Raw genomic sequence first — 144,179 nt, 5'->3', positions numbered from 1 at the left:
TAAGTTATCTTTTTCATACATTAAGATCAGTGGGCTATGGTCGGAGATTGTTTTGGGCATTTTACGAGTGCCTATCCTTCCTGCCTCCGTTTGGGATATGAAACAACAGTCAAGCTTAGTATATTTTTAAAAGGGGCATGAGAAGAAGGTAACACCTGGGTTCTGTGGTTCCTTATAACCCCAGACATCCAGCAAGTTTTGTGTGTTAATTAATGCTGACACAGTTCTAAACACATTAGGTTTGCGGCCGACACAACTAGTGTTGTTCATTCTTCCAGTAAAGTCCGCGGAGATATTGAAATCCCCACAGACTAACAGTGGGTGTGGCCAGTTAAGTAGTTCTAGCTCCAATCTTTCGAATATATCAGCATCATCTTGGTTTGAGCCATAGATTGTACAAAGGGTAATTCCTATATTTAATTCCGCTATGGCCCATCTACCCCAAACGTCCGAGATGGAGCGTTTTCACTCTCCTGCCAGTATAACTGATTTGTAAAGGCGAACTAGAATGTTTATTTTCATTCTGCCGTGCCCCGAGCCAGGAAGGTCTAAGCTTTTTAGACCTATTCCTCCATACAACCCCTGCGCCACCAGAGCGCAGCGGAGGTTTCTACACGGCCCCTAACCATAGTTTGCTCTGATTGGCTGGGCCAAGGCGAACCCCCAGGAAGTATTCAGCGGCTGCACCTCGCGGCCGATCACTCACGGCGCATCAAGCGAGGATGCAGCACCGCGTAGAAACCCGACTCTGACAAAGATAACGGTGAGCTATTTGACGATTCCCTTTGAATACCTAACCTTCGCCACCATAGCGGGAAACACTGAGATACCGCTCGGTTCTCATCTCCCATGGTGACACGAACGCGGTGATCGCAACAGTCTTCACCCTATGATTATTATGTGATCAGTGTCGTTTTCGGCACAAATATGCATTAACTCACGGGGCTTTCCCCTTCTTTGATCTAAATTCACCTTTCCCTTGCGTGACTAAGTAACGGATTGATCATCCGTCTAATTATCGCCATTTGTACAAAATAATATCTTTAGCTAACACCTTATTGAGTAATGTACTCGCCATTAATATCTGGCCTATTTTCTTTCATCTCTCCTCCAGAACCACGTGGGGTGCGGGATTCCCAACCGCACCAACGTTGGTCCGGGTGTGACCATTAAGAGACCAGAATTATTGGTATGGAAAGTTTCCAGTTCCAGTAAGTACCCCGTTAGGTTGTCTTGATAATTTGTGCGTATACACGCTATCTATAGCACCTGACAGTTATACATTCTCCCTTTTAGATGAATGCAGGATTACCACTTGAAAGAAAGGAACCCACGACGGTCCTACTACAATGGCCACCCAAGGGCCTCATATTAAGTAAGCATTTTAATCCAATAAGCTCCAATTGTGTGCAAAACTTGAGCTTATTCACAACATGATACACTCATTTTCAATTATTATCCATAGGCGCTCCTGTCTCTCCTTGTCCTGAAGAAGACCCCAGCATGAGGATATAATCTACCCTTTAACCAGGGGGTCAAAACGTAGACCAGACCATATCTATTCTCTAAACATAGGAATAACTAACGGAGCAAAACGGATCCTATGTTAAAGAGTATATTGGAACTACAGATCGAAACATAGACTGTAAAGGGTGTATTTTATAGCACTGTGATTGTTTTAAGGTCACAACTACCTTTACCCAGTCCTCACTTCCTTCCCATCACACCTATCCCACTTAACTTTTCCCTTTTTCCATCACTTTGAGCGCGTTTGAAATGCTAGTATTTGATATCATTTGTGTTGTTTTCTCCATATGAAGCTCTATGCTATTGCATTTATATGAGAGCTGTGCCCTCAGGCACCTGTGTGATTCAATGAAGTAATTGGATGACGTGTCTTCTATGTTTGAATACATTGATATTGCACAAACCTTGGTACTCATTGATTGAAATTGGGTACCTAATCAACAATGTGCTAAAATAATGAATAAAAATATAAGCACACCTTGGATGTAGCATTTTTTGCTCCACACCTGACTAAATGCTTGTACTACATTTACTGTTACAGTGAATCGATAGACTCTGACCATTGCTATTGTATCTACCTTTACTGACCCAGGTCAGAGAGTTCTTAGGGTATACCACATTGAAACTCAATTTTCTTAGACCAGGGCAGATGTGTTTCTTGAATACAAATAGCATCTAGATTATTCATAGCTACAAAATGCCCTAATTTCTGCCTTTTTAGCTCGTCATTCATCACCCCTATATTCATCGTGCAAATCCTGACCTTCCTCATGATACCTTTTTCCTAAAGGCTGACCCTTCAAACATTAGGATTCTAACATCAATGCACATGATTCCAATATTTTCTCTTTTTTAACCCCCATCCCTCCTCCCAACCCACCCCCAAAAGTGCCCAAAACCTCCACCCTATCACCCCCTGCCCTGTGACCCCCCTTCCCCAACCCCCCCCCTCTGAAAGCTACCTGAACCCTCCCTGGGAGCGCTCAGACCTAGGTCTGTTCATATGATGAGCGCGGTCCTAAAAGGTAACAGGTCCTATTGAAAGAAAAACCAACACAAATTCTGGCCTCAATGTCCGGTGTATAAATTCGCTAAAAAAAAGGAAAAAAAATGCCTCTGATCTCCACCCCCATCTTTCAAACTTCGACTCACATCCCCAAGCACTGAGATCAATGATTTACGGTACCCCCCAAGTCCTTAACCCAGGGAGTCCACATACTCCTTTGCCTTGATCTCCGAGGAAAAGTAACGGGTAACCCCCTGATTAATGATTTTCAGTTGTGCTGGGTTAACCAGGAATGCCTGGATCTTCTTATACTGAAACGGCTTCAGCATCTGTCTAAGTCTCCATCGTCTCTCTACTGTGATGTGGCAGAAGTCCGGCCGTACAAAGATAGAGACCTCCCCACTTGTTCTCCTGGCATCATGTCTTGCCTTATCCAAAATGGACTGCCTCAAAAGAAAATTTCCAAAAAAGATCAGGATAGTCAGTGGTTTGTTTCCTTCCTTCACCGGTATGCATTGTTTGAAAGGGATACAGTGTGCCCTTTGTATCTCGGATGCCCAGTTCCACTTCGATAATTCTGGGAAGGCAGAAGAAAACAGGCTGATTATATAGTTCCTGACGTCAGACCCCTCCACTCCTTCCTGCACCCCAAGAACTCTTAGGTTGTTCCTTCTTTGTCTGTGCTCTGATTCCTCCAACTTCCATTGAATGTCCTTTATCTGGGCATCATGGGCCTCCACTATCGTTACTGCTTTTACCGTTTCATTTTCAGCGCCCATTACTCTTTCCTCCAAATTTGCAACTCTTTCCCCTATATTAGAAAATGCCTTAGATAGTTTATGAACCACTCCCTGCATTTTCCACATCCCTGCCTGGGTTTTCCTGCTATCATGGCGTGCCTCCTCTTTGTGGGACAGTATAGCCTGATGAATGGTCTCCAGTGTGGAGGATCCTTCGGGTTTTGCAACAGTAGAGGGTTTATCGCCGGTTCCTGACAATAGGGTATTTGCTGAATAATCCCAGGAAAGATCTTTTCTCCTTTTCTCCTCTTTACCTAGACGCCCTGGACCTTTTTTTGTTGTTGAGGGTAAATCCTCATCATTCTCCTCCAAATCTGATTCTAAGCTGCTAGACCCCTGCGATGTGCTTAATGCATCCTCTGACAACTCTGCTTCTTCTGTCAGAGAGAAAAAGCAGTCGCTCTGATCTTTCTCCTCTTCCCCGCCGTCTTTCTCCACCATGGTGTCAACTTCTTTTACATGGCTGGTTGACTTGCAGCCTCTTTGAGTGTTGTAGGGGACCTAATACATTTCTGTGTTGCGTTACTGCTGGGTGGCTCTCCTTTTCCAATCAAACAATTACTGTGTAGATCAGAGGATAAAATACTCATGGGTGTCTGATTATTTTCATTAATTTGTTTGCACAATAATTCCTGTTGGTGGGTCCCCTTTTTCATACCATCCCGAGATATGCCTGTACATGCTACATTATCCTGGGTTGCAGTGACTGCGTTAGTCGCTATTTCGGGTCTTCTGTCAGCATCCACCCGATCACCCGCACCTGCTCCATCCGCTTCACCAGGATTCCCCTCAGACCGGTTCACGGGGACAGTACTCACTGTGGTCGGTGTTTCTTTATTCTGCTGAAACAGCTCCACCACTGAAGGTCCGCCCGACTTAATCCTGCTGGCACCTGCATTCGGTCTGCCCTTCCCTCTCCTTGATTCTGTCGGGTGTTGTTTTTGGAGTTGTCCCGGGGAGCTGTCAGCGGGTACCATGGCATTCTCATTTGAGGTCAGATTTACCTCACTCTGTGCTCTTCTTGCAGCCACCACTGCTGCTTTCGTGGGTACGCCAATCGCCGCAACCTTCGGAGCCATTGTAGCGGCGCTGGTGAGTCGGAGCAGCAAGCAATTCAGATACGCTGATGTGCAGCACCGAATGAGGAGAGTCGTTCCGGGGTGGTGCGAATGTAGGACCGGCCACGGAACAGCATCCAGAGCGGGACGGTAGCAGCACAAAAAGCAAGAATCAGAACAGGAAATCAGGATTCAGAGCGGGGAGAAAAGTGGCACTGCTATCACACCGGCCACATCGTTACACCCAGACCGCTACCTTCGAGCTCCGCTAGCGTCCACTAAGCGGGCACCATCTTGCTCCCGCGGTCTAACCCTTAGAGAGCAAAGTTGAAACCTAATGAGGACAGCTGGGCATAAAAGGCTGCTGAATAAATTTGCTTAGTATTAGTCAACATACTTTTCATTCCTGTCCTATTAATATTTTTAAAGTAAAACGTTTCCGGATTTGTGTTATTGAAACCTTGTAATTTTTCATAGAATGTTTTTGAGCTACCTTTTGGTGGCATTGAAGAATGTTCCCATTGATTAAAATTATAAATATTACTTGGGTTTGCAGATTTGTGCAAGTAATGATGACCATAGTGATTATAACAGTACATCTGTGCATAATCTGATGAACCTTCTAAATATTCATGTTTTGTAAATGTTGCAGACATCTCTAATTCTGACATCATATTATTAACAGTTTCAAAGTCCCAATCATCAGAAAATGTGCTGGGTGAAACAAAGTCACTCAAGGAAACCTTGAACTGATGTGGAACATTCAACAGCTCTGCAGGGCCAAAGATGTCATAATCAGTTCTGTCCCATGCTATACCACCAGTTATAGGAATGGCTGTGATGTTCACTGATGTCAAGTCTCTTTGTTCACGATGAGATGATTTGTGTTTCTTTAGGAGAAAGTTGATGTTCTTACTTGCTGTGTCCATTTTACTATATTTTCCATTTATCTGCATCCCCAAAGTTAATACCAGGATTAGCCAAAGTAGGAGAAAAAGTACGCCAAGCACAATCCAAAATTCAACCCATGGTGAAACCAGATGGGTTATGTCAAGTTGTTGAAAAAGTTCTGTTACTTGTTCTTTAAATGTTGTACTTGCTGGCGTCGTTTCAGGCTCACTGGGATCTTCAGAAAACGTATCAAAGTTGATGAAATAGCCAGAGGCAGTTCTGTCAATTGTTGGAATTGCATCAGGATTTTTTTAAATCACTGTGGCTACCAGATCCTTTGTCATATTAGTATAGTCAGATGCTACATCATTGTAGACAGGAGTATCTTGACAAACTGTTATTTGGGTCTCAAAGGTTCCGTAGCTGTATTGCTTAGTCCTTTGTTTTGTGCTGCAGAGTCTTCAAATGTTATCAGTCTCTCAGTCTGAAACTCTTGGATAGTAGCAAGATTTGGTCTTCTGCTAAATCTTTGTAGTCCATTGGGCCTACTGCTTATTATCGGCCACATGATGTGGTTTTACCATGTCGATGGATACAAACCTGTTCTCTTTTCTTCCAGCAAGGGGAGGCAGTAACACTGTTCTTGATCCAAGGATTGCTAGAACAGGTACTGGTTTAATGTGGGAAGGCCCAAATTCATTCTTATCCGCTATCTTTTCTCTGACTAGATCCCCAATCTTTGGAATCCAGACAGACCTTGCTGGGATGGGTGGTTCTCTTTCAGTGTTCGTTGGCTTCTGTATTATGTTGCTTTGACTTCTCCATTTCTCATGTAAGTCCTGCAAAACAGCCAAATGATCTTTGATATCAAATGGTTTTTGTTCCACCACTGAAGTGTGACGATCAAGATCCTGGACAAGCATTCTAGTACCAAAAAGGATTTCATATGGAGTGATTCAACTCAGAGAATTTCTTGGCACATTATTTAAACTACGTTGGACACTTATTAGATGTTTGACCCACCCGTCACCCGAGCCTAATACTCTAGGTGTTATAGATTGCTTTATGTCCTGGGTTTTTCTTTCCACTACAGAATTTCCCTCAGATGGAATGGACTCGAATACTGCAATGCAACGCCCAGATTGGACATGGCCTCCTTGCAAGCTTTGGAGCTAAACGCAGGTCCATGGTCAGAATGTAGCGTGCCGACGGCGTATGTACCAATAAAGACTCACAAATCTTTTACAACTGTTTGGGCTTCAGCCGAGTGCTGAGGCCACATCCAAATGAATCTTGAGCATGAAACCACTGCCACCATGATATATTTGTAGTTACCATCCCTCTGTAAGGGACCACAGTGGTTCAGGTAAACACATAATAATGGGGCATCTGTGCCGTGCGTTTCAATGTTAAAACCTTGATTTTCTGGCACATTTCACATTCCAAAACATAGTTTCTGGTCTGTTTCCACATGCGCGGCCACCAGTATCTTTGTTTTAATAATGACACTGTGGCGGAAACACCTGCATGTGTAGAGGCGAGCCCTTCATGTGCTGCTAAAAATTAGTCCTAATCTATGTTCCATGTTAGAATTACTCTATCCCCCACTCTAGGGATTTGAGCAAAAGGAACCATATTTATATCAGTTATATATGAGTACTTAAGAGGAAAGCCCTTTGCTAATGTTGTACTGCTGTCTTTATTGGAAGTGGCTATAGCCTGCATTATTTGGCTGTCTATTTTTGTTTTTGAAAGAGTGATTGCAGCTACGGAAGCCGTTTGCACAGCTGCCTTTGCGGCTTCATCAGCCAATGAATTCCCTTCAACGTGAATGCCTCCACGCTGATAACTCAGTGTATGGATCACGTGAGTCTTTTGTAGTTCTTTCTGTAATAGAACTACTTGTTCCCAAAGCAAAGTATGCCCTTGATTGTGCCACCTTTTGCATCTTTGAAACCGTTTTGAACCCAGTTCTTTAAGTATTCATTGTAAGATTGAACGCAGTAATACGAATCGCACACTATGAGTGTGGGGAACTCGCGATCTGTATTTTCAAGCGTCATCTTGAATGCCTGTAGTTCAGCTTGCTGAGCTGTACAGTCTCCGAGAGATTGAGTTTTTGGGACCATACGTCGGAATTTACCATCGCGCTAGTGACCTTTGACAATCGCGCATGCAACACTATAAGCTTATTCACCCCCAATTGCGGGCTGTGCTGACCCATCTGTATAAATTATACATTTGTACTGTTCTAGAGGCAGAATTTTTGTGGGCAGAGGACATTCTTGTTCGTATTGTAGAAATTTGTGTGTTTTCAAGTATGAGTCAAAAAAATATTCTATGTCTGTTGCAGCAAGAGAGTTAACCCATTGTCTCCACCTTGGATGTAAAGCCTTTGCATTCGGAATGCTTGCTTTCGTCACTGCTTCTACAGCAGATACAGGAGTAACAACCATTGTGTGTTTACCCTGTGCGAGAGCTCTCTCTTTTGCTACTGCAGTTTGAACCGCTGTCAGAATTTTTTTGTTTAAAGTGATTTTCATTTCAACTTGTGTGTATGAGTGTGATTTGTAAGCTATTGGTACTTTTTCACTTTCATTAAAGGTTAAGTACGGGAATCCGCATCTTCCTGGGATTATTCTGATTACAAGGTTGCGTACGTTTACGCGTGTCTGTAAATGTGTTGTTGCTAACTTGTCTGTTTGTACTGAACGCAAATTTTCTGTGTGTTTTTGAGTCCAATTAGTTGGGGTTTTTTTGTTTTTTTTTAACCAGGGACGTTGATTTAAAAAATGTACAGACACCTGGAGAAGAAGCAGTCCAATAATCCCAGAGTAAAACACAACACACTAGTTCTGTAAACGTTGCGTACTCAATGAAGTTTGTGGGTGATTTATTTGCCTAAGTGTGTCGGAAGTTCTGTGATGAACAGTATAAGTTACTGTTATAGTCTGTTCTTCTCTTTCTCTGCTGCTAAGCCTGTGTGTGTGATGTCATTAGAATGTTCGTGTATGCATGGTTTGAATGTGTGGGTCAGTTTGAGTGAGTGGGGCTGAGCAGCTGGATGCTGCTCCCGGTGGGCCTTCCTTACTACCAACTATGACTAATAAACCAACTTAAGAATACTTACTATTATTGGATTTACTTATTTTACAATGTACATTTAACATTGTAACAGTTACAACTCGCACAATCATTTGGCCAGCTCTAGGAGGAAGGGGTGGTGTCAGAGGATGAGCACTGGAGGTGGACACACCTTGGCTGCAGAGCACCTCTCTGATAGACATAGCCTCAGAGAGGCACAATACGAGTTCTGTAGTAAACCACTATAGCTGCTAGATCCAACCATTGGGTGTGTATGGGGGAGGGACTGTGGTGCATGGTCAATGCATAGGACACTCACTGCAGAGAAAGGTGAACTTGGGCAGAACAAGTCACCCACTGGCCCCTGCAGAAGAATTCAGAATTTCCTAAATGACTCGCCTTCTAGATGGCTGGATGGCAGTCTTTCATTTGGATACCATCTTTTAAAACAAACTATAATACATATGATTAATTAAATCCTTATGCAGACCAGTTTTAAACCCTGGAGCAAGAGAATAAATAGACAACAAAACAGTGATTACACTACTCTACACATACAAGGTCAGGGTTTCTGCCATCCACTAGAGTGGAGTAGAGAGTAGAGCTGGATTCTTAACAATAGATAACAAGGGAGAGCTACCTGGATGGTCTCAAGGGTAATCATTTCCAGACAGTGACTGCCATCCTCCCACTCCTTGCATGCAGGGTACATATGTGAGTTTCAAAGCAAAGGCTTCAATTGGAACTTAGTCCTGGACAAAGCCGAAAGGGCCATGTGCAGCGCCTGGTCATAGTAGGCTTGGGAAACCAACTAGGAAAGGGAACTTGTGAAGAACTGGAGTATCTAATTTGTCTGAGAGCGGTCTCAGTCTTTGTGATGGCAGACGCGCAAGATGGACTGATCAGAACAGTGAAACCCACATCAAGACATACAATTAGTTGTCAGGTTTGATTAATTTGTATAGAGGTTTACCCCTTTCTGTGTAATTTAAAATGTAAGTTCTTCCAAAATTCAGGAAACCTTGAATTGACTATATGTTTTTCAGCGTTTTTGGAGGTTGGAGCAGCGCATACTTTTCTAAAAAGTTTGCTGCCAGGCTTTTGCCTTCACTTGAAAGTTCGTATAATAAGAATAGGACGTTGAAATGGGCAATTCTCAATTTTTTTATTTTAATTTATACCCTTCAGAGGCGAAGCCAAGTGTAATGGTATTCACTCTGTTCAAGTGCTTGTCCAAGTCATCGTCTGTTAGATAGATGTCATCGACATAAGATAATGCCTCATCATCATGATATTAGCTAATATTATAGCTGAGACCTGTTTGAAATCTTTAAGTAAATTCATACCCGGATTTAAAGCAGGCTCTGCCCCGTATTCATTTTGAATCTGTTTCAGGACGTCTGGTATTACCGCCATAGGCGCAACACCATGTGTTTTGTGTAGATTGCAACAAAGACTGTACCCCAAGTGTCACAGTCCTCCAGGTGTGGTGCGATCCCCATTGGTAAGCAGATTGTTAGAATCCTATGTTTCTCAATAGGTGTACTATCTGGAAATACTGCCTCTATTTGAGTGATTTTCTGAGCTATCCAGAATGGAATTTTTCCCCTTTTTTCAGGCAATTTACCAATGACTGATTTTATAGTCTGTGGTGTAATTTTATTTGTGTTCCCCTGGTGAGGGGTGAAATGAAATGAAAAGAATCTTATAACGCGCGACTTAGCCCGAAGGCATCAAGGCGCCTAACAGAAAAGCCAGGAAAGCAATAAAAAGGGACTACAAGTACGCCCTTGCAAACAGCCATATTTTTAGTGCTTTACGGAAACGCAGAACAGAAGGCTAAGCTTTAATTTCACATGGAAGGGTATTCCATAGCTTAGGGGCGATTTAAGAAAAGGCCCTACCGCCCCATCTGCTCTTACGGAAACGAGGTACCACAAGCAGGTTCTTTGAGGAGGAGCGTAAGAGTCTGCCCGAGACATAGGGGGCCAGCAGTTTCTTGACACCTCTTGCACCATTGCCAGAAAGTGCACTATGAGTCAGGCAGAGCACTTTAAAGGTGATCCTCGCTTCAATAGGAAGCCAATGTAAGGCTTTCCTAGCTGCTGTCGATGACGCTAGTCTGGGGGCGTCCAGAACGAATTTGGCAGCCGCATTTTGGGCGGTCTGAAGATGCTGTGTTAGGCTCTTATTCATACCGATGTATAGGGCGTTACAATAATCGAGTCGCGAGGCGACAAGTGCTACCACCACTTGCTTCCGCGCCTGGGGGGAGAGATAATGTTTTATTTTCCTGAGTATTTTGATGATCCCCCAGCAGGTAGCAACAGTTCTATTTACCTGCAAAGTCATGGAAAGGGCAGGTTCAATCAATACTCCCAGATTCCGCGCTGACTCCGCGGGGGTGGGACAAGACCCAAGCGAGGACGGCCACCATTCAGGTGACCAGATGTTATTGTTAGGGCCGAACACCAGGATCTCCGTCTTCTCCCCGTTCAACGTTAATGAATTGTAAATCATCCATTGTGACACTGCTTCCATGCAGTTCCTAAAGTTGAGCGGGGACGAGCCATCAGGGTGAGAGAGGGACACCAAGATCTGTGTGTCATCTGCATAGGAGACTACCTCCATCCCAAAGATCTAACCAACCTGGCAAGTGGGGTCACGTAGATGTTAAACAGGGTCGGACCTAATGCCGACCCCTGTGGGACCCCACATTGCACAGGTAGGGATGGAGATATAAAATCTCCCAGCTTAACCCTCTGTACCCTCTGGTCGAGAAAGGAGGCCAGCAGACTCAAGGCCGCTCCTTCCACCCCTATCTCCCTCCGACGAGATGTTAACACTGAGGGGGGCAGGGTATCAAAGGCGGCCGTGAGGTCTAAAAGGACCAGGATGGTGGAATGTCCCTGGTCTACCTTCATGCGAATGTTATTCAATACGACCGTGAGGGCTGACTCGGTACTATGGTGTTTCCTGAAGCCGTGCTGGGATTGATCCATGTGAGAAGTTGGCCTGGTATATAATGCTCACTAGTTCTAGTGATCACTTTGTACCATGCCAAGCAACCCTTATGATGATGGTTGTAATTCAACCTTGTAGACCAGTTATCCTAGTGGTAACGTGGACAAAGCAGTCTTAGGCTAAACTCTGAAAGGCATGTGAAGCCAGCTGTTATACCATACACAACCCCCTTGAATATTAAATGAAAGGGACACCACACAGATATATATTGAAAATATATATTGATTTATTAACTATAAAATCCCCTGGACTCTTTATGAGCACAGAAGCACAAGCGTTAAATCACAAGACAGTTTAAAATACACAAAAGTTGCACAATATGGATGAGCCCTAGGGGCCACCTAAACCATATACTAAGAAAGTGGTATAAGAGATACCAATAGGAAAGTGGAGAGGCCTAGGGCCTTGGGAATCGCTGGAGCTATTCGAGACTGGAGTTAACTAAGTCGGGAAAGGCCCACGGGACTCGGGTGCAGTGTTCAAAGTGCACGCACTTCTCAATACAAAGTCTATGGTGCGTAAAAAGCACAAAGTTAGAAAGTTAGGAACCTTCCGAGTGACCTACGGAGCTGAAACTTAAAACACAGGCCCTTGGGATGTGTACCAGTGCAGGGGCACCGGCGGAGCTGAGTTACCTCACCCACAGGAAGCGGGTGCACAGGGTCGAAGTTGTGTCGGGTTTCGTCACGCTGGTCGATGGTGCTTGGAGCTGAAGATGCTGCAGGCGGCTCGATGAGAAGAGTTCCGGTGGATCCAAGGGTGGATCTGAAGATGTGAAGACCTGAAAGCAGAGGGGACAGTGTTCAAAGTCACTAGCCAGTGACTACCGTGGAACCAGATTGGAACCAGGCGATGTCGGGTGCAAACAGGCGTTGTCGGGTAGCTTCTTTCTGCAGCCACGTGGATACCCGGGGTCGAGGACGTCCAGGAGTCGGTCACGAGCTGTCCCACGTAGGCTTCTCGCTGTTGGCGGTGTCGGCGACCTGATCGGAGAAAAACAGGCCTTGGCAAATGCAAGCCACGCAGAAGTTGAAAGATGCTGTTCACTCGGACCAGCAAGGTCAGAGTGGGTGCTCCTTTTCACAGGAGCTTGGGTAGGTCTGGAGCAACCAGACCTGCTGTTTAAATCTTCGGGTTCGTCGCCAAGATGGCCGCTGACCACGTGGCTAGTGGCCGGGATGGCGCGTCGAGTGGCACAATGCAAAAGGGCCCCACGCAGATCGTGGAGATGCTGGAGGGCTGATCTTCGGTGCAAGGGCTGCTCGGTGGTGGGGGTTCTCAATCCCCAAAGCACAACTTTTCGAGTGTCTTTCAAGAGGTCCGGTCCCACGTCACTCGGTGCCTCCACGGGTCCCTTCTTCGCAGGGACTGTGGATCGGGCTCTGAGAGGTCTGGGAGTCTGGTTCTTGTCGGGCTCTGGGCTCGGTCTCCGGCGGGAGGCGGCGGCAAAGCAGACGTCGAGATGCTGGTTGGTACCTGTGTTCACAGGGTGGTCACTCCTTGGCCACAAGGGAGATTCTCTTCAGTCTTCTGTGCAGCAGAATGTCGAAGTCCAGTCTTCTTCTTGTTTAAAGTTGATTTCGGGATGATCTGCTGTGCAATGGCACTGCTCCCCCTCTTATTCCCAATCTAGGGGGGTGGATCACCTACTAGGTCCCTCCTCTGGGAGGAACCAGGAAGGGGGGCGGTTACACCCCCTTTCCTTTGTCCAGCTCCGCGCCAGGACTGGGGCTGGAAGGCCCCAGAACCGGTTTGGACTGGCCTATGCACGGGGACACCTTGTGTGCCCCGGGCATGTCTGATTCCATTCAGCCCTGTCCTACCCAATACACAAAATCCTGTCTGGGGTGGTGCTCGCACCTCCCAAGGCAGGAAACCCTTTGTCCAGGCCACCATCTGCCGAGTTTCGGTCAGCAGCAGGAGGCCAGACTTGTGTCTGTGGTGGCAGCGTCCATTTTGTGAAGCTGAGGCTCTGTTTAACTTTAACCGGGGTTAAGGCTACACACATGTCGTGTCCCTCTAGAAGGGTGGAATGCTATCCCCGTTGCCAGAATTGGCGAGGGGATAGTATTCCAATTCGTATGACACCTTACTCGACATGTTTTGATAAAGCCAAACCAAAGATAGCATTTAACCGCGAGGATTATAATGCACTTAAGAGTATATGGTATGGCAATATCCCGGAACAGCTTAGGGAGTTGTTCTCGACAGCTGCAGACAGGCTCAGCTCATGCCAGAGCACCATCTCACATATTTCCAAGCACTCTGCCTCCAGGATTGATGAGGCCTTCCATAGGAGTGGCTGATAGGAACATATGTGTCCAGTTTAGGGTTAGGCACAGACATACTGCGCCTAAGTAAGAGGTGGTTACACCGACTTACCCCAGCTGAGTGATCAGCCAGTTGTGTCAAATATGGAGGCCAGGCCAGGGGTGGCACAATACGTGCTGCAGCCCCTGGTAGGCCTTGGATACACCTATGCCCTGGGCACCTAGGGTGCACTATTACAGGGACTCATAAGGTGAACCAGTTCCAATTCGTAATGCACCTAGAGTGCATTGGCAGTAATTTAGAGAGAGAACAGCAGGCTGTGGGTCTGATTAGCAGGCCCACAGCCACATTAAGTCAGAAACCAGTGAAGCAAAAAGCAAAAATTTGGGGTGACCATAGGATAGCAGACCCTACTCTCCTACATAACCCCCCCCCCAAACGCAGGGACATTAGACTAACCTTGACCAGTTGTGTCTTCATGTTCTAAGTGGAAGTACCTGGAGAGACCATCTGCATTGCCATGGTCAGTCCCTGGGCGGTGCTCCACTGTAAAGTCCATCCCCTGTAGGGAAATGGACCACCTGAGTAGTTTGGGGTTTTCACCCTTCATCTGATTAAGCCATAGGAGGGGCTTATGGTCGGTCTGAATCTTGAAGTGAGTGCCAAATAAGTATGGTCTCAACTTCTTCAGGGCCCACACCACAGCAAAGGCCTCCCTCTCTATAGCTGACCAACGTTTCTCTCTGGGGGTCAGCCTTCTGCTAATGAAAGCAATGGGCTGGTCCTGGCCATCTACATTAAGCTGTGAAAGCACTGCTCCCACTCCCAACTCAGAAGCATCTGTTTGGACAATGAACTCTCTTGAGTAGTCAGGACTCTTCAGGATAGGTGCAGAGCACATGGCCTTCTTCAGGTCATCAAATGCCTTTTGACAGATTTCTGTCCACTGAACCTTTTTGGGCATCTTCTTGGATGTCAGATCATTAAGAGGAGTCACAATGGACCCATAGTTCTTAACAAACTTCCTGTAGTACCCAGTCAGGCCCCAGAAAGCTCTGACCTGAGTCTGGGTAGTTGGAGGGGACCAGTCCTTGATGGTCTGGATCTTACTCTCCAGTGGTTGAACTTGGCCTCCACCTACAAGGTGGCCCAGGTATACAACCTTGCTCTGCCCTATCTGGCACTTTGTTGCCTTGATAGTGAGGCCTGCCTTCTGCAGAGCCTCAAGCACTTCCTTCAGGTGGATCAGGTGATCCTCCCAGGTGGAGCTAAAGACAGCAATATCGTCCAGATAAGCTGCACAAAAGTCATCCAACCCAGTGAGGACTTGGTTCACCAACCTTTGGAAGGTGGCAGGTGCATTTTTCAAACCAAAGGGCATCACCACAAACTGATAATGCCCACTAGGGGTAGAAAATGCTGTTTTGGCTTTAGACTCCTCAGCTAACCTGATTTGCCAGTAGCCAGCTGTCAAGTCAAATGTGCTCAAATATTTGGCAGAAGCCAACTTGTCAATGAGCTCATCTGCCCTTGGAATAGGGTGTGCATCTGTCCTGGTGACAGCATTGAGTCCTCTGTAATCCACACAGAACCTCATCTCTCTCTTGCCATCTTTGGTGTGAGGTTTGGGGACCAGAACCACTGGGCTAGCCCAGGGGCTCTCTGAAGGCTCAATGACACCTAATTCCAGCATCTTTTGCACCTCAGTCTTTATACAGTCCCTGACGTGGTCAGGTTGCCTGTAAATTTTGCTTTTTACAGGAAGACTGTCACCAGTGTCCACCACATGTGTACACCAGTTAGTTTGACTGGGTGTCAATGAGAACATATGCATGTATGCCTGTAGAACTTGTCTGCAGTCATGTTGCTGATGTTCAGTGAGGCTGCCACCTAAGGCCACACCATCAACTGAGCCATCCTCAGGGTTCTGAGTGAGCAGGTCTGGGAGAGGGTCACTCTCTTCCTCCTGTCCCTCATCTGTAGCCATGAGCAAGCCCATGTCTGCCCTGCTGACATATGCCTTCAATCTGTTCACATGGAGCACCCTGTGGGGGCTCCTGGGAGTTCCTAGGTCCACCAAGTAGGTAACCTCTCCCTTCTTTTCCAGAATTGTATGGGGTCCAGACCACTTGTCTTGGAGTGCTGCTGGGGCCACTGACTCCAACACCATACCTTCTGTCCAGGCTGAAATTCAACAAGGACAGCCTTTTGGTCATGCCAAGCTTTTTGTAATTCTTGGCTAGCCTCAAGGTTTTTAGATGCCTTTTCCATGTACTCTGCCATCCTGGAGCGGAGACCAAGTACATAGTCCACTATGTCCTGTTTAGGCTTTTTGAGAGGTAACTCCCATCCTTCCTTCACTAGACACAGGGGTCCTCTTACAGGGTGCCCAAACAACAATTCAAAGGGGCTGAAGCCAACCCCCTTTTGAGGGACCTCTCTGTAAGCGAACAAAGGCAGGGCAGAAGGATGTCCCATCTTCGCCTGAGCTTTTCAGGTAATCCTTTAATCATGCCCTTTAGGGTCTTGTTAAATCTCTCAACAAGCCCATTGCATTGTGGGTGATAAGGAGTGGTGAACTTGTAGTTGACACCACATTCCTTCCACATAGCTGTCAAATATCCAGACATGAAGTTGGTACCTCTATCTGATATTACCTCCTTAGGAAACCCCACTCTGGAGAAAACTCCAAGTAAGGCCCTGGCCACAACAGGAGCTGTTGTGGTCCTAAGGGGAATTGCCTCTGGGTACCTGGTGGCATGATCCACTACCACCAGTATGAATCTGTGCCCAGATGCTGTAGGGGGATCCATTGGACCAACAATATCAATCCCCACTCTCTCAAAGGGAACCCCCACCACAGGTAGTGGTATCAGGGGGGCCTTTGTTGTTCCACCTGCTTTACCACTGGCTTGGCAGGTTTCACAGGAGCGACAAAACTCCTTGGTGTCTTCAGACATGTGAGGCCAGTGAAAGTGAGGGACAAGCCTGTCCCAAGTCTTGTTCTGGCCTAGGTGTCCTGCTAAAGGAATATCATGGGCCAAGGTGAGTAGGAAGCCCCTAAATTGCAGAGGTATAACCAACCTCCTGGTAGCACCAGGCTTGGGGTCTCTAGCCTCTGAATAAAGGAGTCCATCGTCCCAATATACTTTATGGGCACCTTGAGCATTCCCAGCAGCCTCAGCAGCAGCCTGCTGTCTGAGGGGTTCAAGAGAAGGACAGGTTAACTGAGCCTGCCCCAAGTCTGCCCTAGAAGGTCCCCCTGTCCCCAGAAACTCAACCTGATCAGGTTCAAGTTCTTCAGGGACAGTTCCTTCAGGGGTCTCAAGATCAGTTTCCTGTGAAGCCTGATCCTCACTTGTAGGCAGTTGGGAAGGCGCAGCCTTAACCCTCCTGTTCTTCTTCTTGGGAGGTACTTGGTCCATTGTTCCAGGATCCAAGACCTGAGGTTCAGAGAGGCACTTTTTGGCTTGTGACCTGGTCACAGCAAGGACATGTGATGATATCCCTAACATCTCTGCATGAGTCCTGTACTCAACTTCTGACCATAGAGAGTTCTCCAGGTCATTGCCCAACAAACATTCTACTGGGAGATCAGCACTAACCACAACTTTCTTTAGGCCAGTTACCCCTCCCCAGGAAAAGTTAACAAGTGCCACACTATGTGTAGTAGTGACATTGCTGGCATTGGTCACCAGGTAATCATCGCCTGGCATGTATTGTCCAGGGTCCACAAAGTTAGGTGTCACCATAGTGACACTGGCACATGTGTCCCTGTAAGCTTGAGCCACTTTGTTGTTAATCAAAGGTGTCTGTCTGTATTTGCCCAGGTTACTGGGACTTATGTCAGGGGTCAAATCTATGTCCCCTTCACAAACCAGAACAGCCTGTGTAAGAGTTCTGACTAGGTCAGAATCTCCTTCAGTTCCCAAAGTGATTCCCACTAAACCCTTGGCCTGAGGACCAGCACTGCTAACTGTACTAGTGGGTGCAGGTGCCTTAGGGGCTGCAGTGCTGGGGGCTCCACCCTTTTTACACTCACTTGTCCAGTGAGAGGTGTTCTTACAAGTTTTACACCAGGGTTTCTTCTGACCTTCTTTCTTCTTCTTCTTGGAAGTTTGGGACCCACCCTCTGTCTCAGTTTGGGGCCCTGTTGAAGACTTCTGGTCTTTAGCTTTCTGCTCCCCACCCTTCTGGTCTGTTTTCTTCTGGTCACCACCCTGGTTCTGGTTCTGGTTCTTTTGCTTAACTCTGGTTCTTACCCATTTATCTGCCCTCTTTCCCAATTCTTGGGGAGAGGTCAAATCTGAGTCAACCAAATGTTGATGCAACTGCTGGTTCTGACAATTATTTAAAATTTGTTCTCTCATCAGCAAATTATACAATCCTTCATAGTCTGTAACCTTGCTTCCCAGCAACCATCCCTCCAGAGCCTTAGTGGCACACCCAACAAATTCAGACCAGTCCTGAGTCTGTGTCTTCTGGGTATCTCTGAACATTAACCTGTACTGTTCAGTGGTTAAGCCTAACCCATCAATCAGAGCACTCTTCAGGACCAGGTAGTTTCTAGAATCCCCATCACTAACTGTGAGGAGTCTGTCTCGGCCTCTACCTTCAAAGGAGAGCCACAAGATTGCTGCCCACTGCTCCTGAGGGATCTGCTGTACTCTGCAGGCTCTCTCCATTGCAGTAATCCATTTATGGATATCATCCCCAGCTTTGTAGGGGGGCAAATTCTTACTCAGGCTTCTATTATCAAAAGACCTGTCTTTATCCTTGTGGATATTGCTGCCACCAGTGGGTTCTATTACCCCACTCTCTCTAGGCTGTCTTGCTCTAGCAAGTTTCTCCTTAGCCAGGGCAACCTCTAACTCTTGCCTCTGGATCCTAAGCTCAGCCTCTCTCATCTTGGCCTCATGTTCCCTTCTCTGAGGGCTAGTCATCTCCTTTCTGGAGTGACCATGAGAGCCTCTAGAGACATGGGAGGTATTGGATTCACCTGAGTGATGCCTCCTCCTCCTATGGCCCTGGTTAAGTCCACCTGGGGGTCTGAATGGGTTGTTACCTGATTCATTCCCAAGTTGACTTAAGTTAGCCTGGTTCAGTCTACTGACCAGCACCTGACTATCTCTGTCATCATCTGACTCACTGCTTTCCACCTCCTCCTCCTCTTCTTCTTCCTCTTCCTCTACATCTACTTGAGGAGCTCCAGTGGTGGAGGCTTCCTCATCTACTAGGATGATAGGGGCAGGGGTGTCTACAGTGTCATCCTCTGAAGGATGGCCTCCTTCAGCATTCCCTGTGGGGTTTGCTTTAGAGGTCTTTAGAGCCTCAGACTGATCCAAGAGCTCTCTTAGGTGGTCTGTAGTAGGGGAAGGCCCTGTCTTCAGACCCCTTAAGACACAAAGCTGTCTTAATTCCTTAAAAGGAAAAATAGCAAACTGGGATGGTGCCCTTGGAGGGTCACTCTCAACAGGAGTAAGTCCACTGGACCCCTCTGTTCCAGACATTGCTCTAGTGTGGGTGGATGTGTTGCAATCTACCTACACTGGTGTTTACCTACTAAACCTATCTAGTAGTTGTAGCTAGGGTGTGCTACTCCCTTTGCTCTACAACAACTAAGTTCAGTAGAACTTAAGTATACTAGTCTTGTTTTATATGTACCTAGCAGGTACCTGTGTGATCTTTCAGATGATAATCTCAAAGATTGTAATGGTAAAACAACAGCAAGCTCAGATCCCAATCCGCTGCTCACCAATGTGAGAAGTTGGCCTGGTATATAATGCTCACTAGTTCTAGTGATCACTTTGTACCATGCCAAGCAACCCTTATGATGATGGTTGTAATTCAACCTTGTAGACCAGTTATCCTAGTGGTAACGTGGACAAAGCAGTCTTAGGCTAAACTCTGAAAGGCATGTGAAGCCAGCTGTTATACCATACACAACCCCCTTGAATATTAAATGAAAGGGACACCACACAGATATATATTGAAAATATATATTGATTTATTAACTATAAAATCCCCTGGACTCTTTATGAGCACAGAAGCACAAGCGTTAAATCACAAGACAGTTTAAAATACACAAAAGTTGCACAATATGGATGAGCCCTAGGGGCCACCTAAACCATATACTAAGAAAGTGGTATAAGAGATACCAATAGGAAAGTGGAGAGGCCTAGGGCCTTGGGAATCGCTGGAGCTATTCGAGACTGGAGTTAACTAAGTCGGGAAAGGCCCACGGGACTCGGGTGCAGTGTTCAAAGTGCACGCACTTCTCAATACAAAGTCTATGGTGCGTAAAAAGCACAAAGTTAGAAAGTTAGGAACCTTCCGAGTGACCTACGGAGCTGAAACTTAAAACACAGGCCCTTGGGATGTGTACCAGTGCAGGGGCACCGGCGGAGCTGAGTTACCTCACCCACAGGAAGCGGGTGCACAGGGTCGAAGTTGTGTCGGGTTTCGTCACGCTGGTCGATGGTGCTTGGAGCTGAAGATGCTGCAGGCGGCTCGATGAGAAGAGTTCCGGTGGATCCAAGGGTGGATCTGAAGATGTGAAGACCTGAAAGCAGAGGGGACAGTGTTCAAAGTCACTAGCCAGTGACTACCGTGGAACCAGATTGGAACCAGGCGATGTCGGGTGCAAACAGGCGTTGTCGGGTAGCTTCTTTCTGCAGCCACGTAGATACCCGGGGTCGAGGACGTCCAGGAGTTAGTCACGAGCTGTCCCACGTAGGCTTCTCGCTGTTGGCGGTGTCGGCGACCTGATCGGAGAAAAACAGGCCTTGGCAAATGCAAGCCACGCAGAAGTTGAAAGATGCTGTTCACTCGGACCAGCAAGGTCAGAGCGGGTGCTCCTTTTCACAGGAGCTTGGGTAGGTCTGGAGCAACCAGACCTGCTGTTGAAATCTTCGGGTTCGTCGCCAAGATGGCCGCTGACCACGTGGCTAGTGGCCGGGATGGCGCGTCGAGTGGCACAATGCAAAAGGGCCCCACGCAGATCGTGGAGATGCTGGAGGGCTGATCTTCGGTGCAAGGGCTGCTCGGTGGTGGGGGTTCTCAATCCCCAAAGCACAACGTCGAGGATGCCTCAGTAGCTGCGCAGTCAGCTTTTCGAGTGTCTTTCAAGAGGTCCGGTCCCACGTCACTCGGTGCCTCCACGGGTCCCTTCTTCGCAGGGACTGTGGATCGGGCTCTGAGAGGTCTGGGAGTCTGGTTCTTGTCAGGCTCTGGGCTCGGTCTCCGGCGGGAGGCGGCGGCAAAGCAGACGTCGAGATGCTGGTTGGTACCTGTGTTCACAGGGTGGTCACTCCTTGGCCACAAGGGAGATTCTCTTCAGTCTTCTGTGCAGCAGAATGTCGAAGTCCAGTCTTCTTCTTGTTTAAAGTTGATTTCGGGATGATCTGCTGTGCAATGGCACTGCTCCCCCTCTTATTCCCAATCTGGGGGGGTGGATCACCTACTAGGTCCCTCCTCTGGGAGGAACCAGGAAGGGGGGCGGTTACACCCCCTTTCCTTTGTCCAGCTCCGCGCCAGGACTGGGGCTGGAAGGCCCCAGAACCGGTTTGGACTGGCCTATGCACGGGGACACCTTGTGTGCCCCGGGCATGTCTGATTCCATTCAGCCCTGTCCTACCCAATACACAAAATCCTGTCTGGGGTGGTGCTCGCACCTCCCAAGGCAGGAAACTCTTTGTCCAGGCCACCATCTGCCGAGTTTCGGTCAGCAGCAGGAGGCCAGACTTGTGTCTGTGGTGGCAGCGTCCATTTTGTGAAGCTGAGGCTCTGTTTAACTTTAACCGGGGTTAAGGCTACACACATGTCGTGTCCCTCTAGAAGGGTGGAATGCTATCCCCGTCGCCAGAATTGGCGAGGGGATAGTATTCCAATTCGTATGACACCTTACTCGACATGTTTTGATAAAGCCAAACCAAAGATAGCATTTAACCGCGAGGATTATAATGCACTTAAGAGTATATGGTATGGCAATATCCCGGAACAGCTTAGGGAGTTGTTCCCGACAGCTGCAGACAGGCTCAGCTCATGCCAGAGCACCATCTCACATATTTCCAAGCACTCTGCCTCCAGGATTGATGAGGCCTTCCATAGGAGTGGCTGATAGGAACATATGTGTCCAGTTTAGGGTTAGGCACAGACATACTGCGCCTAAGTAAGAGGTGGTTACACCGACTTACCCCAGCTGAGTGATCAGCCAGTTGTGTCAAATATGGAGGCCAGGCCAGGGGTGGCACAATACGTGCTGCAGCCCCTGGTAGGCCTTGGATACACCTATGCCCTGGGCACCTAGGGTGCACTATTACAGGGACTCATAAGGTGAACCAGTTCCAATTCGTAATGCACCTAGAGTGCATTGGCAGTAATTTAGAGAGAGAACAGCAGGCTGTGGGTCTGATTAGCAGGCCCACAGCCACATTAAGTCAGAAACCAGTGAAGCAAAAAGCAAAAATTTGGGGTGACCATAGGATAGCAGACCCTACTCTCCTACAATCCAGGAGATCTGAGGAGTCAAGAACAGCCGCCAGATGTCGTTAGAGATACGTCTCAAGCATCTTTTCAGGTCCTGGGAGAAAAGAAATGGGGCGATAATTCTTGAGCACCTCTGGATCAAGTGTGGGCTTCTTTAGGAGGGGCTTGACCACCGCATTCTTCCATTCTGATGGGAAAATGCCCTCTCTCATGGCCCTATTCATTATGTCAAGTAGAAAAGGGAGCAGGGAGTCTCTGCAGTCCTTCAGGACTTTAAGGGGACACGGGTGTGTTGTGGAATCCTGATAGGAGGTTGGACTGTTAGAGTCCGCATGACATATTGACAATTGTCTGTGCATTTTTATTAATTGTTTTAGTTGAACTAATAGTTCTGGACCTGACATTTCTTCAATGGCAGGATGTGGTGTATAGCTGGCTAGTACCTGCCATGTTGCTCCGGTTGTATGTCAGAACAACGCATGCTTTTACCCCGCATGCCATTAGAACGCGGGGATTACAACGCAAGTCGTTACAACGACTTGCGTTGGGGGGCGCTGGATAGTCGAATAGTTTAATTTTCTATTCCAACTCAAGTCCCCGTGGATAGTAGGGAAGGTGTTGGATAGAAAATGAAACTATTCCCTACCCAACAGCGCCCTCCAGCGAAAGTCGTTGTAACGACTTTCGTTGTAATCCCCGCGTTGTAATGGTAGTGCGGGGTAATAGTTGCGTCGTAAAGGATGTTCCCCGTTGCTCCTGGTCTACCTAGTGGACCGATCCTGGTAATGTGATTTTGATGTTGTAGGGCGTCTTTAAACCAGAGCGCATGCTCTTGGTATGTTAATGGAATTTCAATATCCTCAAAAGGAGTGTATTCCGCTGGAGGTTCCTCTACTTTGTACAAGTGGAACACATGTGTTAATTGATTTGATTCTGGGAGGTTAATCCATGAATAGAATACCTCTGTCTGCCGATATTCGTGTGCCTCTATGACAAAAATTACCCTACCTCTTCTCGATGATAGACCATTTGTTATAACCTTTATAGTGATGGTTTTTCTTAAATTTTCCAGGATGATTATAGCATCCGTGTCGTCTTCATTAAACCCTGTAACGTCAAAGCCTGGTCGGGCTGCAGCTGCTGCAGCTCCACCGGTTTTGTTGTTATTTCTTGTAGGTCTACCGTTCTCAGTGTCGCTATCCGACATTTTGTTGACTGAAAGTTTTGCAGATTAAGTTTCAAGGAAACAAAGTTAAGGTGAACAATATTTTGCAACACTGTATCCTTCAACGTTGAACAAAGCAAAACCTAATACATAGGATTTTCGTCCCACTCAGTTGTGGTGGATATTTTATCCTTTAACCCACTCCAGACGTCTATTGGAGTATTTTACGGGAAAAAGGGGTCTCTATGAAAAGCACGACTGAGTTACTCTAGTATAAAGCGTTAAATTAGTGCCTTACCAAACGTTGGGCGCCATGTAGTGTAGTTCCTATATTCCCAATAGGTTCTGTGGATTGGAATAATATATCCTATAGATGTGACGTAGGACTGAGGTCGACTAGGTCTCTATCGAATATATTATACTTAATTGTGAGTGCCAGCAAGCTTAGAGGTCACTAGAAACTTCCTCGAAAACACAAGAAGGGATTAGTTTCTGACAACCACATAAACATGACAACTTTGTTTCCCCAAGAATAAAACTGATCTTCATAGTCGTGGAAACAATAGATAGATATTTTACTCAGTCAATCGTGCATGCTTCGTTTCATCAGAGATGTCGAGAAATAGAGAGATGGGCGTTTTCAATAAAAGGGTTTTATTGAACAGTCTTCTTTTTCAAGCAAGTAAAGTGAACTGCTACAATTGTAATACTGTTTGCAAAGTATAATGCATACAGTAAAAAGAGTATTATAAAATAATACTGTAAAAGCATTGTATGATTTCTAGACCATAGATAAATACATACATAAATTACAAAGACTAAAACATACTCAACTGGTGCTTCTAAAATACGCCTACCCCAATGTACCTAACCTAAGTCTAGTACGAGGGAAGAAGTAAGTGAGGTGTAGCATAGGTTTAGTTTTTCTTTGCCAAGAATCTATCCAAGATTTCTCTTAGGGTCTAATCAGCTCCGTACCTTGGTTTTAGAATGAAGGAGGTCCGGTATCTCTGTCTCCGGACTCGATTTCCCAACACCCTGCAAGGGGAGCTTGGAAACACTGGAGCTGGATTCTCAGTGAGAGAAAGGCTGCCTCTCTGACAGTGCGTCAGCTGGAGGGTCGGCTTCCTTCGACGCTTGCTGTAGCGAGCTGCGTCTGGCATGTAGATAGTCGAACTGCTACAAACCACTGAATGTTTACTAGGGCAAGTGTAGGTATATTTATACCTTGAAGGTGCCTAGTTTGACATAACGTCGGACATAATAACGTCACCAAAGAACCCCATGGGAATGGTAGTTCTTTGAAAACGCCATGATTTCTAGGACAAATCAATATTCAAGAAAGGGGATGTCCCTGACTGGTGAAGCCGAGTTTTCCTCAAAATCGTTGTGGCTTTTTGGAACTAGTGGAAGTAACCATGCCTGTATTTGAACTGCATCGGCTATGTTTAAATATGGGTATGATTTATATGCCTATATAAGGGCAATGTGAATTGTACCTACATAAGTGCATAAATGGGGAAAATTTCACTTGGGACCTAAAACGTTATACAACAAATATTAACTGATGCTATCCTAACACACCCCATTGTATGTAGTAAAAAGAACTGAGTACAATGTAACCCTGAGCATCTTAAATTTTTTTTAACATATCCCAACAACCGTATACTTATACCCCTAAAAGTCCCCTCTGACCCTAATAGGATCCACCTCCCTAACACACCCCTGTCCCTCTCCACACCCCTTACTTGGGCAAAAAAGGTCCTCAGATCCTTGTGATGCCTCCTGCGTTGATGTGCGCCCCATGTCACTCCCCAACCTACTACACACAAAAAAAAACAATCAGTAATAAACGAGCAGCCCAACCCTGCCCAGATCCTCGAGATTCAAGACAGCCAAAAAAAATCCAACACTAATTACACATTTTCCTTTGAAAAGCAAAGCCTTAGTTACATCTAGCACCCTCCTTAAGAAAGAAAGAAGAAAAAGGAAAAGGGAAGCCCCCAAAGTCTCGAGCTCGCTCAGCCATCAATTAACTTCTTTAGGTATTTCTCAGCCTGGATCTCGGATGTAAATACCCTAACCCGCCTCTGATAGATCACTTTCAACCGGGCAGCGTTCATCAAATAGACTTCACATCCATGTTTTTGGAATGGACTGATCAACTGCCGCAGACGCCACCTTCTTTCCACAGTAGTGTGGCAGAAGTCAGGCCGGATGAAAAAAGTCTGCCCCTCTGCTGATTTTTTATAATAATAATAATAATAATAAAGAGCTTATAGAGCGCTCAGTAACGCCATCACGGCGTGTCCCCGCGCTGAAGCTATCATTGATACAGCATAGGAGCCCAGGTTCTATGCGGTGTATAGATGTGTTTTAAGCATGGCCCTAAACCGCAATTCACTGTTCTCCAGTCTCAGAGCAGGGGGAAGTTTGTTCCATTGTTGAGCTGCTTGGAGCGCAAAGGAGCGTCCACCCTTTCTAGCCTTCCTGATCCTGGGGACTGTCAGCAATCCGGTACCCTCCGAACGGAGGGTCCTAGTAGGTTCATATCGGCTGACTAGATCCTTTAGGTATGTCGGTGACCTGTCCCAGACAATTCGGTGACAGAAGAGGAGGCACTTAAACAGCACACGCTTCTTCACAGGCAGCCAATGGAGCGCGTCCAGCGCCATTTTCGAGTTGGCTCTCCTAGGTCTTCTTAACACCAGTCTGGCGGCGGAGTTCTGTATGACTTGTAGGCGGCCTATGCTGCCCTCGGTTGCCCCAAGGAACAGAATGTTTCCATAATCTAACCGCGAGGTCACCAGTGCCTGCGTTAGTGTCCTTCTGGCCGCTAAAGGAAGGAGGTCTAAAGTTTGATTTAGGGTCTTTAGTACTCCAAAACATTTGCCCACAAGACGCCTTATGTGGCCATCATATGAGAGAGAGGGGTTCATCCAGATTCCTAAATTCTTAGCCTCCTGACATGGTATAGGGGTAGGGCCCAGACATGAAGGCCACCACTCGGCCGACCAGTTTTCGCTTTTACCCCCTACCACCAGCACCTCTGTTTTAGAGCCATTGAGTTTTAAGCAATGGGCATCCATCCACTCTGCTAGTGCCTGCATACAGGATTTAAAGTTGTTAGGGGTGTTGGAGGTGTTCTGCGATAGGGAGATCAGCAGCTGGGTGTCGTCAGCGTACGACACCAATTCTACCCCAAATGAATGTACAACTTTCGCCAGGGAGGCCATGTATAGATTAAAAAGAGTAGGGCTCAAAGCTGAGCCCTGAGGCACTCCCTGGTCTAGTGACATCTCCACTGAGCGGCATGTCCCTTGCTGAACCTGGAAACATCTTTCCGTAAGAAACGATTGCAGCCAGCACAGCGCAGGACCAACGACCCCGGCTTCGCTCAGACACCGTAGCAGGATGGAATGCGCTACGGTGTCAAAAGCCGCGCTTAGGTCGAGCATGATCAAGGCCATTGTATGACCTGCATCTGCCCCTGCTCTTAAGGTCTCAGTGGCTCGTAGGAGGGCCGTCTCCGTGGAGTAGCCCGCCCTAAATCCTGATTGTGAGGGATGGAGTAAATTCCATTTCTCCAGGTGCTCCGTAAGCTGAGCGTTAACCACCTTCTCAGCCACCTTCGCCACGTACGGCAATAAGGAAATAGGTCTAAGGTTTTCTAGCACCTCCATGCTTACATTCGTTTTTTTCCTTATTGGCAGTACTATGGCCTTCTTCCACTCATTAGGGACTTGTTGAGTGGAAAAGGAGGTTTGTAGGACGTGTCTGATGTGAGGTTCCAGGGCTATCAGGCCCTTTGAGATGACCCAGGCCGGAGCCGGATCGTTGGGGGAGCCGGACTTCACACTTCGACAGATCTTTATTAGCTTGTCAGCTGCGGGGACCTCGAAAGTTAGTAGTGAGGAATCTGGGGCTGCCGGTGAGCTGTCTGCTATAAAATCTATACCCTTATCTGGTTGTTGAGAGAAGGAAGCATAAATCTTTTTAACTTTACTAGAGAAAAAGTCGGCGACTCTATTGCATCCCTCCTTGGAGGTCTTTATGGGGGTGTTAAAGCTAGAGACTAAAGATATTTCTTTATATATTTTGAACAATTCGCGCGAGGAGCTCTCGGCAGCCTCAATACGTGTCTGAAAGTATTTGGCTTTAGCTCTGCGCACCGCATACTGGTAGCTCCGGTGTGCTGAGCTATAACTGTTTTTTGCTTGTTCACTCGGGTTCCTTCTCCAGCTCCTTTCATGCTTTTTACAGTTAGATTTGATTTGCTGGAGTTCAGTAGTGAACCATGGGGCAGTACGTTGTCTGCCTTCTCTAGCTTTACCCTTGCACATGGGAGCTAGCTCATCCAAGGTGGCAGTTACAAGTAGGTTAAATTCCTTGTTCGCCTGATCACTGTCCGTGGAACGTAATGGTTGTGCTTTCTGGATGGCACCTATAAAGTTTTCTTTAGAGTATTGTCTCCATTTGCGTTTCATAATGTTTCCTTTTCCATTGTCAATAGTCCTAGCAGACTGATAAAAACACTGAAAAGGGACCAAGAAGTGGTCAGTCCAAGGGAGCTGACAAGGGGTAAGTACTTTTATCATATCCCAACTAGCGAAGATAGGGTCCAAACAGTGACCCCTCTGATGTGTAGCTGCGACACTTAGCAGGTTGAGCTGTTGGCATCTGGTATAGCCTTTTCAAATATCGCTTGCCGCAATAAAAAGTTCCCAAAGAATATTAAAATTGCTCTGGGTTTTGGGTTAGGGACAGAATTGCTTTTAACCATTAGGGGGAATCTGTGTACACGCTGGTTCTCTGCTTCCTAATTCCAATGAGATAATTCTGGAAAGGCAGATTTAAAGAGCTTAACACATAGCCACGCACGTCACTGCCCTCAGCTTTTTCTTCGATGCCCAGCAAGCGTAAGTTCCTTCGCTGCCTATTTTCGGACTCTTCCAATTTTCAGAGGATATCCATCATTCTTGCATTGTTAGCCGATGTTTTTTGTTGGGTGCTTTCCAAGCCAGCCGCTAAACCTACTACTTGCTCTTCTAGGGCAGTCGTACTTGCTACCACCTCTGAGTAGGCTTTAGTTGTCTTGCGGAAGGCCCCCTGGATTTTTCTAGTTGCCAATTGTGTCCTTTTATGCTCCTGTTGGGCCTCAATTTGCATTGCCTTAACAGTTGAATATATTAAACTGCTTGATGGAACAGGCTCCATTTTTTTACCCGAAGCACTGAGATTTTCCTCCTGAAATCCTGGCCCAGGCCCCCCCTCCGCCTCCAGATTGGTGGTAGAATAGTCCCATTGAAGATGTTCCTTGGTATCAGAGTGAGAGCTTCCATGCCTAGAGCCGGCATGGTTTTGCTTTCTAGGTCCATTAGCGGCCCACCTTAGTGTATCTGCAGTCGTGGGGGGGGCTATCGCTATCATCCCCTGAGGCGTCTATATCCGTATTATTGGGGTCACTGACATTATTTAAAGCTGACTCTTCTGCCAGCGAAAAAAATGTTTTACCCATCAGGAGTACCTGGCACCCTATCTTCCATCTCTTGAGCAGCGCCAACGCCGTCGCTTAGAATTGTCATTACACCTGCCCCCCTCTTGTTCTCTGCTGATAGATGCTGCATCTAAACCCGCTGTTTAGATATCTGAAACATCTGGGGAGTAATGCTCACTGTCAGTCTCACTAGTACCGAGGGGGTCCTGTGTCACCTACTCCTCTGGAGCAGCTACAATATTGCAGTTTTTATTAATAACAGTGGCAGAAACAAATACAGTCCCGGAGCCAGTGCCTGTGCTAGGGATACTCTCCAACAATGGATTAGGCTGTATACACTGTTTCCCACTTACCGGTTTGCCTGCAAATATCCCAGGAACAGTGGGGGTCTTTTTCCGTGTCCGAGTCCGTTTCATGCTCACGGCCTTCTCTGCGTTTTCCTGAAGTAAGGTGACAGCCCCCTCAGGCTCCTTTGCAGCAGGCAGTTTCTTGGGCACCACAGCCCCTTTCACGCCAGCTGCTCCCTCCTTTGGTGCAACTCTACGTGGGATCATCCTGCTCGGACTCGCTTTCTCCCCATGCAGCTTAACGGCAAGCCACGCCCGCCAAGCATCCAGGCACACTTGGCTGCATGTAACCCGGAAACTGAGTTCTGCCGCGCGTTGCAAAAAGCTTCTGAACCCTGAAAGGCTCGACATCCAAGATGGAGGAGGGTTTCACCCTACAACTCCCAGAGACTCAGTGGGCATTAGCTGCTTGTTACGCCGCTCGATATCCACAGTGATCCAGGCTCCGTGTTTTTGCTGCCACCACCGCCGCTGTCTGCAACTGCTCTCCTCTCCACTCTCTGCTGCCGCCTGCGCTGGTGCTGGTGCTCTGCTCTCGGCTGTGGCTAGGTTCACTTATGAAGCACCTGTGCACCCGGATCTCTTGCCCTGCCGATGAGCCGCACTGAGCCGCACTGAAGCCACCTGGGCCCGTCCCGTACCACCCCCCTGCAGCCACACTGAGATGCTGCTTGCGCTGCTGGCCTCCCGCCGTGCCTGCCTGCCTTTGCCGCCAGGGTAAAGTTGAGGGGGGCAGGGCAGGCGAAACAAGGTGAGGCAGGGGAGGTGGGCAAGGCAAGACACGGCAGGGAGAGGCCAAGGTGGGCCTCGTGAGCAAGGCTTGTGAGCAGCCTGAGGTGTGCTTGAGCCTGAGATGTGCTTGTGTGCTTGTGCTTGTGGACTATAGCACAGCCTAGGGCCTATAGCTAAATCCCCACCGCTACCACTGGAATTTCGCAGAAAGTCCTGGTCCGGTCCAGAGAGTGCACTGAACAGCAAACCTGTAGTGTGCTACCCGCTGCCACTGCCCACAACAACGTGACCCGCACCAGCTTTGTCCGAGGTGGAGTGGAGCTGGAGCTCTACCCCCGGTCTGGATTCAGCGGTGAGCAGCTGCCAGGAGTGGGAGCGGGAGCGGGAGCAGGGGCAGGCATGTTCACAGTTACTGCTTCCGTGGCACCATAATTGGAATAACAGCAGATACAAGGAGTCCCAGTGACTTGACGCCAGAGTCTAAAACACAAAAACACTGACTTTTTCAGCCAAAAATCGGCATCAAATTTTGTTTCTTAAAACATGCAGGCGATATCCGGCTTTCACGCCCCACCGTACCTGCGTGCCTTAAAACACCACTTCTCCCCTGCCAAGAGGACGAAGGGAAGACGCAAGGGAACGAAGGACCTACAGCTCAAGGAGGAGGGGGGATAGAACAATGACATCTTTATACGACTCAGCATCCTCCGCGTCCGCAGCAGGCCGTAACCTTAAAACCCCAGAGTTGGCCCGGTGATAAAGTTTCACGAACTGTACCCAGAGGCATTACAAAATTTGCCTCAAGTTGGGGGGGACAACGAACGAGCTTAACAAAGCAAGGAAAGAATAGACAGCAACACGACTGTCTAAGGCAATTGCAATTCTGCATATTCCCTTAACATCCCTGTGGGTACACTGTCCAGGCCCCTCGTCCAATATAAAAATAATGGAGGTAACTGTGTATCCCTAGAGCCATTGACAATCTATGAGATAGAAAATACGACAGCCACCCTCCGGCTGGGAACCAAGGCGGACCCTTTAGAGGACAACTTGGAAAGTACCCCAGAGGGAATAATGACAAAAGGGGGGTTAACACCTGAAAACCTTAAAGGCATGCCGTATACAGAAATTGAAGTACGCTCTGTCCCTTCACAAACCCAATGCAAGTCAGTGCTGCCTCAATCAAGCTTGCTGCTGGACTAATCAGAAGATCCAGATCAACACTCATACTTAGACAAGGAGGAGTGGGAAGCACTCCTGGCAGCCTACCGGGCCGACACGCCCAGGAACGAATCAGTAGAAAACATAAAAACTGATAGATGCAAGGAGAAAGTGGAGGGGTCGCTTGTGCTGCCCATTTGCACAATTAGTGAAATTAGAGTACACCATGGGAAAACACGAAAAACGGACAATGGTGACAAAACCAGCACCTAGGCTAGCATACTTAAAGGGGTAGGTCAAGAAACTGCATGGGCAAGTCTCTCAACCCACCGAAACGTGCGTAGACCTGGCGTGGAAAATACACAAACAACATCTGGGTTACCTCAACCTTAGGAATAGTTTTTGTATGGATTGGAATATATGTGATTATGTATGAGTGAGTAGTGTGTTTGTTGGTGTATGTGTGTGAGACAGGGCCTTACTGTTTTGTATTGTGAAAATAATTGGGCTTCTTTTAATGTATTGTAAAGATCATGGTATTTTTCACTGTATTTTAAAATGATTGAATCATAAACAAGGAACTTGATGTACACAGAAGAAATGTTCTAAAAAGAAAAATATTTTTGATATATCACAGAAAAAGAAAAAATAAATGAAATATATAAAATGAAAGTACTTGATTTGTTGTACCTGTGACGGTAGAACTACTGTCATGGCTGGAGGATAAGGCCGCACTTTCACAGAGAGCCCATGGATGGATGACTTTGAATACATACACAAAACCGGGTGCTCAAGCTTATTTTAATCTGGGTAACGACAAAAATATAAAAATTGCATTTATGAAATATAGATTCGGACTGCTCCCCTGCACCCAGCATCTTCCACCTTGGCTACTGAATAAAGCAGGCTCTGTGTGCCGATTATGGAACAGCTCAGGAAGATCTGCTGCATGTATTATGCTCCTGTAAAGAACTCCTCAAAGAACGAAAGAAACTGTTGAAACAACTGTTTAGTCAACGAAGGATTCGAACAAGGAGTTAAGCCCTGTTGGCATGTTTTGCACCTAGCGATCCAAAATTGAACTGCAGAGCAGTAGAGTTTATGAGACTGTGCGGAAGCAAAATGCCAGAATTGGAAATATCAAGAAGCCTGCCTGAAAAAGCACAAGACAATGCACAAGGCAGCTTTTGAAGACATTATTAACCTATAAACCAGGACGCAAAAAGTGCCATGGTATCAAGCTGCATTAGTTGCTCAAAACTAGCAAGTTTATTCCCATGGTTATAAAGACACAAGCATTATGAAAAAACAAGTTTTATGCATGCATATGACAGACCGTTTAATGAATATAAATATATATATATATGTACAAAACAACAAGATACAAACACGCACATATAGAAAACCAACCGCAGCTAATTCCCTTCTACATGCGCACAGTTTCCATCCCACACCACTAAAACAGTCAATTCCCTATGCCGAGTGCCTAAGAATGACACGGAATTGTAGCACCACTGAGGGACTTTCAAGTGCAAAACAAGAGCTTTTCTCACGACTCAGGAAAAGGGGATACACAGCTAGCACCTGCCAGAGGGCAGAAGAAAAGTGCAGAGACAAAAACAGAAAAGATTTGTTTTTCCCCAAAACTGTGGTGAAAGAATGCGACGCCAACAGTAAAAATCCCCCAAGACTGATAACCGGGTACAATAGATACCATAGTAATCTTAGAAAAATCCTGCGAAGACATTGGCCCCTAGTTCGTGGTGATGCAAACATAGGCGACACAGTAGGAAAAAGTCCTTTGATAACATTTCGGAAGGCTAAATCAATGAGGAATGAGATTGTCTGCAATGCGCCAGTACTGAAAAAAACAAAAAATTGGCTTGATTCCCAGAAAGGTTTTAGGAAATGCTCCAAGTGCAAGGCCTGCACCCACGGAGTGAACACTACTAAAGTGCACGTTCCGTTTAGGACCAAACCGTATTTTCTGAGGGACTCATTTACATGCAAGACAGACTTTGCAGTATATGTGCTTGTATGCACATGTGGCAAGAGATATGTAGGTTCCACAATTCATCCAGCACACGTACGGATCTTACAACACTTGCGAGCAATCGCTAATAATGACCCGACGTATCCTGTAGCCAGACACATACATGAGGCTCACCAAGCCAATGCCAATAACATACATTATTTTGTTATTGATAGCATTCCAAGAAACCCAAGGGGAGGCAATCGCCCATTGGCGTTACGCCGTTTAGAGTCAAGGTATATTATACTTCTAAACTCCAAGATCCCATTCGGTCTGAATGCGGACGAAGCCCTTAGTGTCCACCTCTAATAACAGCATTAAGTATTGTCCTCCTCTCTTCTAGTACCATTCGTATAACATCTGCAGTTCACGTACTACACAACTCACGGGGTTACACATGGGCACATTAGAGCACACTACGGTCAGAAATTATGCCAGTAGTACACATTATTCTATCACATTCAGTTCCTTCACATCCACCGTTTGTTTACACAAACCGACCTCCTTGCGTCCTTATGCCATGCAGCCTAACAGGAGTCAAACCTTATGAAAATTGTCCCTATACAGGTCCTCATGGCACACTTTGGCTTACACAGAGCAATATGGGTAGTACCGCATAATTTATTTGACGCGCTAAACTTAACTGCACTCGCCCACTAGGGCAGTATTCAACAAATGTGATGAAATGTACATAATATCTGTTATCACATGCAATAGCAGTCTGTCACTAACCCTTACTTTTGCTTCGCGTAATGCACGGACCAAGGAGCAAGCATAACATAGGCATATTATCGTTTCGCTCTGTCCGGCCCTCCATTGTGAGAAATGTTGTTTTAAAAATACACTCAGACCGCGTTTACCCAAGGCTAAATCAGTGTACACGAGGCATAGGCTAACCTCAAACCTTATGAAAATTGTCCCTATACAGGTCCTCTTGTCACACTTTGGCCTATACAGAGCAAAAATGGGTTTTACCGCGTAATTTAATTGACGCACTAAACTTAGCTGCGCTCGCCCACTTAGGCAGTATTTAATAAATGTGATGAGATGTACATATTATTTATTTATTATCACACGCAATAGCACTCTATCACTAGCCCTCACTTTTGCTTCGCGCAATGCACGGACTAAGGAGCAAGCATACATATGCACAATAGCGTTCCGCTCTGTCCGGCCCTCCATTGTGAGAATTGTTTGTTCAAATATACACTCGTACCGCGGTTTCCCTTAGGCTCTCTTTGTCTCCCACAAACGCACACAGCATCTACACGAGGCTTCTGGAATACAGGGACACACAGGCAAACCAGATGGGCTACCAATTTGGGACCTTTATTTGGGAACGTTCATGGCAGGAACACAAAAAGGGAAATAGTAGCAAGTTGCGTTAACTAGAAACACAATTTTATTCTTCTTTTCCTTTTTTTCACTAAAGATGTCACTGAGTTTTTAATAAATGACCTCATGTCGGCTGTGATTTTAAACATGCTATATGAAGGAAAGGTCAAAACTATGATGACACTTGGGTTTGGTGATAAACGTAACTATGTAAATATGTATAAAAAACTAATTCTGAAGTAATGCTCGTTCTGGGTGCATAAATGTATAATATTATAAAACACAGGTTCAGCCACACTGTAACCATGTAACCATGGCAAAATCTAGTTTCAACCTGTACCTTAATTGAACTTAATTGATTGTCACGCCCAGTATTTTGTGCATATATAAATGCTCTAGATTCTAATGCAGATGTAGTGAACAAGGCGGCAACGCCGAAAAGCGTCTAAGCAGACACTGATCTAAGAATAAAAGTTTGGATTCAGATTCACGGAGTCAGCGCCTTCTTCAATCGGATGAGCATGGTATGAAAGAATATATATATAGGATAAACAGTACCCTATGGCTAGACACTTTATGTCCCATCACAACAGCAACAACAGCCTCCTTTCCTATGTGGCACTAGACCAGGTTCCAATAAGAGAAAGAGGCAGTAATCGACTGCAGGAACTCAGACGTCTTGAGTCAAGATTTATAATCAAATACCAACTGCTGCAACCCCAGGGACACAACTGCGATGAGGGTTTAGGTGTGCATCTGGGCTAAGAAAGTATGTGCAAATTTCTGCTAAACTGTTATCAACTCTTTTGGGATTTTAATATGAAGGTATGAAAGATGTGACATGTTTAAATTTATTTTAATACTGTTTTGTTATTTTGCCACAGGTACCAAACAATGTGGGAGAGTTTGAAAAGGCACGAATTCAGATTATGTGTGACAGTATGGTTCATGATGCGAAGAAAGCTGGCAACTCACTGTGATTGATTACTCTCACGCAAGAGTCAAGATCCAAGTATGATTTAATGAACTTTAATAGAAGCACTTATGCCCACTGGGGCTGAATCCCAAATGCAAGTATGCTTATTGTGAAGTACAATCCGTTTTTAACTTAGCATGAGCTTAAACCCCTAAGGCCACTGTCAAGCACCTATATTGAGAAGGAGAAGTGACGCTGTGAATGAATTGAAGCGTTAGCTCAAACGATAGCGCGAGCGCAAAACAATAGACAGTGAAGGCTTGACCGTGGGTTCGCAGCTCCTATTTTGACTCGGACGAACGGAGAAATTATTTTTTGAAAAAACGGATGTTTGAATATAACAAATGTATGTGAACAGCGAACTAACGTTATGATTGTTTTGCATTTATGCTGTAACGTAACCGAGTGTCCTACGGCATGAGCGCATTATGGGGCAAACAGGCATCAGATAAAATGTTTTTAAGTGCTTCGTGAAAAACTTTCGTCCAGCTTATATCATGAATAACAATGATTGATAAAATGCATTTAAGAGATGTGTTATGATTTATGCATACTAGAGCACAGTATTCTGAAAATAAGGCGCAGTACATAGCTCCAGACATATGATGTGTGGGTAGTCTGTTGGCTATGTTTATCATGCAACTAAGTCATGTGATTTTCTTTAAATGAATGGATGTAACAGACCAATGTACTCGTGACAAAGGGAAGGCTATTCCCGAAACGCGTCGAGTTGGATGTGAAATAAATCCAGTTTGAACTACATTTGTGGCTTGGACGTCGTTCTTCAAAGCGTGGACGAAAGGTTGGAATATATATATATATATATATATTCATTCACTGAAAAAACCATAGGTTATAGACCATATATAGTTAGGGATTAGCATTTACAAAACCTTACTTTACTCGCACAAAACCATTGAAATTCGCATATATAGTTAGTTGCGCTAACTATATATCACGCACCCGCAATCCACTGCTGATCATGTCACATATTACATCATTCATGACATGGTCAGTGACATCACTGATGACATCACTGATGACATCTCAAATGACATCACTGATGGCATCACTGATGACATCTCAAATGACATCACTGATGATATCACTGATGACATCACTCATGTGATAATACAATGAACCTCTTCAGACTCTAATATAACCTTAGATACACTCAGTGTTAGCAGAAACTCACAGACTGTCACTCATCCATGGAGTTACTCACACACCTAGTCAGTCATGCAAAGAATCAATCACACCTCCATTTCCTCAACTATACAGTTATACACACCTTACTTATTCAAACATATACTAACACATATTTACTCTCTTATACAATCCCTGATACAAGCTCACAATTATCCATACAGCCACTCATACATTCACTGGCTCTTATCCACAGTTATTTATATATGTCAACTCTCACATGTACTGTGTTTTACATATATACTTACTTTGACATGTAGCACTGAGATATCCATTCACTCACCAATACACTCATGCACACAGTCAAGCGCCCATACAGCTGTTTCCACATGCACTTTTGAACCCATACATCTAGTGAATCAACTGCTCACACATCTATGCACAGAGTCATACGCCTCCCAGCCACCCACACACACACTCAGTCTCCCATACAAATACTTGGGCAACCAATCAATAGCCCATATAGTTACTCATATAGCTACTGATCAACACATGCAGCAGTTTACAGAACAACAGACATAATGATGAACAAATTAAGATCGTTTAGTCACTAACCCATGCACTCAGTGAGACACATTTAATCACTCACTCATACAGTCAGTCATGCACCTACTAAATCCTTCATCCATACACTTATACATCCACTCATTCTTCAATATGTAAGACATATTTTAACTTTACAGAAACATACAGTCACTGGATGTTGTCATCAGTGATGTCATCAGTGATGTCACTGACCATGTCATGAATGATGTAATATGTGACATGATCAGCAGTGGATTGCGGGTGCGCGATATATAGTTAGCGCAACTAACTATATATGCGAATTTCAATGGTTTTGTGCGAGTAAAATAAGGTTTTGTAAATGCTAATCCCTAACTATATATGGTCTATAACCTATGGTTTTTTCAGTGAATTTTCAAGGTTTTGTAAATGCTAATTCCTAACTATATATGGTCTATAACCTATGTTTTTTTTAGTGAATTTCAATGGTTTTTTAATAGCAAATATCAAAAGCTGTCAAATGTCAAATACGTGATAGGTAAAAACATTTTCGTGTTTATGCACGCTGATGTGCTTTGAACGCTGCCCCCCCCCCTCGCCCCCCCCCCTCTTTTCTCTTAGGAGTACTCTCTCTTTGCAGATAGTGAAGGGTAGTTAACGCAGGCCTTTGCCCCCGTTGTAATCCGTCGTGCCTGCTTCTCTCTCCATTTGATTGATTGTTATCCAAGCATTTACTGTTTTAGAATTGGTTCTCTTTGGTTCATTCTCTATTTACAAACAAGCACAGAGTCGCAATGCTCTGTTTATTCTTTGCAGATAGTGAAAAATCGTTTAAAAAAACAAAAGGAATCGAGCAAAATCAGTAGGCCACTAATGGGATCTCTTTTTGACCTCGCTAAAATAGAAACATTGAGAACAACCCCTCATGAGAAATACGAAACTAGTGAGATGAACTGAGCTCCACACCATGATGGCTGCAAGACAGCTCAGCTCCGCCACCCACCCCACCCAAAATAACGACAAACCCTATGCAAATATTATAAATATATACAACACACCAGCAAAGTAACAGGGTAAAACATTTTATTAAATAACTATTTACATAACTATTTTATACTTTTTGTTGCCCGATCCGGCTAGCTCAATCGATCGAGCATGAGACTCATGCACTCTGATCTCCTTGGCCTCAGTCAAGCATCAATAGTAAGATTTTCTACATGAGTGTACGTTCATGGTTTTGGTCCCTGAGTTGCTTCGATGTCACTGCCTTGCACAAATGGCATAAATCCTGGATATTGGGTGCCATAGTTCAGAGTTCTGAGCAGCGCTTGTAACACTGTCTGAAGCTTATTTGCACTTGCTGCAGCTTCACTATTCTCAAAGTAAGTGGGGGCCGTTTGTGGACCTGACTGCATTTGAAAACAATGTGATGCGGTGCCTCCCTAAACCGCTTGACGGAGGCCCCCGAGGGGCGGTGTGATGGCGAGGACTCGGAGGGGGCACTTGGCTCCGACCCCCTCCCCAAGTCTTGTTGCCCTGGTGTGGCCTGAGATCGCCCCCAACATAGGCGGCCGGCTCCCGGGGTCAAGCGGAACTTTTTGCCTTTTGGTGACTCTTCCATTCTGGAACTTGTCCCACAATCCGTTCGACCTGAAGACACGTCCTGCGGTGCCCTAGTCCGACCATCACATATTCCTGCGCCAGGAAACGGCGTAGGATGCACTAGAAGGGAGAGGCGGCGCAAACGAGCCTCCCCCACCTCCCCAGGTGGAGGTTTTTCAGGTACACCCCAGCGCTTCACTCGGCTAGCTGAGTTGCGCCCGCTCTTGCGGCTACAGCATCTCGCCCACCATCCACTTGAATTGCGCCCACTCTTGCAGTGCAGCGATAGGCAGCTGCCACAGGACTCTCAAAATGGCGGCCGGCTCTTCGGATTTAGGCCTGGCCCACTAAAATGGCCTTGGGACACCTTGGAACTCGGACGCTTGACTGCTAGGGCATGGACCCCATTCCCAAAAGCGTCCCCTCAGCCTTGAAGATTCTACAAAAGTCACCGGGGCCCCCGACTCCCGCAGACTTCCGGTGGTGAGCGACTACCATGATTGCTCGCAGAATGGCCACGACGTAGCCACGGGGTGCTCTCATGCCAGCTTCAATCTGAAACATCCAGAAACACTGTAGACTACCAATTCAATCAGTTCCGGTGGAGCCCCAATGTGACCCGGTAGAAAAGAACTTGCCCTCCCCTTTTTTGAGTGATGGTTCTTGTTGCCTGTCCCTTCTGTTGTCATTTTATAGAACTTTTTGGACTACTGAAAGGGGTTGTGTTCCGACCGCTGGTTGGTGGAGACATTTTGACTATATTCTGGACCTACGTTGTCGCGTAATGCGTCATATGACGCGTCGCGTTAGCGCACCCCGAAGTGCTCCGGTGCGCGAGGCGCAGCTTCCCGGAAGCGATCCAGAGCGCGGCGCGTAACGTAAGCATAACAGGTCATGTGACTTGTTAATAAAACTTTTCATTGTTTCATTTTACTTTTGTTATTCTAATGATGTAAGGCTTGGTCATATGACCTAAAAATAACGCTTTTCATTGCTTTTGAACATTTTTTTTTCCCAAATGATGAAAGCCCCACCTTTTTTTTTCTCACTCTGACTTGTAAAGCAAAGGACCCAGATGCATTTACAGTTTATCACTAACAATGTTCCAGGCTAATGTATTTTCCCGGGAAATTTACAACTGTCCTGCAAGTAAAATATTCCTTTTTCGAGAAAAAGGGCGTTTCTTCGTCCCATGAGGGAACCGTTGAGCAAAAGAGGCTCGGCCTGCTGTCTTAGTCGCTGATAGGCATGAATATCAGATTCTTATCGATCACTTTTTGTTGCAGGAGTAGAAAACACAACAGCCCTTGACCTTTTATCTTGACTGCGTTCCTGCGTATTTTACCTTTTAACCGTCATGTAATTGGACTGCTTTATTTCACTTGCCTTTTACTGATTCGAAAACAGTGGCTATTATTCAAAACTTTACCAATGTAAGTACTACTACCATGTTTTGTTTTAAAAACCTTTATTGTGAAAATGTCAATATACAAATACGGGCCTATAACCACGTAGGCTGGCCACGGAGCAAACTGAAATCGTATATGATGAGGGGACATTTACACTGTAGAAGAACGTAACGGGCGGGCCATTAGGTTGCAAGAGCTAAGGTGTCTAACAGTTGCGGAATCGATGGATGTACATTTTATAATTAAAATACGACAAGCCAGTTACAATAAAATGATCTAGATATACATTTGCGGGCAAGTACCATGGGTGACGTTAATTCGAACTTTCAATAGTACAGTAATCAATAACACATCAGTACTTAATATCAATAGGGATGTCGAAATGTTCAATCAATTCTCGTCCCCGCCCGCCATGTGCTTCAAAACTGCATACGTATCTTGTGATATCAAGGTTGGGCAACCAGTACACAACAAGGAGTTACGAGTCCCATTTATACCGGCGCCATTTTGGGGCGAGGCCGAGCAGGTCCAGGATATAGTCAAAATGTCTCCACCAACCATCGACTAACACTCCTCTCTCCACATGAAATTAATTTGCCGCAAGTTAAACATGTCATTTTCATTTGTCCAAAGTTCTTCTGAAGATTTAGAACCGTTTCCCTTGCTTCTGATGCTGTCACTGCCACTTCATTGGTGGATGTACTGGCAGTTCGGGGGTTATCCACCAAATCTCGAATTTGGCCAGCACTATAATTAATCGGGTGCCACCTCTCCATAGGACGATGCATGGTATAATTACCATAACTATATTTTTTTCGGTTCCTCTGGAGAGTACATCGTGGCAGATGAGGCAGGTAACGTACCGGGCATTTACCTTTTTTGCATGTGGAGGAAAGGAAAAAAATTCGAGCGTCCGAGTTCCAAGGTGTCCCAGGGCCATTTTAGTGGACCAGGCCCAAATCCAAAGAACAGGCCGCCATTTTGAGAGTCCTGTTGGAGCCGCCTATCGCTGTAGCAGCAAGAGCGGGCGAAACTCAGCTAGACGGCGCCCCACTGCAGATGAAGTGCCTCCACCTGGAGAGGCAGGAGAGGCTCATTTGCGCCGCCTCCCCCCCCCGCAGCATCGTAGGATGACCACACCAGTACGACAACTTGCTGGACACCACCTCGGTGCCATCCAGATCTCGGCGCGTTGTGCTGCCTTCGGCCTACTGTAGCCACAAGTGCGGACACAACTCAGCTGGATAGCGAGTGAAACACCAAGGGGCGCCCAACTGCAGCCGAGGAGCCTCCATCTTGGGGGCGAGGCACCGCATCACTTTGCTTTCCAATGCAGTCAGATCCTCAAACAGCCCCCACTTACTGACGCCACCTCACAGGCCAACAGGGCACCCCACGGCGACTTTCGGCGCAGCATTGTAGGATGGCCACACCAGTGCGGCAACTTGCTGGACACCACCTCGGTGCCATCTGGATCTCGGCGCGTTGTGCTGCCTTCGGCCTATTCGCACATCGGTCCGCTACTGACGCCGCCTCACGGGCCAACGGATTTTGTAGGCTTTTTATAGCCCAAAGCCGCATAACAGGTCATGTGACTTCTTTATAAAACTTTTCATTGGTTCACTTTACTTTTGGTTTCCTAATGATGGAAGGCTTGAGCATATGACCTAAAAATAACACTTTTCATTGGATTAAAACATTTTTTTTTCCCAAACGATGAAAGCCCCACCTTTTTTTTTCTCACTCGGCAATCCAAAAAGGTTCTGTTAGATGACAACAGAGGGGACAGGCAACAAGAACCATCACTCAAAAAAGGGGAGGGCAAGTTCTTCCCTACCGGGTCACATTGGGGCTCCACCGGAACTCATCGAATTGATAGTCTACAGTGTTTCTGGATGTTTCAGACTGAAGCTGGCGTCAGCATGAGAGCACCACCATCTCGTAGCTCCGTCGTGGCCATTCCGCAAGCAATCATGGCAGCCGCTCCCCACCGGAAGCCTGCGGGAGTCGGGGGCCCCCAAGACTTTTGTAGAATCTTCAAGGCTGAGGGGACGCTTTCGAGAATGGAGCCCAAGCCCTAGCGTACAAGCGTCCGAGTTCCAAGGTGTCCCAGGACCATTTTAGTGGACCAGGCCCAAATCCGAAGAGCCTGCCGCCATTTTGAGAGTCCTGTGGCAGCCGCCTATCGCTGCACCGCAAGAGTGGGCGCAACTGAGCTGAATGGCGGATTTTGGCACAGTGTACCAAAAGCGGGTGGAATGGCAACTGAAACGGTAAAGGGGCGCCCCACTACAGCAGACGAGCCTCCACCTGGGGAGGCCCGTTCACGCCGCCTCCCCCCCCCCCCTCCCCGGGGCGCCCCACGCCGTTTTTCGGAGCAGCATTGTAGGATACCAAAACCAGTGCGGCAACTTACTGGACATCACCTGGATGCCATCCACATCTCAGCGCGTTCTGCTGCCTTGGGACTATTTGCACAACAGACCGCTACTGACGAGGCCTCCCATCCCCCGGGGGCGACCCACGCCGTTTTTCGGAGCAGCATTGTAGGATACCAAAAACCAGTGCGGCACCCAGGTGACATCACCTGGGTGCCGTCCAGAACTCAGCACGTTGTGCTGCCTTGGGACTATTCGCACAAAAGACAGCTACTTACCATTGTTGCTTCTTTTTTCAAAACATTTTTTAAATGTGTTTACTGTTTTTGTTGCGCTGTATATATTTATAAATTAATAAAGTTTTATAATCCTACTACTTTGTTGGAGTGCTATATATTTTTAATGTGACACATAATTGTAAAAACTTTGATGTACAAAGAGGCATCCCTGGAATCTTCCGCTTCAGGCTCGGTCCCACACACCCTCACAGTGAGAATCCCCTCCCCAATCACAATACAGGATGGTTATCAGATAGTAAAAACGCGTGTGCTGTGACGGATCTCATGAGGTGGGGGCCTTGATCTACTGTAACTCCTTTGAAGAGGGGTGATTCTTTAAAGTTGGGGCCATAAACTACATCCGCACGGCTAGGTGATAGCCTAGGACCGGCCTGGACAATTAGACACAGAGGAAGAGGAGTGTCAGAGGGTGCGGTAGTGAATAGGGTGAAAGGGAGGTGTCGGGCGGGCACAGGGTGTGATTCTCAGGGAAGAACAGCGCAGATGGGGGGAGGTTTATGGCCCATGCATGAGAGAGAGAGCGGGGGTGACCAGTGCGTGGGGGAGATGCTTGCGAGGGTGGGGAGCCATGCTGAGGATCGGCGACGTGCAGAGAGTGGGTCTGGTCAAGGCATCTAAAATGGCTGCCGTGCACGACAAAATTGTGGCATTGGAAAAAAGGCAAGATGGCGCAGACAATGTTTATCAATACGGATTAATTTATAACAATTATTTTTAACAAAATATTTACTTGCAGTGACAAAATGGCGGTCAACACTTCCTGATTTCCTTTGAATCGAACGTTAACAGACGTCACGCAGCAAAAAAAAAAAACGCTCACGCGCAGCCACTGGAAGACATGTATCAACATATATGAGTCTCCTCAGCCACCCTCAGAAAACATAAAGAGTCAGGATACGTCTCCCGTACCCCCTTATACCCTGTAATTTAATTAAAACGAAATACAAAATGGCGAATTCCCGTTTCGCTACCTGTTCGCGAACCGGGAAGCGCTTCTACCGTGAAAAATCAATTTTTTTTTTTTCCCACGGGACCCTTTATTAACCCCAACATCATTCCTAGTAGGTCAAGAGGGGTCTACCTGGCCCCCTTTCATTAAATTCCCCCTTCGTTTTTCTCCTCCTCTTTTCTCTCGATCCTACCGAGAGACAAGATGGCGGCCACTCCGGACTGTTTAGAATGTTGACAGACACCGGAGAGCCAATCAGCTTCGCTTCGCAAAGGTCCGTAACGCGACAAGGACGCGAACCGTAGCACTACCCGGGACGCTGTCACAGATATATAATTTTTTTAAAACGTTAATTTCTCAAAATCCACTGGAGCACATATATTGAGACCCAGCAAAGGCACATCGGGCTAACAGTCCCTACAATTTTGCCAAGTTTCGTGCAAATCCATTCAGCCGTTCGAGCTAAAAGTGAGGCCAAACGCCCTATGGAAAACTCAATGTTAAAAACGCGTTTTGGGACCCCCCTTTTTTCTCGGCCCCCCCTTGACAAAAAATTTCAGGGGCTGCTCAGAAACAAAATGTGCCATTTTCCTGAAAATTTCAGCCGATTCCGTCCACAAACACCAAAGTTATTAGACATAGAATTTTCAAAAGTTACATAGAGAAAAAATCCTAACCATATATACCTACTGGCGACCGCCAGTAGGTAATATATATATATATATATATATATATATATATATATATATATATATATATATATATATATATATATATATATATATATATATATATATATATATATATAGCAGCACTTATCAACTAATCCAGTCGATAAAACGGCAAGCACGCAGGTCTCCGATTTGTAAATCCTTTATTGCAAACCCCCCTCACCCTCGACAGACGCGTTTCGCAATAAAAGCTTCGTCAGTGTCAGTTTGTGCATAAGAATGATCGCCATTTTAAACCCCACCGAAGATTTCATTTTTCAACAACATAGAAGATGGTCAATCTTAGAATAAGCGGTGGCCATTTTGAAGTGTGTTACTCTACATATAGTGCATTGGTTCCAATGGCGAATATAAAGTGCTCTAGTGCAAATGTTAAAAACGTTAGCAGCAACAAACATTCCATTGTTATAGTACATACTATGCATTTCATTCCAATAGTTAAGTAACAAGAACCCAATAAAAACTTTATTACAATATAATTGCTTTTGTGTTTTTTTTTGGGGGGGGGGGTGTATCCCCTATGTCTGCTTTCCTGATTCTCATTGTGGGAACTTGGTAACTCAGCAGTTATTTTTAATTGTTGTCTCGCCCTGCATGGGCTAGAATCAAGCTTAAAATTCCATAACTTGCATTGTCACATGTTGGAGATTTTGGGTATAGTTATACTGGCCTCTTTCTTTTTTCCACTATAGAGCAGGTAGAACAGGTTCCTTTCTCATCTAGTCTTGTTTTAATCCTAAAGTTGCACCCACATCTCCTCATCGTTATTTGGACCCCTCGGTGTCATTGTTTTAAGGTCGATGATGTATCTAGATTCTGAGATGCGGAGTGCCTTCTCCCTGTCCACACCTCGTTCTAAACGCTTAACTTGATCTATACAATAGAAGCTAAGGAGGTCCCTATTGCTTTGATGGCATTCTGCAAAGTGACGAGCTACCGGATCGGATTTATCCTTATTTGAGATAGTTCTCATATGTTCCAGGATCCTCAATTTGGTGGGGTTGATGGTGCTACCTATGTTATGTTTCTTACAAGGGCACTCTAAACAGTAGACCGTGTAGTCGGAGTTACAGTTGAGAAGTTTGGTTATTTTTCTGTTCAATTTCCCTTCTCCTGTTCTACCTGGATACTCTTTGACTTTCTTACTATACTTGCACGCTTTGCAGCAAAGACATGGAAAGAACCCCTTTATACTGTCTGAAACAGGGGGCTGAGTGACCGGGGAGAAGTGGTCTGATAAGGACTGGCAATATATATATATATATATATATATATATATATATATATATATATATATATATATATATATATATATATATATATATATGTACATATATATATATATATATATATATATATATATATATATATATATATATATATATTTCATATATGTTTTGTATTCCAACGGTTTTAATTAACTATGCAAATAAAATGTGCTTACTTACACAGTGGTCGGGGCGAGTGACCTTCACACCGCTCACGTAGCCGCCATCTTGCCCATCCGATTATTATTCAACTTCTACATGAGCACCAGTAACAATGCCGAGCAATGCACATGTCCCTTCTACATAATGCTACTTATGACAGAGCAATAACACCAGTGCCACTTTTCGAAGCAGCTCTTGATGAGTGGTTTCCCTCACTGTTACCTTTTGAAGCCCTGAAGCAAAGATGAAATTACCATCAAGCACCTCAGTTGAGTAGCCAATTGCTGGTCAATCGAATGCACAGACTGTTAGATATGAACATGGTCTTTATCAGGGGTCTATAAATTCTTTTGTAGTGACAGCTACTTGGGATTTGTGAAAAGCAACCCGAATATTGTTACCAGAGACCCCAGAGCCAGCTTCATTGACTTAAGCTTAACGTTCATAAACCCAAATACTAAGGTTCGTACAAAATACGTTGATGAAGGGGCACTATGACAGTGATGCAATCCATGTCTTTTAGAGTGTGGCCTTCGGGGATGTATGAACATGTGTGCGTACGAATGGGATATATGTGTATGGGTGACTGAGATCCTGTGCAGTATATACTTGTGGCACAGGACATGCCTTTCACCATATGTGGCACTGTTACATGTATAACAAAAACATACAACCATTTTTAAGTGGGAGGAATTTTAAGTGCTGAAAAATGATGTGTAAAAATGTTCAGAGTATGGAACATTTTTTTTCACTGAATTTCTCCCACTTAAAATAATGTTTGTATTTTTCCGTTATAGATATAGCAACATGTCTATCAGCCACTTAGAACAAGATGCCTACTGCATGTGAAGGTGACACTTTGAAATGACCTGTACACACTGTGTTATATTTATAAGAGAAGAAATACAGCCATGTGTTTAAATGGGAAGAATTTAAAGTGAAGGAATATGCTTTATAAAACATTTAGATGTAATTGGCTTAATTGAAGGTGGAGAAAAACATTGATTTAATGTTTCATTGAATGATATTTTTCTTTACTTGAAATGTCTCCCATTTAAAGAATTACTGTTGTTTTCAGTTATAAATATGGAACAGTATGTACTGGCCACTGAAAGCAAAAAGCCTGGGCCCTTATTCGTGAGGCCTTGCATCAGTTTTGCGCCGCTGATGCGTCACTTTTTGTGACGCACCAGCGGCGTAAAATATGCGCCTTGTTGCGCCATATTTAAAAAGTGACGCATCTAGGTGGATGCGTCACTTTTTAAACCCCTGCGCCACATTATACCTGCGTCAGGTATAATGTATGCAGAGGGGGCGTTCCCCCGCAAAAAGCCTCGTAATAGTGACGCACTGAAATCTATGAGATTTCACTGTGTCACTTTTAGGATGCTGTTGCGTCAAAATCTTGCGCCTGCCTCACAGCAGGCATAAGACTGACGCAAGCCCTTTCATATGGGGCTTTCCCCATGTGAAAGGACGCATTGCTGGAGTTGCGTCACTTTTGTGACACAACTCCAGCAATGCGTCACTTTTGCGCTTACAGATACGTCAGAAATACTGACGTATCTGTAAGTCCTTGCGACATGATGCGTCATACATTAAATATGACGCATCATTGGTGTCGCAAGGAGTGCGCAGTGAAAAGTGACGCATCGCTATTTTCACGCAGCGATGCGTCACTTTTCATAAATGAGGCCCCAGCTGTTTGTAAAGACAAAACTTTGAAATGGGGGAAAATTAAAGTGAAGAATTAACTTAATCATTAATGTAATTTTTCATTTTAATTCTCTCCCATATAAAAGCATTCAGAAACGTCTACTTTCAGAAACTTCATTTTTTCTCACACTCCAATATTGTATTGACAATGACTTTTAATTAAAAGTTAAGTACCTCAGTGCTTCAGTTCTTCACTACTGTGCCCCAGGCTGTGTCTAAAATCTGGCTGAGCACTGCTCACTATCAGGCCCTACTGTCTGCTGCCCGGTGTTAATAATGGAAAGTAAATACAGCCTTTCCTTCCTTAACTTTAAAAGGCAAATGTGACCCTGTGCCTATTTAAAATTTTCTGATAAGATTTAGTATAAGGGACAACCACTTCGCCACTTGTCATCAGAGGTCTTTCTTCCAGATTATTGCTGGATGAGTTCCAAAAAAGTTGTACTTCTTTGCAGGAGCAGCGCCAAAAGTTATGTTAAGCAAGTTATAGAAAAACGGGTTCACATCTATGATTGATTCAGTGCCAATCGATGCTAGTGTGTTGACCACTACGATATGGTGATTTCTTTTCAAACAAGGTATAATTTGGTAATATCTAATTGGGCTGACTTTAGGCAATGATGTAAAATGTCCAATGGTTAAGGGAAAACTGTTTACTAAAATTAGCAACAGATTAGTGAATGTACATAAATGTAGAGAAAGTATTAGCCTATAATGCTCTAACCTATCTATACAGTTCTCTTACAAGATGAACACATCGAATAAAGATTTCTCTGTTTCACAACTGACAATCAACAAATAAACCAAGGAAAAGTAACATGCAGGACACAGACAAGTCAACTATAATTAGATATTGTAGGTAACAGTATAAAGACGTTGTGTTACAACAAGAATCAGAAATTGATAATTGTGGAAAAAGAAAAAACATTTCTTTCAACAACCGTAGCTAATATCTGTGGCAAGATTTCAGAACTTTGGACACAGTGTGGGTACCTCTTTGTGCTTTTCTTTTTCTTAATTCAGGGGAGTCTTTTTGAATCTACCCCTGATTCCAGAACAAAACAAAGTTCCTCTGCTTCTTCTGACACTTTCATCACGTGGAATACATTCTAGTAGTATTTTAGGTCTAAGAATACTTGCCTGGTTAAAAAAAAACAGTTATCTTCTTTTCATTGACATCAAAGGCATTTTGTACTTCGAGTAAAAGTAAGATGGGTTGCTGCAAAATATTGTAAATACTTTCAATGGTGAAGGATGCATTGTTCCCTTTTCTTCCCCTTCAGTCTCCTCCAAGAAACCAAACGCTTCTTTTCTCCTGGAGTTCAGTTTGAACTTCCTGCTTGCCTCTGCATAAGTGAGCTATCCCTGTGTCTTATTCCTAACCCACGTGTTGCCTCCTTTCGCTCTCATCTCTTTTCCTTCGCCTCTGTTCTTCTCTCTCCTCTCTTTCTCCAGTGTCCCCTTTCTTCTTATTCTGGTCCATTCGCCCTCTGAGTTTGAGTTGCATCCTTCCTCCCCACTCCTTCCCGACTCCTCCATCCGTTTGCAGTGCTTTCCACCCTCCTAATGTTTGATCTGGAACTCTTGTCCTCTGTTAGGAAACTGCTGGTCTTTCAATTTGCCTCTTTCTCTTCTGTTGAACCCTAGATGCCTGTATACAGTGTATGGTGTGGGTGCAACACAGTCACAAGTGGGAGGATCTTATGAAGCATCACTACAGCTACCTGAAATCAGTTCATGCCATGTATAGCTTCCATTTCCTCTTTCTTCTACAACAAAGTTATGGACACAAGTGAAGATTATAGCACCTATCATGTCATTCTTATACTACACCAAAGTGTTTCCCAAATAGGAAACTCAGCACTTTTCAAGTCAAGTACTATCTAATCATTTACCATGCTATGAATCCACTAATGTGTGCCGGTGCCTCAGTCTTCGATTTAGCGTGGTGAGATCGGTGAAATGGCATGGATGCCAAGCTTAAAGGGGCACCAGGAAAGATAAGAGCAGCCTTCGGAGATCTTAGTGTGCACTGCATTTTTCAGGGGATCTTAACAACAGCACACAAACTCTGGTAATTAGTGCACTTGATGGAGAGATCTGTGATTTGTCTTGTGATACGTTTGACTCAGGTTAAAGTAGCATAGAGGGTTATTGTTCCTGCTGCATAACATGTAGCTTGCATATCAGAGATTTTTTTTTGAAGATAGCTCAGTGGGTTACTGCTTTTGTCACAGATTATTTTGTAACTTGCACTTCATAAATTACTATCCTTATAATATAGCACAGTGCGCTATTACCTGGCATCAACGTGCTATAGGTTTAGAACTTTTTTGCTTTTTTCTCACTCTTTGTTCATTCTAAGTTTGCTAAGAAAGGATTCTCTTGCGTAGTAATACATTTTTTTAGTATAAACAACCCTGACCACTGTGTTATGTTTTATATCCTGAGTTTTGGGGTAGATTTACTGACACTTTGCACTGGATTTGCAATACATATGGTGGTGTTTTGGAATTTACTTCCACTGTAAATCCTGGATCTGTGTTGGAAGGTAGCCCTCAGGAAAATGAAGTAGTACTGCTCTCCACGTTGTGTCCAGGGAACATATCATCGGTGGTGTAAGGATGTTCCCATATATCCACCCGTGGATTATGATGCTAATCCTTATGTACTATCATTGGTAGAAAAGTATTTGCGTAAAAAATTAGACCTCCTCAAAACATAACTGTTGAGCATATTTACAAAGGGGTACAGTGTTAAACCGTGTGCTCAGATTTAAGGACTTGTGAAAGTTTTGAACTTTTTCAGTTGAAATCTGAGTGAGCATAGCAACTGTGATTACTATGCTGTGTTGAATGAAAGCCTAGTAATTTTGTATGTTCATTCCTCTAGATGCATCTATTCTGAACATATAATGTCTACCAGTGTGGGTGACATGTGACCCCTAGACCTTGTGCCACTCGTTGTTGTATTTAACATTTCCTACACATTGATTTACACATTCATTCATTGTCTCTGTATTATATATGTGTGTGATGTAAAGAACTCTACCACCCTACATTGGTAAGAGTGGAGCTATAAAAGAAATTTAAAGAATGGGGGCAAGATGGGCCAAGTAGAGATGATGGACACCATTGGAGGGAGATAGTGAAGAAATCAGGAGAGAAGAATGTCACCAGGGCCTGGGGAGGTGGCAACAAAGATTATTGCACTGGGTGCCATCAACCGTAAAGGCGGCCCTGCGGTGTCTCAAGGTATGGCACACACTGTAAATTCAAGTACACTTCGAAACAATTGACATTCTACCTCATTGCTCTATGAATTTAGCAGTATGCAAATATTTCCTCACACCATAATCCCAAATGGAAGCAATTGAATACTACATGAAGGACGTTAAGATTGAAGAATGCTACTGTTCCTTCTCTGGAGATGAAGTTATCTTTAGAACAATGGTGTGGCAGCAAGGATGAAATGGCTTCCTGTTCAGCGGTTTCCTGTATCCATAGTAACCTCTTCCCCCTGTTAGTTTGCTGAATCCAAAAGGAAACTGCATTTCCCGTACTTAGCTGTCATTCTTGTGGTCAGATTTCAGGACTCGTGAAGTTTTTAACTTTTTCAGTTGAAATCTCATGGTAGGCGTTCATAAACAACAGAAAGGAGAATGAACCATTAAAATGCTGGGTTAGCTGCCTGTTTTGGGAGGTTAAGATCCAGTGAACATAATGCCGAGTCTGTGCCTGAAGGACGGGCATTTCTTCATTAAGGTCAGTATGGATGTTCGAGCATATATTATGGAAGGTAGATGCATATTTTTAAAAATGCAAATATGTTTTAAACTCGTAATTGTTGGATATTTGTGTACTTAAATACCTGATGCTTTTCGGTTGAAAATATGACAGTTCAACCACAAAGCTTCACTTTTATTTTAGCTTGTTGTATTTAATGACGTTTATCTTTACATTCTGTTAATAGTGGTGCTTGATTTTTTGTAGTTTAATTGAAAGTATCTATTGTTCAAAGCTAAAAATGGAAAGACCAGCAATTTATTTGTCGCGGATTTACATCAGCTGCCTCTATTTCTACCGAAAGTTAAATTTTACTTCATGAATATCGAATGTTCATCTCCTAAAGAAGTCTTGTATCTCTCTGAAAGTCCGAATGTTTGCATATCGAAAAAACTCGTATTATTTACAGAAGAGTTAAGAAATGGGACATTGTGTAAATAAATCGAGCAGAAACAGCCAAAACAAGGTTACCCTTTAAAAAGTATAGCTCCTCTGCTTCAGCCGGACTGAGAAAATATAAGGAACCTGACAGAAAAAAATAGAGGCTCAGGCTTATATTTTATGTACAGTTTAGTCCAGCTACTTGTGTTTTTATTAATATTTTGCATCATTATGGATTTGGAAAATGCATTTTTTTTAAACCTAAATATTCTCGCCACAACGTTTTATGATTGGGACTTTTACAAGTAAGGGTCCCTATTAGTCGCTTTCTACTTGTATCTGCAGGAGAGGGATTAACCTAGTAACGTGGGTTTCACGCAAAATCCAACATTTTGGCGCTTGAGCACATATTGCATGCTCTTTGCAGTAGCTGAAAATAGAACAAACCCATTGGTGCAAATCCTATAGCCTCTGCGATAGGAAATGATCCAACAATGTTTTGCTCCAGTTCCCATTTACAGGAGGTTTTTTCCAGCAATGCACTTTCAAACCATAGCCCATAAGTACTGCTTACAAATTCTTTAAATTGAGTAATAGACGCTTTACCTAAAGGAACCCTATACTTTGATTAACCCCTTACAGCAAATTTATTTTGAATTATTTTTCCTACCAACGTGAAAATGTATGTTCTAGTTCTTGTTATGTAAATACAGCAAACACAGTGAGTTCCATAATATTTTGGTCAGCAGATTTCAATCTGTCGTCTCTTAGTTTGTCAATCACATTTGTTTCCACTCAGCAGTCTTTCAGTGACAAAGCTGGTACTAAGTTTACCTTTTTACTACTATATACTATGTTGTATATTAACATGAATTATTAGGGGGCAGATCTATGTTAACTGGCGCATCCCGAGGGATGCGCCAGTTAATGTGCGCCACAGTGCGCCACAGCTCCGCCAGCCATGGTGCGCCGCAAATGCGGCGCACCATGGTGCAAAAAACAGCACAGATGCGTGATGCATCTGTGCCGGAAATGTGGCGCATTGCTGGAGTTGGGTCGCAAGCGCGACGCAGCTCCAGCAAGGCTCGGGGGTGCCCCATTCTACTAATGCTGCATCAAGACCTACGCCTGCTTCAAGCAGGCGCAGGGTTTTGACGCAGCATTGCCCTGAAAGTGACTGAGTGAAATCTCATAGATTTCACTCAGCCACTTTCAGGAGGCGTTCCTGCGCAGGAACGACCCCCCCCCCCCCCCCCCCCCCCCTGCACAAAAACGCCTCCTTATGGCGCAGTGCTTTACAACGTGACAAGTGATATGGCTAATTGTTCCCTGTTTCCTTTTAAAAGTTGTTGCTGTGAATTGTTTATCGTGATCTCGTAACATTGTAGCTGCCTATGATTTGACTGGTATGTTGTGTGGTATTTCTCCTCATCTCCTTCACAAGTAAATAACATTAACCATTGTAGCTGTACCGCAAGGTCGGACCTATCAGCTTTGTCAATGCAAACTTTGTGTGACCTCGCCCTTTTCTATCATAAGCCTTCGGATCCCAGGCTGTGCTGTGCCGCTCGACGCTGCTTTCAGTATATGCAGCGGTGTTCTAAGGGAACGCGTTGGTGTAGTGCCTTTGTCTGCGGTCGGTATGACTAGCGGAGAACGGCGCATTATTATTTCTCTACACCAATGCAGATGTTCCCCTTGCCTAAATGGATGCCAATGGCTGCCTGGGTAGATTGCTGCTCTCTGATGTCTACAAGAAGGCACGGATGAGGAGGAGGGTCTGCACGCCACTACTCTGGTGAGTCAGGTGACCTCTCGGGCCCTTTTGTGGCCATAAATATTAAGAAATCGATGTCAAGGGCGCAGAAGTGAAACTCCCAACTACGCAGCTGCCATCTTCCTGCTAGTTACGTGGGAATGCTGGCAGGGAATTACGAGCGCTATAGACTCTAAGCAATTGCAGCAGGTTTGTGGCAATGCAGGGGCAGGAAAATGGGAAGTACGCACTCACAAAACCACTGCAGCCCGAGGATTATTCACTGCCCTCTTAAGGGCCATATAATCAACCATTTTAAAATCAGGGCCAAATTATTTTTTCCCCTTACCAAAGTCATCCAATACACAATATAAAATCAGTAGACGAAACAGGAGATAAATTAGTATCACATCTCAGTGTTGGCACATATGCATATGAAGGTATATATTCTGGGAAACGGGGAGGCGGGGGTGCTATATTGCTGTTCAATTGATTCAATTCAATTCAGTTGATTTTACATGGGATATTGTTGTGCTCAGAGCTTTAAGTGGGATGGAAAGTTGGAGTCTCTGAAAAGGGAGCAGCCTTAGAAGCATATCTATGGATCCTTTTCTAAGGGTGTGGCCTATGTAATTAGGGATTGTCCAAAACTTGAAAACTAAAATTCTCTACTTTATGCAGCATGCCACCCGACTAGTAAGTGAGATTTCTGTTATTTCATCCGGACACCTGACATGCGCCTAAAACAAACCAGATCTGTTTATTTTGCCAATGCTGGTTATCAGTATCAGATACATATGATGATGTAGTTGTATAAAATTATAATTTAGAATATTTTTTTGAACATCTGAGACAGTGATTTTGACATTACTGTAGTCTGTGGACTGGGAAGTGATCTTCAGTGTCACAATCACTCCTGCTCTCCCCTTCCCACCACTTTCAACTGCAGGCTCTGTAAGACACTTACACTCTTTTTCCATATTTCCTGGCATCACTTTGAGTTCACCTCACATCACAATGTTATCCCCCCACACACATCCACAGTAAGCACTTCATCTTCCTTTACTTTCGCTGTGTCAGTATTTCAACAGGTTTGTACCTCCTTCACACAATTTTGCCTATACTCACAATTACAAGTCATAAATGTCACAATTGCTCTGTTCGCTCTGCGGAGGGGCCAATGATTGGATAAACCTGTATTCTGAACACCAATATTACCAAATGAAAGGTACTGAGAGAATTTCAAACTGCCTTCAGCCTCAACGTCAGAGCTCTCAAATATTGGCTAGTATAAATACCCTCCTACAACCTGTGCTTGCAGGGGCACCTACAGATGACCCTGCTCATCGGATACACGACATTCATATGCCACATGAAACAATTGCATTAAAACATCATTCTGAAAAAAAGCGATTATTCTTTGAAATGAACTAAATAAAATGAAAAGAAACAGAAACTTTTGATGCGCTCATATTTATTTACTGAAAATATTGATAAAGCTCAAAACTCTTCCCCTAGGGGATATCATGGCACTGTACAACTCCCTAACGTTCATCCGAAACGAGCTCAAGAGATATCATGTACAGTAAAGCACAAACTTGAAAATAACCAGGTTTTCAGTTTCTTTCTAAACCATAAGTGGTTCTCCATAAGGCGGAGCTCCAGGGGTAACAGATTCCACTGGGTTGCAGCCTGAAGCGAGAAGGAGCGACCTCCTGGTCTAGATTTCTTTATTCGAATTGCTTTTGCTAAAGCCGATCTGGGCTGCCAGCATCCTGTGAATAAAGGCATCAACTATCCTTTGAGGCTCCTCTAATGGGCGTTTCTTTCGTGGTGATGTTTAAGCGGCCATGCCCGGTCGCGAGGAAGCCCGCTGCCGAATCTGGGGCAGATCGAGCGCTAGGAAGGTTTTTTTGTGTAGACTCTGTACCCATAACCCCTTCCATGCTCATGAGGAGCTCAGCTCGTCATGCAGTACAGTGCTCCTGTGCTCATGACGAGCTGAGCTCGTCATGACCACATCTGTTTTTATTGCTGTCCAGCACAGCAGAGGAATCTCTCAAGCAGCGATGTGGTCAAGTATAAGAGGAGGTGACAGAGTATTAAAATTGAGGAGGCTAGAATCCCGGTAAATTGTGGATCTACAAACCAAGTCCCCGAATGGACTACATAGTGGGGAAGAATTGGCATTACACTTGCATAGCTAAGCTTCTGCATATCTCATAAATGATAAGTTTCATGGTGCTATGATTGTCTGTTGAATTGATTTAATTTGTTTTTCTTAAGTAAATTTACATTGTGATAAGGCCGATACACGGCTGTTTTTAATATGGTACAATGGTTGGGCGAGCAACCTCATGACAGAGGTTGCAATTGCCGATCCACGGCGAGAATAATACAACATCACCACAGTTGAAATTAAATGTAGAATTTGTGAAATCAAATATCGGTTCTAATTTCAATGCCGAAATGAGTCTTGTTATCAACTGTGGCATATTTGATGAGAGAAGTTTTGGAAAGTATATACTTCCAAGATGGCGCATGCCATGCGGCGTTCAGGCCAGCCCTTGTCTGTTTCCATTATGAAATTTATGATACTTTAAAATGGCGTCGCGCAGCGCATTGTTTGTTGACACTGATGAAGGAATTGCTTCAGAAATGAGTCCGTCTACAGAAAGATTAAATCACCACTGAGTTGAAGTCCTGTGAGTGCTGTCTTCCTTTTTTGCAAGTGAAAAGGATTGAGAAGCGTATATGTATATATATATATATATATATATATATATATATATATATATATATATATATATATATATATATATTTGCCGGCTATGGAAGAACAAAAATAAAACTATATATATATATATATATATATATATATATATATATATATATATATATATATATATATATATATATATATATATATTCACTGAAAAAACCATAGGTTATAGACCATATATAGTTAGGAATTTGCATTTACAAAACCTTGAAAATTCACTGAAAAAAACATAGGTTAGAGACCATATATAGTTAGCTGGACATTTTATTGACATAAAACCAATGAAATTCCATATATAGTTAGTTGCACTAACTATATATCGCGCACCCGCAATCCACTGCTGATGATGTCACATATTACATAATTCATGACATGGTCAGTGACATCACTGATGACATCACTGATGACATCTCAAATGACATCACTGATGACATCACTGATGACATCTCAAATGACATCACTGATGACATCATGACACACCAATACCAGTTACTACATACGCTCTCACTGATTCCTACGTCTACACACACATTCACTCATTCACCCATACAATCACTCATACATACAGTCACTCATTATTACAACACTATCATATGCACTCATACACCTATGCAGGCACTCACACACTGCCACTCATCCATGGAGTTACTCACACACCTAGTCAGTCCTGTAAAGAATCAATCACACTTCCATTTCCTCATCTATACAGTTAAACACAGAACACCATACTTCAGTGACATCACTGATGACATCACTGATGACATCTCAAATGACATCACTGATGACATCTCAAATGACATCACTGATGACATCATGACACACCAATACCAGTTACTACATACGCACTCACTGATTCCTACGTCTACACACGCATTCACTCATTCACCCATACAATCACTCATACATACAGTCACTCATTATTACAACACTATCATATGCACTCATACACCTAGTCAGTCCTGTGAAGAATCAATCACACTTCGATTTCCTCATCTATACAGTTAAACACAGAACACCATACTTTTTCACACATATACTAACACATACTTACTCTCTTATACAATCACTGATACAAGTACACATTGATATGCACAGAGTCACACACCTCCCAGCCAGCCACACACACACTCAGTCTTCCATACATCCACTCATTCTTCAATATGTAAAACATATCTAAACTTTACAAAAACACACAGACACTAGATGATGTCATCAGTGATGTCATTTGAGATGTCATCAGTGATGTCATCAGTGATGTCATTTGAGATGTCATCAGTGATGTCATCAGTGATGTCACTGACCATGTCATGAATTATGTAATATGTGACATCATCAGCAGTGGATTGCGGGTGCGCGATATATAGTTAGTGCAACTAACTATATATGGAATTTCATTGGTTTTATGTCAATAAAATGTCCAGCTAACTATATATGGTCTCTAACCTATGTTTTTTTCAGTGAATTTTCAAGGTTTTGTAAATGCAAATTCCTAACTATATATGGTCTATAACCTATGGTTTTTTCAGTGAATTTCATTAGTTTTTTAAAAGCTAATATCTATAGCTGTAAAATATATTCTTTATTATGTGACGTATCACGTAGCCACGTGAGACGCCTCATGACGCGTCGCATAACCGTGACGTATCGGCTCTGCAGCGCAAACAAAACCCGTAACGTAAGCGTGCCGGAGCACGCTTACAGATATATATATTTTTTTTAACCTTAATTAGACAAAATCCACACGTGCACATATCTTGAGGCTTTGCAAAGGCACATCAAACAAACAGTCCCTACAATTTTGCCAAGTTTGCTGGAAATCTATTCCCTTCATTTTTTTTTACTGTTTCTCTTGGTTTTCCCCTTGTTACGCTTACCGGGACGCTACCCAGTACGCGAACCGGACGCTCCAAAAACACAAGATGGCAGACTCCCGTTACGCTGCCGGTTAGCTGCCCGGTTCGCGTACCAGGAAGCGCCTCTACTGCGATAAATCGCGGGGGACTTTAATATCCCCCTCATCAATCCTAGGGGGTCAGGAGGGGTTTACCTTGCCCCCTTTCCTTCATTTCCCCCTTCTTTTTTCACCACATCTTGTCTCTCGAACCTACCGAGAGACAAGATGGCGGCCGCTCCGGACTGTTTACAATGTTGACAGCTACGCTGCCGGTTAGCTGCCCAGTTAGCTGCCCGGTGAGCTGCCCGGTGAGCTGCCCGGTTCGCGTACCGGGACGCGCCTCTACGGCGTAAAATCGCAAAAAAAAAAATTCTTTTTTATTTTTTGCCCCGCGGGGCACTTTAATATCCCCCTCATCAATCCTAGGGGGTCAGGAGGGGTCTACCTTGCCCCCTTTCCTTCATTTCCCCCTTCGTTTTTCACCACATCTTGTCTCTCGATCCTACCGAGAGACAAGATGGCGGCCGCTCCGGACTGTTTAGAATGTTGACAGACACCGGAGAGCCAATCAGCTTCGCTTCGCGAAGTTCCGTTACGTGTCAGGTACGCGAACCGGGGCGCTAACCGGAGCGCTGTCACAGATATATATATTTTTTTAAACGTTAATTTCTCAAAATCCACTGGAGCACATATATTGAGACATAGCAGAGGCACGTCGGGCAAACCATATCTACAATTTTGCCAAGTTTCATGTAAATCTATTCAGCCGTTCGAGCTAAAAGTGAGTCCACCTGCCCTATGGAAAAATGAATGTGAAAAACGCGTTTTGGGACCCCCTTTTTGTCTCGGCCCCCCCTTGACGAAACCCCACCAAATTGTCAGGGGCTGCTCAGAAACAAAATGTGCCATTTCCTGAAAATTTCAGCCAATTCCGTCCACAAACGCCAAAGTTATTAGACATAGAATTTTCAGAAATCCCATAGAGAAAAAATCCTAACTATATATACCCACTGGCTATCGCCAGTAGGTAATATACATATATAAACATATTTAATCTGCATATCTATATAAATATAAATGCATGCATACATATACATATATGCATACATATGCATGTTATTTACATGAAAGTTTTAAAAACACTAATAAAAGCAAAGCTAAAAAGCCACCTCATTACAAACAGAATGGCTTTAACTTAAACGAGGGCGAGATCTATTGCATTTTCAATGCTTGTTTACTTTGGTTCTATCAAGAAGGCATTCAGATGTGTCTCACATTTGCCATAAATTCTGAATGTTAGCACTCTAGTTGCTCATTAGATCACTGTAGTAAAGCTAGTGCTCACCAGGGAAGTCTGCTGCTAATCATGGTTTGCAGCCATTTTCCCGCATTTTTTATCCCGCAGACTTTCAGTCCGCATACCATTATCCCGCAAGGTCATTGACCTCGCATACCATTATCCCGCATGTTTTCAAAACGCATGTGCATTTATCGCGCATGCCTTTACAAAGAATTACGTTTTAAAGGCATGTATGGTAAATTCATTTGCGTTGTGAAAACCGCGATGACGAGAGAGGTAAGTGGGTTTGTGTTAATTTTTTCGTGGGTTAGTGATTGTGTAGTGTAGTGTTGTGTTAGTGTAGTGTAGAGTTGTGGTGGTTGTTTAGTGTAGGGTCATGCTGGGGGTAGTGTTTTAGGGTTTAGGGTTGTGTTGTAGTGTTTGCGTAGTGTAGGGTCATGCTGGGGCTAGTGTTTTAGGGTTTAGGGTAGTGTTGTAGTGTTTGCGTAGTGTAGGGTCATGCTGGGGGTAGTGTTTTAGGGTTTTGGGTAGTGTTGTAGTGTTTGCGTAGTGTAGGGTCATGCTGGGGGTAGTGTTTTAGGGTTTAGGGTTGTGTTGTAGTGTTTGCGTAGTGTAGGGTCATGCTGGGGGTAGTGTTTTAGGGTTTAGGGTAGTGTTGTAGTGTTTGCGTAGTATAGGGTCATGCTGGGGTGTAGTGTTTTAGGGTTTAGGGTAGTGTTGTAGTGTTTGCGTAGTGTAGGGTCATGCTGGGGGTAGTGTTTTAGGGTTTAGGGTAGTGTTGTAGTGTTTGCGTAGTGTAGGGTCATGCTGGGTGTAGTGTTTTAGGGCTTAGGGTAGTGTTGTAGTGTTTGCGTAGTGTAGGGTCATGCTGGGGGTAGTGTTTTAGGGTTTAGGGTAGTGTTGTAGTGTTTGCGTAGTGTAGGGTCATGCTGGGGGTAGTGTTTTAGGGTTTAGGGTAGTGTTGTAGTGTTTGCGTAGTGTAGGGTCATGCTGGGGTGTAGTGTTTTAGGGTTTTGGGTACTGTTGTAGTGTTTGCGTAGTGTAGGGTCATGCTGGGGGTTGTGTTTTAGGGTTTAGGGTAGTGTTGTAGTGTTTGCGTAGTGTAGGGTCATGCTGGGGGTAGTGTTTTAGGGTTTAGGGTAGTGTTGTAGTGTTTGCGTAGTGTAGGGTCATGCTGGGGGTAGTGTTTTAGGGTTTAGGGTAGTGTTGTAGTGTTTGCGTAGTGTAGGGTCATGCTGGGGTGTAGTGTTTTAGGGTTTTGGGTACTGTTGTAGTGTTTGCGTAGTGTAGGGTCATGCTGGGGGTAGTGTTTTAGGGTTTAGGGTAGTGTTGTAGTGTTTGCGTAGTGTAGGGTCATGCTGGGGGTAGTGTTTTAGGGTTTAGGGTAGTGTTGTAGTGTTTGCGTAGTGTAGGGTCATGCTGGGGTGTAGTGTTTTAGGGTTCTGGGTAGTGTTGTAGTGTTTGCGTAGTGTAGGGTCATGCTGGGGGTAGTGTTTTAGGGTTTAGGGTAGTGTTGTAGTGTTTGCGTAGTGTAGGGTCATGCTGGGGGTAGTGTTTTAGGGTTTAGGGTAGTGTTGTAGTGTTTGTGTAGTGTAGGGTCATGCTGGGGGTAGTGTTTTAGGGTTTAGGGTAGTGTTGTAGTGTTTGCGTAGTGTAGGGTCATGCTGGGGTGTAGTGTTTTAGGGTTTAGGGTTGTGTTGTAGTGTTTGTGTAGTGTAGGGTCATGCTGGGGGTAGTGTTTTAGGGTTTAGGGTAGTGTTGTAGTGTTTGTGTAGTGTAGGGTCATGCTGGGGGTAGTGTTTTAGGGTTTAGGGTAGTGTTGTAGTGTTTGTGTAGTGTAGGGTCATGCTGGGGTGTAGTGTTTTTGGGTTTTGGGTAGTGTTGTAGTGTTTGCGTAGTGTAGGGTCATGCTGGGGGTAGTGTTTTAGGGTTTAGGGTAGTGTTGTAGTGTTTGTGTAGTGTAGGGTCATGCTGGGGGTAGTGTTTTAGGGTTTAGGGTAGTGTTGTAGTGTTTGTGTAGTGTAGGGTCATGCTGGGGGTAGTGTTTTAGGGTTTAGGGTAGTGTCTTAGTGTTTGTGTAGTGTAGGGTCATGCTGGGGGTAGTGTTTTAGGGTTTAGGGTAGTTTAGTTGTTTAGTGTATGCTAAAGGCATATTCGTTCTAAAAGTTTTCGTTATTTTAATTTGCGGCCTAATAGTACATGCAGGATTTTTTTTGCGGACTGATGGTATGCGGGATTTCGTCATATATTCGCTAATCATACTTTCTATGGCAAAATGAACCCCCTCATTTTGTTCCTTTTTAAATTAAATGTTTTAAGAGTTACCACTTTATTCCAATCAAGATGGCTTCAGGTGTGCCATACCTTTGTAATAAGTAGGACTGTTAGCACTCTAGTTGTTCTTTAGAACACTCTGGGACATTCTGTCATTGGGCTATAGTTGGGCTACATCTGGCTGATATTTGGGCTACATTTGTTTTTTTTTGTCTCTGGTGGCCATCTTTGGGCTACATTGGGCTACATTGGGCTACATTGGGCTACATTTGGGCTCCAACATATATATAGCCCAATGTAGCCCAATATATATTTTTCAAACTTAATTTTCGTAAAAACCACTGGAGCCTATATCTTGAGACATAGCAAAGGCACATCGGGCTACCAGTCCCTACAATTTTGCCAAGTTTGGTGTAAATCCATTCAGCCGTTCGGGCTAAAAGTGAGGCCAACCGCCCTATGGAAAATTGCATGGGAAAAACACGTTTTGGGACCCCCCTTTTTTCTCGGCCCCCCCTTGACGAAACCCCCCCAAATTTTCAGGGGCTGCTCAGAAACAAAATGTTCCATTTTCCTGAAAATTTCAGCCAATTCTGTCCTCAAACGCCAAAGTTATTCGACATAGAATTTTCAAAAATCCCATAGGAAAAAAATCCTAACTATATATACCTACTGGCTATCGCCAGTAGGTAATATATATATATATATATATATATATATATATATATATATATATATATATATATATATATATATATATATATATATATATATTTAGATTGAATATTGAGATAACATTTTGTGAATAAACGTTTTATTACAATAATTACTTCTCTTATAGAGTGTGCCAGCATGCATGATGTAGCTCCTCCTCCTTTCTACTTATGTAGTCCTGGCAAACCAACCATCTCATTATGCTTGGGTGAGTAACACTAATTTAAGTGCAAAATGCAGATATTCTCTATTATTGCACCGTCTAGGTTTTGAGTGGCAGGAGGTACTCAAACATTTGCTCGAGCTAAGCACTGCCGACCGGAGATTGTTGAATTCATATGAAATTTATATTCTGAAACAAGATTGGCATTATCTTCCACAAGCGAGCACAATCGTGGAAAGATATTATTTGGGTTGTGGAAACAAAAGAAAGATGAGTCTGTGGAAGATTTTGTGACTAGTGTTTGGAAATTGACATCAAATTTTAAATTTGGAGGAGCAACTGAAAAAAGAATAAGGGATCACTTTGTATTGAAATGTGCATATGACAAGATAAGAGAAGCATTGTGGTTGAATGATGAACCACCTTTCAAATATGTGATTTCCAAACAAGTCGAGCACATGGTCAAGTGTGTTGATGAGTTAAGCAGTGCTAAAAATAGAATGAAAGAAAGTCACTCCAAGGTTGAAGAAATAGTAAGTCAAGTCAAAACCAAAAATACAAGTGTTGCAGAAAATTAATAAGTCTTTATGTTTCAGAAGGTAGAAATGTAAAGGAATTTAAAGGCACATGCTTAAGGAGTGGTAAAACAGGTCACAAAGCCATTGCAACCAACTGTCTTGCATTGAAAGATATCTGTAATATGTGTGGTAAGAAGGGTCGTTTTTCCAAATGATGTAATGATAAAAAAGAGGTGTGTCAAGAAGTAAAAGAAATTGTATTACAGTTGGAGGGTGTAGGAACAGGACATCCATCAGATAAAGTGAGAATTGAAGGGGTTGAAAAAGAGATGACATTTGAGTCATGTTACATCTCACAATGATGTGTAAGAACACATTTACACATATTTCAAGAATAAGGAAACATTTTGCAAAATGGACATTTCCTAGGTGGGTTATGGTGTGGTGTCTATAAAAATGTTTGGGTAGTTTACAGTTTGCTTTGAACTTGGAGGGAGAATGGTGACTGGGAAGGTGTATGCTGCAAAAAGTGGAGATGCTTTACTGGGGTGACCAAATAAATGTTTGTTGAGCGTGATGTTAAATCCTAATGCAGTGCCTCAAGTGCAAGAAATAGATGAAACCATAGTTACATTTGAAGAGGACTTTAAGGATGTATTCTGGGATGAGTTGGGTTGTCCTAAAGGGGTCAAACATCACATAAAGTTGAAGTGTGAAGTGAAACCTGTGGTAGCCAAAGTGAGAATACCTTTGAATGAATAAGAGGGGTACAGAAAGAAAAATAACATTTCATTGATTTGAAACTTGTTGAACCAGTTGAGGCAAGTGAATGGTTGGCTCCTAATTTGCTGGCTAAAAAAAAGCTAAAGGAGAGATTTGTTTGTGCTTAGATATGCAAGCCCTCAATATGGACATTTTTGTAGATAAGTACCATCTTCCCAATATTGATGAAATCATCATTTCCACATTAGCAGTTGCTAAGTTGTTCACAACTTTGGATTTAGCATCTGCCTATCATCAAATGGAGCTAGACAAGTCTTTGAAAGAATTAACTGCATTTATCACATCTGTAGGAACGATTACATTTTTGCGGATGCCTTTTGCTTTGGTCCTCTGCAGCCTCTGTATTTCAAAGAATCATGTCAACAATACTTAAGGACGTTATGGGAGTAAGATTTCCTCAAGATGACCTATTGATTTTTGGACGTACAAAGGAGGAGCATCACTCAAGGGTTTGTATTTCTATAGAAGTTGAGGAAAGCTGGCTTGACACCGGAAAAGGATAAATGCAATTGTTGTGTACAAGACGTCAATTATCTGGGACATCATATTTCAGGACAGGGTTTTTTTCCAAGATAGGAGTTGATTGAAGCCATTTTAAAGTGACAGGAATCTTGTAATAAAGAAGAATTAGTTTTATTTTTAGGTATGGTGGAATACTACTGTAAATTCATTATGGGTTATGCAGATAAAACAGAACATTTAAGGCAGCAATAAGGCAAAATGTTACTTTTTTGTGGGATACTGACTGTCATAAAAAGATCATCTCTGTAAAGGAAGACCTAAGAAATGCCCCCTGTTTGCAAGCATTTGTACCAGGTGAAGAGACTTACATAATAACAGATGCAATGAAAAAGAAATGTATAAAGCGCAAAAACATTCACCTAAGGGTGTCAAGATGCTAGCTCATCATATTAAAGACAACAAACAAATTTTACCACATCAGAGAATAAAAAGTCAAGTTTTTAATGCCTTTCTGAAGGCCAAAAGATGAGTTTCTTCTTTTAGCCATAGTGGAAGTGAGTTCCAGAGTTGGGTCATACCAACCAGGAAGCTTCTTCCACCTCAGGAACACTATTTAAACCTGGGAACTACCAGGTAATGAGCATAGGCTAAGTGGATATGGTGGGTCAGAATACAAGGCTGCAGATTCTGTTTAAAAAAGGCAGGTCCTATGTTGTGAATAACTTCAAAAGCTATGCAGAGGACCTTAAATTCGATCCGTCTCTTCACCGGCAACCAGTGTAGCTTTTTAAGTGTTATAGAGACAGATTTATATTTTGGGATATTCAACAGTAAACGTGCTGCTGCGTTTTGTACAATCTGCAACTTAATCAGACATTTCTTCCGAAGGTTGATAAAAAGGCCACTACAATAGTCGGCCTTCAATAAAACAAGAGCCAACACCACTAATTATGCCAGCGAAAATGGGATTGAGCTGAATTAATTTAAAAAAGGAATGGGATTTAGCATTTAATTGCTTGCGTATCTCATGCATAAAAGGATCTTGGTTAAATTACTCAGTAATTGAGATAGAATACCTGGCCATTTATTGGGCGTTGATAAAATACAGGAATTTGCTCTGGGACATGAAAATGAAACTGCTTTCATATCACAAATCTTTGAAAGAAGTATCTCCTTACAAGAATAGATTTCACTGTTGACTCTATTCCTGGGATGGTTATTAGATTTACAGATTGTTTATCTTGCTTGGTGAGTGTTGATAAAATTGAGCAGAAACGTTCTTGGATGACGAGGTGAACATATGTGACGTCACTTTGGGTGCTGTAGAAGAAGGAGAGTGAGTTAGACATGGAATAGGTAATTTTTAAAGCAATTGAAACTATTAAACTGGGAGAGGTTAACAATTGAAGAAACCCTGGTCCATGATTACAGATGAACTCTCAGTGGCGAATAGTATTCTCACTGTTGGAACAAAACTCTCACCACTGGTTGTTGTGCGAGGGATATTACTTAATTTGGCCCATGATGGACGTATGGCTCTTGTGAAAACTAAATGAATGAGGGACAAAGTATTAAAAAATAAACAAAAGCCCATTGTAGGTGGAGAAGTTGCCATTGACATAGTAGGACCATTGCATGGTGAAATTCACACTCCATTTCTTATAATGGTGTTAGATTTGAATTCAAGATGAATTGAAGCAATTTGTGAAAGATTGACAATACAATATTAGTGACCAGGAATGGATACCAAATTAGAAAGATTGGAGTGATTGTGTGGATTGCCGAATGAGTGACAAGTTTAAGGGCTGATATGTCCCCGTCCTTTTATATGCTGATGATGCTGTTTCAATGTCAGCTGGGGATTGGGCACTAATCAGTCTAGAATGTTTGTTATGCCATGTGGGCAGAAGCAAGTGAAATCTTGACGCTTTGTTCTTCAGTGTACTTCCCCGGGCTTAGCCCACAAATTCCCCTATTTGGGTGTCATTTTGTATTCACCTGGGTACCTTGTTTGAAACAAAGGTGCATGAAGAATTACAACTTTGCAGGTTTTCTATTTAGCCTGGTGTCTAAGATAGGCAGCAAGTCAGTAACAGTCATAGTTGAGATCTATGCCAGGAAATTTGACCCAACCCTCACCTATGGTGCTTGTCTGTAGAGGTATTAAGCCACAACGGTCTCCAAGCTGAGGAAAACAGAATTTGCAGGTGCCTACCCTGCGTGACCCCTGGGTCACTTAGCTACACCATTTATGAAGAAATGGGCCTACCGTTTGTGGAGGATGGCCTCAAGTTGGCTCCTCTGATGTTATGGTGCTCTAATAGATGAAACCGGGATAGAGACATACTTCTGAACTGCCTTGGTTGTGACATGGGCATTTGCATCCCATGGATAATATATGTGAGAGACCGGTGTCGCAAGGTGGCCAGACCAGGGATTTTTATCCCACCTGGCCACCTCACAGTAAGGGACAAACAATGTCTCAAAGAGGCTTTTAAGGAACTTCTGGTCAGGGGAAATGGAGTCCTGTAAACTGCAGAAACCCGCAAACATAGACCATGTGTATACAAAGAGCCCTGGGCATGGCCCATATTTGGGGATAGGACCAATTGCCAGGGATAGGGCTCTTCTCACAGGTTCAGGCTGGGTCTGATCAGGTGTTAACGTTCTTTCCCTTTGGCCAGTTTAACTCAAAGGAAACCCTGATATGTCCCTGAAATGAGCAATCTCTGCAAACCATTGCCCATTTTACATTTTTTGTGGGTTATGCTAGGATATATGCATTCCCCCTGTTGAGAGGTACCTTAATCTCCCAACACATCCCAGCTCTTTGATACATACAGTCTCTCCTAAATCTCAAGGTTTGTTTTGGAGATGCTACATTCCTTAAATATGCATTTCAGCATAGGCGATTCCTGATGTTTTAATCTGACTCATGCTTTGCTTTTTGTACCACTGCCCCTTGTTTTGTTTTGTCTTATAAATGGACATGTCTTTTTAGTATTCTGAACACATTTTATATTTATGATCTCTTCACCTTCATAAGTTTTGTTGTGTTATTGGGGCATTTTAGGTTCAGTTCTACCCCTGATGATGCAATGTGTTTAACTTGATGATATTTTATTGTATATGTATGATGATTCTTAACTTTTATGGCTTATTTTAAATCAAAATGAAGCTGATAATGAATGAGGGACAAAGTATTACAAAATAAACAAAAGCCCATTGTAGGTGGAGAAGTTGCCATTGACATAGTAGGACCATTGCATGGTGAAATTCACACTCCATTTCTTATAATGGTGTTAGATTTGAATTCAAGATGGATTGAAGCAATTTGTGTTAGAGTTATCTCTACTATAGTGTAATTAAACTCTTAAAAGAGGTATTCAAGAGGGAAAGTTATCCTAATTCCATTTTATCTAACAATAGTCCTCAATTTAGTCCTCGTGAGATGCAGACGTATTGAAGAGATAGTGGACTTTTGACAGAAAGGAAGTTCTGTTTATCAACCTGAAATAAACGGTGCCATATAGTTAATAAAACGTTATAACAAAACACACAGTTAAGGCGAGTTAACAATTTAAATTGAAGAATAGTCCTGCAAGACAGAATTACAGCCTATGGCATGTCTCCTCATGCCACTACTGTGAAAACACCTCTTGAAATTTTCAAAGGCAGATCTGAAAATCCCAAGATATGTCCAGCTTGAATGACACGGGGGTAAAGGTTTAAAATACAAGGGAGTTGGTAAATGGAGAAGTGAAGTACTAAGACAAGACAAGAGTAAAGGGAACAACATTTTGCTAAAACGAAATGTGTAGCATACAACCAAGTTGCCATAGGCGGTGTAGAAAAGAGAATGGCACCCGTGGAATGACAACCATGGTCAGAGTACTCTGCAGAGAGAAAAGTGGTGAAGTTGTTTAGAAATGCCATGAAGACGGAAGATGGAAGGGTTTGGAATAAAAGTCGAGTTGTGGTAATCCGGCCTCAAAGTGACTCTGCTGAAGATCAGCACAGTTGTGAGTGCAATCACAATTTAGATCGGCATTACTGAGAGCCATGGAAAGTCACATCAGATTTCTATAAGGGAAAGAAGTGTGAGAGCATGTAAAATGCCAATGTTCACTAAGGATTATATATGCAATATAATATTTTGTGTATTCTTGTGGGATAGCATAGCCGTGATGTACATTTTTGTAGTTAGTTTGATAAAGGGAAGGAGTGTGGGATGACAAATTATATATGCAATGTGTCCTTTTATGTAATGTTTGAAATGGCATGGATGTGATGTTAATTTTATAGTTTGTTTTATAAAGGGGACACGAGTGCGGGATGACAGATTATATATGATTTATGGAATGTATGATTTTATGCAATGTTGTGGAATAGCATAGGTGTGCTGTTAATGTTATAGTTGTTTGAGAAAGGGAAGACAACTGTGGGATGACATACATTTTCATTCCGCACTAGTTATAAGAGTTCTGGGAACATTCTAATAATGACAGTTTATGTGCTGTGCTTGGTGATGCACGAGGCAAATAAAAGCACATACTAGACTTAAACAACTTGGGCTGTGTTTTCATGTAAATGTGGTAAATACCACATATTAAAAAAATAATAATATCACATCTATCCCATTGGTCCCTGACAACATGGATCTGCAGCAGGCACCCGGGTTGGCCTGAGCAGAAGATAAAAAAATATGTTATGTTATGTGGATTTGCATTGCAAAGCTTATCACCCAGAATGGTATCTAGGGGCTTTTGCAGGTGTATTGAAATGGACCAGAGGGTGTAGTGAGTCACAAAAAACTGAGGGGCATATTATCAAGGGGGTTTATCTCCGCTTTTTTGGCTTTAAAGGCCAAGAAAACTGAGATAAAATTATCTCCCTATTACCTAGCTGTTGCTAACACCAGTTAGCGACAGCTAGTAGGAGATAGTGACCATCTTGGGCCCCGCTTTGCATGTCAGTGATATTTATCACTAATGACATGGAAAGTGGGCGTGCCAAGATGTTAGCGACTGGAAACAGTCGCTAACATCGCTATCTCCTATTACCAACTTTTGGAGATATTCGCGCTAAGCACGAATATCTCCAAAATCTAACACCTGCCCTGAGCAGTTCTTAGCCATGTTATCCAGTGGTAGGTGGATAACATGGCTAAGAGCATTAGCTCGGAAATGCATGAATATCGCTGACTTTTCAGCGATATTCATGCATTTCGGCCGATTTTTATCGCTTAGGAGATAAACCTTGATAATAGCAAGGTTCCTAAGCGATAAAAATTGTCGCAGCATTGCGATAAAAATATCGCCGCTAAACCAACATAGCGATAATTATCGCTAGTTGTTGGTAATATGCCCCTGAGTGTGCAGTTCTCTAAGGAAGGCTGTGACTAGAGAAAGAAGGGGTTATGTCCCTGGTGTCAGTAGGATGAAAGAACAGCTAGGAGGATAGCTCCTTTAAGGAGCAAAGGCTATCACACACCCCAGTGGGTTTCATGCTTTATAATCAGGCAACTCCTTGTTGGGCCGGGCATTGCAATGCCAATCGGGCCCCCTGCCTGAGGTCTTCTCTTTTTGCTGATGGGTGAGGGGGCAAAAAAACTAATGTGAGTAGAGATAGGAAAGTGCAAGTGAGAAACAAAAAAACTAATCTGAGTAGAGATGGAAAAGTGCAAGTGAGAAACAAAATAGCTATAGGCAACCCACTAGATATCCATTATTGACTGGGTTTCTATGCTATAATAAAAACAAGGTCTGTAAAGTTGCGGCTGGAGAGGGGAAAGGTTATAACCTCTTGAGCTCAAAATAGGATGTGTGTAGAGAATTGGGTCAACATGTTTTGTGCCTCTTTAAAGTCCAATGGATTTTGGCATTTAGTCAGGACCAAGGGGTCCTCTGACAGGGACGGATTGAATGTGTGTTTGTGAAGTGACTTACCCTGGAAGCTGGACTCATGGTGTAGTCCAGTACAAAGGAAAAACAAGGTACCTTCTGGATACACCTGGGGGGGAGAGAGAGTAAAAATGACACCGAGGGAGACACAGTTCTAATGCCGGGGTCTGTAGTGTCAGATTGTTGCAGGACAAACAAAGGGAAACAGACAAGTTAAATCAACAGGCAAGAGGACACAAACTAACATAGATTACTTCACACACTGCATAACAAAAAAAGCTATTTAATGTCCCTAGTATGATTCTTAAACCACCATTGATTGCAGTAGTCAAATAGCCATGTACTTCAAAATATAAACAACAATTATGGTGTAGTGAGTCAGCGTTGGAGAATTAGTTGAAGAGACAGGTCTTCAGTGTCTTGAAAACCTCAAGAAGCGAGGAGGAGGCACTGATGTATAGAGGGAGATCATTCCAGGTTATGGGTGCAATTGCAATGTGGGAGAATAACAGACCTCCCATTCTGCTTTTGCTGATATGGGGTGCTAGCAAGGGACAGTGAGACTGAGTGCAAGTGTCTGGTGGGTTGGTTGAAGTGAAGGCAGCTGTTAAGGTATGTTGGTCCTGTGTTGTGCAGTGTCTTGTATGCATGCGTGAGGAGTTTGAATTGGCATTGTTTATGTAAAGAGAGCCAGTGGAGCTTTCTAAGATGTTGTGTGATGCAGGGGCTTTGTGGGAGCTCGAAGATGAGCCTTGTTGTGGTAATCTGGATGGTATGGAGCTGTTGGAGGTGGGAGTTGGGGATTCCAGAGTAGAGTTCTTTGGCATTCTCTAATCTGCTCCTGATGAGGCTTTTGTGACAGTACGTCTGGTTTTTTGGTGTATCGATTTGAAGATCTTGCAAAGCATGCAGAGTATATGGAAGCAGCAGGAGCTGACTGCATTGGCCTGTGCTGTCATGTTGAGTTTTTTTATTGAGGATGAATTTGGGGTTTCTTTCATGGTTGGTTGATGTGGGTCCGAGATCTGAAGGCCACCAAGTGAAGTCCCAGGGAAATTCCTGTTCCCAAAGATTAACACTTTTGTCTTGTTGGAGTTGAGTTTCAGGCAATCAGCTTTCATCCACTAGTACATTGATGCAGCTGGCGAAGTTGCAGTGGTGGACTTGTTGGACAGTGATAGAATAAATGGAGTTTAATTAGCATAGGAAATTATGAAGATGCCATTTGCTCTGGTGATGTCGGTGATCGGTCTCATGTATATGTTGGACAGGGTTGGGCAGAGAGATGAACTTTTGGGGACTCTGAAGATCAGTTTCTTGGGTTTCAATGTGTAGGGCAAAGTCTGACTCTCTGTGTTCCTCCTGGGAGGAAAGAGCATTTCCAGTTGAGGGCAACTCCTTGGATACCTTTGTTGTTAAGCCTTCTGATGAGGGTGAAATGTGATACTATATTAAATACATGGCTGTGAAGAGTGCTTTTTCCATGCTGTGGTTTCTCTGAAAACCTGATTCGGTGTGGTAAGTTGGTTTAGAAGTTCGATTTGCTTGATGAGTCAATTATTGATTGCCTTCTCTATCACTTTGGCTGTGTAAGGGAACAGGGAGATGGGTCAGAATTTGCTCAGCTGGCTGGGGTCAGCCCATGGTTATTTGAGGAAGGTGTTGACTGCTGCATTTTTTCAGTCTTGGGGGAAGGTGGTTGATTTGATGGAAGAGTTGAAGATTCAGGTGAGGAACTTGCTTATCTGTAGTCTTCCTATGTTGTAGATGAGAAGGAGGCAAACGTTTGTTGGGGCACCTGAGTGGAAAGTTTTCATGATAGCTATGATCTCTTTCTCAGTGAAGTGTATTCCTGCTGGTTTGGTGGTTGTCTTGGTTGCTGGTGGGCACGTTGGCAATGAGATCCTTAGGGTTGGGTTGTGTCAGATACTGCAATTATTGAACAGAGAGTGACTAACCTGTGATAATCGGCCAGCAGAATTGATGCACAATGCTTGTCTTTCCACTCCCTCAGATGTTCAACCAAGTGAATAGTTTCAGCACTAATTCTGGAGGAACATCAAGAGGTTTGGGGAAATGGGACAAAATAAGAAACGAGCCAGCCACCGACTGTATGACAGATTCCTTGTATCACCCTACTGGCTCTTCTGTCATCTGCCCTCAAGTTCAAGTTCAAGTTCAGGGATTTGTATAGCGCACTACTCACCCAGAGGGTCTCAAGGCGCTTGAGGGAGGGTGGGTGCATTACTTATCGAATAGCCAGGTTTTTAGCTGCTTTCTGAAGGAGAGGTGGTTCTGTGTAAGGCGGAGGTGAGTGGGGAGAGAATTCCAGGTTTTGGCCGCTAAGTAGGAGAAGGATCTTCCAGTACCTTGTAAAGATTCAAATGTCTCTCATTTTTGACCACCAAGTTCTTATACTGGTGCTCAGTATGATTCCTTTGTTTCAAATTCCTAACTTGCATGCTAGCATGAAGAAGGTAAACATCAAATGTACTTAGCTTTCTCTTGTTTCTTTTATTTTTTGTAGATCATCAAGAAGTCTCTCCAGGAAGCGTAAGGTTCAGAGAGGAAGACGATTTCCTGGGGGCACAGGTGAGCTGGGTCAGCAAAGGAGAAACAAGGTTGACATCTTCAGTGGAACTCCGATTGCCTTGCAAAGGGGGTAGTCCAAAGGAGTGGAATTTATATCCTCCTAAAATGAAAGATGGCTGCCACCATCACATGGCTGTTCTCAGAACCTTCTAGCTTGTTTCAGAAGGATTGCGATGTGCTGTCAATGTCTATTTCCTGGCCTGTTCCAGAACCTTCTGGTTTGTTTCTAAATCTAATAGCTTGTTCCTGAATCTTCTAGATTTTTCCAGATATATTGCAATGTGCTATCAAAGTCTATTTATAAGCGATTAGTTGACAACCTTGTTTCCTTTTACCAACATTCTTAAATTATGTTTGTTCATTTCAGTTCCTACACCTCTCTTACACTCAAGAAACAAAGAGAAAATGGCCCCCAACATCCCTTACGCCCAAAGTCCTCCCACACCGACCTACCTGAAACCACATGGCCCAAACTCATTCGGGATCAACTTCACCCCAGCCTCTCACCCAAAGCGAAAAGAAACCTTAAACATAGACTAATCAGACAACACCCCGAAATTCTTTTCGTTGACATTTACCACTGCTCCTCCAAAGGGCAAATAAAAATTTATCTAAAAAGACCAGAGGACTGGATCACCATGCTCAAAGCACAGCTACCTATCGCCAAAACTACGACCTCCCAGCACAGCTGCAAACTGACAACCACAAATACTAACCATTTGACGCGAAAAAGCAACACCTCTACACGAACGGCACAGTCCTGATCCAATCAAGCAACGAGAATTGAGAGGCCTTTGACTCTCTCTTTCCCTCACTGAAGATCGCCCCCGTTCACACGCCACGTCCCTTCTCACCCTACTCCGTACCTCTAACCAACCAGCCAGATTTGGACAAAACGGTCATCTTTCTACTCGCCATCTACCAGAACAACCTCCCTTCCTTCATGAACCATCACCCGCACTCGCGCTCCCTCGATCCAAGAGAAACTACCTCCCGCTGAGTCATACCCTCCTCCTCCCGATCTACCCAACCTACAAACCAGGAGCGACTCCCAAACGCATACACAGTCCCCTAGTCACTCTACTCATGCTATGAACAACAGTATGGCAAAAGCCCAAACTGAACAACTGCTCCCTGTACTTATGATCCCTAATAGGGTCAGCTCTTCCATCAACAGGCCCCTCAACACAGATGGGCCCATCCTCCTCCTGGACACACCTGACCAAGCCTCACCCTCCCGAGACACTACTGCCCAAGCGGCTTCTACCCTATCCTCAGTTAACTTGGAACATCGGCTAGTCTTCCTGGAAAGCCAACTAGAACTGATAACCATGGGACTGAGCGAAATTTTAACCAACCTTGAATCGGCCCGTAGACTAGGCTGCCTCCGCTTCAGTCTCAAACTTCAACTAGCTCCCCTCATCCAAGATCGAACAAAGCACTACACCTAAATGAGCTGCCACCCACCTTGGCGAGCTTAAAACATAGACAGAAAGAAACCAATACTAAGTATCAAATTTAGAGACCCAGTGAACTCCCAACCAACTATGCATCACTGTCACAAAGATCCAGAGAAGCCAATACTGAATATCAAACTCAGAGACCCGGAGAACCCCCACCCACCCATGTGACCCTGACACAGAGACCCAGAAAAATTGACTCAGAACATCAAAATCAGAGACCTAGAAGAACCAAAGCAGTCATGTCCTCTAAAGAGGCGACGGAGCAATCCCTACCCAACAACACTCCCCTCACAGATACTCCTATAGCCAAGATTCAAGTGATCACCGGTTTCGGAAGAGACCACCGCTCCTCCAATTCTCCAAGACCACTGACCCTCCTCACTCCCACTCCCAGAGCCTCCCCATAAAGAAGCACTCCAAAGTGGAATCTACTACCAAATGCATGCTCATAAATTGTAGATCAGCAGTCAAACATACAACAGAACTCACTTAAACCATCCTCTCGCATGACATAGACATTGAGTTTATAACTGAGACTTGGTTAAACAAATTCCCCACACCAAACCTAGACATGTTGGTGCCCCCAGGCTTCACTATCATCAACAAGGACAGAAATGACCAAAGAGGCGGAGGCATAGCAATCCTACATAAGAATACCATTGCCTACTCAGAAAAGGACTCCTTCAAGTACCGCTCCATCGAATGTCTCACCGCCAACATCAAGACTAATAACAACAGAACAATTCTCTGCCATCTCATATACCATCCCCCAGGCAACACGTCCACATTCGGGGAACACCTGTCAGATATGATTGCCCACTGCTCACTCGGTGACACAAATAACGTAATTCTCAGTGACTTCAACGTACATTGGAATGAGGCAAACAATCCACTAATTCCGTCCTTCAACAATCTTCTTCTGGACAACAATCTGACTCAATTTGGCTTGAAGAAACGCACAAGAATGGGGCAACCTGGATGCCATTATCGCTCAAAATTACACAGCGATGATCGACCACATCCTCCCCGTAGACTGGTCCGACCACCACAACATCCTATTTCACATCAACGAAAAAACTCTTCTCCAACCCCCCTGCAAGAACCCCCCAAATTGTCCAGAAATCTAGCTCAGATTCCTCTAACAGATCTAGATAAAAAGATACGTGCATTCCTCCCTAGCTTCTCTGATCACCTCTCAGCAACAGATTTTACCTCGTACTACACCTCAAAGATGACATCCATCCTCGATCAAATAGCTCCTCTAAAACAAAAAAAGCAGGAGTACTCTATCCAGATCTTGGTATAACTCCGACATTAACTCAGAAAGGAGACAACTAAGAGCTACAGAGAGACTATAGAGACACAACCCCTCAGTCACACACAGGAAACGACTGAAAGAAGCTTGTGGGAAGTACAAACAACATATTAAGAATGGAAAATCCTCTTTTTTTTGCACTGCACTAGATAACGCAAAACACAGGCATAGAGAGCTCTTTAGCATCATTAGATAACAAACCTCCAAGCCTGCTAACTCCGCAATGCAAGCCTCCAAAGAACTATGTGATAATTTTGACATTTTCTTTGAGGAAAAGATCAACAACATCGAACTCTCACTAGACATCAACATCAATACCCTCATCAAGATCCCTCTGCCCGAGATCAAGGACATCCCTTACAAACCTCCTTCAAAATTGTGGAAATCTTTCAGCCCTATACATGAAGACAAGATAGTCAACCTGATCTCCACATCTAAGCCTAGCTCACACGCTCTAGATCCTCTGCCACCTCAATTGACCAAAAAGCTTAAACTCTCCCTTGCCCCGCTGTGGTGCAAGATCATTAACAGTTCACTGCAATCCGGCATCATCCCGGAATGCCTCAAACAGGGGCAAGTCACGCCACTGTTAAGAAAACAGACCTAGACAAAAAAGATCTGAACAACCACAGTCCAGTCTCAAACCAACCTCTTCTAGCCAAAACCATAGAAAGAGGCGTTCTTTTGCAACTTACCCAACACCTGGATAGCATCAACCTACTCAACACCAACCAATCGGGCTTTAGAACGTGATGTAGCACGGAAACTGCGATCCTCAACGTCATCGATGACATGCACAAATCATTGGATTTGCTGCCTTCCCATCCTCTTAGACCTATCAGCAGCTTTTGACACGGTTGATCACATCCTCCTCATTAAGGCACTTCAAGAAAGGGCAGGTCTAGATGAGGTGGTCTTACAATGGTTCTCCTCCTCCTTCCTCCACAACCGCACTCAAAGAATAAAATCAAAAACTGCTTGTCCGACCTACATCAAGTTAGCAAGGGAGTCCCCAAAGGATCAGTGCTCTCCCCACAACTTTTTAACATTTACATTGGTCCACTCACAACCTTACTCAGAAAAGCTAACATCCCCCTCCACCTTTATGCCGATGACACACTAATCTATCTGGAAAACACATCCATTGACGACCTTCAGAGACTCAATGACACGCTCAGAGAAGTCCAACACTGGCTATCAAGGAACCACCTAAAAATCAATCAGGACAAGACGGAAATACTCCTCATCTCAAACAAAGAAAAGAACCCTCAAATTACAGAATGGATATATGCGATCGATACACTCGACGGAAACATCACCCTGGCGGATTCTGTAAAATCATTAGGCATCACTTTAGACCCGAAACTTAACATGACCAAACACATTAAGATCTGTGCGAAGAGCGCCTTCCTGAACTTAAAGCTATTGAACAAAATAAAGCCTTTCATCCCAGCCAAGGACCTTAAACAAGTTACCCAATCACTGGTGTTATCCAGATTAGACTATGGGATCGCAACACTGTCAGGCTCAGCAAAGGCACACCTGGCACCCCTTAAAACAACAAGCAAGCCGGGCTAAAGACGGCTGAAATGCCAGAAACCGATCTCATTAGGGCATGTTTTAACCTTGTTTTGCCTCGGGCTGACTGGGTTTGCATTTTAAGATAGAAAACGGTAAATTGCGTATTTGCACAGACTTCTTTTGCACAGACTGTTCATTATTGCTGCTATCTACTGTGCTAGAGCGCTAACGCGGTGCCTGGGACGTTTTTCCCGACCCGCTCGAAGATTAGCGCTCTAGTTATCAGGGCTGACTCAGCTCTCTGGCTCCCCCCCTCCACTTCTAGTTGCCCATTTAAACCGGGATACTGCGACAGCGCAGCAGGCGCGCCAAAGGCAAGCCCATCTGCGCCAATACCGCGACAGGCGCAGGCCGTGCGGGGAATAATTCCTCTCACTTGACCTACCAGGTGAATGTACTTAGAGAGATTAATGACGACGTTAGGTGTGAGTGCCTTTTCCCTATGACAAATATAGGGGGCCCTATCTCCTGCAGAACCTGTAGATGGGCTATGCCCTGGCCGGCATCTTAAAGGCAGACCCATACCTCTCCCTCTCAATGTAACATCAAAGGAGGGCTTATAAATGCCCGATCCATTTGTAAACATAGCCAAGATATTAAGGACCTGATTCTGAGACATCAGCCTGACTTTCTTTTTATAACTGAGACGTGGCTCAAAAAATGGAGTGCCCCCAACCTGTCTGTTGCCCTGCCACATGATTATGTCATATTTAGAGTGGACAGGCTGAAAGACAGGGGAGGAGGGGTAGCTATGATAATTAAAAATTCTTGGAGGTTTCATACGTTCAGCCTTAATCATATGAAGGGGGCTGAAAGCATCGGTTTCTCCATCTCCCTCAACGCCTTGTTGTCCTTCAAAGGAGGATTGATATATTGTCCCCCAGGCAACGCCACTGAATTTATGGAATCCTTTGCCAAATTCTTAGGTCAGCAGCTACTTCACTACCCTCATTTTACTCTCCTGGGAGACTTCAACTTGCATCTTGAATCGCAGACAGATCCGCAAGTTGTACATTTTTTACTCACTCTTAAAATTTTGGGACTTTCCCAAAAAATAGTTAACGCAACACATTTAGCTGGTCACACTTTGGACGGTATATGTTCCAACTTCCTAGCACTAGTACATTGTCCTCCTATAACCCAAATATGGTCTGATCATTGCTTCATACCTTTTAGCATAAATGTCTACTGCCCACCCAAAGTGGGAAAAAAAATAATAGCCCGACAACCCATTACCACCTCACAAAATTAGACAGCCATTGCCAAGAGTACCAGACTTAAGTAATCAGCCCAGGCACAAGCCCCCATCATGACAAGCGATGTTGAGCAAGACTCCAAAAACTTTCATGCCTGGATACAGTCTGCAACATACGATCTGGTACCGCCAAAGCGCCTTAGGAAAAATGATAAACCTAGGAAGATAAGCATCCCTTGGTACACACAGGCCCTTTTTGAAACTCGCCTCCAATGTAGGAAAATCGAACGGAAATGGAGAAAGGACTATGATCCTACAGCAAAGGAATTTTTCATAACACAAAGGAATGAATATTTTGCACATATAAAAGTGGCCAAGAAAAATTACTACACGAAAATGATTTCTGAGGCCCAACAAAAACAAAACACTGTGTTCGCTATAGTGAAATCCTTCACTGATCCTAAAGTGCTTCAAACAGAAATTCCCCCTTCTCAGGGGCTCTGCGACCAGATCGCAGATTACTTTGAGGAGAAAATAGACTCATTCAGAAGGACTTTCCTCAAATAACCTTGTCTAATCTAAAGGAATTCAAAGACACCTCGGCCTTGATGCACGAACCCCTTAGGAGGTTTAGGCCTGCCACTCTTGCCCTTACAAAGGAGGCCATTATATCCTGTAAATCAGGATCACCTTCAGATGCCTGTCCGCCGTTTATTCTCCATCAAATCGTGGACATAGTAAATCCTTGCATTAACAGAATAGTTAATGATTCATTGAGTTCAGGCTCCATACCCAGAGATTGGAAAAAAGCCATAGTCAAACCTTTAATGAAAAAATCAAATAAAAATCTGACCGACCTCTCCAATCTACATCCCATTTCCCTCTTACCAATACTTGGTAAGATAACTGAAGCCATGGCCCATTAAGAACTTTCTAATTTCGTGGAAACACACAACATCCTTCATCCTCAACAATCTGGCTTCCGGCCTAAGCATTCCACGGAACCGGCTCTCATGGAATTAACTGAGTCTGTCAAATTCATTCAAGATGAAGGAAAGAACACCGTCTTGATATTGCTTGACTTATCGGCGGCGTTCGATACGATCTCCCACAAGATACTTATTGATAGATTGAAAGGAAATGGTATAACAGACAGAGCTCTCGATTGGACCGGGTCCTTCCTCTCGGAGAGAACCCAAACTATATCATTAGGATCTTTTTCCTCAAAGGAGAAACAAATTACTGCGGGAGTCCCTGAAAGATCAATTTTGAGTCCCCTTCTTTTTAATATATATATGGCGCCCCTCATTACCTTCATCGAATCACATGGTATATGCGTTACTTCATACACCAATGATAAGCAACTGATTGTTTCCCTGGAAAAAAATTCAATTAGAGCTGAACAAAATTTCCAAATCTGCCTGACAGAGATTTTCCAGTGGATGGAAAACAACCACCTAAAATGCAATTCAAGCAAAACGGAAATCCTGCCTATTGGAAAAACCAGTGAGTTCTGCCCCAGCAAATAGTAGCCTGATGGCACCACTCTGCCCCCTGTCACGGTGGAGTCGGCATGGAATCTGGATATTCTCTATGATTCCTCTCTATCTTTTGACCTCCATGGAAGAAACATGGCAGGTACTGCTTTAATATCATAAAATCTTTGAAGAAATGTTTTGATTTTCTTCCTATTGAAGCCAGAAAGTCGGTTGCAGTCTCTCTTATACTTTCTCGCCTTGATTATTGCAACGGGCTGATGGCAGGTGTAAAGAAACAAATGCTAAAGAAGGTACAGAACGTTCAGCATGCAGCAGCTCGACTGGTGCTCAAACTTCCTAGAAAAACCTCTACATCTGCAGCTCTTAGAACTCTGCATTGGCTCCCGATCCACAAAACAATTCTTTTAAAGATTTTATTGACCATTTTTAGAGCTCTAAATGACATCGGACCAAGGTATCTAATAAGTAGATTCACCCGTTACAATCCCAGCAGATCTTTGAGGTCAGCAGGGCATACTCTCGCTAAAATTCCGAGATTTCTTCTCAAAACTAAAGGAGGCAAAACACTAGGTGTTTTGGCCTCTAAGGCCTGGAATCTGATGCCAAATGAACTTAGAATGCAGACCACTGAGGCCGTTTTCAGAAAAGGGCTTAAAACTTGGCTATACAACTTGACTGACTCCTATGTATTGACCATCATCTAGCGACCCCTCACAGTGCTGCTCTATCTTTTTTTCACAACGCCAGGATGCTCCTTTCGGAGCGACAGTGTTGCGCTCTATAAATATTATATAACATTAACATTAAGTAAAGGCAGCAGCTAGAATGGTCACAGGAGTGAAGAAATTTGACCATATCTCACCCGCACTCAAAGAACTAAAATGGCTCCCAGTTGAAATGCGTGCCAGTTTCAGAACAACCTGCCTAACCCACAAAGCCCTTCACACAGGCAAACCTGAATACTTGGCCTCTAAACTCAAAAAAGCCAGACAAACCAAGTCCCTCCAGAGCTCAAACATGCTACTACTGATCCCAATGAAGGCAAACAAACAAAAAACCGCAGCCCGATCCTTTGCGGGAAACACGCCCAAAATCTGGAACGCTATCCCTCCTCATATATTGAACTATCTCCTACTTCGCAAAATTCAGATAGCAGCTAAAAATCTTTTCCTGGATCGGTCCATAGCAAAGGGGCGTGAGACGCAGAAGAGCTATTAACAATACCCACCGATGGGGGCGGGATACCCAGATTACGGTCATCCTGATAAGGTACTAAGAGTACGAATTGACACTGGTGACTTATCCCTCTAATACGCAAAGTGTATACCTGATATTGTCTCGAGACTCTTGACACTTGTGCAGATATCTGCACTGTACTTACTGTGAATGTTTGTTTGGTCTATTCATGTGAACGGTTGTGAAGCGCTCCGATCCCCCTGGGTCTGGCTAGCGCTATATAAAACTTCACAATAATAAAAAATAATAATAATAAATATTAGATTTCAACACTTCCCTTAAAATCTTGGAAATCATCTTTTTGCATTTCCATGAATGTACCCAAAACGACAAACCCCCTGGGATGTACTCAGAAAAACCTGACTCTGTAAACTGGGTCACAATGACAGGTAGAGGTCTTAATAAACTCCATCTCAGAAGGTGACTTAGCTTGATGGGAGTCGGCCTGTGGAAGCTGCAAAGTAATCGTACATTAAGATAACTAGCTGGTTCCCAAGACCTTTCCTCAAGACCCTGCCCTTTCCAGTCAAATAAATAGTAGACTTGACCGCATATTTTGTTACAATGAATGAATGAATGAAAAGCAATTTGTAATGCGCAACTTTGCCCAATGGGCGTCAAGGCGCCTAACCAAACATTATACAAAATAAGAGAATCAGAAAAACATGCTACTGATAGGCCTCAATGAAAAGCCGCGTTTTTAGTGCTTTCTTAAAAAGAGCCAGAGAAGGTTGTGCTTGTAACACGGGAGGAAGTTCATTCCACAGTTTAGGGGCCATGGAAGAGAAGGCCCTTCCACCCCATCTGACTCTGTTTGTTCGGGGAACGACTAGGAGATTCTTAGAGGCAGAACGGAGGCTTCTACTCGGGATGTAGGGGACCAGGAGGGAGACAATAGTTTCTGGACCTCCACCTGCTAAGGCACTGAAAACCAGGCATAAGATTTTGAAAGTGATCCTAAGATGAATAGGGAGCGTGTGCAAACTCTTCCTAGCAAGAGTAGCAGAGGAGGTATCAGAGACGCCCACGACAAATTTGGCAGCCGCATTCTGAGTGGTCTGCAGGCGTAGAATCAGGCTCTTATTGATTCCCGCGTACAGTATATTACAGTAATCCAGCCGTGATGCCAGAAGGGCCACCACGGTCTGTTTACGAGCTTGGGGAGAAAGATAATGGGGTATTTTTCTGAGAATCTTAATAACTCCCCAACAAGTAGACACAGTCCTGTTAACCTGCAGCGTCATGTCCAGTGAAGTATCTAAAATCACTCCTAGATTGCGGGCTGATCAATCAATTATATGCTTGATTTCATATTGTACTTCACCACCTACTAAATGGTGTCATGTGCCCGACTTTGGCCTGGCAGAAAATAGTGCCAACTTCCATTACATGGTTCTTTCCTAAAGTTGCTTTCCCTTTGTCACATTGACTTTTGACACACATTTGCATCTGTTATTTGGGTTAGTTTCTGAGAAACACCATCCTGGCCGACACAAAAGAACTTCTGAGAACACTATCACACTGCCATGACATTATGTGCAAAGTCTTACCTTGAGCACAAACTGCACAAGTTGTGATATGTGTCTTAATATCGGAATTTGGTGTGGGCCACCAAAAATATTGTTGAGCAGTAGCTATAGGTTTCTGTATTCCACAATGCTCCCTTTTTGGCAGAATCATGTACCCAGGTTAAAACTTGACATTGCAAAGCATGACTTGGGGCATTGAGATTACCTTTATGATATAATTGCCCATCTCTCTCTTTTCTGACCGGGTCCACTTTTAACCACGTCTCCTTATCAATATTCCATATTCACTCTTTTAGTTTGGTTAATAAATCATGAGTGTTGTCTATGCTTAACTTTATTACAAACTATTCATGGCTTTGGGAGAAAAAAGGGTGGTTCATATGAATTGGATCTTCTCTGTGGTCTATTGAGTGACATGAGACCTTAAAACAAAATCTGCCTTCCCGTTCTGAGGATCTGGACTGTATTTTCAACGTCTGAGAACAATAAAAACTATGAAAGTTGCTGAGGAGTAAATGCCCTAGCCGATAATGGTGCCATTCTTTGAATTCCTTTTTTATTGCTAATAATGTAATTCCTTTGGAATAAAGTTTTGAGAATATTAGGTCACTAGATACAACTGACCGGTATTCTGGTGACTCTGTGGGAGAACACCACAGATTGCGTAAGATGAAGCATCTACTTCAAGTATGACTGAGAGAACAACAACAGATGCCTCAAAATAGGGGCTTGAATGAATTGTTGTTTCAGGGTTTGAAATGAATTTTCTGATTCTCCTTTCCAAATAAATGTAGCTCCTTTTCTCCAGAGGTGAGTGATGGGTTGAACAATGGCTGAAAGGTTTTTATTGAAATGCCTGTAAAATTGGCAAATCCTAGAGAGCTTGGAAGAGATTTTACATTTATTGAAGATTTCAATTGCGTTATAGCAGACACCTTTTTCTCATCAATTCTTATGCCTTCGGGATTTATGATATACCCTAAGAACTCAATTTCTAAGATGTAAAACTGGCCCTTTTCAAGTTTTGTAAACAGTTGATACTCCCTCAATCAACCCAGGATGGGCTTCACATGACCAATATGTTCCTGAATGGTATCTGAGTAAAAAAAAATGTTGCTAATATAGATGATACAAAATATGTCTAAGTATCCTGACAGTACATCATCCATGAAATATTGTAAGGCTTCCGGGACATTTAAGAGTCTGAAGGGCATGACCTGAAACTCAAACATTCACCATACTGTCTGACTCTAACAAGGTGGTAAGTGTCCGGCTAGCCTACTTGGTAAAAAGTGTTGCCCCTTTTCAACTGATTCAGCAAAACTGGTGTTAGAGGTAGAGGATACCCACTTTTCATTGTCACCCGATTTATTGCATGATAGTCTATACACAAGCGTAACTCCCCTCCCTTCTTGGTCACAAAGAAGAAAGGAGAGGACACTGGTGTCAAGGTCTGCGGCTTCGGTGACGCGGGGCCATCGGTAAAAACGGGCCTTCAGCATCGAAGACTACATTTCCTGGCATGCCATGGATATGTCACGCAACAACGTGAGATGCACGCACAAACCGGGAAATAAAGGGCTGCTGCAAGCGGCGGGGAAACGCCGATAATTCATTTCTGTGGAGGCTTTCTTGGTTCAGGAACAAGTAGCGGTAGGATTCCTGACTTGTTTCCCAAGTCCTTCGTGACCGTGAGTAACTTGTTCTATTGAGGGTGCGAGGCGTTGGATCCACCGATCCCAGCAGCGCACCCTGCCTGCTGTGTCTTCTTGGTGGTTTCTCTCGGCTGAGAGAAACACAGGTATCACAGGCATTCAGTGGAGATAACGGAGGGTTTGTTTGGGCAACTTCGGCCACAGGGATAGAGACCCTTGTGTATGTGGCAAAACCCTGCGATAACTGATTTTGCCCAATACTGTAAATATCAGGTACTTTGTTGCAAAGAGGAGAAGAGTGGTGCGATAGGACTCATAAGTGTGAGAGTAACACAGAGCCTCGCAGTCCAGCTAAACGGAGCCTGAGCATTCAGAACTATTGTGTGTTCAAGTTAACAGGGGGAAGATAATCCATTGTGTGAAGTATTTACAAGGTGCTAACACGAAGGAACCTACATGCCTGTATTCTCTTTGTGGATTCATTCTACATGCAGGGTTCATTATTATTTACTTATCTCGTTTATTCAGGAGACATGAGGGGTATTGAAGTATTGGAACAGTGAAGTACCCATACAAAGAGATTTGATGCATAGTAAATGGTATGTGTATTACAACCTCACACACGATAGTCTGGAATTGCTTCTACCTATCAGAGGACCTTGAATGTGTATTGTTTTGTCTTCACAGTTGGGTATAGTTCCTGATACCTCCTCAAGCTACTGTCTCCATTGGATTTGGTCCTTTGTATTTTCCTTTACAGGTATAGCCTCCTCACATTTGGGTTTTTCTCGTAAGGGACAGAAAGAAGGTGACACTTATAGGTTAAGGGAGGTGGGGTGATCTAATTCCCTGTTCTTTGTCATTTCAGATCTCCCTCCCCGCTGTCCCCTTCCTTTCCCGCGACGGCTGAACTGTCTCGGTTGTCTGTATCATTGCATTCGGACTCCGGGGTAGTTCAGAAGGGGCGGGTATTGGACTCTCAGCACAGCCCCGAAGAAGACGGAAAGCAGAGCCTGATAGAATTATCGGCCCAAGAATTTTGCCTCTTCTTGGCAGTGCTGAGATTCCGCCATGACTACCTTAGAGGATGTCTTGGCTGCTTTGGCCTTAGTCCAAGGGGAGCTGGCAGCTTCCAATAGAGAGGTGGCTGCCTCAAGGGCAGAGAATGCACAATTACGAGCCAGGGTAGACAGATTGCCCACTACTACTGCAGTACAGGGGGGGCAATGAGTGGCTTGTCCCCTACTACCTCCGTGGTGGTTGAGATGCCTGCACAAATCCCTCTAGCTCCACCTGAGCGATTCTATGGGGATAACAAAAAGGTACAGGTATTTATGACGCAGGTCCAGTTGCACTTCATGTGTAAGCCTAAGATATTTGCTACGCACCAAGCGAGGGTTGCTTTCCTTATCTCGTATCTAGGGGGGGAAGCAGCACAGTGGGCGGTTCCGATAGTTAGAAGGGATGACCCACTCTTATATCATTGGGATAATTTCAGGGAGGAATTTGAAAAAACCTTTGATAGGAGAGCGGAAACCTTCACGGCAGACAGGGAGTTGTTAAAAATGAAACAGGGAGATGCTGATCTGGTTACCTATTTAAAGAATTTCACACGACTAGTGGCTGAAACGGATTGGCCCAAAGCCAAGAGATCAGCCTTATTCTATCAAGGCCTTAGTGAAGAAATGAAAGATGTTCTGGCCCACATAGACCCCCAACCCCGTACATGCTCTGCCCTGATAGATCTCGCCCGACGCCTGGATCATCGAGTGAAGGAAAGGAAAGGGGAACATAAGAAGAAAGAACGAGCCATTATGCCACATGAACAGGTGAGTAGTGGAGACAAAACGATTACATCCCCAGAACCTATGGATATAGGAGCAGTGCGAGCCTCTTTAACCACCAGTGAAAGGGAACATAGGCGTAAACAAGGACTATGTTTATACTGTGGGAAAAAAGGACATTTCCTACGTGAATGCCCGGTGAAACCAAAAGCTAACCGGTTTTGGGGAGGACAAAATCTTGCAGGAATCGCTGACAAGGAGACGGAAAACTCCAAAGCTTGAAGGCAAATGAAGGGAGGCCCTCAAGCACTCATATCATCCCTTCCCTTACCCCAAAAACGGAATATGAGAGGAAGCACCTCTTTTTGGGCATGACTATTTTGATTGAAGAGGTGAGGAAAGACATTCGAGCAATGGTTGATTCAGGAGCTACCGGATGTTTCATGGATATTGGCGAGGCCCGCCGATTGGGAGTGCAGCTAGTCCCCAAAGAAAGTCCCGAAACGGTCTACGCGGTTGATGGGAACGAACTACAAGCGGGACCCATCAAATACCATACTCTGGAGTATGAGGTTACTCATAATCACACCCACCATGAACACCGGAGTTCAACATTATTGAAGCCCCACAATATGGGATCATATTAGGGCTTCTGTGGTTACAAAAACACGATCCTGAGATAAGCTGGACCACAAAGACGATCCGGTTTCTTTCTCCCTATTGCTTGGAACACTGTCTCTCGGGGGTCTGGAGCCCGGCACAAACATTATCATCTTTGCAAACGATAGCCACAGCCGCAGAAAAAGAAGTGTCTCTTCCCCAGTGTTACGCTGAGTATGAAGCAGTATTCAGTGATAAGGAGGCTGAGGTTCTTCCTCCACATCGATCATATGACTGCCGCATCGACCTCATACCTGGCTCTGAAATCCCCAATGTGAGAATTTATGCTCTTACCATACCCGAAAACGATACATTGCGAGCCTATCTGGATAAGTATCTGGCTCTTGGATACATCAGACCGTCTCCATCCCCTGCAGCAACCCCATTGTTTTTTATACCGAAGGTCAATGGTGAAAAGAGATGCTGCATCGACTACAGAGCGTTGAATTCCATCACCGTAAAAAATCAGTATCCACTACCCTTGATCCCAGTGTTACTGGAACAGGTCCGTGCCGCGCGCATATACTCCAAGCTAGATTTGCGTGGCGCATATCACCTTGTTCGCATTAGACTGGGTGGGCATTTAAGACGTGGTACGGGCTTTATGAATATCTGGTCATGCCCTTTGGGCTCTGTAATGCCCCGGCCGCATTTCAATTCTTCCTAAATGAAGTGCTTCGCGAATATTTGGATCATCATGTTGTTGTTTATATTGACGACATCCTCATATATTCAAATTCAACAGAGGAACACGTAACACATGTGAAATCAGTGTTGCAAGCGCTACAGAAGCATCATTTATTCTGCAAAATCACCAAGTGTGAATTTCATGTAACGACGGTGGAATTTCTTGGGGTAATGCTTACTCCGTCGGGGCAGGTAATGGCTGAGAGAAAGGTGCAGGCTATTGTGGGGTCACCTCGTCTAAACAACGTCAAAGATATCCAGAGCCTGTTGGGGTTTGCCAACTTTTACAGAAGGTTTATATCCGGGTTCTCTGGAATGGTTTCACCACTTACTCGGCTCACGAGAAAAAACTTACGGTTTGTGTGGGATGATGAAACACAAACCGCTTTTGACAGGCTAAAGAACGCTTTCTCCACCGCACCAGTATTGACACATGCCATTCCCGACATCCCTTTCATTGTCGAGGCGGATGCGTCTGAAATAGCACTGGGGGCTGTGCTATCACAAAAAGATGTCTCTACAGGCACGCTCCATCCTATAGCCTACATGTCACGCAAGCTCAGTCCCGCGGAAATAAACTATACGATCGTGGAAAGGGAGCTGTTGGCCATTCGAGATGCATTCGTGGATGGAGACACTGGCTGATGGGAGCTAAGCACCTGGTCACGGTCTACACCGATCATCGGAATTAGCAGTTTCTAAGGGCCGCCCGACATTTGTCTCCCCGACAACTCCGATGGATGATGTTCTTCGAGGAGTTCCGCTTTGTGGTTACATACCGGCCTGGTTCTAACAATAGAAAGGCGGATGCGCTAACAAGAAGAGAAAAACCTCCTACTTCCCTCAGAGAAACCCATCCGATCTATCATAGAACTGGCCAACGTCATCGGAGTAACACAAACCAGCGATTTTCTGTTGGGGGTCAGGAGAGGAGTACAGACCTGTGTTTGGCGCACATGGCTTAGACACCATCCGGAATGGAAGATAAAAGATGGCATACCTATGAAAGGAAAGCAGGTCTTAATACCCACGATTAAGTTACGTAAAACAGTGTTCTCCTGGTGCCACGAAGTCCCAAATGCCGGACACATGGGTTTTATCAAAACGCTGGAGAAAACCCAGAGACAATTCTGGTGGCCTTCCATCAGACCTGATTTAAGCCGTTGGGTGGCAGAATGTGTCACCTGCAATCGGATGAAAACGGACAGACAAAGGCCTCAGGGATTACTGCAGCCTCTGCCCACTCCGGAGCATCCGTGGGAGAGGTTTTCAGTAGACTTCATAGTGGGACCAAGGCAAAACAGCCATTGTAGTGGTTGTGGATTTCTTGACCAAAATGGGCCATTTCATCGCTTGCACACAGGTGCCCACTGCGGGCCAATTAGCTCATTTACTCCTTGTGAACATAGTACGACTACACGGCCTTCCCAGGGACATTGTATCTGACCGAGGGGCCCAATTTACTGCCCGTTTTTGGAAAACTTGGTGTGCCGCATTGCGCATAACGTCTTCGGTGTCCACCAGTTTCCATCCGCAATCGGATGGGCAAACGGAGAGATTGAACCAATCTCTGAAACAATATCTCCGCTGTTACGTGCAGGAAAGCAGGGACTCTTGGGTAAACTGGTTGTGGGTGGCGGAAGTAGCCTATACCAGCACGCAACATGCATCCAGTCAACACTCACCATTCTTTTGCTCCTATGGGCATCACCCTAGATTCACCCCTATGCTTTTACCGAATGGCAATGTCAAGCTGCCAGAGGTGAGGGACAGATTGTTGCAGGTACGCAAAGTGCTTTTGGATACGCGGAAGAATCTGGCACAGGCCAAGGCAAGATACAAACACCAGGCAGACAAGCATTGGAGACCCAATCCAGTGTATAGAAAGGGGGACTTGGTGTGGTTGTCCACCAAACATATCAAGTTCCGGAGACATAGCGTGTTCAATCCCCGGTTTATTGGGCCTTACCAGGTGTTGGGGCACGTAAATCCGGTGGCTGTTTGGCTGCGTTTACCTGCGCAGTTGCGCATTCATCCTGTCTTCCATGTTTCCCTCTTGAAGCCCTCCAGGTGTCCTGTTCGTAGGGCTCCTTTGCCTATCTGGGTGCAGCAGGATAGTGAGTATGAGGTGCGACGGATCTTGGACTCTAGATGGGTGAGGGGTCGACTACAGTATTTGCTCTCCTGGAAGGGGTATGGTCCGGAGGAGGATTCTTGGGAGCCAGCGGGTTCTGTTCGGGCTCCCCGGTTGGTGGCCCAGTTTCACCGATTGTTTCCGGATAAGCCGCGGGTGGGGTCTGCCCCCTTGTGAAGGGGGATGTACTGTGAAGGTCTGCGGCTTCGGTGACGTGGGGCCATTGGTAAAAACGGGCCTTCAGCATCGAAGACTACATTTCCCGGCATGCCGTGCATACGTCACGCAACAACCTGAGATGCGCGCGCAAACCGGGAAATAAAGGGCTGCTGCAAGCGGCGGGGAAACGCCGATAATTCGTTTCTGTGGAGGCGTTCTTGGTTCAGGAACAAGTAGCGGTAGGATTCCTGATTTGTTTCCCAAGTCCTTCGTGACCGTGGGTAACTTGTTCTATTGGGGGTGCGAGGCGTTGGTTCCACCGATCCCAACAGCGCACCCTGCCTGCTGTGTCTTCTTGGTGGTTTCTCTCGGCTGAGAGAAACACAGGTATCACAGGCATTCAGTGGAGATACCGGAGGGTTTGTTTGGGCAACTTCGGCCACAGGGATAGAGACCCTTGTGTATGTGGCAAAACCCTGCGATAACTGATTTTGCCCAATACTGTAAATATCAGGTACTTTGTTGCAAAGAGGAGAAGAGTGGTGCGATAGGACTCATACGAGTGAGAGTAACACAGAGCCTCGCAGTCCAGCTAAACGGAGTCTGAGTATTCAGAACTATTGTGTGTTCAAGTTAACAGGGGGAATATAATCCATTGTGTGAAGTATTTACAAGGTGCTAACACAAAGGAACCTACACGCCTGTATTCTCTTTGTGGATTCATTCTACATGCAGGGTTCATTATTATTTACTTATCTCGTTTATTCAGGAGACATGAGGGGTATTGAAGTATTGGAACAGTGAAGTACCCATGCAAAGAGATTTGATGCATAGTAAATGGTATGTGTATTACAACCTCACACACGATAGTCTGGAATTGCTTCTACCTATCAGAGGACCTTGAATGTGTATTGTTTTGTCTTCACAGTTGGGTATAGTTCCTGATACCTCCTCAAGCTATTGTCTCCATTGGATTTGGTCCTTTGTATTTTCCTTTACATGTATAGCCTCCTCACATTTGGGTTTTTCTCGTAAGGGACAGAAAGAAGGTGACACTTATAGGTTAAGGGAGGTGGGGTGATCTAATTCCCTGTTCTTTGTCATTTCAGATCTCCCTCCCCGCTGTCCCCTTCCTTTCCCGCGACGGCTGAACTGTCTCGGTTGTCTGTATCATTGCATTCGGACTCCGGGGTAGTTCAGAAGGGGCGGGTATTGGACTCTCAGCACAGCCCTGAAGAAGACGGAAAGCAGAGCCTGATAGCTGTTGACTACGAGGGCTGGAAAAGTCCTGTTGCTTTATTCTAATCTATGTATTTTCACAAATGTTGGTACTGTGGCTCAATCAGAACATAGATCCTGCTGCAAGGACCATTTTTGACAGGGATTAGATTCATCCAGTAATCATACTCCAGATGTGGGGGAAACTGACTGGCTTTTTGTTTATCAAACACTTCCTGATAGTCTTTATAACACTCTGGGAGAGTATTAATACAACAAATCTGAGATTCAGCACTTCTGTAAGTTAGGTATTTGCCCGGTTTCTCTTGTTTTGGATCTTGAAAGGTGAACTCTTTTACATAAAGTTTCTTGCAAAAATGTTAATTCTGGAGTACTGACCCTATTGCCCATTGAACTGGGGGATTGTGGAATGTTAGCCAAGGTACTCCCAATTTGAGCCTAACATTATGGTGTGTCAATCAGATTAAATCTAATGTGTTCGAAATTATCCTCACCAATTTTCATAATAACAAGGCACGTATGGCAGCGAACAGGTCCAAAGTGGTTTCGTCCACCACTTTCACTGGCTCCGATATGTCTTTCCTGATACAAGGAATCACAAACTCACTGGTAAATAAGATTTCTGATTGATTATATTCCCAGAAGCCCCAGAATCTAACAAAGCAGAAATCTCTAGTTCCTGACCACATGTTATCTACCTTGGATGATAATGTTCAAAGGAGGTACATAGATTTGCTGGGAATTGGCCAAAACCACAGAGGTCTCAGTAAAGACCTCACTCAGATAAGTAACTTCAATATGTTTTGAGAGAACTAGTTTTACGAATCTTCCTTGATATCGGAACCAGTTAGCATCACAATAACAATCCTTTATCAAATGCCCTATGTTCCCACAGTATATACACAATTTTAGTCTTCTTCAAATCTTTTATTGTTAGCAGCACAGGATAAGGTTAAACATGAAAGATAAGGCAACAATGAGAAAAAAGCTCCTTATTGTCACAATGGTAGGTCTACATGTATCAGCCCCTTTAAAAAGGTGAAGGTGAAGACCTAGACGATTACTGCTCATGTGTGAACTATGTCAGATTCAGCGTTAGAATCTGTGTGCTAGGGTTGCTTTCAGGGTGAAGCTGTTTTTGTTTGTAGGCTGAATGTGAAGTGCATGCGTTCCATGAAGGGGGTGTATGAGACTGTGATTGTGGTCATTTAATAGTGTCTTTGTAGATAATTGTGAGAGATGATAATGGCGATGTCGGGAGCAAATGTTGGGGGTAACCTGGTTTCTGCAAGGAAGAGAAGGTCTAGCTTGCAGTTGCTGAGGAGATCCCAGATTTTAATGGCATGTTTGCTCAGCAATGTTTGTTGAGCAGAATGCACAGAAGTGTTGAGATCCTAGTGTGGCATGTTGTGTGGTAATAGTCTGGGTGTGGGGGTTCAGGTGTGGGAGTATAGGTGAAGCATGCAGGTATGTTGTTGCAAGTAAAGCAGCAAGAGAAGCAATAGATAGGTCCTACAATGCTATATGGTGCAGTGCAGCAGGTTTTTTAGCATCCCCATTTGAGTGAATGGAGGGTAGCTTTGGTGTAGTGGCGGTGGCTAATCAGACCAGGGGTTGTGGTGTTGGGTGTGGTCAAGGCTCAGATGGGAGCAGAAGGGCTTGCCTTTGGCGTGCTGGTGACGCGCTCACTGCATGTGGTTGTGCATCAGCAACTGCCATTAAGTAGATTCTGGGAGGAAGGAGGAGCACAAGACGGTGGTGGGGCTAGAAAGAGCAGGAAGACCCAAGAAGGCACCAGAAGCAGGAAAAGAGTGGCAGGTGGGAGGTGAATGGGGTAAAAAAGTGCAGCAGGGCCTGGGGAGCTAATGGGGCCTGAAGAAACAAGCCAGGAGTGATAACAAAAGAGAAGCAGCTCAAAAAGAAACAGAGGCTTAAGCTGAAAATGAAAAAAGGGGCACAAATGGGGAAGGACCCAAAGAAAGGCACAAGAGTGTGAGGCAGGGGAGGAAAAGAAAAGGACGGAAGGCTGAAAAATACTTCAAAGGCAAGAAGAGAAAGGTACCAAAAGAAAAAAGAGCAGAAAGCAAAAAGAGTTGAGAAAAAGGGGAGAGCAATTATAGTATGAAAATGTCAGAAAAAGAGAGCAAAAAAAACAAAAAAATGTGTGAGGAAGCGAGCGAAGAGGTAAAAAAGAGAGGAAAAAGAGATAAAGAGGCTCTCACATGAGAGGGTACAAGAGATAGAGCGAGAGGAGAGTAAGTGAGAGAGAGTGGAGAGGAGAGTGCTTGAGGAGGGGGCAGGAGCCTTGAGTAGTATGGCTGGGTCTAAAAGGACCTAGACAGGTCAGAGGATCAGTCCCAGATAAATGGTAGGTGAGCTTGTCCTAGGCGCCTGTTCAATGTGGTCCCGCAGCGGCAGCCATTCAGTAGGTCCTGAGAGGGGGAAAAGTGTGAGGGGCTGCTAAGCGAGACTAGAAGGGGTGGGAAGAAGACACTAGAAGTAGGAAGACACAGGAAACAGGTAAGGATAAGGCGAAGGCAGGAGGGGGAAAACACATTTTACAGTGTGGGAGACTGAGGAGGCCTGAAGGAGCAAGCAGGGTGGGAGAAGAAAAGAGAGGCTGGACAAAAGGAAAAAGAGGCAGGACAAAAGGAAAAAGAGGCTGAAAGTGGAGAATTAAAGAAAGGCACATGAGGGAGAAAAGGCCCAAAGAGAGGCAAAAGAGTGAAGGGAGGGAGGAGGGGAAGGAAGTAGCAGAAGGCTGATTCAGGAGGCGAGAAGAAAGAGGCACTAAAATGAAAAAGAGAGTGAGAAGCACAAAGAGGTGCGAAAAATGGGGTGAAGAACTAAAGTATAAAACATCAAGAAAAGGAGAGCAGAGAGCAAGAAAAAGCATGAATGCACAAAAAGAGGTACAGAAGAGAGGCAAAAGAGAGAGAGCATGCAAAGTCAAGAACAGCTAGAGAGAGAGAGTGAGAGGAGAGCAAGAGGGACAGAGAGAGAGAAAGCTGCAGGAGGAGCGAGGCAGGGGCCTTGAGAGCCAAAATGCGAGGTATGAAAGGGCCAAGACTGGTCTGAGGACCAGTTCCAGATAAGTGTTATGCAAGCTACATCTAGGCACCTGCTCAATGGGGGTTGCACAGTGGGTACCACTAAGTATGTCCTGGTAAGGGGGAGGACTGTGAGAGGGAAGTTGGGCAGGACTAAAATAGGTAGAAAGAAAACACAGGATGAAGAAAGAAAAGGCAGGAAGCAGCTAATGAGAGGAGGAGGGGGAAATATGTGGGAGGAGGTGGTGGGCTGAGGGCGCCTGAAGGGCAGGCTGAGCAGGAGAAAGAAGAGAAGCAGCATAAAAGGAAATGAAGGCTGAAAGCGGAAAATGAAGAAAAGGCACCCAAGGAGGAAAAGGCCCAAATAGAGTCACAAGAGTGGTGGGTGGGAGGAGGAAAAGAAAAGAGAAGGCGTTTTGGGAGGTAAGAAGACAGAGGCACTAAAACTAAAAAAAGCACAAAGAGTTGAGAATGAGGGAGAGGCAATAAAGTATGAACATTCTAGAAAAAGTAGACAGAGAATGTGAATTAGCCTAATGAAGAAGGTCTAAGGCACAAAAATAAGCAAAAAAGAGAGGCAAAAGAGAGAAAGAGGTCCTGAAGATCGAGGGCATGAAAAGTCAAAAACAGGCATGAGAGAGTGAGAGGAGAGTGATGGAAAGGATAGAGGAGGCTGAAAGAGGAGAATGAGGTGGGAGTCTTGATGCTCAAGGCTGGGTCTGCAAGGGCTTGGACTGGTTGGAGGACCACCAGTACCAGGTAAGTGGTAGGGGAGCTGGGCCTAGGCACCAAGGGCCCGATGTAGGTAATTCTAAATTACCACTTCTAAAATACCGAATCATACCGATTCGGTATTTAAGAAGTGGTAAATTAGAAGGGGGAAAATGTAGGTATTTCAGATTCGGTAAATACCGAATCGTTAAGATTCAGTATTTACCGATTCTGTAAATACTGAATCGGTAAAGCCCATTGATTCCTATGGGCATTGCAGCCCATGGGAATCAATGGTCATTACCGAATCGGTATTTACCGATTCGGTAAATACCGATTTTTGCAAGGGTGCAGGGGGTGTCACTTTGACACCCTCTAGCACCCTGAATTCAGGCACCATGTGGCCATGTGGCACACAGACATGCCCTTCCTTTTTTGTCACCAAAATAACAAGGATCCAACAAGACCTTTTAGCAGCTATTCCCACCGATTGCTTAATAGCTGATCCGTGTCCCTCCCCATGCCCTAGTCCTGAACAGCAGCTCATGAATTTTGAGCATATTACGGAGGAGGTTACTCTTCCTCTACTCCAGTCCCTGAAATCTGGCTCTCCAGCCGATCCATGCCCGGCCCGGGTGCTTTCGGAGGTGGCAGAAATAGTCTGCACTGAAATTACGCAGATAGTGAACCTCTCTCTGGTTACGGGCGAGGTTCCTCCTGCATGGAAGCAGGCTAAGCTTCTGCCGCTTCTGAAGAAACCCGGACTGGACTGGACGGCCCCTGGGAACTATCGACCCATTTCCCTTTTGCCGGCACTGACGAAAATCTGTGAAAAGGTAGTATTCCGACAATTAGAGAGCTTTGTCGAAACTTCCAATGCCCTCCACCCTGCCCAATCGGGCTTTAGGGCTACCTACAGTACTGAGACGGCCCTGCTGGAGATGAGCGAGGCCATCCGGGATTGCTTAGACGGGGGTGGCAGAGCGGTCCTAATTTTATTGGACCTCTCTGCCGCGTTCGATACCGTCCCGCATGAGCTTCTCCTTGGCCGGCTGGCTGACATAGGCATTGGGGGGAATGTGTTAGACTGGTTGTCCTCCTTCCTCTCTGATAGGACTCAGCAGGTCTGGCTGCCTCCCCATGCTTCTGAGCCCAAACCGCTGCTTACAGGTGTCCCGCAGGGGTCGACTCTTAGCCCCTTACTGTTCAATGTCTACATCACCCCCCTGGTCTATCTAGCGGAACAGTTCGGGGCTAAGATCATAGGGTATGCAGATGATACCCAACTGCTGTTTACCTGGCCAGATGATACCCTTGATACATCTGCGGTCCATTTGTGCTTGTCCTCTGTATTTCGCTGGCTGGCTAAGGCACAGTTGAAGTGCAATGAAGACAAATCCGAAGTGCTTTTTTATGGGTCCTTTCCCCCCTCGTTCAAGAGCTCCTTATGGCCCCCTGACATTCCTAGCCCGAAGGAGATGGGGAGACCTGCCAAAAATTTGGGCATCTGGTTTACAGAGGATTTAAAATTTGAACATCACATTAAAAAACTTACTGGCACCTGTTTTTCCACTTTAAAAATGCTTCGTAAATTCTTTCCCCTGCTCCCAAAAGAGGCCAGGGAGTCTGTTGCTCGAGCGCTTATACTGGCCAGGTTAGACTATGCCAATGCATTGTTTAGTGGCATCCCTGCTTACCTAGTAAAACGCCTGCAAATTATCCAGAACGCGGCTGTCCGTCTATTATTTAACATCCCTAGATGGAAGAGCGTTCGCGCTGAGATGCGCACACTCCACTGGCTCCCTGTTGCACAACGCATCCGGTTTAAATCTTTGGTTCTGGCGTTTCGTGCTACCCATAATCTTGGCCCCCAGTATCTGAGTAGAAGATTCACTAGTTATGTCCCGGCACGCACCCTGAGATCTTCTACTTTGTTTAAACTGTCCCTGCCCCGCTTTAAACGTGCCAGACTTGGCGGCCAGTCGATCTCGGTGGTGGTGGCTCGCGCTTGGAATGCACTTCCCTTTCATCTGTGCTCCATACCGACAGTAGATGCCTTTAAAAAACATTTGAAAACGCATCTGTTTAATAGTGTAATCTAGGATTTCCTCCCATGCTCTGCCATCTGCTTTTATTTTTCCCCCGCGCCAGGATACTCTCCAGTAACGGAGCGCGTTATAAAATGGTTTATACTATACTATACTACTAAGGGCATGTCTGTGTGTCACATGGCACTGGTGTGCATGCACACATGTGCATGCACACCTGTATTCGGTATTTTACCACCCAATAGGATTGGGTGGTAAAATACAGATTCTTAAAGCCCTGTGGCACTCTGACATGTGCCAGCTACATCTGCATTTACAGAATCGGTATTTTACTGAGTCTGTATTTTCCGATTCAGTAATTTTACTGAATCAGTAAATACAGAATCAGTAAAATACCGATTCTGTAAATGCATGCCCTACATCTGGAAACCGTAATACCGGTCGGAAACGGACGAATTCGGGCCCCAAAAGTAACATCTCACAGATCCTTTCAGGGTGGCCAACTTATAGAGACCAGGCATGTATGCAACCGGGCCTCTCTCCTGTCCCCAATTGTTTCAGCCTGTCTCCTGGGTGGCTGTCAAACCTCAGCCAGCTCACAAAGAGCAATTGTATTTGGGAGGTAGCTAGGCAACCACTCTACTGGAAACAATTTCCTGAAAAATGTTGCCACAAAGGCTAAGCTTGTGTATGTATGTATGTATGCCTTTCCAGTTAGCAACACAACAGGCTCGACAACAGAACTGAGCTACAATGCCCCCTAAACATTGTGCAGCCAATAGTGACCCCATCTTCACAAAAGCAGAGATATGTCTTCCACATGTCTGCCTAGGAACACCTGAGGTGCATTCACACCTACATAAGAACACAAACTTTAAAACATGCTCACTAAATCAGTGGCAAAAAAACACAACCCACACAAAGACCAGGGAAATGACCTGGGGTAGTTGTGACACTTCCCCACAGAAACTCTTGCTGGGAACCTCAGAGGTATTGCTTACTCAGTCCTTCATTGAAGGCCATTTGGTCAAACTCAGGAATGATTTTGCAGCACTATGGTAGAATCTCTCAAAAGACCTGAAAGAGACGAAACTGAAAATGGGGGAGCTAGGTCAATGGATCTCCACTCTAGAAGACTCTAGAGATTCCAGAGAAGTAGGACTATAATCTTTTGGAATAGAGGGGATAATTTTACACGAGAAAAATATTGACTTCCAATGCAATCTCAAACATCTCAAAAAAGCATCAAATAGGTCTAACATCAGGATTAGAGAGACTCTCAAGACAAATTGTAGGGGGACATTTGAAGCTTAACCAAAAGACTTTTTACATGCATACAGCCAGACTTCTCCAAAGTGGATGTCCAACTAGACGGGATGCCACACATGGGGCGACCATGAGGTACCCTGGGATAAAACTCAAGACATCCCGACTTGAATCCATCACTTTCAGCGCCAGTATGCTCCTTTCGGAGCGACAGTTCGTGCTTTATAAATATCACATACAAATACAAATACACTTCAGACCGAAAAAAGGCATTATCACAGCAGCAAGTACCAAGGACCTGGTCTCTTTTGGGAGTACAAGAGTATGGTTGTACCAAGATGTATTGCCCATTAATAAGCAAGAACGCTCTGAGGAGCAACCACTTTCTTGACGTAGAAATAAGTACATTGCTGATTGGGTTACCCCTTTCATCAAATTTTCTCGAAGAATGGTGACAATCACACTATTCGTATCACCTCTGAAACTCAGCAACTACTTGGCCTGCCTGAAATTACCAGACAGGCTTCCACTACTTCATCTCTATGGCCTGTTGGGGATGTTCCCAGCAGCCAATTATGGAAATGGATTGTAATTCCCCTATAACAGGCCACTCTCATCAGGAAGAAATTGAACATGAAAGGAGAGTGGTTGTTGACAAACTTCAAGCGGAAAAGACAATAAGGAGCGGAAGGAGTTCTTGCATAGTCAAGGTGGAGATCCTTGTAAAACCTTTCTCTCAGACTGATATTAGATGGTCAGGAGATGCATACTAATTAAAATGTCACTATCTCAGGTCTGGAATAGAGAGAGGAACACATGATGGGTCAGTACATGAAAGGTACACCTAAGGATCCACTTGGCTACTCTGTTAGTACTTCCCTCATTGTTGGTTTTCCAGTAGAACCTTTTGTTTTTCCTTTTGGTTTTTGTTCTAGGCACACTCCAGAAAATATTCTGACTTTTCAGTAGATTACACACTCAATATTAACTAATCTCATCTGGGACTCGGCAGATCACTATGACACGGATAGCAGACACTTAAGTTCAGGGACACTCATGACGTATAATGTTAGAGGCCTTAACACCCTCACCAAGTACATTACATATCTTACTGTGCTCAAAGACTCCAACTGCGACTTATTTATCTTACAGGAACCCATATTTTAAGCATGACTGACTTAGGTCCAGATGTTTTTCAAGATAGTACCTCTACTCTAACCAAACTTAAAGGGAAACTCTTAAAGTCAATCATTGAGCTGGCCGGGAGGCTCCTTGCTGTATGGATAGCCTTAAATAACCACACACTCATATTAAGGAAAATTTCATCAAAGAAGACCTTGACCTCTTCACAAGCAATGCAGATCAGGAAATTTCGGGTGTCCTAAACTTTGTTTTACACCTTACACTGGAAAGATTAGTGCAGCAGGTAGACCAGGCAGGAGCTCTATCTAAGGGTGGGAGGGGGTAGTTGAAGGCCCTTGGCATGTCAGACATATGACGCACCCTGAACCCCAACAATGAGAATACACCTTTTATTCTACAGCTCGCCAACCATAAGCCAGACTTGATTATTTCTTGGGAATGATGCATTCCTTGGCCAAGACAAACTAAAATGTAATGTCTCACTAAGAGACCTCTTTTCAAACTGCTCAGACCACAGCTGGACGTTGAAAAAATCATCAGATGTGAGCTCCCACAAACCACCATATGACAGATGATCCAAAACACTCTGAGTGAACCAACAAAAGGTTTGGCTATTCTGCAGTAAGGCCAAGCCATATAAACTAATAAACAACAACCGATTGCCAATACTGCAATTTGTTCATCTCATGACTGAACCATGAAGAACAGACTCAAACTGATTCTTCAAAACATTTTTTCATTCAAATTAATCTGTTTATTTCCAATAGAAAATCACGACACAATATTTCAATGATAAATTTTCTTGTTCATTCTCAAAAAATAGTATTAGATTGACAGGAGAGAAGAAAGGATAAAAATCCTACCTAAAAACATTTTCACTCGCTAATCACTAACATTCTGTGCAAACATTCGCTCATGAATCCTCATTCATACTCATACGTACAATTCTCTTGAAAATCGTGAAAAGAGTTATAAAGAAAAAAGAAGAAAAGAAGAAAATCAAACAATAATAATAAGCAATGACTCTGTTCTACACAATTTGATACTAATCAAATGGTATAACTAAAGCGTGTTTTTAAAACTACAGTCATAAATTTAAACAGTAGGCCATCTAAACCTATAAAATATTCAAATCGATCTTAGAAGCATTTTTAGACGATTGGCCTAACACGATGATGGTCGCCGCGTTTCGAGTTCCTTGGAAGAGGAACTCATCTCAGGACCTCAGAATAATTTCTGAGGTCTCACCTCAAATCTCACATCTTTAAATTGTTGGCTTCCATGATGACAATTATTTCTGAATAAATAATAAAAATAAAAGGGGTCCTCAGAGCCTATCTAAACCCACTTAATTACATGTTAATGATAACATGGAAACTCACAATGATATCATATGAGACACTATGAGGGAAGTGATATGCGGTGTACTGATCACCCTGGCAGTAAAGCTCTCAACAAAGAGAGAAAGAATAAGAAAGCAGAACTTGAAGGGAGGGTGAGAGATTGTCCAGCCATCCACAAAACATCTAGGCCATGTAAGGTCTTACAGGAAGTGTCAATGAACAGATGAGAGCTCGATGCACTAGTCATGAATAAAGCGGAGTGTGCAGAACTACAGAGAAAGACAAACTACATGTGGGGGCAAAGCTGGAAAACTAATCACCTGTCAATTGAGAGCCAAACACATAAATGAAACCGTGATTAACCGCCTGATTCATCAACGGGCCGTTTTGCGAGCCCCTAATAGCGAATCATAGCGATTCGCTATTAAGGACTCGGAAAACGGCATTCATGTAGGAATCGCATAATAAAATGCAATTCCTACTGATTCCTTATTTGCGATTAGCAAATTGCTAATCGCAAATAAGGAATAACTCGCCATTCATTCCTATGGGCCAAAAGGCCCATAGGAATGAATGGGGAGTATTCCTTATTTGCGATTAGCAATTAGCTAATCGCAAATAAGATTGCGATTTAAAGGGTGCCAGGGGTGTCCACAGGACACCCTGTAGCACCCCTCAAATGAAATGTGACACAGGTGTTGCACACACACATGTCCAAAGGACATGTGTGTGTGTAACATGCAACTCAGAAAAATGCATTTAAATGCATTTTTCTGAGTTTTCGCAATTTACCGCGAGGTTTGACCTCGCGGTAAATTGCGTCCAAAAATAGCGAATTCGCAATTTTATATTGGGTCATGAATATCATTTAAGGAATCTCAAATTGAGATTCCTTAAATGTGATCGCAATTTGAAAAATCGCAATTTTTTGCGATCTCTCAATTTGCGAGTACATGACCCAATGATGAATTTCTAATGCAATTTTTGCGGGCGCAAACGGCTGAATTCTGCGATTCGCACCGTTTGCGCCCGCAAAAATGCTTCATGAATCTGGCTGTATATTACCAAAATCAATGGCAAACTATTGCACACGGATAAGGATATAATTCAAACTTTCAGCCATTTTTATGCAGCCCCTTGCTCTGCCGATTCTCTATTTGCATCAAGCATATACGTTCCTACTTATCTTCCAACTCAACGCCGGCCCAAACTCAGTAAACAACTTGAAACTTTATACACAGAGATCACAATAGATTAACATATTTCAGGAATTGTTAAATAACAATAAAGCTGCTGGCCAGGAGATCAACACATCCGATTTTAATAAGAACTTCTATCCTCTCATTGCACCAATTTTGACCTGCCTGTCTAACACCTTTGTATCAACAAGCTCCCTCAATTACATACTGAAAGAAAAGGTCCTTATTGTGATACCCAAGCCAGATCAAGCCTTGGACACTGCTGATGCTACTGACCCATATCCCCACTAAACATACATACCAAGGTAGTTTCAGGCATGCTGTCACACCGACTTAATCCATAAATACAGTTGCTGGTGGACCTTGATCAAACCATTTTCATCCTAGAGAAAAGGTGCAGAAACAAAATCAAACAAATAGTTTACATTCTTTATGATGTCACTGGCAGCAAGAAAACTCTCCTACTCTCAAAAGATGCCAAGAAGGCATTTGATCACTTCCACTGGCTCTTCCCGAGAAGAATATTGACTAAGCTAGCCCTCAGCCCGAAATTAAAATAGTGGGTGCTGTTCAGCTTGTTCCATCGTACAGCTATATTTAAAAGCAATGGAGTAACATCAGAATCATTTGAATTTCAGTAGGAGCACAAAGCAGGGTTGCCCACTTTCCCCGCTCCTCTTTACCCACTACATGGCCAAAGTAATGCGAGCCAACCTCCTTATCACAGTGCTAAACATCAGCATCCACAAGCACACACTGGCCATGCTGATGATGTACTGGTGAATTGTCACATCATATGAGTTTCATCCCCAGCCTTCTGAGCAAACCTGAAGTGATTGGATGGGTATCTGAATTCAAAATAAATATCTGTAAATCACAGAGGCTGCTGGAGAGGCCCAGGAAATGTATGGCAATGACACTTGTTCTTTGCACTACTAAGCAAATGATCACTGCCCTATAGTGAACCGAGGCTCCCCCAGATGCCTAGCTAAGAAGATTATAGGAGTTCCTGAGCATAGAAAAACCTTCATCAGCCCTAGAGTGCAAAAAAGCATGATTTGAGAAGCCAAAACAACAGTCTTGCATAAAGTATACATTATGTATCATTGACAATAATAAAAAACACTCCTGTTCTTCCGTTCAAACAGTCACTTCAGTTTAATCTTGAGATCCTTAGCCTCAAGGATCTCAAGATTAAACTAAAGTGACTGTTTCAATAGAGGGACAAGAGTGTTTTTATTATTGTCAATGATACATAATAAATATTGTGAGTGTGTGCAAGGGACTGTTGTTTTGGTTTATCAGTGCGTGTCCACACATTGGGGAGGAGGGTGGCTCTCCACACCCTTATGCATGATTGTACACTAGTATATACTCACTGCGTAGTTCCCAGGAGCGACATTACCCTATACACTCCACCAACCAAGAAGTCCCAATGATTTGAGAGCCATGGGCCCCTGTAGCACCATTTTAGCCCAGGCATTCAGGAAGTTCACTTGCCCAAATACACGAGGGTACTATGTCTTACACAAGACCCCCTAAAAAATGAGAGACTTCACACACCTTTTGGCCTACAAACTGAACGCACCTCAAATGTAATACATTTGAGCACACAATACAATGATGTATTATATGATATTCTAGAAAATCAGGCAAAAGGTGAGGGATTTTTAAAATTTGACGAAATGGTTAGTACAGACGGACATGAAGTGGCAGATTTAACAGACTCTTTCGGATACCACCTGCTGTAGAGAACTTTTAATTCCTTACCAGCAGAGATGAATGATTGCCCTACTGATTATTCTACAAGCACTTTCTTTATCTTTCCACTTTCAAGTCAATTATGCTTCACTAGGCAGGATGCCCTAATGGAGGCCTGAGGAAAACCTGGCCGGTTCTTCAGTCTGTTACATATTACTTTTGACTCTTTAGCTGGCTTTGTCTCTGGACTCCTTGGGCTGGCTGGGATTTTGACACAGGCAAGTGCAGCAGCGTGGAAGGCCAACAGAACTTCAGCAGGGACCTTCAGGCTTGTTCCTAGCCCAGAGAAATTGGCCCATGCCTCTGCATTATGGAATCACACTCAGCAGTAAGTTCCATGCAGGATCATCCCTGATAGATAGATGTTCAAGAAGCTGAAGAGAAACGAAGCTTATTTGTTGAATCCTATAGTTGGCCAAGTACCATTGTTAAATCACTCAGTGTATTCAAAAAATTAACCACACTCACACATTCTGACCTCTGATTCACAGATCTTCATGGACAATTCTCCAGGTATTAACCCTTTCAAGACACCTAAAAACGTTTTCTAAATGCAAAAAACCAAGCTAAACCTTCCTTCAATAGAGTTTGACTATTATTGCAAGTCTTTTGTAATTCTGTTCAGCAATTTGTTTTTTTGCATTGGGAGCAGAGATTCCTGGGGATGAGTAACTTTTGACACACTCCGCTTTTTGCCCTCGTCCCGAAAGATCTCCATGAGGCTTGCCATGCCAATTTTGCACACCACTTACCAACAGACATATAAGAGCCAGTGTCAACGGCCCCTCAGGCCTCTAGACCCGAAGACTCTCAGCCTGTCCTGACATGTCCACAATGCATCATGAACAATTTAGTGGTTACGTAATATTGCTTAACATAATGTCCTGCTTATATTGGTTATTCATATTTCTTGCTCTGATAACTAACCTGTAATTTTCATTGCACTGAGCCACAGACCCCTTTTTTTATTGTTGAGTTTTATATAGTGCAAACTTGACCCGAATCGGGTATCAGAGAGCTTTACATTGCACCAGTTACGTTACGTGAGGACACACCCTTTGTCATGGTACTGACCATGTGAGGTCTATACCTTCTAGAGGCATGATGTGGCATTTCTAACTGATAAAGAAAACAATGCAGCACGTTTTATTAGGGATGTCTTATTTATAGCTCTCAGAAAGGGAAGGAGCCATGGTTAGGAGCTATGGGCCGGATGTACAAAGCATATTTGTAGATACAAACTACCTGATTGGCAGAATCAGATAATTTGCTACTGCAAAAATGCAATTTTCAAATGTAGAAAATGCGATTCGGTAGCGTGTTACTGAATCAAAATTTGAATTTGTGATTTTCATTTGGAAGGGGCGTGTTTCGGATGACCATTTTAAATACTGAATCAGTATAGTATATATTGCTGTGCTTTTATGGATACTTGTATCCAAATTAAGATTGAATTGAATTGAATAGTATATATTGCTGTTCAGTGACAGAATGCTGATTGCAAATCAGTAATACTTTACCACCAGTTTGAAACTAGTAGTAACTCATTTACGAAAGGGAGGGGGTCCCCTGGGGACCCCTTCCGCTTTGAGAATGTTAAAAAAAATATTTTGTCAGAGCTGGTAGTGGTCTTAAGGACCACTAACTACTCCTAAAAAAAATGAAATTTCAAAGTTTACTTCTTTCTTTTTAAATGTATACCATTTTCCTTTAAGGAATAAGGGCTGCATTTAAAAAACAAATTTTTATCAAAAAGCAATCATAGACATGGTGATGGGCTGACCTAAGCAGGCCACTCTCCCTGTGATGGATGTAATTCCTAATGGGTCACCAATTTTGACCTTCCTCATTTATATTCATGTGGTAGGCTGATTTGCGACCAACTGGGAATTGCTATTTCAAAGAAGTTACTTTCCTTACAACAGGAGTTGAGATTTCCTAATTGTGATATGATAAGAACCACAAGTAATAATCTCAATTCTAGATTTTTGTGCCTCTTGTACCCCAGGTGTAATAATTAAAAAATGAACACTTAATTTTTATTTCTGAAATATGATCGATAAAAATTGGCTGTATGTTGGACAAGGCAAAGCTCAAGCTGAAAAGGAATGAGGATGTAAGACAAGGAGTTAATGGTGTTAGCTTTATCTACCAGCACCTCACTTAGGGCCCGATGTAGGTCGGCCAATACCGGTCAGTAACGGACGATTTTGGCCGTTACCGACTGGTATTTGGCTTTTGACATGTAGGTGGCTCGAGATTTACAGAATCGGTATATTTACCGATTCGGTAAATTTACCGCTTTGGTATTTTTCTGAATCTGTAAATATACCGATTCTGTAAATCCATATGTAGGTGGCACAGTTTGCAGTGCCACAGGCCCTTAGGAATTCTTAATTTACCACCCAATACTTTTGGGTGGTAAATTAAGAATTTCTGTGTACATGCACATCTGTGCATGTACACCTGTGCCATCTGGCACACATACATGCCCTAAGGGCATGTATGTGTGTCACATGCCACACAAGCCAGAAATAGGGGTGCAACAGGGTGTCAAAGTGACACCCTGTCCAACTTGGCAATTCGGTATTTTGCCGATTTGGTAAAATACCGAATAGGTATTTGCCATTGATTCCTATGGGCTTCAAGGCCAATAGGAATCAATGGCAAATACCGATTCGGTAATTACCGAATCGGTAAATACCGAAACTTACCGATTGGGTATTGAATTCGGTGAAAATACCCACATTCGATTGCCAGTTCTTAAATACCGAATCTGTATGATTCGGTATTTAAGAATCGGTAATCTGGGATTACCTACATCGGGCCCTCAGTGTTAAGCTTTCAGACACCTCAAGCTAGCACAGCGAGAGCCAAAAGTCCTGTAAATAATCTTTTTCATATCTTTGTTCAGTGAAGTTAAGTTCTGATTGTTGTTGTTGAAGCTCGATTTACCTTCTCTTCGACATTACTCTGGTCCATGATTGCTTCACACTAAGGGCCCGATTCCGATCCCGTCTGTACGGCTCGGATCCGGGGACTTTCCGGGCGAAACCTGCTCCGGGCGCCCAAGCGAGCGAGTATGATACGTCCTTAAGCATGCGAACTCGGTTCGCTTGTACTTCCATTTAAGTCAATGGGAGCCTGCGTACAGACACTTACTCAGGCTCCCATTACAGAAAATGTGTGAAGAAAAGCATACATCCTGTAGCGGTTACCCATGGTGCCCGACACACTGTGCATGCTTGGATTGGGGGGGACCCATGGGCACCCCCTGTGATCAATTCAGAGGGCCCAAGATGAAGGGGGCCTGCTACGGCCCCCGGAGTACTCTTCCTGGAGCTTTTACGAGTTAGAAGCTCCAACTCAATCCGGCTGATCGACGTGTGCATTGTACTAGGTCGCTCAGAAATCTGAACCATTGCGCTGCAAGAGTCGACCATGTTGTGGTCGTCTGGAAGGCTTCGCTGACGGGTACGAGACGCTCGGCTCGCAAGGCGATATATTCACATTGTACTTGCTCACACGTACAGCGGTACAAGTCGTTCGGAAATCGGATTTGCTTGCTACGGATCCCATTCGGAGCCCTTTCAAGTGAGATCATAATCGGGCCCTAAGTATGTTTGTAAACATTCTTAGCTTTCATGCTGTGAGCAACAACACTTATTTTTAGATGGTACTAGCTGTTTTTTTACTAGTTTGTTGAACATTTATTCTGAAGAATAACCTTCAAAGGACTTGCTTTTATTGTAGAATGAGTAAATGTTTATCAATGATTTGACAGGAAAAACAATTAAAACGAAATAAAGCAGTTGATTGTATCAAACAAAGCTTGTTTTCTTAAGTTGGCTCATTTAAAGAGATGGTCAATGTCCTAGCAACAGAAAATATAACCATGTTATTCAAGAGGCCGCTAACTATCGCTACCAGATAATTTTGGGGGACAATTCTGTCCCTGCGAGCAATAACAAATAATGTTAGTCATGAGGCTAATATTTACATTGATAGGGAAATTAGAACCTCCTGTTGGGGTCAGTCCATACCTCACTCATGTGAGATTTCATAGCCGTGGTGCTAACATCTTGACCCAGATACCATACAAAACTTTTGCATGAAAAATTCCATTTCATCACTCTCATAAACTTGGTAAACCCATTTATCAAAATGAAATGCTATCTACATGTAAGAAACATGATTCCAAAGCAAATCCCAGTTCTTAAGATCTATTCCACAAAAGACTGTAGCAAATCCGTCCACCCTGCAAACTTAAAAAAACGACAGCAACAAGTATCATAAGCTGGACATTTGTGAACATATTCTCAACATCTTCACTTGTTATTACGTGAAAATTTCAATGCGGTTTTTAATTCCTCCTGGTTAAAAAGATACTATCTTAATTGAGAAAATTACATGTTTAGCCAGAAGAGCAATACGGTTATGTCTGTGAGTATGCGATAGGGTTTCTGTGCTTTTTGCCTTCCATGTTGCTAGACTCGTTGGCACCAGAAATACATTTTGTTTGTAGAATAACCTAATTGTTCAACTGAAACTCCCAATTCCTACATTTCTCCTAGCTCCCGAGAAGATGTAAGTGGCAGACGGAAAATTGCTCTGAATAATTTACACTGGCTTTTGTCTAAACAACAGAAGATGATCTTTGGGTAAGCTTCCAAGCCATATTTTAGAAGTAAAAAATATTTATATATATCACCAAATAATGGCGCTGCAACACGTAAATGAGCAAATCTGCTTCGGATATCACAATTGTCCTGTGTATCCGTAGGAAGACTCGCATAAAATGTTACTCCTCAATATTTGCATTCATGTGACTATAAAATCTGCTTAGCCTGCAGCCACCACGAGCTTGAGTTCTTGTGGCTTTTCATATTAAAGACAAGAATGTTACATTTTATGTGATTTCATGTGATTGATTGCAATCAATTCTTTGAGCAATGTTCCTCTAGTGCATGCAAAGTGTGCTGTGCCTCAATATGCCTTGAATCTAGAACAGTCTCATGAGTATATTGTTTGATGTGTAAAGACGCACCTCCTAATTTTGGTGGCCAGACTCTCTGAGGGATGGTACCTCGACCAATGTTGGCATCATAAAGGTTATAATTCAGGGGGATAAGGACACGCCCTGCTTTAGTTCTTTAGTCATATTAATTTTCTTGATGAGGGACATAATGGCCCATGGTTTAACCTGAATCCAGATATAGGAACAGAATTTGCACCCAGTAGCAGACTGTTGATATGCCAATGTGTGATATTTCTCCTGTGACAGACACAGTCTTTGGTACTGAAGGGGATTTAAAGTCTATGAAAAAGGATATACATTTTTGGGTTCATCATTGCATTGATAGATTAGCATCACCAATGCTACTATGTTGTCAGTTGTGCAACAGGAAGTCTGGAAGACAGTTTCAAATCACAGGTAATATTTACCATTTCTTGCCCTATATTGTAATCATACAGTGATAGTAAGACACACCCTGTATCCTTCATGTAAAAAACATGCAATGAGAGTACAATTGGCAAGATCATTCCTTGAACTTGTTTTTGTGAATTAAAGAGATAATTGAACTTTTACAGCAATCAATTGAGGTGGAATAATAACATTGCTTGAACAATACAGCCAAGGCATTTGCATATAAAGACAAATCGTATCTATAGTGCAGATGGAAGCCCATTTGGTCCAGGACCAGATAACTTGGACCCAGATGGGCCAATGTACATGATCTTTGGCTCATTTCACTCCTGGTGCTGCACCCTAGCCACCTGGAGCATTTTGTCCAGGCCTCCTGTTCTCTGAAAGGACATATAAGTACGCTCTTGCCCACTCTGGACCTCAATGTGGTCTGGGGGCAGCATTACAGGTCATGGAGAGACTCACTTAACCTGGGGTCAACTGCATGCAAAGTTCTTAGTCCATAAGGGTATCAGAGGGCTTGTCCTTCCAGCTGACCATGTTGGTGCCACCTTTTCAATACAGGGTCTTGCTCTCCTTCATGTTCTGGGGATTCCACTTTTATGTACTGTCCAGCCCGTGGATGGAGGACGCCCCTTTGTCTCACCCTAAAACTGGTTTTTATATGTTTTTTGCAGTTGTATATAACACAAACTATACCCAAAATATTGGAGCTCTTTTCATGAGCAGTGGTTACATTACACAAGGCCACATTCAGTAAGTGATTTTCCAAGAATCACAGGATATTAAGTCAACGCCAAGGCTAGAACTTGGTCTCCCAGTTTGGAAGTCAGCAGCTCTAACCACAACACCACAACCTCTGGTCAGTTCTCCCCTCTTCCCTAGGTTTAGGTCCATTCTGCCTAGTGTCAAGCCTCTGTGTGTGTGCTGGGGACGGTGCCTTTGAGTGTAATCAGGGCAAGGCACGGCTCTTCTCAAGCATCCTGTCAGGATGACCCACTCAGCTCCAAGTCTAAATCCAGTTCCTTTTGTGCACTTCCTGGTTCCAATATGCATTTCCCATTTGGAGAGCCATCACCAGCCAAGGCAGCTGAAAACTCCAATAAACATTAGGCACGAAAATGCCAACTTTCTACAAATTGTATTTCTAAAATAGTTAATTAAAATCGGATATTACCATTAAAAAAGGATTTTAAAATACAAATGAGGGAAAGAATAATTATTCTAGGTGCCACTAATCCACATTTAGCATTTACTAAATGTAACAATGTCGTCCAAACCTTACGGAAGCAGCCACCCTTGCCATTGTGAAAATCATTTCTGGGGAAATTCACTGAAAAAACATGCTCAACATTTAAAGTCTACAAGGTTGCACTTGCAGTTTTTAACTGCCACAGGTGGATTACCTGTGTGCATCTACTAGTCTGCACCCAACTGTAGTCTGAACCCGGGGCACACGTGTGTGTACACATGTTCAAGTGTAACTAGCCCAATGCCCCTTACCCTAGCTGCATTGCAGTGGCCTTATCTTAAAAGGTGAACACTGGAGGTAAATATGTGCAGTCCTATTTACCATGAAATTACTGGGAGTGAGACTCCGGTAAGGGACCCATTTACAAAATGTAGGTAAAAAAAGTGGGTGATACAAAGAAAAAGATGCTTGTACTAAGTGGCCACTAAATGTGGCCACCAATGAACTACCCCATATAATGGAAGAAAATGTGCAAAAATGCAAAATGTAATCTCTTGTAAATATGTGCTTACTGTCTCTTGTTTCTCTTCCTGTTTGTTGAAATAGATAGTCTGCTGTATTTGTTGTGGCTTGACAATATTTCACTTACTGCAAGCTGGTGGTTTCCTTTCTGCTTAAATTAACCAGCTGTGTTTGCCATTATTAGACAAATATTAATCAGATAAAGAGAGTTAAACACAACATGAGCTCATGCAGCTATTATTCCTATAATGGGCTAACTCATACTTCAGGCTACTTGTTTTTGGAATAAAAAAGTTACCCCTGCAGAGAGTTTATACTGCAATTCAGATTACTGAAAGTATTTTCAGAAACCTAACACATTTGTTAATCCCACACTACACATGAACATATTTCATTAATAGAATTTTGCCCAACATTTTTGTATCATTATGGGAAGAGGGTTGGAAATTGTAAATGTTCCCTAACAGTATTATGAAAATGTTTTCTGCGGTGAAGATGATTTATCTTTTAAAGAATAAAAAGATTAGTGGCCAATTGTATGAACATTTTACGAACTGGTAATCAGTCACTGTGAAAAATTGTGTTGTTGGTTGACTGGGGTATGGCCCCTGGTCAAGCAGCAACCACAACTATTATCAGGGTGAGGCAAAAGCTAACCCTAAATTAATCTGACCTCAAACCTCTGGTAGCTTGGCACAGTGCAAATGGAAAGGGGCGACCACTCGGTCCCCCCGAACGTATGGCGGAGTACCTCGATCCCCCCGGGAAGCCATTTTGGGCGGGAGGCGCGTCTGGGCTGGTATGCCCGAAGCGGCGTAGCCGGGGCGCGCTTTTTCCCGCCCTAGAGTGGGCTGGCCTAGACACTGACGCGGCTGGCCACGCCCTCGGGGCAGGCAGGGGTGGGTTTACGCCCGCCCTGAAGACGGATAAAAAGGGACGCAAGACCAGAAGGCATCCTCTTGTTCCTGTGCTCTGAAGCTGCACCTCCTCGCTGCACGTGAGCTCGAGACGGAACGAAGAGCCAATTTTGAGCGTTGTAATCTTTCTTTTTGTCTTTCAGATACTCTGTCAGAGAAATGCCCAAGAAAGGCGGGACGACTGAACAGATGCTTCGGTTTCTCATGAAGGAGATGACCGAGCTGAAGAAACGGGTGGCAGAGAGAGACGGGGAAGGGGGGCCGGAACGTCCGTCGGCTGGAGCAGCTCCAGGAGGGAGAGCCAAGAGGCCAAGGAGGGGACCAGCCGGGGGAAACGTCCCGGTTCCCTGTACCCCGCTCGAAGCGCCAACCCCAGTACCGGCGGAGGGGAATCCGATTCCCGTGGTGGTCACCCCGGTGTCCAATGAAGATATGCCGCCCGAGCTGGCAGCACAACTTGCAGCGTGGTTGGGCGACAGTAGTGAGGGCGCCACGGCTGCCGAGGCGCAGGCGCTAATGAAGCAATTGCGCGAGAAACGGGATGCAGCCAAGGTGTCCGCGCCGGCTGCAGTAGTTGACAAGCCACAAGGGACGATTGCGACCGCAGAGGCAGCGTCCGGTGCAGGTAAGCGGCCATTGCCGATTGCGAGGGATGAGTCAGCACCTTCTCGTAGAGAAAGGTTGGGTCAACATGTTCCTTTGGCAATTAAGGAAAAGATTTGGGCGGGGGAATATGTGAACATCTTCTCGTTGCTTGTTGATCATTATGAGGTGGAGCATGTTAAGGGTCAGAAAGATCTCATGCATCCCAGTGTTTGGCGCGCAAAAATGGCCGCCTTTAAAGTGAATGAGAATATCGGCAATTGGGGCAAAGCATGGGGAATTTTTACGTCAATCTTAGGGGAACGTAGGCCCGAGTTGCTTTCCGAGTTGCCGACCTATCAGTCGCGAATCATGGGGTACTCGACATCACACCAGGGTAACCATTGGTTCTGCTACGATAATCTTTTTAGAAAGGCTAAAGAGCATAATAAAAGCTTAACCTGGGATTGTTATGATTCTTTGACATGGGATAAAATGAAGGAGACAGGTATGTTGAAGATGCCATTGGTAGGAAGTAATGTTGGCGAATCCTCCCGCCAATATGTGGGGACGCCCTTTCGTTCAGGTACGGGTACCGACGATTACTCGAGACCTGCCGGCAATACAGGAAAAAGGGGGTTCTGCTTTAACTTCAACAGAGGTAAATGTACTAGGCCCCAGGGATCGTGTAAATTTAAACATGAATGTAGTGGGTGCGGGTCGTCCCATCCTGAGTCCACGTGCAGAGCCAAAACGGGTGATAATGGGGGGAGGGGAGGCGCCAAACAGGTCTAACGTAGTCCGAGGGGCACCTTTACCTACCCCGATTGATACCTTGGCGATGATTCCCTGGCTCAGTGAATACCCGGATCGTACTTCTGCTGGGGTGCTGCGGAACGGATTTTCGTATGGTTTCCGCATCCCGGTAGGGGACTTTCAGGGTGTGGAGAAGTGTAAAAATAAACTTTCCGTCCTGCAGCATACGACCGTGGTACAGGATAAGATCCGGAAAGAGGTTACTCGAGGTCGGGTTGCCGGCCCATTTAGTGTACCCCCGGTGCAGAATTTTGTTTGTTCTCCTTTAGGGGTGGTCCCCAAGAAGGACCCAGGTGAGTTCCGACTGATTCATAATTTGTCAGCTCCACGTGGTCTTTCTGTAAACGATGCAATAGATCCAGAAGTATGTTCGGTGCGGTACGCATCCTTCGATGAGGCCGTAGCCATTTTGAATCGCCTGGGGCCCGGGGCGCTGATGGCGAAGTCAGATATCGAGTCAGCGTTCCGATTGCTCCCGGTACACCCAGACGACCAGCGTCTCCTGGGTTTCATGTTTCAGGGTTATTATTACATGGATAGGTGTATGCCGATGGGGTGCTCTATATCTTGTGCCTATTTCGAGAAATTCAGTAGTTTTCTACAATGGGTCTTCACAAAGAGGACGGGTTTCCAACATGTAATGCATTACCTTGATGATTTTCTGTTCCTTGGGGCAGCCGGGGATCTCGAATGTGGCCGGGCCTTGGCCGAATTTTGTGTGTTAATGAACCAGTTTGGTGTGCCATTGGCACCGGGTAAAACGGTGGGTCCTGCGACTTGCCTCGAGTTTCTGGGGATTGAGTTAGACTCCAGTGAGGGTTGTTTTCGTTTGCCAGCTGACAAAGTGTGGAAGTTCAGGGCAGCCTTGCAAGTGTGTATAAATCGATCTAAAGTTACGCTGCATCAATTACAGCAGTTGGTGGGACAGTTGAATTTTGCCCTGAGGGTGATACCAATGGCCCGCCCCTTTTCCCGTTCAATTGCCCAAGCTATGGTCGGCCTAAAGGAGGGCCATCATCGCACGAGACTATCGGCTGAGGTCCGCCAGGACATGCGTATTTGGTTAGCATTTCTGGCGAACTTTAATGGTCGAGTCGTCTGGAACAAACCAGCCGTGTCCTCTGACGAGCTGGGGCTATGGACAGATTCAGCAGGTAGCATAGGTTTTGGTGCCATCTTCGGCACAAAATGGTCGGCACAGAGGTGGCCGACATGGTGGCATGACAATGGTCTGACAAGTAATATTGCTTTCTTGGAACTTTTCCCCATTTTGGTGGCCCTGAGAACCTGGCCCGAAGGGTTCAAAGATCACTCTGTGATATTTTGGTCTGACAATATGACCGTGGTTGAGTGCATCAATAGTCAGGCAGCACGATGTAAACTGATTTTAAGACTCCTCAAAGAAATTGTCTTACTGTGTATGCAACTGAATGTGCTATTCAGAGCAAAACATGTCCCAGGGGTAATGAATCAGGCGGCTGATGCACTGTCTCGTTTTCATATGCAGGCTTTCTCGGGTTTCCTTCCCTCAGCGGACCCAGAGCCGGCACCCTTTCCCGAAGCTCTCTGGTCTCTCGGTGCCCCGAACTTCGTCACCTCGTGGGAGAGAGTCTAGCACCAAGGACGAGGAAGGCATATGAAGGGGCGTTTCGGTCCTATTTAGCCTTTTTGGGGACTGATAGAGAGAGGCTTTGGGGCCACGAGGAATGGGTAGTGAATTTTCTGATGTCCTTACGTAGGGCTGGGAAATCGGTGGCTACGGCCCAGAGGCATCGCGCTGCCATTTCCTTTGTTGCCAGGGCTCATAGTATCCAGGACCCGACAGCGTCTTTCGTTGTACAGAAAGCGCTGCGTGGGTGGCAACGCCTTGAGGGTCGCAGAGTAGATGAGAGGCGCCCGATAGGTTTGGATAGGTTGGCCCAGTTGTTGGCCACACTCCCTGCCACATGTTCATCTCAGTTTGAGACGGTTTTGTTCCGAGCCGCTTTTACGCTAGCATTTCACGGGGGGATGCGGGTAAGCGAACTGGTAGCAAGGAACAAACAGGAAGTGGCAGGGGGTTTGTGCCAGGAACACGTTCAGATCAGAGGGGAGACAATGACTGTCTCCTTTGTCAGGTCCAAGACCGATCAAGTTGGGATGGGTGACTGCATAATCATACGCAGGATTCCCGGGTCCCCCATGTGTCCGGTAAAGTGTTTAGAAGATTACCTGGCACGAAGGGTGGCATCATGGGGGGGACCTTGTTGAGACACGCGGACGCCACCCCACTGACGAAATTTCAGTTTCAGCGGGTGCTTGCGATGTCAATTGCCGCTGCGGGCTTGAACCCGGGCGAGTTTGGGACCCATTCCTTTCGGATAGGGGCTGCTACAGAAGCTACAGCCAGGGGTCTTAATGTTGAACAAGTGAAACGAGTGGGGCGTTGGTCCTCCAATTGTTATAAGAGGTATGTGCGGTTGCACATGTTGTGAAGCTGTAATAATGTACTCACGCCTCTTGTTTTTGTTTGGTTTTCAGTTGCGCAAGCCTACGAGGCGGGGCGGACTATGCAGTCGACCCAACACCGGGCCAGCGGTCAGACATCACCGGCTGTGAGAAAGGAGGTGTGGGTCGTGGGCCACTCATACGTGAGGCGTGCCGCGGACGTATTCAAAGCAGGTGACATGATTCACGTAGCTGGGGAATACGGGTACAGGGTGTCCTTCTACGGAAGAGGCGGTCTCTGTATTGACCAGTTTCAAACATTTTTCGAGGGTTTGTTAGGGCGGACGAGGTCACCGCCGTCTATAGTCATAGTACACTTAGGGGGCAATGATTTGGTCACCACCGGTAGACGACTTCTCCTGGAGGCAATGCTTTCCACTGTAAGTTGGTTGGCGAGGAGAGTTCCGGGGTGCACAATTGCGTGGTCCCATATGATCCCACGAAAGGTGTGGCGGGGGGCTATTTCTATTCCTGCTTTGAATCATTCTGTTAGAAAGCTTAATAACAAAGTGAGTAGGTTGTTCCGTTCCAGGACATTGCATTCTATTTCGCATGGCTGTATTAATGATGACAGTATGTATTTGGGGGATGGTGTGCATTTGTCTCGAGTGGGGAATGAGTTACTCATAGCAGACTTCTTAGCATGGTTAAAAACGTTAAAACATGACCTTTAGGTAGGAGCTTTGTGGGGGGTCCGGATAGCCGGTCAACTATCCGGCCTGTGGCGGTAAGGTCATGATCGGTGAGCACTAATTGGAAGATCCCTATGAGTGGGCGTCACCCAACACGGATGGGAGCGCTCGGGAGAGGTGGCCTTTGGCCCCTCAACGGGGAGGCGGTCCCTTCTAAGGATGGGTCGCCGAAAGAAAAGGAAAGTTGGTCAAGGCCCCTTCCTGTGTAGGAGGGGTTACAGCCCCCTCCTGGGGAATTTCCCGGGGCCAGTGACGTCTGCGACGGCAGATGTGGTAAGTTGTGTGGGGTTTGGGGGGAGGTCTACGCTACCTTCTAGATACCTCACACGAGTCCTCGAACGACCTTTAAGTGGCGTCGAGTTTATTGGTGCCCCCGTCAAGTCAAGGGAAATTGGTAGTTGCACTCGAGGTACGCCTCAGTGCTGTCGCCCCTCCCAAGTGGGGGGGGTATTTCTGGTTAGGGATCTTGACACCGGTTACGACCTTGCCGTTGGCCCTTAAACGTTAGGATGTACAATTTCAAAATTTCAAGAAAATGTTTTGTAGGTTGTTAGTTCGGCTAGGAGAACCTCTGTATTAGAGAATCTGTTAAGGTTAGCCAAACATCGCAATGTGGTAATGAAATTGTACATTAATATGAAACTGTTTAATGTTTTAATTTTTTGTTTTAATAAATACGGCCGGGGAGGGTCACTCCCTCCCTCATCCAAAAACTTCAAGAACTGGTTCCGGTTTCCCTCCTTTGGGGATTGTGTTGAGAGGGGGTGGCGGGTATCTCAGCCATATGGAAAGGGGCGACCACTCGGTCCCCCCGAACGTATGGCGGAGTACCTCGATCCCCCCGGGAAGCCATTTTGGGCGGGAGGCGCGTCTCGGCTGGTATGCCCGAAGCGGCGTAGCCGGGGCGCGCTTTTTCCCGCCCTAGAGTGGGCTGGCCTAGACACTGACGCGGCTGGCCACGCCCTCGGGGCAGGCAGGGGCGGGTTTACGCCCGCCCTGAAGACGGATAAAAAGGGACGCAAGACCAGAAGGCATCCTCTTGTTCCTGTGCTCTGAAGCTGCACCTCCTCGCTGCACGTGAGCTCGAGACGGAACGAAGAGCCAATTTTGACCCACCCACCAGCCCCTGAAGACAGCCAGTTGTTTGTAATAAAAGTTGATCGATAATTCTATTTCGTTTACAGGTTGTGGTATTATCGTGTTGATATTGAGTGAGTAATAAAGTTGGTCTAATTTATGTCTGTTTGTGATTAAAGAAATTCGGATTTAGTGTCCATTTATAAGCATGCTTTTTTCGGTCATAGTGGCCAATGTATTTTTAGTTTTGTTAGCATTGTCGTATTTATTTTGGTCGGGCGGTAAGGTCATGATCGGTGAGCACTAATTGGAAGATCCCTATGAGTAGGCGTCACCCAACACGGATGGGAGCGCTCGGGAGAGGTGGCCTTTGGCCCCTCAACGGGGAGGCGGTCCCTTCTAAGGATGGGTCGCCGAAAGAAAAGGAAAGGCGGTCAAGGCCCCTTCCTTTGTAGGAGGGGTTACAGCCCCCTCCTGGGGAATTTCCCGGGGCCAGTGACGTCTGCGACGGCAGATGTGGTAAGTTGTGTGGGGTTTGGGGGGAGGTCTACGCTACCTTCTAGATACCTCACACGAGTCCTCGAACGACCTTTAAGTGGCGTCGAGTTTATTGGTGCCCCCGTCAAGTCAAGGGAAATTGGTAGTTGCACTCGAGGTACGCCTCAGTGCTGTCGCCCCTCCCAAGTGGGGGGGGTATTTCTGGTTAGGGATCTTGACACCGGTTACGACCTTGCCGTTGGCCCTTAAACGTTAGGATGTACAATTTCAAAATTTCAAGAAAATGTTTTGTAGGTTGTTAGTTCGGCTAGGAGAACCTCTGTATTAGAGAATCTGTTAAGGTTAGCCAAACATCGCAATGTGGTAATGAAATTGTACATTAATATGAAACTGTTTAATGTTTTAATTTTTTGTTTTAATAAATACGGCCGGGGAGGGTCACTCCCTCCCTCATCCAAAAACTTCAAGAACTGGTTCCGGTTTCCCTCCTTTGGGGATTGTGTTGAGAGGGGGTGGCGGGTATCTCAGCCATATAGGCTTAACTTAGAGGCAAAGTATTTGCGCAACACTTCAAACAGTAAAAAAAGTGAAAACACCACACAAAAAATATCCCAGACTAAGTTAGAAAAACAGAACGTTCTTCAATAAATAAAACAAGACCAGAATGACAAACTCCAATCATTAGAACAGTAGATATCCAATTTAAAATAATTAAGTGAAAGTAGTGCTAAAAAGCATGAAGTGCCAACTGTGGATATCTGGCCATGCCGTACCAGGACACAGTCACAAGTTCATGCCAATGCGATGGAGTGTGGCTGGCAACAGGGGCCCAGTTGATCCCGCTGAACAAAGTACCCTAAATAATGCTTTGCAGAGCATTGTGAGGATCAGTGTTGACTATTCATTGTGCAGTTGAAAGTGATACATTGGGTCTGAGATGTGGCGAAGTGGCAATGTGAGGACCTGCACTGTATTTGAGTATCCCTTTATTGGGGCTTGCACTGCAAAGTCAGGATCCGAGGTTCTGTTGCACAGTCAGAGCGATGCATCAGTTACGAGGAGCTGTGAGGCTGCAAAGAGGAGTCTGTTGATGCAGTCGAGGCTGCCATTGAAGAGGGATGCACAGGCCATGCCGATGATGCATTGTGCAATGGTGGTTCTACATAACATAATGTGTATTTGTGAAGCGTGTGTTCACCGTGATGGGTATGGGGCTTAATAACAGATGTTTATTGTTACTCAACTCAATGGTACTGGTTCAGAAGGCATTGCAGGCTGTGGGAGCAATGCAGGTTTTTGTGATGATCCAATCCATGCAGCAGCGGAGATATGTCAGTTCTGCTTGGGGTGCACTGCACATCAGAGGAGATGCGTTGGTTTCACTGGATCCACAGAGGTTGGCAGATAATACGGAATCTTGTAAATAATAATACGGAATCTTGTAAAGCGCGAACAGCTACCTCTCGAGGAGGTGTCCCGGCGCTAGACGAACACACTTGACCTTGAGGTAAGAAGAGATGGAGTTTAGCAGGGTTTAGTAAAAAGCCATGTCTTTAGCATCTTCTTAAAGCAGAGTTCAGAGGGGGCTTGCTGAATTGCTGGGGGCAGGGCGTTCCATAACATTGCAACATTTGCTGAAGATCACCTTAACACCCACTTCCAAGGGTCCAGCACTGGGGCTACACCACTGGGCATGGTGGACTCACAGCTGACAGAGACCAGTTGCAGGTACAAGGTTGCTGGAAGCCTCCTGTGTCCCTGAGCCTTCAGATCTAGAGGTCACCCAACTAGCCCTTGGAGTCACATTCTGGATTCAATAGATGTAGGTCCAGTACTTCTCTCCGAGGCAAGAGTGCAGAAGGCATCACGTCACCAGACCATGGCAGTAGTCATTCAGAGCAGCAGTCCAGCAGAGTGGCAGTCCTGTCAACAGCACAGCAGCCCTTCTTCCTGGAAGAGTATCCACAGGCCAGAAGTGTACTGAAGAGTTGGTGTCTGAGATTCAGTAATTATACCACGTTGTGTCTTTGAAGTGGGGAGAAGCTTTTAGAGCAATACCTTTGAAGTGCACAGGTGGGCTGCCTTCCAGGCCCTGGCTCCAGCTAACTACAGGGGGTATACAGCCCTTTGTGTGGAGATAGGACACAGCCTATTTAAGTGTCAGTGGGGCTGGGCCCAGCTCCTCTGTTGAAAATGGCAATTTATGCAGGGTTACACCAAGCTTATTACCTTCTTTCTTCTCTGTATTTGACTTTATTTTTCTGGTTTTGGATCTCTAGACACTTTTTTCACTCCTGACCAGTGTTAAAGTGCATGTGCTTTTGTGTCTAAAATGTAATTTGGTTTCTCCATGATTGGCATATTTAGTCTACTAATAAGTCCATATTACAGTGCACTACATGTGCACAGGTCCTGGAAATCAAATGCTACTGGTGGGCTTGCAGCACAGATTGTGCCACCCAAACAAGTAGCCCTTCAAACCTGTTTCAGGCCTGCCATTGCAGATCCTGTGTGTGCAGTTTTAAACTGCTGTGTCGACCTGGCAAGTTGCCAGACCCAAACCTCTTTATTAAATGTAAAGCACCCCTAAGGTAGGCACTAGGTAGCCGCATGGTGAGGGTGCAGTATATTTAGAAGGTTGGACATGTGCTGTTGAGTTTTACATGTCCTGGTAGTGAACAATTGCTAAATTCGTTTTTCACTACAGCAATGCCTATCTCTTCCATAGGTTAGCATTTGGGCTTTTCCCAATTTGAAGTTACACTCAAAAAGTGTAACTTCAAATTGGGAAAAGATAGAAAGAGTAAGTTTGATGTCTCTTCACTCACAATTTCAAAAACACATCTTTTAGGGAAGTTGATTTTAAAATTGTGGGTCTGAAAATGCAATTTTTAGAAAGTTGGCATTTTCTTACTTTAACCATTCTGTGCCTCTGCCTGTCCCTAGAATACACATCTGGGTTGGGTGACGGGGGCTTTGTACATTCCATCTAGACAGTCACACACAAAGGGAGCCGAGGTATGCCCTGCATATCCTGATGTCCCATTACCAGGCTGGTGGGTCTTCCTGAGCTTGAGTGAGAGGGAGGAGCTGACAATTGCACCTGAAAGAGCAGAATACCCCCTGTAGCCTGTATGGAGCCTGGGCCATGAAAGGCATGATCATGTGTATTACAAAGACCTTTCTTTGAAGACTCCATACTTCAAAGGCCAAATTGGGTAGAAGTATTGGACCTCTGTCACCATATAGTCAGAACAGTTCTGGACAAAGCACATTCTGCTAGGAAGAAGAGCTGTTGTGCTGCCAAGAAGGGACTGCCGCTTCGCTACTAGCTTTGATGTGTTGGCCTACTGCTTGCTGCTTCTTGCCTGGGGTGAGAGGACTGGACTTACTCTCTACGTCCAGCATTTAAAGGTTCTCCAAGGGCTTGTTTGGACTTGCCTCTTGATACTGACGTCCCAGGGACATCAAATACTACACCTGCATATTGCTTCTAGCTCCTGGGCTCCTTTGCTATGAGTCCTGCTCTGCCAAGTGGTGTTAAATCCAGTCCTGGACCCTTGGAAGTGAGTTTTTGGTGCTGCAACCCCAGAAACCATCACATAATTTCCGAAGGGTCAATTATAACAAAGAAGGTGATAAATACCCTGCAACATTATGTTTATGCAACAAAAGTCACTGAGGTATAAAACATGCTGATGCAGTTACTAAGAACTGAATTATTAAATATATTTTCAAAACTAAATGTGCTTTCTTTTTAATAACAATAATGTATTTCATGTTCTGCATTGAATATTTGTAATTTTATGCATTTGACTATTTGTATTTTATTTCCTAAAAGCCAGATCACAAGCAAACATGGATATCAAAGACAGAGTGATGGATGGACTTCTAGACTCGGTGTGCTGTGTCCGAAGGCTTCTTCCTTGTTTCTTGCTCTTGTTAATCCCAAAGGAAATATGTGGCTGCCCTTCGGTTTGTCAGCTCTGCACTGTAAAACAAGCCACCTGCCGTGGTGTGGGTCTGACCGCTGTACCAAAAACTTTCCCCATAAGCACAAAACTCTTATACCTGAGTGGAAATAATATATCGGAAGTAAATCTGAACGAATTTAGAAACCTTCAGCAACTTGCAATACTCTATATGGATAATGTTGGCCTTTGTGAAGTGCATCCAAAGGCATTTTGTACTTTGAAGAGGTTATATTATTTACATCTGAATAATAACAACATTAAATATTTGAACCCAGGGAGCTTTGATGGGCTTTACAACTTGAACTACCTTTATATGCAGTATAATCAAATGGCTGCCCTTCCTAGGAAACTGTTTTGTAACCTTGTTGCCGTCCGATACTTAAGTCTACAAGGAAATCATCTCGCCGCTCTTGGCAGAAGAGCCTTCTTTGGGATGACAAGTCTTCACACACTTAATTTAGCCAACAACAAGATTTCAAAGATATCCAACTCAGCATTTTACCGTCTTTTGAAACTTGAACAGCTACACCTTGAAGGCAACAACTTGAGTCTTATCCCATCAAATACCTTTAAAAGTCTAAAAATCTTGAAACGGTTATTTTTGTCAAATAACCCTATTGAATCGCTTCATCCCATGGCATTTAGAGGGTTGGACGGGCTACAATATCTTTTCTTGGAGAAAGCAACGATTAAACAAATCAGTAATAATGCCTTTGTTGGGTTAAATAATCTTAACCATTTAGTTTTGAGCAATAATGAGTTGGATATAATTACTTCAAAGATGTTTAGATTTCTGCATCAGCTAAGGTACCTCCAGTTGGACAGGAACAAAATCGTTAGCATTGAAGAAAGTGCATTCGAAAATATAGGAGCATGTCTAAAAGTACTGAATTTAGCACATAATAATCTCACAGGTCTGGAACCTAGAGTGCTCCAGCCGCTAGTTTCTTTATCTTTGCTGCAGGCAAGTTATAATCCCTGGGGTTGTGACTGCAGTCTGCTCGGGCTGTACAGATGGCTCCAATCCTCCTCAATAACAGTTAACATTTATTGTCAAAATCCTCCAAATCTTTGTGGGAGACCATTAAGAAACATTAAACGGGCAGAGTTTGAGGATTGCAGGTCAGCAGCTTCTGAACCAAGTGGAGAGTTTGAATCCACCAGTGTGAATGCGACTACAGTGATGGCTTGGTTCGATTTTCAGATGTACAAATCATCCAGCCACCAGCCTACAAAAGGGCACGTGATGCCAAACATCCCTATCACTCTACAAACTCCAACATCACTTGGAAATCATCATCTTTCTGACCACTACAATGGCATCCAGTCAATGGAGACTATAACTGCAGCATCGGTGCAAATCCCTGCGCCCGTCGCTCCAGCTAACTTTACCGGTGAAGCAAAGAATACTTTCTCTCAAGAATATGCTCCGGTGTCTCTGACGTCTGGGCAAGTTTGCCAAGAACAGTTTGATAAGCTGAATCAGGCGTTCGACATTTTGTTAGGGATTGTAGTTGTTGCTTGTGTTGTCATTATGGGTCTCAGCATTAAAGTTGTCCAGTATCGGCAAAAACTTAAAAAATTAGAAAGTTCAGGGGATAATATATTAGAATACTATAGTTGCTATCACTCTGCTCGATATCATGTGTCCAGTCCAGTTCAGCTCACCCCGCAGAACCTGGTAAGAAATCGATGTTCAGACCAAATCAGGCTGATAAAACCAACACTGCCTGAAAGCCAGGCACAGGTAATACTGTTTGAACATTCGGTCCTGTGACTGTTTCATTGGTCATTGTATTTAATGCCGACACTGGATGAAACGCAGGTTGTGTTATAAATACCGAAGTACTGATATATATATTTCTAATTCTAAAGCTAACAATATTTATTGATATTATGAGAGCTGTCTTAGGCACAGGCAGTTGAGGAGAGAAAAGCATACCTGTAGCTATGCACTCCAGAGTTTTAACACCTACTGTTTTACAACACAAGTTTCCTTTGATACAACTTTTAAGTATATGGCATTATGTTGAGAAAACCTAATGTGATTGTTTTAAGTTAGACACTTTTCTGCTTCAAGTTTATGGCATCCATAGACAGATAAAGTGTGATAAGAGGGCTAAGGGGTTCATTTAAAGGAGGGCCTTAATAGGACAGCCCTGGTGAGGGGCGCAATACTAGTAGGATGGAATTGGGGGCTTCTCTAAAGGCATCCTTTCTAAGATTGACATGAGAACCATAGTGGCACAGACTAGGATACATCTCATAGCACGTGGGGCAAATTACTTTATTTTGTTAGCAGCTGGAGCTCACTTTGTAAATCAATCTTTTGAAATACCATTCATGGTCACTAGTCTGCCATGCAGCATGGAGTGGCGAACCTGGCACCACTGTTTTTATTCCGTGAAATGGCTCCCTCCTTGGATGCAGAAGCTAATTAAGGGAAGAACTGACACTTAACCCGGCGGTAGAGTCTAAATTAAATGAGTTGTCTCCACTGCACCCATATGTTAGCCAGCCCAGGTAACTCTTACTCAGGCTCTAAATTTATTTTTTATTTATTTTTATTTTATATGCTTGTAAAGCGCCAGACTAGACCCCCGAAGGGGTATCTCCGCGCTATAACTGCAGGTGGAAATGAGAGTAAAAATGTGTCCAGGGATGAGAATGAGATTTAGATGCGAGCATACAAACACAATAGAATGAACGCTCATACTTAAGATGTAAGCTGTGTTCAATGTAATATTTTGATACATTTCTTCAGTGTCCATTGTGTGTCAAGCACAGCTGTTGACAGAGACATCCTTTGCAATATACAAATTAATATTTTTAGTGCTAAATATGTAGGAAATATTTGTGTACACAATAATATCGATTAATAAGACATAATAACACATTCTTGCTGCTAATTAAGATATGTTTTGGTAATGATCACTTGCAGTGATGTAAAGACAGTTCTGCATTCCTTTTTGAAAAGAAGTCAGGAATTAGAAGTAAGGATGGAGCATTTGATTTATTTATTCGGAAATAAATATCAAAGCAGCATGTTTTTCTACAGACTCCACAACGTTATAAATATTATAACTTTTGCATTTGGTACTGTTTGTGAATTTCCAAAATAATTCTAAGCACTGGAGCTGAAAGGTTATCTTAAGAGCATGCAGAGGTATAAATAAAATTATACATACAGGTAAAAAGCCATACTGTAGCAAAAAAGGGTGCTACTGCTCTCCAGTCTCAAAAAGGGTCCAAGGAGGGACACATTAAGTCAAATTACATCTATGTCTAGAAGGGGGTGTGGGTATCCACCGAACATGGCGGACGCAGCTTAGAAGAGCTCCGAAGCCCCGGCGCCAAGATCCAGCTGCATTACTGAGTGCCGCAGGTCATCAACCCAGCGAGTTAAGCATATCCTCAGACAAGATCAGGACATGCTCACTTAAGAGGCTGAATTCGGCACTGTGGAGAGAGTAGACCTGGGGTCTTCAAACTGTGGGGCGCGACCCCCAGGGGGGTCGTGAAGTGGTGTGAAGGGGGTCGCGCATTCACAGACACACTTCTCCTCTGGCCTCCAGGGCTTCAGCCCCTCTCTTCCCCCGTCCCGTGTCTCAGCCCAGGCTGCTGCAGTGAAACTCGCGCTGCCGGGGGCTCGGCTCGGCAGTGTCTGGAGTCTTATCTCTGGCACGCCCGACTTTTTCACAGGTCTTTAAAGACCATTAGCATATTTACATGCCTTTGTAAACTGGTTACAGAGGTTTATTGTTTTTTATGGTTCCAGTACCCCCTGGGCCTATTCCTTACATTTGTATTTTTACACTTACTGCTGTAGTGTGAGAATGCATTTAATGAAAAGGAATATAAAGTTGGGTTGCCAAAAGAAAAATGCCTGCTCTTGACACTAAATAGAGTTATAAATAAAAAAAAGTATGTATTAAGTAGTTATTTGACTTTTCTGTCTTTGTTCTCTTTAATTTTCAGTCATGGATCATTGAGGCAGCCCTAGAACACAATTAAAAGTGACACCATTAAAAGTGCTTTCTAATTATGTTTGCTGTTCTAAGTATTCACAGATAAGTGCTAAAAATATAGCTTTAGGTGACTGCTTATTTCTGGGCCATCAAAATAATGAGCTGGTCACCCTAATCATAAGACTGGAAGTTTGTTGCAGGATCAGCACATTATTTATTTCCTCAATCCCTGATTAATGCCATTATAGCAATAGTTTAACTTATATCTGAAACCCTACACTTCAAGTTATTGGGAATGCACCCTGCTTTCAGACAACTCGCTTCTCATTATCCCCTTCACTTTCACGCTCACCCTGCACGTGCAGCGATCACAATGCACTCACACTGATCACCATGCACTCATAGCGATCACAATGCACTCACTGCAATCACAATGCACTCACACTGATCACTGTGCACTCACACTGATCGCCATGCGCTCACATCAATCACCATGCACTCACACCAATCACCATGCACTCACACCATTCACCCGCTCACCCTGCACTCACAGTGATCACAATGCACTCACACTGATCACAATGCACTCACACTGATCACAATGCACTCACACTGATTACAATGCACTCACACTGATCACCATGCACTCACAGTATTCACCCGCTCACCCTGCACTCACAGTGATCACAATACACTCACACTGATCACAATGCACTCACAACATTGACCCGCTCACCCTGCACTCACAGTGATCACAATGTACTCACAACATTCACCCGCTCACCCTGCACTCACAGCAATCACAATGCACTCACACTGATTACAATGCACTCACACTATTCACCTGCTCACCCTGCACTCACAGTGATCACAGTGCGCTCACACTGATCACAATGTATTCACACTGATCACAATGCACTCACACTGATCACCATGCACTCACACTATTCACTCGCTCACCCTGCACTCACACTGATCACCGTGCACTCACACTGATCACCATGCACTCACACCAATCACCATGCACTCACACCATTCACCCGCTCACCCTGCACTTACAGTGATCACAATACACTCACACTGATCACAATGCAATCACAACATTCACCCGCTCACCCTGCACTCACAGTGATCATAATGCAATCACAGTGATCACAATGCACTCACACAGATCACAATGCACTCACATTGATCACCATGCACTTGCAACATTCACCCGCTCACCTTGCACTCACAGTGATCACAATGCACTCACACTGATCACAATGCACTCACACTGATCACCATGCACTCACAACATTCACCCGCCCACAATGCTCTCACAGTGATCACTCTGCACTAAAAATGTGCTTGCATTGTTCACTCTGTACCTCACCCTGCAGTAACATGAGCACACTTCTCATCCTGCACTCATGTGACACGTCACTCACCTGTCCCCCCTCACTGCTCAATCTGTAGCTCACTCAAACAAGGCCATCACTAACCATGCACTAATTCGTCCCACTCTGCACTTACAGCCGAACCCAAATTCATATGGTCACCTCACTCAACCTGTAGTCACTCCTTTTACCCTACTCTCACACTGTTGCATTGTTCTCGGTGCAGTCACATGGGCACTCTTGTCAACCACACAGTACAGAAGGTTAAAGTACCTGGTACACAGAAGATGTAACATTTACATCACAGAACTGAGTGTGAGTAAACTATGAGTATTTTGTCAAACAGGTGCTATAGAGAGATGAGGTGTATTGTTGGTGAGTGGTAGTGAGGGAATTCATGGAGAAGGTGGAAAGACTGTTGCATCGTGTGCGACCAGTACTAGGGCCAGCCCTGGCTGGGAGTGTTAAACCCCCCCTGAAGTTCGGGTCTAGTGGATCCCCTGCTTCTGCCTAATATTATTTACATTTGTAGTGTGCTACTGTTACAAAAGGTGTCCTGGGGCTAATAACCATCTGCCTGCAATGTGAGAGAGGGATCCGGGGTAGGGAGAGGAGAGAAGAGAGCGATGGAAGGAAGGGGTGAGAGGAAAGGGGCATGGGTAAACTGCTTAACTCTGCACAAGACCGACAGGGTTTGAAGGGATCCTTGCTGCTCCCGGCCATGGCCAGGTGAGCTTCTAATGTGGCAGCGCGTATTCCTGCGGAGTGGGAGGCCCTTCACAAAGGTTGACTAGACATCTTTCTGATGTTAATTGCTGTATTTTGGTTATAAACTCGTACTGATGGGGTGAAATCTTTCCTCAATGTTACTGTGTTTAAAAAATTTCAAAATAATAAAGCAATGCTATCCCAAAATACGCAGCATCACAGAACATTATTTACATTTTCTACTCACACAATTTAGTCAAGCCTGTCGCATAATTTGGTCCTCACCTGCCTCATAATTCCAGTAGCCCTGCCTAAAGGTTTAGAAATTTTTGTCAGGAGGGGGTCCTTACACCTGGTTATGTTGACAGGGGGGTCTCGGCATCCAAAACTTTGAAGACCTCTGGAGTAGACCGAAATATGACCCAAGCGACGTACGTCTACTGAGGAGCGGATGTGTCCTAGAATGGAGGACAATCGGGCGAGGACTTCCGACCCAAAGCTGGGGTCTCATCGGAAGTAGCACGAGGGGCAGACGCCTTCCTGATAGCCCCGCTGCCCTTCAATTATCTGAGTGTCTGATCCAGAGTGCAGGCAGAGGACTGGAGCCCCGGCATGGGTGGCTGGTCAAAGAGAGCCCCGATAACGCCTGCATGCACGGCTAATCTCACCGGACAGCTGCGGCAGACAGCAAATAACTTATCACCGGCAGGGACACCTCCAGGTCAAGGCTGCTGAGGTAGGAGTGGGACCACTGCGGTGGGCCTGCTGGTGCACGGCCTGAATTGCAGCTGCCGGAGGCCTATATAGCCCCCAACTTGAGCTTGTGCTCCCCTCAACGTGGTGAAATGATCGGACCTGCTGCTGACTGAATTGCACAGGACCGCAGGTGAGAGTGAGTGGGGGGCACTGTTCGCTCTTTCTCTAACCCTCCACCTGGCCCACCCCCATCAGCCAGGCTTAAAAGAACTGCGTGGCTGCTTCCTTGGCCTGGCCTGGGTGAGTATTTGGGAGCACTGATCTGTGCATGCTGAACTGGGCAGGCCTGATTGATTTTCTAAACATTTACACCCTTGCCTCTGGACCCGGATGCATTTAAGTACTACCCTGCAGGAGGGCCGAAGCTGCACAGGCCCTTGACCCTGTTCTCATGCAGGTCGCTCCCCATGCCGTACAGCACCACCTGTGTGCCTGTGTCCCTCTCGCTGCTGTTGCTGTGAGATCGAAGCCCTCCTCCCCCAGCCGGCTACGACCTCTGCCTCATCCCTGGTGGCCCAGTGGTGGGCTGGAAGTATTAGGGTACTCCCGCTGCCCCTGTTTCCTGTTTGCCATATTTTTAACTCTGCACTCTGTCCTTATTGCTTTCAGTTAGATTTTCCTTGTATCCTGTGTCTGTTTTCATTCCCTGTATTTCCTTGCTTGCTGTGCCTTGTTTTTTCCCCACCCGTTCTGATCTCCTTTCCTGCCACTGCCTCCCCTGTGGCCCCACCCCCCGCTCGCCCATTCATCCAGCCCCCGCTTCCCAGCTGCTCCTCCCTCCCACCTCCCCTATTATGGCTGAGCGGTGAGGAGAGCGACCCTTTACCCTGTTCTCCGACAGGTCGCTCCCCACGCTGCACAGCACCACCTGTGTGCCCGTGTCCCGCTCTCTGCTGCTGCTGTGAGAACGAGGCCCTCCTCCACCCGCAGGCGACCAACTGCGCCTCATTCCTGGTGGCCCAGTGGTGGACTGTAGGTATCGGGGTACTCGCACTGCCCCTGTCTCATGTTTGCCATCTTTTTAACTCTGCACTCTGTCCTTATTGCATTCAGATAGATTTTGCTTGTATTTTGTGTCTGTTTTCATTCCCTGTGCTTCCTTGCTTGTTGTGCCTTGTTTTTCCCCACCTATTCTGATCTCCAATTTCCTGCTGCTGCGTCCCCTGCAGCCCCGCCCCCGGTCACCCATTCGTCCAGCTCCCTCCTCCCAGCTGCTCCTCCCTCCCACTTCCACTTCTTATGGTGGCCGCTGGGTGGACGTGGACGTGGTCCCACCTCCTATGCCTCTCCGCACCTGGACCGTGCCCAGCACCAGACCCACTGACCCCCGCAAACGCCATGTCACCTGATGCCGCTATGACGCCAGCACCCTCCACTCACTCAATGATGGCCGATTCCACACCTGCGCCAGGCCACCTCGAAGCAGACACACAGACCCTTCTCCTGCCAGAACTGCAGCTACACCAGCCTCGCCTCCAAACCACCACTACACCCATGGGGTAGGTCGCAACAGCCTCTGATGCCTTCTTCTCAACACCCACTCTGCCCGCAAACACGCCCTCAAACTCTCGGACCTACTTGACTCCACCTCCCCCGACATCGCCATCCTGATGGAGACCTGGATGAACCCCTCCTCGGCACCCGACATCGCCATAGCCATCCCGGACTGCTACAAGTACACCCGAAGGAACCGCACCAACGGCACAGGAGGAGGAATTGCCATTGAACACAGAAACACCCTCAGAATCTCAACCAGCACCGACGACACACTTATCAATGCCAAACACCTGCACTTCCAGATCCACACAGACCCCAACACCACCCTCAGAGGAACCCTCATCTACAGACCACCCTGTCCCAGGCTGCAGTTCAGCAGCTCCATCGCCGACTTCGTCAACACGCACGCCCTTGCGTCCACGGACTGCATCCTCCTCAGAGACCTGAACTTCCACCTCGAGAACACCAACGACAGCAACTCCACCATCCTGCTCGACGACCTTGCCAACCTCAGACTCAAACAGCTTGTCACGACTCCCACCCACTCTGCCGGACACACACTCGACCCCATCTAGTCAGCCAACAACCATGTCAACTTCAGTTACAGCACCAAACTCCACTGGACCGACCACCGCTGAGTCCACTTCACCATTGAGAAACCTACCACGCACCACTGCACACAACGGGCCCCCCACCCCACCTGGAGCTAAGTCACCGAAGACCAGCTAGTCACCACCCTCGCCCTAAACCCACCAACGGACACTACCGACACCGGCTTCGCCGCCCTGAACCTAAGGCAATGGATCGATGACTGCGCCAACACTCTCGCCCCGATCAAGAAACCCTCGAACAGATGCAACAACAGAAAAGCCATCTGGTTAACCGCCGACATCAAGGCATCCAAGCAGGCCTGCCGTAGGCTCGAGAAGAAGCGGCACCACGCACAAACACCAGACAGTAACACAGCCTACAAGAGCGCCATTCGCAGACATCACCAACTCATCCGAACTGCCAAAAGGACCTCCTTCAAAGAGCGTATTGACAACAACGCACACAACAGCAAAGGGCTCTTCAACATTGTGAAGGAACTCTCCTACCCCAACTCCAAATCTAACATCATCCCCCATCACAAGACCTCTGCAACTCCCTAGCCACCTTCTTCTACCACAAGATCGCAGACATCCACAACAGCTTCTGCAACCAGGCCCCCCTGACAGACACAGATACCTCAGACTCACCACCCACCAGCCTCATCGACATCGACCCTGTGCTGTCCTGGACCCACGTCAACGACAAAGACACCATCAAAATCATGAACATCATCCACTCAGGTTCACCATCCGACCTCTGCCCGCATCACATCTTCAACAAAGCAAGCTCCACCATCGTACCCCATCTCCGCAAGATAATCAACAGCTCCTTCAAGACCCCCACCTTCCCGGAGAGCTGGAAGCATGCCGAGATCAACACCCTACTAAAGAATGCCAAAGCTGACCCTAAGAACCTCAAGAACTTCCGGCCCATCTCCTTCCTCCCGTTCCCGGCGAAAGTCATCAAGAAGATCCTCAACAAGCAACTGACCTTCTTCCTTGAAAAGAACAAGATCCTGGATCCGTCCCAATCCAGATTACACAGCAACCTCATCACTGAAACAGCCCTCGTCGCCGCAACCGACAACATCAGGGCCACGATGGACAACGGAGAAGCCACGGCACTCATCCACCTGGATCTCTCTGCCCCCTTTGACACTGTCTGCCACCACACCCTCCACACACGCCTCCACACCGCAGGGATCCATGACAAAGCACTGGACTGGACCACCTGCTTCCTCAACAGCAGAACCCAGAGTGTCCGCCTCCCCCCTTTCCGCTCTAAAGACAACAAAAATATCTGCGGTGTACCCCAAGGATCGCCCCTCAGCCCGTCACTCTTTAAAATCTACATGGGACCACTCGCCAACATCGCCAGATCGCACGACCTCAACATCATCTCATATGCTGACGACACTCAACTTATCCTCTCTCTCACCAAGGCCCCCACCACTGCCAAATCCAACCTCCACGAAGGAATGAAGGCCATCGTCGAATGGATGACGATCAGCCGCCTGAAACTGAACTTGGACAAGATGGAGGTCCTCATCATCGGATCCACCCCCTTTGCCAGGGACAACTCAAGGTGGCCATTTGCACTGAGAGCTGCACCGACGCCCACTAACCACGCACGCAACCTGGGAGTCATCCTGGATTCCGCATTGTCAATGACCCAGCAAGTAAACGCCGTCTCTTTCTCCTGCTTCAACACCCTCGGCATGCTCCGCAAGGTCTACAGATGGATCCCTACCGGTACCAGAAGGACAGTCACCCAGGCCCTCGTCAGCAGCAGACTGGACTACGGCAACGCTCTCTATGCAGGAATATCAGCCAAACTCCAGAAACAACTACAACGCATACAGAACGCTTCAGCACGCCTCTTCCTTGACATCTCCCACCACAGCCACATCACAGTCACAGCCCCCTTGAAAGACCTACACTGGCTCCCCTTCAACAAGAGGATCACCTTCAAGCTCCTCACCCACGCTCACAAAGCTCTCCACAACACCGGACCAGCATACCTCAACAAACGCCTCACCTTCTACACCCCAAACTGCCAGCTCTGCTCTGCTGACCTTGCCCTCGCCACCTTTCCCCGCATCCGTCGAGCGACCGCCAGTGGCAGATCATTCTCTCAACTCGCTGCAAAAACCTGGAACACCCTCCCCATCCACCTACGACAGACCCAGGACCTGCTGGCCTTCAGGAGACTCCTCAAGACCTGGTTGTTCGAGCAGTAGCAGCCCCCCCTCAAGCCCCATGAGAACCTCACGGGTGAGTTGTGTGCTCTACAAATGTATTTATTGATTGATTGACAGAAGAGATCTGACTGAGGGCAGGCAGGGCAGGGCCAGCAGCTCTGTGGGGGCACACTGCCGGACACCTGCAATAACACCTGGCGAGCAGCACCGTGTGGACAGATGGGGGTTTACAACAAACACACCCTTACACTCGGGGATGTACTGTGCACGGGCGGACCTGGGAAGGAGGGGGTCCAATCGGGGTGCTCACCCCAGGCCCTAGTGGAGTGCATATAGTGCACGGACCACAGTTTTAGAACGTGCTGATGAATCCCTGTACTACAGTATAAAGCACATGGGCAATGCAGAGCTAAGCCTGAAGTTTGAACATATTCCTACTCCTAAAGGGGAGCAGCAGGGACCCGACTACACACTATATACTACGCTCCAAACCACAAGAGACATGGGCCGTGCTGAGGAACCATGAGCACTATAGCCTAAGAGGCAGTCTAGAGAACAGCGCTATCATAGCCGGCCAGGAAAGGTGTAGCCCAAAAATAGGAAGGACATGCAACTGTAACATCAACCCCCCGCTGGCAGTAGGTCTAGAGGGGGCACCCGCTGAGCAATATGGGCCATCCAAAAGGGAAGCTGCCGGAGGCGACCATCACTAACACACAACATACAGAAGAACCTGACAATTTAGGATCTCAATCCTCAATTACCTGTGCAATGCCCACGAGTGTAGTGGCCCCTCTGGACAGGATTGATCTCATAGTAAAGGAGGTTAGGGAGTCTTGAAAGGCAACAGATTGGGACACTCTCCATCGGCTTTACACTACTCAAGCCTGACCACACCAAACTGGCAATCACAGTGAAGGCAAATAGCCAGGTGCTGGAAGAGATAACACCTCAACAGAAGGAGCACACGTCACAAATTCAAACATTACAAAGGTAAGTAAGCGGTCTACAAGACAGAATTGAGGATGCAGAAGGCAGAACCAGATGGAACAATGTGCGCATTATTGGGCTTCCGGAACGTAGTGAAGGCCCTAATGCCACCAGCAGGTGAAAGACCAGAGATACATTTTGAAAACAGCCGGACATCACTGTATCCTAATTACACCCTCATGGTCCAATGCCAAAGATCCTCCTTTCAAACAGTCAAAATGAATCTGCGGGCTCTAGACCTCAAATATGCGCTTTTATTTCCTGCCCAATTGAAAATCATTCATGAGCAAAACAAACACTTATTTGAAACCCCAGATGAAGTAGAGAAGTGGACCGAGGTCATGGACCCCACCTATCGATCAGGTGCTGCATCCCAAAGCATACCAGGCAGCCCCAAGCGAACACAGGGACGGCGATCACGCTGTAAAGTGAAGACTACACACAAACCACAGGTTCTCCCTACACATGAACAAGCACGGCTGAGCAAGAATGATGCCTTAGCATCAGCACACATGTTCAGGGAAAGTGGCACCCACACAGTCTCTGAATCCTCAGAGGGAAGTACTGTGTGCTCTGACTCTGAGAACAGTCTTACACTGTTTCCCACAGTGACGCCCCAGACTGCGGATGATCTACTGGGCTAATGAGAGCTGAGAGAGGCTGTCCGACCAGAGCACGAGGACAAAGTACAGTGGTAATGGGATATAATGATGCAGCCATGTATATTCCTCTTACATGTCTATAATTGTAATGTAGCGGTACCAATATTAGCCCCGGGCTCTGCTGAGCAGAGCTCATATACACGGACAATGTGCCATGGTAGGCATAGGCGACAACCCCCTAGTTGTGTATGCACTATGTAAATGTAACAGAATTCTCAAACTTATGTTTTTAGTTTGGACCAGCATAGTTTATTGGCTGGACCTTCTATTTGTAGTTTAAAGAGTATTGGGGAGCACTGGCACACAACTGACGGCACATTCTAGACTGAATCTTCATTGTTCACTATAGTCATACACACCGCTATGAATGCTATTGAACATGCATGCTCGACTCCTATAACTTAATCAACTGGATTGTGCAGGGCCTAGGTTGGGTGCAGAAGTGCCATAGAGTACACGCACAACTGATTAGATGAAAGGTGCAAATAGTGTTCCTGCATGAATTGCACCTCACAGAGACGGAAGCAGTGAAAATGCATAGGAAATGGAAAGGGCAGCTATATTCACTACTAATTTCTCTGCCTTTCATAGGGGTGTGGCAATCAGGTATGGGGTCCTGTTTCTGGAGCTATAAAGACAAGTGGACAAACAGGGCAGATACATACTCCACCATGGGACATTAGATGGTCACACATCGTACTGGGTAACCTATATGCCCCAAACGTTGACCAAGATACATTTTTCATGGGATTAAATACGCTCCTAGCGGATTGGGAAGCATACCCGTGGATCATAGGGGGGGATTCCAACACGGAAATGGACAGAAGGCTTGATCTATCGCATCCCCCTCTCCACACAGTGGGAAGTATGAAGCAAGTGGAGGCCCTTTGCAGATGGGTGGAAGGGTGGGTGCTAAGTGATGTGTGGAGACTGGACATCTAGTGAACAAGGAATACTCTTTCTTCTCCCCAGGCCATCAATTGCCCATGAGAATTGACAGATTTCTATGCTCTCTCACCATAGCCACGCAAGTGATGCATACCACATACTTAGCAAACACTTTCTCTCACAACAATCCCTTAGAGATTTCGTTAACCTGGGTCAGATTCCCCATTCTGGTTCCCACATGGAAACTCTGGCACCAACTACTAGAGGACACCGCATTCCACTACACCCCGGCCAACACTTTCACAAACTAATTCTAGAAAATGGCAATACTGCGTCTTCAATCTTAGTCAAATGGAACACATTTAAATCAGTCCTACGGTGCACTGCGATTAGCACTCCAGTGGACGCAAGGCAAGAGGTAAATGAAATCTTGGTAGAGGTAGAGAACAAAATGAATGGGCTGGAACAGGAGGCAGCGAGGGCCCCTTGCAGGAGGTGTGTATCCAAAATGCAGAATTGCTAGAGACCCTCAGGGTCATTGATTATAGAACATATACCCAGTTAAAACACACAGACATATCGGGGACACTTCTAGCTGAGATACTAAGAGATGATCCACCGCCCACTGTAATAAATGAAATTATCACGCAGGGTAAAGTTGCGGCACATATGCAGCAGGATATATCTAATGCCTTCTGTACATATTACACCACGCTCTACAGCAAACCACCACCATTAGACACTACGCTTATAGATGCTTTTTTAGCGGACCTGCCCTATCCCCCGCTCACCACAGAGGCACAGGAAACCTTGGCAGGCCCCATTACGGGTGCTGAAATAAAAGCAGATATAAAGGGGATCCCACGTAACAAAGCACTGGGACTGGGTGGTCTACCGGTGAAGTTCTTTGATATTTACTCTGAGGCCTTAATTCCACAACTTGAGGAACTGTACAACAGTTCCCTAGAACTGTGTCCCCTCCCCTCTACCACCACATAAGCATTAGTAGTCTCACTTCCCAAATTGTAAGCTGTGACAGACATGACAGGGTACCGCCCATTATCACTTCTGGCGACTGAGTATGAAAAATTAAGTAATATACTAGCGAGCAGGCTCCATCCCTATTTAAACAAGCTCATACACATAGATCAATGTGGTTTTATCCCAGCATGCAGCATGTCCTTAAACATCAGATAACTGCATAACATAACAGCAACTACCCCCGAACATTGCGATTATGCCGGTTGCATCTCCATAGATCCGCAGCAGGAGTTTGATACGATCACATGGGAATACATGTTTAAGACTATTAAAAAGTTTGGTCTACCTCCTGAGTACCTCCAATGGATGCGCCTACTATACGAGGCCCCCTCTGCGAGAGTCTGTACTGGTGGACACATATCACATGAGTACCCGGTATGCAGGGGATCGCGTCATGGATGCCCCTTGTCCCCACTATTATTTGTGCTCGCCGTAGAGCCACTGGTGCTTTGTCTGCGTCAGGAGGCTACTCAACTGGGGAGAAGGTTATGCAAGTCAACACACCTGATATCAGCCTATGCAGACAACATAATCGTCTATGTGCAGGACCTACTGGGAGAGCTAGATCTCATCCCCAGTATTTTTTTTACTGGTTTGAATGCATATCGGGTCTTGCAATTAATAAGACAAAAACAACCGCCATCTTCTTTCGAGACCATGCCCACTAAGGAGATTGACTTTGGACAGTACTCGCTGCCAGTGGCACACCACACGTTCAAATATTTAGGCACACACATATACCGGTCCCATGTGGACGGGGCGATCAGGGCGATACGATCTAAAGTCGCCTTCTGGAATATGCTGCCTCTCTCAGTAATGGGTATGGTGGCCGTGTCAAAAATGGTGGTCCTCCCCTGGCTTTTATATTATTTTGCCAACCTGCCAATCATGGTACCTCCTGCTACCTAAGCAATACAAAGGGGGATGATGGACGGAACATTTGATCCAATCAAACACTCACCCCCAGTCAACTGGTCTGGGTTTAATCCATCACCATTCTTTAGCTCACTCAGCCACCCCAGTTCAGACATGGCCATATGCAAATCAGTCTGACCCGGTGCCTCATGGGAACTGTCCAGCCCGAACTGCCATGCCATGTCTTCCCTGGACTGGAAACAAGCATCCTGGGACCGGTTTCGGATTCATAATCCTTATCAGCCAAGCTATCTTGAATCAAGTGGCTAATTGAGCAGAGGACTCACAGCTGAGCATACCCTGCCAACTTAGGGCGAACAAAGAAATACAAAAGGGGATGATGGACGGAGCGTTTGAGACAATCAAACACTCACCCCTGGTTAACTGATCTGAGTTTAATCCATCACCATTCTTTAGCTCACTCAGCCACCCCAGTTCAGACATGGCCATATGCAAATCAGTCTGACCCTGTGCCTCATGGGAACAGTCTAGCCCGAACTGCCAAGCCATGTCTTCCCTGGACCGGAAACAAGCATCCTGGGACCGGTTTCGGATTCATAATCCTCATCAGCCAGGCTATCTAGAATCCAGTGGCCAAGTGAGCAAGGGACTCACGTCTGAGCATACCCTGCCAACTTAGGGCGAACAAAGCAATACAAAAGGGGAAGATGGACCGAGCGTTTGAGCCAATCAAACACTCACCCCTATTCAACTGATCTGGGTTTAATCCATCACCATTCTTTAGCTCACTCAGCCACCCCAGTTCAGACATGGCCATATGCAAATCAGTCTGACCCTGTGCCTCATGGGAACAGTCCAGTCCGAACTGCCAAGCCATGTCCTCCCTGGACCGGAAACAAGCATCCTGGGACCGGTTTCGGATTCATAATCCTCATCAGCCAGGCTATCTTGAATCCAGTGGCCAAGTGAGCAAGGTACTCACGTCTGAGCATACCCTGCCAACTTAGGGCGAACAAAGCAATACAAAAGGAGATGATGAACGGAGCGTTTGAGCCAATCAAACACTCACCCCCAGTCAACTGATCTGGGTTTAATCCAGCACCATTCTTTAGCTCACTCAGCCACCCCAGTTCAGACATGGCCATATGCAAATCAGTCTGACCCTGTGCCTCATGGGAACAGTCCAGCCCGAACTGCCAAGCCATGTCTTCCCTGGACCGGAACCAAGCATCCTGGGACCGGTTTCGGATTCATAATCCTCATCAGCCAGGCTATCTTGAATCCAGTGGCCAAGTGAGCAAGGGACTCACGTCTGAGCATACCCTGCAAATTTAGGGCGAACAAAGCAATACAAAAGGGGATGATGGACGGAGCATTTGAGCCAATCAAACACTCACCCCCAGTCAACTGATCCGGGTTTAATCCATCACCATTCTTTAGCTCACTCAGCCACCCCAGTTCAGACATAGCCCCCTGCTACCTTCACTGCGCTTTGGACCTTATCTGGGGCTGGGCGAAGAAGGGTAAGCCTAACAAAACTGCAGCTAGAGACAGGCAGAGGGGGCTAGGGGTGCCTGATTTCTGAGCGGATTATTACGCGAGCCAGATACAGTGGCTGTCCTACTGGACTGCAGGCCGTAAACTACAAGAGATTGGATACACCTTGCAAGATGTTAGCCAGGGTACCATGCACATGTTGTTATTGCCTAAGAGCAAACTCCCCCTGGGTGTGCCGCCTCTGTTGCGTGTAGCACTGATGTGCTGGAAGAGAGAGCTGCAATATACGTCTAGTTGCTTTCTGTATGCAGGCAACATCCCGCTTTTAGGGATCCCCTTACCTAGTGGGCTGCTTACAAGATGCAGGATTAGGGGCTGGACCAACGAAGGAGTAGAAAAGATGGGAGTTCTATTTAATAACGAGATTTTAATGGACCAGGAGAATTTTATACGGGACACCAGAGTACCTAACCACTTATATATGTTACATGCATCAATATTACAATATTGAAGTAAACCCTGGGCCCCCCTAAAGTGAGGAATCCCGACCCATGAACTAGTTAAATCTCTATATTACATGGGGCAGGGGTGCCACCTCATCAAATGGCTGTATGTGAGTATCAGGACGCATGCTGCTGTGCCCCTTGTCGACCTACAAGCCAAATGGGCTGAGAACAAGGGACGGGAAATATCTGACAAAGAATGCGCTGGTATCCTAGAATACCCCAAAAAAGTCAACAGAAATGCAAAATTAAAATGTATACAATGTATGGTGCTTCATAGGGCTTACCTGACTCCACACCGCTTACAGCAGATGTTCCCAAACATGCCACATCACTGCCCCCGATGCCAGCTATTGGAAGCAGACTTAGCCTATATGCTATGGCCTTGCCTACGCCTGAGAGGGTTCTGGGGGAGGTCCGATGCAGCATGGAGAAAGCTACACACCTACACACTAAAGTATCAACAGTTGAGTGCCTCTTAGGTATCCGCAGATGCTTTGCCCCACAGAAACTTCAGCTCAGATTTCTAGACCTTGCCCTCATCCTAGCCAAACAGTCCATAACCATGAGCTGGAAGTCAGCAAAACCCCCATTCACGTACGCCTGGCGTATCAAAATGATGTGTTGGGGTGGGGCCGAAGGCGCTGCAATCCGTAGAGAGGAGTCTTGGGCTGCAGAAAAACCAGATATCCATGGAGTGGGATATGCTGTAGAAGCCTTTAAAGGCATCGAGCCTGACTCCATATCTAGGACCACGAAAGAATAGCAGGCTGTAGCATAGCTGAAATACACAGAGATGATGTCTATAGTAAAGGACAACCAAGACACACGAACAACATTGTTAAAAGTGTCATACCCGATAGTTTAAAACATAAAGTACCCACGTTTGGGTAAATGTCTGCCAGGTTGTAGGTGGGAGGGGGGTGCGGGAAAGGGTAGTTTAAGGAGCTAATGTTCGCATTTACTCTCTTGATAATAATGTAACCCCAAAAATGTATAACGTACATGTATGACAAAAGACATGTGCAACAATCCAGTTACCGATTGTATAATACATGTAACCAAATGCTATGCAACATCAATCCTGGATGTAAATATATTATACAATAATGCTCTAAATGTATGTACTGGAAATAATCAGAATATCAATAAAATAAGTTTAAAAAACATATTATGCCTAGAACACACACTTTTTCTGAGAAGTCTAGAAGAATGGCAAAAGAGGTCCTGCATATTCCCTCGGCATTGGTTATTATAGTCAGTGAGCTATAGACATACCATTTCAGAAACATTATTCTTAGAAAGAAAAAACTGGAAAATTAAATTAATAGGGACAGAGAAGTGAGATACTGTTGCGTTCTTGCTCACTATTATTTAATGTTTATTTCCTATTCCTACATCAAGGTTAGCTGTTCTCCCACAAGATTGGATCGACTGCAGACTTAGGGGTCTATTACGATTATCCGCCCTCCAGCGCACCGGGAGATAGGACCGCCGCTATGTGTGCGGCGGTCCCGCATGTACAATTAGGATGTGCTCGCCACACTGCCAGCGCATCACGCATTTTTTGCATTGTGGCGTGCGGTGCTGTCAGAGGCACCCGCCACAATGCAAAAAAGGAATCTGTGCATTTGCATGCACAACATGGAAGGCACCACTTAAAAAAATTACCTCTGCCAAGTCTAACTGACAAGTACAAACCTTTCTATATACAAAATATGTCCATTTAACTTTCATTTGATAAAGTTGCTTTAGCTTCTTTATTAGAGAAAGCTGCAGGGCATGCCTACTTTTGAATTGAAAACACAAGATGAAAACCTAGTAAAATAAGAAGGGAATGGCATAAAGGGTTATCAATGAAATACCATTCAGAGACAAAATCTTGAACAAAGTTTCTTTGTATGCAGCTCTAAGGCCGTGCCTGATGTGTTTCTCTCTTAGAGACAATAACGTTTTCAAATTTTTTACTGGTATTTTAACAAAACATATTACTGACATCCACGTTTATCAAGAATTGTCATCAACAACTTAACAAAATTATAGAACTCCCACTTACACAATACTACTCATTCATACGGTATGTAACTGTTACCACGGATTTTTTACAACGCATACCATTACCACGGATTTTTTACAACGCAGGTCATTTTACAACGGATACCTTTATAACACAATACACTACAACGCAGATACTATTACAACGCATACCATTACAACGTAAGTATAATTATAGGTAAGTTTATCTTTTTTTTAAAAACATTTATTAGTGGTATTTTGTTATGGGGTACAGGGGTATTTTTAGGTTTTAGGGCTGGGTTTGGGTTTTGGGGTACAGGGGTATTTTTAGGTTTTAGGGATGGGTTTGGGTTTTAGGGTACAGGGGTATTTTTAGGTTTTAGGGCTGGGTTTGGGTTTTGGGGTACAGGGGTATTTTTAGGTTTTAGAACTGGGTTTGGGTTTTGGGGTACAGGGGTATTTTTAGGTTTTAGGGCTGGGTTTGGGTTTTGGGGTACAGGAGTATTTTTAGGTTTTAGGGCTGGGTTTGGGTTTTGGGGTACAGGGGTATTTTTAGGTTTTAGGGCTGGGTTTGGGTTTTGGGGTACAGGAGTATTTTTAGGTTTTAGGGATGGGTTTGGGTTTTGGGGTACAGGGGTATTTTTAGGTTTTAGGGCTGGGTTTGGGTTTTGGGGTACAGGGGTATTTTTAGGTATTAGGGCTGAACTTGAGTTTTGGGGTACAGGGGTATTTTTAGGTTTTAGGGCTGGGTTTGGGTTTATGGTTACAGGGGAATTTTTAGGTTTTAGGGATGGGTTTGGGTTTTGGGGTACAGGGGTATTTTAGGTTTTAGGGCTGGGTTTGGCTTTTGGGGTACAGGGGTATTTTTAGGTTTTAGGGCTGGGTTTGGGTTTTGGGGTACAGGGGTATTTTTAGGTTTTAGGGCTGGGTTTGGATTTTGGGGTACAGGGGTATTTTTAGGTTTTAGGGCTGGGTTTGGGTTTTGGGGTACAGGGGTATTTTTAATATATATTATTATTATTTAATAATTAAATAATTAAATAATAAATAATTAAATTAATTAGTTAAAAAATAATTATTTACATTATATATTAATATTATATACTTACCTATACTTACGTTGTAATGGTATGCGTTGTAATAGTATTTGCGTTGTAGTGTATTGCGTTGTAAAGGTATCCGTTGTAAAATGACCTGCGTTGTAAAAAATCTGTGGTAATGGTATGCGTGCTAAAAGTACGCGTGGTAACATCATACATCCATTCATACACATTCTAACAATTATTTCTGCAATGAATGTAATCCTTTTCGGTAAACATCCTAATTACTAAGATATCCAACCAGTAAAATGTGTTAAAGCACATCAACACACACTCTGGTGGTTTAGAAAGACAATTATCACCTTCATCAGGACACAAAAATAATATATTTGCAGATGGTAGACTAAAAAGACTCTACTCTTTGTATGATATTTTTTCATATTGGGTGTCCTTATAAATATGGCCAGTCCACTTTATCTCTTCAATAGTTGTAAATAATACTGCACTAACTCTTCCCAATGTATACTTTATCATCTCCATAAATACTGAAACATTGTTAGCCTTTCTCGGATCAATTTACAATTTTCGTTCTTGGAAGATATCCACCAGATATATCGTTTATTTACTGTTTCAAATATTGGCTGAAGGGCCTTGTGATATATTATGATAGAGGATGGGGCAGCGTAAAGTGATATAGATAAAAAGATATTGTGTACAAGCAGAATCATGGAATAACTCAAGAAGACAGCCTGCTATGAGCATCTCTTAAAAATGTTTGCTATAGAGATCAGGACACAGAGTGTATAGACGTCACAGTTTGCTAGCTGATGTCACTATTAGCTAGGGTACTGGGCACACAGTTTGACCAAACACCAATGTCCTCAGGTCATTCTGAATGTGCAATCTGAAATATATATTTTTTTGTTTTTTTAATAAAGCTTTATTTCGGCAGATTTCAACCATAAAAGCTAAGTACAAAACACAGCATAAAAGTTAAAATTCCTAATCCAAAAGGTAGTATAAAGATTTACATGAGGCCAGATTAACAATATAAATGAAATCAAAGTGCAAATATGACATATTAATAAAATATTAATATACCAATAAAAGTAAGAAAGGGATCATAAAACAAACACTGATTGGCAAAAAAGAAAGGGTTTGGTTATCATTCCTAGCAGTTGGTTTGCTACAGCCTAACTACTCAGACTTTCTATAACCTTAATCCTAGCTCTGCGAGAGCACCACATTGAAAACAGAAACCTTGAAGTGGCAATGGCAATCAGAGGGGATGAATCATATTTCAGGATCCGATATACTACTAAATAGTTCCTGAGACCCATGTTGTTACATAATTGCCAAATCCACCTTACCCTGGCTGTTTTATAAAGGGGGGCAGAATAACACAACGTGGAGGTCCGATTCCTCCTTTTCTGTGCAGCCCGGACAGCCCAAAGGAGTGGTTATTGTACCTCTCTATTTGTTAGTTAAGGCCCTTAGTGGGAGTGTTCCATGCCTGAACTGCAGGTAAAGTTTATTTGCCATTAGGGGCTGAATATTGTCCAGAGTCTGCTCAAATTTGTGAATGTATTTGACCTCCAAAAAGCTGTTAGTTAGAGCACCCGATCGACTATTCTGTGGTAGACACGCCAAATTGTATTCCTTTAGTGCAGAGGTCTTCAAACTTTTTGATGCCGAGACCCCCTTGTAAAACCTTTTTAAGGGTAAGGACCCCCTTCTGACAAAAGTTTCTAGAAACTGGTACTCATCATCATCTTTTAACAACCATAAATGCGCTTGTTAG

General features: G+C 44.8%; 1 protein-coding gene across 5 annotated transcripts; it reads left to right on the top strand.

Annotated features, from left to right (window-relative positions):
• Positions 1–51,204: 51,204 nt before the first annotated feature.
• On the top strand, positions 51,205–127,948 carry LRRC70 (leucine rich repeat containing 70). Of its 5 annotated transcripts, XM_086960683.1 has the most exons (5): positions 51,205–51,381; positions 62,631–62,711; positions 72,860–72,924; positions 108,156–108,242; positions 121,638–127,948. In XM_086960683.1, exons 4-5 carry the CDS (start codon positions 108,232–108,234, stop codon positions 123,541–123,543), a joined length of 1,917 nt encoding a protein of 638 aa, XP_086816809.1. In that variant the 5' UTR covers positions 51,205–51,381; positions 62,631–62,711; positions 72,860–72,924; positions 108,156–108,231; the 3' UTR covers positions 123,544–127,948. The 5 variants fall into 5 exon arrangements, with proteins under 5 accessions (XP_086816809.1, XP_086816812.1, XP_086816808.1 ...); XM_086960686.1 differs by lacking the exon at positions 62,631–62,711 and having other exon boundaries at positions 108,167–108,242; positions 121,634–127,948; XM_086960682.1 differs by lacking the exon at positions 62,631–62,711.
• Positions 127,949–144,179: the final 16,231 nt, after the last annotated feature.

This window comes from Lissotriton vulgaris, chromosome 3_1 (genome assembly GCF_964263255.1).
Source record: "Lissotriton vulgaris chromosome 3_1, aLisVul1.2, whole genome shotgun sequence".
NCBI lineage: Eukaryota > Metazoa > Chordata > Amphibia > Caudata > Salamandridae > Lissotriton > Lissotriton vulgaris.
This window is presented reverse-complemented; position numbering and strand designations above follow the sequence as displayed.